Genomic DNA, 125,000 nt, shown 5'->3' with positions numbered 1-125,000 from the left:
ACAAACACACGCGCGAGCACTTCAGAGCATTCCTCTGGATGACACACACACACACACACACACACACACGCACGCGCGCACACACACGCGTCCACCCCAACACTCTTGCTCGTGCGTCTCCAGCCTGGACCTTTATTCCTGCGCGTCCTCAAATCATCGCGGCTCTTCTTCTTCTGTGTGTGTGCGTGTGCATGTGTGTGCGTGTGCGTGTGCATGTGTGTGCGTGTGTGTGTGTGTGCTGAGAATCTGACACAAAAACCCTCCCGACTGAGACGCCAGGAGGAATGTGATTACACGAGGAGACTGAAGACTGCTGTTTCGGCTGCTGCTGCGCGCACACACACACATGCACGCACGCACGCGCACACACACACTCTGTGGTCCTGATGCGAGTTTTTTTTTCCTCGTCCCTTTGTTGATTCTGTCACCTAAAGAGGAAGGAGGAGGAGGAGGGGGGGGGGTTCATCTGCCTTGACTTTCTTTTGTCTCTTGTTTTTCCAAAATACATCAATATTTTTCCATTTAAAAAAAGCCAAATAGCGCACGAGAATGTGGGTCAGCGCGCGCCTATTTCAGCCTCATCACATCCTCACCGAGTTTATTCATAATAATAATAATAATCTTCATCATAATCTGTGTAATAACGCATCATATCAGTGTCTAATCTCACCTAATCTCTGTCGCCAGAAGTTCAGTCCTCTCTCTCTCTCTCCCTCTCTCGTTGTCTCTCTCTCTCTCTCTCACACACACACACACACACAGAGAGAGAGAGCGAGAGCAGCGCGCGCGTACGCGGTGACGTCAGCATCACTGAGCGTCACCAGTGCCACACCCATCCATCCATTCATAAAGTCCAGACCAGGACTGAGACCTCAGTAAAACCTGCACAGGTCCAGGATCAGAGGCCAAAATGGGCCAAATATAAATATATACATATATAGATATATATGTATATATTTATATATCATAGAGAAATGTGAACTTAATCCAGAATATCCTCAGATTATAGATTTGGTAAATATGCAAATGAGCAAGGATGGATTCTCAGGTGATAAAATAATAGATTAGAGAGTCATTTATTCGTCCTGCAGTGAGGAAATGTACAGCGTTACAACAGCAAGACAGTAAAGAAAAGGATAATAAATAATAACCATGCATTAACAAGAGAAGGACAATATATATATAAATATATTCAGTATAAAACATCTCAGAGTGACTTGTTGTCATAGAAATGTTGAGCTCTGTCTGTGTGATGTCGTGCTAACGTTGCTCAATGACCACTGATTCAGTCTGAGTTTATTATTGAAAGCATTTTTGACGCCTTTGTTTTTGTCCAAACAGAAACTCAGTTTATTCTCAGACGGTTTGGGCGGATGTTTCAGTCTGAGACACACACACACACACACACACACACACACACAGGACTCCGCCCACAGCAGACATTTAAACTAGAGACGATTAACTAACATTTCATTATGTTGTGGTGTGTGTGTGTGTGTGTGTGTGTGTGTGTGTGTGTGTGTCACTTTAGTCCTTATGGTGAAGAAAGAGGACGATGATGAGCAGAAACCAGGTCTCTCTCTGTTTGTTTAGCTTTACAGTAAAACAGTTTATGAATTAAATACTTTTTTATTGTTTCCTTCAAAAACAGAGTAAATCAGTTGTCATTCAAACACGTTGTGAGGTTTAAATTAAAGAGAGAGATCAAAATGTCACAGTTGATATTGAGTAGAAATAACAGAAAATAGACTGAAAGATTAATTAAACTATCAAACAAAATATACAATTTCCCCCAGGGATTAATAAAGTATTCTGAATCTGAATCTGAATCTGAATATGAAATAAAATGAGATACTAAACAAATCAACTATAAGGTAACACTAGATAACAAAATATACACACATTTATTTACATACAAAATACAAATTTGAACATAAATAAACGTGTGGGAGTCATAAAAATACCTGGTCAGGTTCCACAAACACACAAACAGGTCATTTAAGATCTAATGATGATCAGGATTAGTCCTGGATTAAAGATCCCAGATTAATGTCCATTTTACTATTTATTTTAAATATTACTCCGTTCACATGAGACAGTTTGTGATTGGACGGTGTAGTTTAATGTCAAAGTATAACTCTTTTACTACGTCAGCAGACTCAGTGCAGGGACGACATTTACATGTTTACAGTAAAATCTTTCAGCAGAGATTCTCTGAAGGTTCATTTTGAACTTGGCGCGCTCATGACTCTTCAGTGACGACATTCTCTGACCAATCAGAGGCCGGCGGTCTGATGACGTCACACTTCAGTATCAGCTCAGCTCAGTGCTGTTCACAGCAGGTGTGTTTTGATGGTGTCAGACATGGAGAGAACCTGTAAAGTCCACTGTGTTCTGGTGTGTTCTCCTCTGTGTCTGTACACTCTGACACAATGATGGTCAAACTCTCTTGTGCAGCACTTTTCCAGTGTAACGATGTCCTCTCAGTTCTGCTCACACACCATTGATGTGGACACAATGACAGCGTCCACATCATTCACTCCCTCCTGAGAGACAAACTGCTGATCCCAGAGCTGTCAGTGTTCCACATCAGCTGCATTTACACATTTTCTTTTTATTCTGCTCAGATCGATTTCTTTTTCAGGATCCACAATGACCTTTGACCTCAGCAATGAGGCTTCTCTGTCATTATCTCTGCTGCAGAACGCTCACTGACTCTGATGTTTCCACGTCTTTCACCAACAACACATTCATAATCTACATTGTATAGTAAATAATGATTTTGTTCATTTAACAATAGATTTGAGAGATTTTAGTCCTGACATCTGCATGGATGTTAAAATGGATTGAAATTGGGCAAAAGTTTAAAGGATAGACATCGTCTATGTTGGTAATATTTCTTTATTTTACACATTTTTGTTCTCAGATACTTAATAAATGCTGCAAAGTGCACTTCATTATTAAATAAATCAACGTTTTGTAGTTTGGTTAATGAAAACCTGGCACACACATAAACACAGAGTGTGTGTGATGGAAACATTTATGTATTTTGAATGTCAGGCTGTGCCCTGAAGACTCATATTCATCTCTTTCATATTTAACCCTGTTAGCAGCCTCAGTGCTGCAGCACAGTCGTAATAAGTCTTTCCAGGGACATTGCTGTCATTACTGCTGTGACTCAATAACTCCAGGTAACCACAGCCAGGTCATTCAAGAAGAACACGTTCCTCTTTGAGTGAGAGCTATTATTCTTTTTCTGTGTTTAATATACAGTTAAAATAAAAAAACTTGTTAAACTTTGACGATAAAATCAGTCAAAAAAAGAAGTGACCCAGTGATGCAAATTTAACTCCATCTTCAAGATCGTGTCTGCAAAATGACTTCATCATCATTTCAATGGTGCCATCTGCACACACACACACACACACACACCAGCGTCAGCACAGCAGCGTCAGACAATCAAAACAGAGTGCGCTGCTAGGCAACCGTGCCATCCCAGTGCAGATGGTGAGGTCTGATCATGTTTATTTTACTCTAATCTAATGCACTTAAGTCCCAGTGCCCAGCCATGCTTTCTAAATGACTTTACTGAGAACACACAAGTCAGCGCTGTGTGTGTGTGTGTGTGTGTGTGTGTGTGTGTGTGTGTGTGTGTGTGTGTGTGTGTGTGTGTGTGTGTGTGTGTGTGTGTGTGTGTGTGTGTGTGTGTGTGTGTGTGTGTGTGTGTGTGTGTGTGTGTGTGTGTGTGTGAGGTCAGAAAATGACCTGCTAATTTACTGTTGCATTATGGTCACAGTCCATTTAACCCTGTGTTCAACACAAATCTTCTCAAAATATCACACAAAACAGTGGCTCTTAAAGACACAGTATGTAACATTTAGAAAGTAAGGGGCCGTCCACACAGAAATGTGTTTGGGTAATTAGTATGCATACTTGTTTTGGTCGGAGAGGCGGAGTTTGAGGTGACAGGAGTTGTTTTGTTTTTTTGAAAAAGTTCATTTTCCTTATGAAACAATGCCGTGTTTATAGGAAACTTGAAGAAAACAGCAGAGAAAAAGATTGTTTATGTTTTGTGCCATGTCCGTCTGGATGTGGTCTAAATATATACTTAACATAAGCAGGGACGTGGGTACTCAATGATAATTTGTGTGATGCCATATAAAAACATGTTTAAAGTGATGTCGAATTATTACTTTCCACAATCAAACGTGATGTCATCAGCACACGACCTCGGGAAAACAATGGATCTGAAAATTATAATAATTCTGGAATGTAAGTATCTCAGAATGACTTGAAATTTACCATCATTATAGTCGGCATCGCCCTGAACAAGGATCTGTTGAAAATATTCGCAAATCTCTTAAGGAATAATTCAAGTGAATTTTTGAAAATCAGGAAATGATCCATTTGCACTTTGACAGCTGACTTTCTTCTCGAAAACAAAAAGTATCTCGGAATGACTTGAAATTTACCATCATAATAGTCGGCATCGCCCTGAACAAGGATCCGTTGAAAATTATTCATTGAAAGTAATACTGTATTTTTCATTTACAGGGCAAAACTGTACATTTCAGTGACAGTAAAAATACGTTAATTTTACAGTAACATAATGGCAAACCCAGCTGACAGTTCTTTACTGTTCTTTTACAGGAACATTTCTAACAGTGGCAGAGTCTGAGGCCCACACACACACACACACACACACATACTGGTCTTCAGTGTATTGTCCTGGCGTGACATGAGTGAACAGCCTGTTGTTGATGATCACAGAGCTGTGTGTGTCAGGGAGGGTCAGCTGGCTTAGCTTAGCTATTGTAATAATAATAATCTATAATCTATTTAGTAGTAATAAAACAGATCCGCCCTCAAACCTGTCCACTCCACTGTTGTCACTGTTGGCGTGGTTGTGTTTGTTGACTGAAGGCCGTCCAAGTCGCCTGGTCGCATCGGTCACATTCCACTCATCATCATCATCATCGTCATTATCATCATCATCATCGTCGTGATAAATTCACAGACGTGGACACGCCCTGTGTCCTCCCTGCCTCACCCTGTAAACCTGTTGTCATGTCTGAGGTTTTGCTGCGTGACCATACGTCATACCTTTAGTTCTCTGAATACTTTGTAAACCACTCACTCTCCACACCAAAGTCCATTGACAAAATCAACGATTATTTTTATCTCATGAGGACACAGCTGCTGGACGACTAAAAACACCTGATTTCTGACGTTTGTGTCACTGAGGCTAAAGTGACCAAACTAATCCAAGCACCACAGTCACAACATGACACAGTAGAACTCAGTGATGGAGGCAGCAGTGGGTTAACAGTGTGTGTGTGTGTGTGTGTGTGTGTGTGTGTGTGTGTGTGTGTGTGTGTGTGTGTGTGTGTGTGTGTGTGTGTGTGTGTGTGTGTGTGTGTGTGTGTGTGTGTGTGTGTGTGTGCCATGATGGAAAATCAGTGGTTTTCTGCATGGACTTTGGTGCGGAGAGCGAAATGGTTTATAGACGTTTGTTTTCAGCTGAGGAAAAGTGTCCCTGAGATATATTATATGTATATGTAATATAATATATATGTTTTTTCCTTGTGATGGTGCGTTTGATGGCGTGAAAGGTGAAGTCAGTGTTGTTGATGTCTCATATAACCCTTAATATAATACAGATACAGTAGCTTCCCATAGTGAATGAATAAGTAAATATGCTCCATATCTTTTTTTATCTGATGGACAGAATTTAGCATATACTGTATATATCCCACATTCGTCATGTCAGCTATTATTATATATATTATATATATTTAAAACCTGGTAACCTTTTGACCCGTGCGTCTACATTAACGCTATATTAAACGGTTCACATCTGTCAGACAGGACTCACCCTCTCCTCCTGGTTTCAGGGTGTTTTTAAAAATGGCTCGTCTATATTTATACGTCGTGTTTGGGTTCCTGGTCTGTTGGTGCGTGGCAGCGGCTGGAGGGGGTTTTATTTAGGCTCTTCATCCCCTCCCTGGTGACACTCTATCCCAGAAGGCTTAGCGACACCAGGCGAGGCAGCTGCCACTCGGCCGGGCGGGCGGGTGTGCGGGTGTGTGTGTGTGTGCTGGTGTGTGTGTGTGTGGGCTCAGGATGAGTTTCACCGTTTGTCCATCAGAATAATAAAGAATCGCACGTATACAGACAGACTGAGAGGTTAGTTCATGCTGTGACGCTCACGTAGGCACAGAAACTCACCACACACACACACACGATGTGGGTCATCGTGTGTGTGTGTGTGTGTGTGTGTGTGTGTGTGTGTGTGTGTGTGTGTGTGTGTGTGTGTGTGTGTGTGTGTGTGTGTGTGTAGTCTGTGATAATCCTGACATGTGACTTTGAGCATGAGACAAACTGGTTCTGTTGGTTCTAACATTTTTACTTTAAGAGTTAGACGATGATAAATGAATAAGAGGCAGGACAGTTTCTGTCTGTGGGAACAAACCTGTTCATATTATGGTCTGTCATTTTATTATAGTGGGTCAAAAAACTCACTTTAATCTTCTGGGATATGCATCTGTTCTGCAGTGTGATCTTAGAATTCACACAATATTCCATCATGATATCGCAATTCTGATATTTGTGTCAATATTTTACCGACTTTACTATATTTTATTTTTACAATTCCCATCTGTAGAAGCATCTGGTTCATTTATTTATGAATTATCATGTTGATAATACCTGTCCTTCTTGTTTTGTGCTATTTTAATTTTAACTTGTATTATTTGTGTGCTCTTCTTGTACTCTTCTTCTGTACATTACATACATATGGAGTATTTCCTCCAGGATAATAAAAGTATTCTGATTCTGATTCTGAATATTTGGAAGAATTTCAAAATAAAAATCGTAATTTTGGACAATAATTGATGTATTTATGATGCAAAGTTCATCTGTAAATACAGAAATACTTAATTTAAATGACAGGCCTAATCAAATCGATTGCGGGGCCGTGAGTTTGAATCAGAGAAGGACAAATGTTGCCCTAAAGAAATCATTCCTGACACAAATATGCACACGTCCACATGTGAGAGGACAGTCCTGTTGACGTCTGATCTCCCTAACACTGTGTGCTCAGCTGCGTCCATCACTTCACTAACTAATGCAGCAGCAGCACAGCGTGAGCGGCCCTGAGGCTGTGGACAAGACCACAGAGTCACAATCCACCATTGACTGAGTTAACAAGCAACAGAACCAGTGATGTTGTTTGTCTCTTATTTTGTTTTTATCTCAGTTAAGTCACGCCATTTTCCTCTTTTTTACCCCCAACCTCGTATTTGACTCTTTATCAAAAGACTTTCAGGGTTCGTTCACCTTAACGTTGAGTTAAAATCTCGTTCAGCTCCTCACGTCTGCAGTGGGTGAAATATCTGCACTCATGATACACAATGATTATTTCACTGTATAAAATACCACTTTTGTCGCATGCTACAAGCGACTGAGTTTAGAAACAAAAACAGATTAAATGAAAACACAGAGGTTTCCTGTCTGTCTGATGTTTTCTCCACGTAAAAAAGCAATTTTTCAAGCACATGACTCAAGATTTTAGGGCAGCAACGATTCATCAAGTTTTTAAATCGATTTGAGTGTTGCTGTGTTTCTTTGATCCATGCAACAAAGAAATCATTACAACTGGATAATTTTGGTTTGTGGACAATAACAAAGACATTTAAAATCATCACTGATCAACATATTCCAATATTTCCTGATATTTTATGAACCAAACTACTACTGAAATTTTAAGCTCTTAACCCTAAATGTTTGCCTCTTTTGTGACGCCCCCCATCCATCCATCCATCCATCCATCCAGCTCCAGATTGTTATGTAACGCTTGTGTCCATGTCATTTGGGACCTGGTATCGACAGCTTTATCCTCCACTGTCCCTGTTTGGGAGGAGGCATGACACAACATGTCAGAGCCTACGGGAGAAACAATTGATCCCTGTGTGGGTCACTGCAGCATCAGCATCAGCATCAGCATCAGCATCAGGGTTCACATTCAGCATTAACATCATCATCATCACCTGACACATATATAGGTTACATAATGGTCAGATGATGTTATTAGACCAGTGTTGACTGCAAAACATGAACGAGTGGAAACGTACGTGAGGGATTTAACACACCCTGAGCCCTGCACTGACATACACACACACACACACACACACACACACACTGAGCCCTGCACACACACACACACACACACTGCCCGGTTGACCTCATTCTTCTTATCTTGTCCTGATAAGGTGGGCGGGGCTTCAATGACACCTGGTTGCCTGACTTGATTTAATAAAAAAACTAAAATCCTGTGCATGGAATAAAGAAGCACAGATTATGTCTCAGCATCACAACAATGAGGACAAAAGACTTCATATTACTTTATGTATTATTTCTACTGCTAATGTTCAAATTAACTGATAACTGACAAAGAAACAAGAATGAAAGATTAAATTATCATTCTCTGATTATGCTTTAAGACGACTCCACTCTGCCCTCTAGTGAACTCTTTGTGCACTACACTGTCACTGTCCTGCCAATAGATAATTGACTCACAGCCCCACCTGCTGGCACTTTTGCAAAAAATGAAAAAACTATAGCAGAAAGAATAGCATAATGTTTTATTTTATTCACACACGTAAACATTTGTACAGAAAATATTTATAGAAACTGTGACTCTGAACAAACCAACACTAAATCAACTTCTCGCTGTTCTGCTCTGACTACGTCTGCGTATAGCGGATAATCTCGCTCAGGTCGTAGCCCGTCACCGCAAACGCCGAACCGTCGGCGTCGCAGAACTTGGCGCCACATATCTGTGTGTCCGTCACACACTCGTTGTGCAGGTGAGAAATCTGAGAGAACACAAGGACAAAGTCATTGAGAATACGAGGGGAAAAACATGAATTAAGTGTTGATTTTGGGCTTGTGTTAAATATTCAAAGCACTGACCTCCACAGTGTTTGTCTCTGGAGTCATATTCAGGTGCCACACTCTGACCAGAGAGTCCTCAGCAGCAGAGAGGAGCTGGAACACAAAGACACTTTCAACATTCTTCTCTAATGAGCACTGCACAGGTTATTAGGAACATCTCTAATCATGGTCGCAGCTGAATGCACTCAGGCATGAAGACAACCTGCTGAAGTTCAAACTGAATAAAGAAGAAAGATGATTTCAGCGAATGTTGGAGCATCGTCGGTGCCAGACGGGTTTGTCTGAGTATTTCAGAAATGACTGATGTGCTGGGATTTTAACAAACAGCAGAGAAACAAAGGTCTGAACAACAGAGGGAATTATTTAATTTCACATTTTTCAGCAAATGCTTTGCTGAGGCCACAGGTCAGAGGAAAATGGTGTGTGAAATTATAGAAAAGTTCTGTGTAGTTGTCCAGAAAACTATCTCTGAATTACCTGCAACTAACGATTATTTTCGTAATTGATTAATCTGTCGATTATTTTCTCGATTAATCGATGAATCGTTTGGTTCAGAAAATGTCAGCAAATGTTAAAAAACGTTGATCAGTGTTTGTCAAAGCTGGAAATTACGATGTTTTTGAACGTCTTGTTTTGTCCACAAACCAAAATAATTCAGTTTTTTATGATTTCTTTGTTTATGTGGAGCAAAGACTAAGAAAATATTCACATTTAAGAAGCTGTAACAATCAGAAATCTTGTTTTAATCATGAAAAAAGCTTCAAACTGATTATCGATTATCAAAATAGTTGGCGATTAATTTAGTAATCGATTAATAATCGATTACTAATTAATCATTCATCGTTTCAGCTCTACTCTGAATACAGAAGTACAGCAGCAGTAAACCACTGTAGATGCCACTATAATATAATCATTTCTTTCTTTATCCATTAGTTTCATTAAAACCTCACCAGTCCAGAATGAGGAGCGATGTCCAGTGAGTAAATCCAGCGAGCATGGGCGTTGACCTCAGCGTGCAGAATCCCTGTCACTGCCTCGTACAGACGTATCTGACCTGAGCCGTAAGCTGCCACCACTGTGCCTTTCCACAGTTTGACCGATGAGCAGCTCATGCTGAGAGAGAATCATCGAGCATCGCAGAACAAACGGAAGAGAACACAGACATTAGATTAGAGCAAGGACAGGAAAATAAACGAGAGCGGAAACAAAGAGGGGGAAACAGTGAGTATACGAGGTTAAATGGAGTTTCACGATAAATCAGCATGAGTTGTGTGTCACTTTACTTTAGTTTAAAGTCATAACATTCATTTCTTACTCAAAGCCATGGATCTTGTTGAGCAGCTGAAACTCCTCCCCAGACTTCCATATGCACAGGTTTCCTCCATCGTCTGCACTGACCAGGTCAGCTATGCACTCCTGAAGAGACAAGTGTCATTCATCATGACATTAGATGTTGCATTGTTGTTCTGGTGCATTAACAAACACAATAAAAACAGACAGTACAATATTAAATATATAAAAGTAACAGGTACTTTATATACCTGACTACCAGAGCACTCTGCAGCCATGTCAGTGATGGACTCCTTGTGCTCTTCCAGGACCTCAGACAGAGTGATGTTACTGCCTTTACTGGGAACATCAAACACCAGGATCGATCCAGACGACACACCTACACACAAATACACGAGCACATGGTCCGACTGTAGTCTTCTTTCTTTCTTCTATTGTCAGTATATTCACAGTAACAAAGAACTTACCCACACAGATGTAATTGTCCCAAACTGCTGAGATCCCTCGAGCAAACACAGCCTGAGCTGAGACACAAAGAAGTTATTGGGATTACTATTATTAAACTCTGGATTTATCATTTCAAAATCAAACAGCATCGAAGAGTCAAGAGAAAGATCTCGTTTATGTGCACAACTGCACTGATGCTTGTGATGATATGATCATGGAGAGGTAGATTTTTCTGTTTTGGTGGGTTTTACCTGTCTGTGTCTCCGGAGTGTCCAGTGCATGCCAGTACACCATGATGGAGCCGTCAGATTCATACATCTGAAACAGTGGATTCACGTTAAAGTCAATTTTGTTTAATTCCACCATTTATCACAAATAACAACAGAAAAGTAAACACACAGATAAACGTACCTGGATGCCTTTCTGAGAGGTGACCACCAGCAGCTCACGAGAGGGCAGCACACAAAACGCAGCCTGTTACAAAAATCATAATAAGTTTATTTTATATATCTGTCTATACAGTCAAATGATAAGTGCAAAGAAAATGTTCAAACTTTTACATGCAGCACATATTTATGTTGGGTTAGTTGTTAATCCAGAGTTTTACATTCATTCCAAAGCGCTCACGATGTGTATTTGTGTCTCAGCTCAGACAAGAAGAAAAAAATCCATATCCAATATGTAATCAATATTTAGCCTGGTGATATTAAATCGCCTTTTGTAGACATTGTGCAGTATTGTGCATATACTGTCTTTTTACAAAAGTGCAATACAAACATATAATATCCCATGCTCAATCTCTGTCTATAATGTAAATGTCTAGTCCATAATGTATATATTCTGGGATTGTGAATTATGTACACTATACATTCTATTCCATTTAACTCTATTTAACTGTTTTTATATAGCCTGTGTTAAAATCTTTGTATATTGTACATTTCTTGTTAATGCATGTTATTATTTATTACCCTTATCTTTAGTGTCTTGCTGCTGTATTTCCCCACTGCAGGACGAATAAAGGACTCTCTTATCTTGATGTTTTTTAGCATATACATTTTTACTGATAGATTTACTGAGGATTAGGATGAAAAACTAGTGTGCATTTGTGTGTGTTGTTTCTCTGTGTGTGTCAGCAGCTGTGTGTACTTCTATATTCAGTAAATACACAGACACACACACACCTGCATGATGAGCGACGTGCTCGTGGCCACATTGGGCTCCTTGGACTGCAGCTGACGGTGACTGTAGTTCAGTCCGTCCCAGGACGCGCTCACCATGTTGACCACGTTAGCATGGACCACGGTGAAGTAGGTGAGCCGCCGCGGGCCGATGCGCAGCACTCCCAGGTTGTTGTAGAGCGACGACGCGCTGTTTTTGATCTGGATGCTCTTTTCTTTGTGATACATCGAGACGCGTGTTGTCATTTGTTCAAATAAGCAGAGCCGAGTTGTTAGCGATCAGCAATAAACACAGTGTGTTTGAGGCGAGTTAGCTCTTTAAAGCTTAGCTTAGGCAAGATTAAGCTAAACACTTTGTAGGCTAACTTTAGCTGTGTTAGCGGGAGGCTAACGGCACAGTAACAATCATACGCGCTCTGACTTCCGGTCTGTGTATTTGCTCCACTGATGCTGTCGTGTTCGATTATTATAACACGTTTAAACGGTAACGGAAACCAAACACTTTAGCTAGCTATACCGTTAGCAACAGGAGCAAATCTCCGCGTCCTCCGCAGCCATAGAGACAGCGTATGACGTCACACGTCTGCGTGCTCGGTCGCCTGGCAACCGTGGACGACTCCAAATAACAAGCGTACGGTAAGGTTCGAGACTTGATTTAAACTTGATTTAAGGTTGTTTTAACATTATACGCTAAAAACAACAACAACACGGTAATGTTGTGGCTTTGTGTTTAACATTAATTTACAATAATAACACAAAAACTAGTGTCACGACAGGGAAATTAGTAGCTACAGCAGCACAGATTGTGGGGACAAGGCAGCATTAAATAGATGCATGCATTGTAAATACAGATATTAAAATATGAAGTTATGAAGACATTATAAAGGTGCATTATGTAAGAAATCTAAAGCAACTGGCCATAAAATCCTCCTGATATGTCACAGAGACTCAACAAAAAAACTGTTTCACTAACAACAACTGTACAGCCAAAATATTTGCATAAAAAAATATATTTTGCAGACTGCAAATCATGTTTACGTTTTGAAATCATGTTTTGTCATGTGGCGCCACCTACCGCCGTCTACCTATCATTGCAGTCAGTAGAGCCTCAGCCGCCTAGCAACCAGTTACGTCTGAAAATGAAACCTTAAAGACCTCCTTATTTTTAATTTGAGTGTAGTAACTGTTTTGTGCCACATTCTTACATATTGCAACTTTAAATAATACTATACACATATAATCTTATATATTCATCTTATAAGAAATGTTCTTCTCAATCAGTATGTGTGTATTAAGTCTTAAGTTTTAAATAATTGAAAGCACTCAGAGAAAATCTCTGCAAAGGCCGTTCAATATCTAACAATGCAACAACAATCTAAATATTGTATAATTTCTTCCTTCTTCATGCTGTTGACAAACAAAAAAGAATACATAATAATCCATGTCAGAGTGAATTGGTGTGAAGTCAGTGTCCATGTTCTTGTCTTCAGGTAACCTCATCTGCCTTTGATTGCACATAGATCAAAGACAACGGTGTCACTCAGCGTTCACACTTTTGCGTTTTCACATTTCCTGGTCAGTTGGTTTATGCCAACGTAAAGGCTGCGTTTTTGTGTTTTTTAGTTTGTTTTTAAAAACTGTTTCTATGACAGCGTCTGAGGAAAGATGCCTCGCTCAAGTCGTCAAGCGAGCAAGGAAAGCGAGCCTTCGGCGCAAGACCCGGATTTTATTGTTCCCGGTCGTTTAACGAAGAGCCAATGGATAAAGGCGTTAAGACAAGAAGAAACAGACGACATAGTGGGCGAGATTATGGACGATCTGCTGAACAAGGTCATGGAAGGCTGTTTGAAGGCACACGTTAAAGTCCAGGTAAAGATCTTCATCTGCATGCTTTTTGTTTTGACTTCAATAATCAGTAATGTAATTAACGTCGCTTGTCTTTGCTCCGAAGCTCGTACCGTATTGTACGTCTTGGGCCGAAAGCTACTTCACGCACATTTTAGAGCAACAAATCATGTGCCCAGATGAAGGTGACAAACCCGAGGACACGCCTAAACCTGAAGACACGGAGCCTTTCCCAGCTCCGTGCGATCCCTGGGCTCAAGGGAGTATTCCTGTTGTCAGCGCGACTCCCCAAACTTACCTCATTGTTTCACAACAGGTAAGCTGCTCTCGACTTGTCTCGTCTGGATGTCCTGAGGTTGTTTGTGTCAGTATTTGTAAGATATCTGTGTTCATGTCTGACAGGAAGCTGAAGGTGTTCAGGTCCCAGCACAAGAAACAGAAACGACAGTCAACCATCAATGCAACGGCAAGGGCCAAACAAACCTTTCTCCAAAGCGACCTGATAAGGAAACCACTCCTAAGAAGCCTGGCAGCGACAAACACTCTAATGGTATAAGTCCTCGTCCTCCACCAACGACCAACCAGAGGAAAAAGCCGACAGGAAGTTTAGTTCCCAAACCTGTTCAAGGGAAATTGCTGCCGGTTTTGTCCCATTCAGTACGGGAAAAGGAAGCGGAAGTAGAAAATAAAAACAGAATATATTTAGTTAGACCTAAGGTTGCGAACCATAACTTCACAAAAGCCATTCCCAGGAAGACAAATGGACTTTCCAAACTAGAATCAAAGTTTACCAAGCCCAAAACGCTGCCACCGTTAACCAGCTCCAAGGATTAACCTGCAGAGTTTCAAAGTAGAAATGAAACACGCATCTTTCTGAAGAGTTGAAGAAGCCTCTTGAGTTGAGAGGTGGAACTTCTTCAACAAAACACGGACACTCTCGAAGACACACGGTGTGAGTGTGAGGGTGAAAGCTGCTTCATCTCTGTATGTTGGTCCTGCAGTGGACCAGCGACCTGGACAGGATGGACCCTGACTTTCACTGTATTTCAGCTAGGATCGGCTCAAGCTCCTCCCACGACCCTAAAGTGGAGGATAAAGCAGTAGAAAATGTGTCGAGGAATGGACTGAGAACCTTTGCAGACTTGTTCCTACACATTTATGAAGACACTGTTTTACCTCTAGAGTCTGAACATGGTCAGGAGGAGACGCAGAGAGCTGGACACAATGGTTTTATTTGAGGACATTTCTCTGAAGGATCACCTGACAGTGGAAAAGAACCTTCAGAGAAGAAGAAGTGTGCCACTGTTTTCACGTGACCAGAGATCGACGACCTCAGGTCCCACCATTGATTCAGTCCAAGAACATTACTGAGAAAAGTGAGCTATCATTATAAAGGAATGATCATACTGTAAGAAATAACACTTTATGACTGCAGCCATTTATGAAATTATGCTGCTTTTGTGAGACATAATGGCCAGTAAACTAATTTAAAGTATGGTTTTATAAAATGAATGGTTAAAACCTGAAGTTTCTCTAACATAGTGAAAGCCAATATTGATTCAGTTCAATTCAAATAACTTTATTTATATGTTAGAAACGCTATTTGGTAACAATGTCAGCTTTCAATAGATTATTTTTTAACTAATAAAAACTAAATACAGCTTTCCAACGGATGCAGATGGCAATATAAAAACAAATACATGTCAATTATATTATATTTCTATAATTGCTCTCACTTCTAGACATGAACACTGAATTATTTGTTGTCATAAAGAACTGTAAAAACTCTAATCATCAGTCATCATCGGGGAAAATGGAAAAATAAAAAAGAAGACAAAAAAAATGACAAGGATTCATTTATTTATTTGGTTGCTGCTCACTACCTTTTCATCATTATTATTACAATTTTAGAACACAGTGATTGCATTATATTCTTATATATACCCTTTAATCTAAAATCAACTGATTCACATAGTAAAACGGTAAAAATCGTTATTTTCATAAAAAGAAGACTTAAATAATGATCTTCTTGCCCGGATCAATATGGCGGCGAAGTTGACGTATCGTTGCGAAGGGCCCGGAGACCGGAGCAGCATGGCGTCTACGGTGCTCCTGCAACCTATCTTGCTAAACCTGACGTCACACCCAACAAGCCGCGCAGCCAATCAGAGCTCACCACAGCCCCTCGTGCTCCAATCAGACACATATTTTGCCTGGTAACATGTTTGAGTGACCCTCTGCACATGTGAGAGGCGAAGCAGCGAGAGCGGTGTTTATCGATAACTTTTCACGTCTCTGAGATTATCATCGTTCTGTCAGCGGAACAGATGAAGAAGAAGCAGCCGGCGACAGAAGACGAAGAAGAGGTGAGTTACGTGACGATTATCGGGACTTTAGCTGCTAGGCTAACTACCGTGTAGCATACCGTACACGTATGCGCTGCTTTTTTACTTCCACGCTTTGGAACACGTTACACCAACAAACTTCCCCTGTTGTTATTTCCTAACTTTATCGTGACTTCATTCTTGCTAACACAGATTAGCAAATGCAGTAAAAACGGCAAAGAACACACGTAACTGTTACAGCGCTTTAACTGTATTGAGGAGGCGACCCAAAGTAGTTCATCATGATTATTATTCATTAGTAATGTAGTCTTAATAGTTTTATTTAAATGCTATCTGTTCACTTCTGTAGCTGCATTTTAGTAAGTAAGTTATATTTATTTATTAAGCACTGAGGCAGACATGTACAGTATGAACAATAACATCACCCAGAAGACAACAAGACCAGGACATTGCATATATTGTATAGCACTAGATGGAAGGTTAGGTTAAAAGATGGCTTTGAGTTTAAATGAATGAGGTCAGTGATAAAAGACAGGCCGTTAAAACCGTTTAACTGCTGGACCATCTGCATGGTATCACCTAGGTGTCAGGGACCTCACACCTCTGAAGTTTGCAAATGTCCTCAATGATATTCCCTGTTGTCCTTTTCCAGAAGATGATTCCCTCAAATGCCTCTCAGGAGGAGGACAGCGACGCTCCTGTTAAAGCCAAGCGGAGCAAACCCGACAGTGATGAGAAGGAGGTGACGTATCACCCGGTGAAGATGTCCCGCAGTGACCTGTACAGACCTCCCTCTGCAGAGGAGCTGAACCAGCTGAAGGAGGCAGAGAGCTTGTTTCACTGCAGTCTGCTGAAAATGCAGGTGAGGCCTGATTGTTACATGGGTTTTTGAACTGAGATTCCATCCGTCCACCCACTCCCTCTCAACTCTCTTAACTGCCCTTCGATTGGTCAAAACTACTAGCGATGCTACGGATTTAATTGTAAATTGTAAATGGTAAACTTTCACTCGCCCACTTAATATCTGTCATCAATAACAGATGGAGGAGCTGCTCAAAGAGGTTGCCCTCAGTGAGCACAGGAAACTGCAAATCGATTCCTTTGTTCAGACGCTCACCAAACTGCTCCAGATGGTGCCAGATTCTCCAATGGTGGAGGTTTGTAGCACTATGACTCAGAAAACACGGTGACTTCATTAATCTCTGCACAAATAACCATTGTTTACTTCACTATCTGTGTATTCAGGTGAATGACTCGTCTTGGCTGTCTGATGCAGTTAAGATTCCGTTTCTGCTGGTGCCCAAAACAACAAAGGGCAAGTTCCACATGGCACCTCCTGCTTCTGTGGATCTGATCGGCAGTTACCCTCTGGGCACCTGCACCAAACCACGCGTCATGGTGGACCTGGCTGTCACTATCCCAGCTGTAAGTCTTAAAGACACTGTTTGAAACCTTGAGAACATCACACTGAATTTAGTCTTAGATTCTAAGAGACACTGGCGTCTTCCGTCTGCTCGTTCTTTGTGTTTTTAGGACGTCCTCCAGCCGAAGGACTTCTTGAATCAGAGGTATCCAAGAAAAAGGGCTCTCTACCTCGCCGGCCTGGCCCAGCATCTCACATCCTGCGATGACATCGGACCAATGCGTTTTTCCTGTCTCCATGGGAATCGACTGCGACCCGTTCTGCTGTTGACTCCTCCAGGTATTTACTTATTTATACTGCCTTTCAGCTCTAACTCATTGTATCATCATGTGCATATTGAGCAGTTATGTTTTTACTTATGTTTTCATCAGTTTGTGATTGTGTTGTTTTTGTTCCTTTAAGACTCTTCCAGCTTCACCGTGCGTCTTCATGCCTGTCCTCCTCCTGGCTTCTTCAAGCCCAATCGTTTCCATCCCCAGAGGAATAACATCCGCACAGATTGGTACACTGGATTACAGACATCCCAGTCTGGTAAGGCTAACTCTTATTCGGTATAATCCATCACCATTATCTTTAGCAGCAGCTGCTGTGTTGAAAATATCTCTTCAATCAAAGCATTTTCCTTGTCTTTGTTTTCTTTTCTTGTTTCTTCTAGCAGAGACCAGTGAACCTCCCACTCCACATTACAACAGCTCTGTTTTGGGGGATCTGCTGCCCAGGGCTCACCTGCTATTTCTTTCTGCCGTCAGCTCCCAGTGTTCAGCTTTCCCTGAAGGAGTGTCTTTGCTCAAAGTCTGGCTGCGGCAGAGAGAGCTTGACCAGGTAAGGTTGTATTTAGTGGAGATGCACGCACACAGCATAGTAATGAAAAAATAAATCCACTTACAGAACATCTTTTGAGACTTTGGCCATCGTCCAGACAAAGCTCCTGAATGTGACTGCTTGTTTTGCCTCAATGCATCGAGCAGCTTTGTGTAAATCTGGTACCTGGTATCTGGATAATTGTCTTAGTTTTGATTTGAATCAATTATTCAGTGAGGCTACAGCAGCTTCACAGTCATCTCAGTAGCTCCCAGAGTTTGGTTGCATGGTAACATCAGGAGTTTGACCCCCAAGCATCTTGTTTTAAAAAACACATTGCAGGCATTTTTCACATGTTTTTGGACCCTGCTTGTATCTACTCTGATAACGCTTGTTTACCTATTATTACACAGAGCTTTAATTCTCCTTGTTGATTATTTTATTGACCTCTGTTTTGACCTCTCGTTGTCTCACAGGGCACTGGTTGCTTTAATGGCTTCCTGGCTTCAATGCTGTTGGCCTATCTGCTGACCACACACAGAGTCAGTAACACCATGACCGCCTATCAGCTGCTGCGCAACAGCTTGAACTTTCTGGGTAAGAGTTTAAAATGTCAGATCTGTCAGACAGAGTATATGACATTCATTTGAACTGTGTTGAATTCCTTGAAACTTACTTACACTTTTAACCTTTTAACCCCCAGCCTCCACAGACCTGACAGTGAATGGTATCAGCTTAGCCAAAGATTCTGACTCTACAGCTGTGAGTGATGGAGCAGGAATTTAAAAATATGAACCTTGTATTTTAATTGATTCTTTATATTGTGATGAGCATGTTTCTGTTGTCCCTGCAGCCGTCTCTTGCAGAGTTCCACACTGGTTTCCAGGTGGTCTTCGTGGATCCGTCTGGACACCTCAACCTGTGTGCCGACATGACCACGTGTACCTACAAACACGTATGCAAATGATGTGTTAAAACGTCGTTATTTTTCCCTCTGTGTTAATCAACAGTTGTTAATCATTTTTTTCATGAAAACATCTTCTCAGGTGCAGCACGAGGCATCTGTGTCCATGCAGTTCTGGGACGATCCTACAGTGGACGGTTTCCACAGCCTCCTCATGACCCCCAAACCCATGATCAGGACAAGTGACCATGTATTCCAGTATGACTCTTATTATCACCTAAGGGGTCCTGTTCACATGCAACATATAAAGCTCCTCAAATGCAACAGATGCTAATTACATGCAAACCATCTTGTGCTCGACATAAGCTGTTGTTTCTCTCTCATCTTCCACTCAGGTTATGTGAGCTGGTCAAGCTTCAGTCCACCTGTAAGAAAGCCAATCTCCTCAATGAGCTGATGGACCAGAGTGGAAACTATGTAGATGCCGCGCTCCCGTTTATACTGTCGCTGATTCAACAAGGACTGGGTCAAAGGATTAGCCTTCTTACCCACTCCCTCTCTCCTGACCCTGAGGTGGGACACTGTCTCACTAACAGTACTTGCTTCATCTCTTTTAGACGGCGCTGAAATATATTATTATAAGTGGCTAAAACTTGATTCCATTTGTATTTTGATCACAGTGGTCTATGGGGAGTGAAGCTCCCAAACACAAAGCCCAGCCTCCGCTCTCCTTTGGTCTGCTGTTGAAGCCGGAGCTGGCAGCATCTGTGCTGGAGCGAGGCCCAGCTGCCGACAGTCCCAAGGTATCCTCACCTGCCCCGTGATAATATTCACTGATTAATTATGTTTTTTTTTATGTTGTCATCTTAATAACGAAGATTGTAATACGTGAACACAATAAGCATTTTTAAAAATTGAACTTGCTTTTCTTTAATAAAAGACCAGTTATCTCCTGTGAAGTACAGATTAAAGCTGTAAATTAACACAAGAAACAAAACCCAGCCTAATCTAATAAGAGCTGTTTTCAAAGAGTTAAATGCTTAAAAGTAACACGTTCTTTTCTCCTTTAGGGTTAAGGTTTTTCTTACTGTTGTGTTGACTCCTTTCACTCCAGCTAAATCTTTTTAAGAACTGCTCAGCATCCTGTTTTTAGTGTTTAGTGTTGCCATAAATATTTGTAATACTTAGTAATCTAAACAAGACAAGACTTACATAATATTCCGTTCAGTCGTGTACTTGCATTAGCCAAAACCTTTCCCATGCTCTTTAAAGCACAAAAATTCGTATTTCTATTCAAAATACAGCTTCTTTGGTCCCCATCGTCTGCTTTGTCCGTCTGAGTCAGGAAGGAAATATTCAGTACTTGTAGTTGACCAGTGTGTTATCTTTTATTTGTTATTTTTTTGTTGTGTATGTGTGTTATTAATGAGTCACGACTCATCGTTCTCCCACTGAAGCTCTTCCCATAAATAGTTAATGCACAGCGGAACCAACTCAGACAAGTGTTTTGTTATTGTTCCCATACTGTACGTTTAAGGTCACATATCGACCTTTTGTTGAGTTGCTCCACTCTGTCATTTTTCTGTTATCGTGCTTGTGCAAACGAGTCGTTGATAACGAACACCGGCTGGTTTGTTCTGCTTAGGCTGCCGAGTTCCGTGAGCTGTGGGGTTCCCGCTCTGAGCTGCGTCGCTTCCAGGACGGCGCCATCACGGAGGCGGTGCTGTGGGACGGCGAGAGCATGTGCCAAAAACGACTGGTCCCCAAACAGATCATCGCACACCTGCTGCAGCTGTACGTACTTTCATATGTTGGCACATCACACTGAGACACAACAGTCATCACATTAATACTGATAGTGATACAGGGTTTTTGTCGAGTTAATACTAGCCGTGTTAATAAATACAGACGATCAGATGTCATGTTTTACAGATGATTCCATGATCTGTAGATGAGTGTAATGACGTCTACTCGACATGTGATGGTAGCTACAAGAATGAGTGCACTTTTAAAACACTGTTGAACAATGACCGATTGAGTTAGACATTCCTGTTGACAAAGATCATCATGTCCACGTGCTCTGGGTTCACTCTCGTGCGCATCGTTGCAAACGCTTGTCCAGCCTCGGACAACAAAGACGGCCTCGACACTCCGGGTACACACAGATAGTGTCGGGCCAGAGTGGCCAGTTTGGGGAATCGTGCTCCGTTGACCTTCCACCAGTCAAGAGGGTTGATGTCCAGTGATGGAGCGATGTCCCTCAGGTAGTAATCCACCTGAGCCTCAGAGTCTGTGGCGTACGACGAGCTGTAGTTGTCTCCGAGGAGAAGCATCATCGTGTTTTTGGTGTCGCTCCTCATTTGCGAGGGCATGGCCACCTGGCTGATGTCCGGTGTGACCAGCGTCTCGTGTTGTTCGTCCTTGGTGCCCACGATAGTCGCGATCACGTCTAACTTTGAAACCAGTTCGTGCAGCTTCACCTTCGCCGCCAACCTCCCCGTGGGCGTGAGGAAGCTGAGGTGTTTGTGACGAGGGTCCAGCATCGAGGCGATTAGCGCCGGTTTGGACGACAGGTCATGAGAGTCCACCTGAAAACAGTCAAATCAGCATCATGAGAGCTTTGTATGTGAAGAGGATGAAGATTGTTCTTTCACTGAGGCTACGTCCACACATGCACTACACTAACGCAGGGCAATGGTACCACATCACTTCCTGATTGGTTCTCGTGAGCTATGACTTGGCAAACTTAACTTCCAGTTTCACTAAAGCCCAATTTATACTCCTGCGTAAAGTGCACAAAATATTTTGTAAGTGTCCGTCACTCCATCAAGGGACAACGGAGACGACGAGGGCTGTGATTGGTCCTCAGGACAGGCCGAGATAACGCTGCTCTGTGCCGTCCACAGAGGCGGAGCTGATCACCGCCGACAATGTTGTTGCCAAACTGTAAATACGTCATATCTTAACACAACAGCACATGTTTAGACTCTAAATGGCCAATTTCTCGCTTCCAAAGATCTTAAAACTGCGTTCCCGGACAGAAAAATATTTATTTCACGTGAGAAACGGCCACTGTTTCAATATTATTCAGCTGCAACAACAACAGTCTTTCTCTCTCGGACGCCATTGCTCACTGTAGCCAGAAGCACAACAACCTTGCGTATCGACCCCTACTGATCGGGCGGGAAATTGCAGTGCGTATCCGGCACCATGACGGAGAACTATGAAGGCTGGAGGGGTCTCCGTGGTTACACAGTGGAATAACGCATTACGCAGTCGGAGAAGTATAATGTGGCCTTTAGTCGCAATACAGAAATCCTTGATTTGACGTTTTGACACCATTGGTGTTTCTCAAAAGTCGTATTTTCTGAAACTAAGGAATCGGCCCATTGTGGAATTTATAAAAGACGTCTTTTCTTCGGACACATGCATGCAGATTATTTCTGCTTTGGAGCTGAAATGCTTGTTGAGCTGCAGATTGTTTTAATTTGAAAAGTACTATGGATGTAGCCTTAGTAACTGCTGTCTTTATTAAGTGATTACGAAATTAATCTTCAACTATTTTCTCTGATTTTTCAGCTCCGTAAATGTGAATATTTTCCAGTTTCTTTGCTCCATATAACAAAGAAATCATTAAATCAAGCGCTGGTGGGTTCATGGTGTAAATTAATCAGTTGTGTAAATAATCATTAGTTGCAGCTGTAGTTTGAACTCGAGCACAGTGTGACGCTCATCCCTACCTCCATGTATCGTTTAAGAGACATCTGAACTTTGATCTTGAACTCGGACACTTGTTCGATGTCGTTCTCTCTTGGTACCAGGTGAGTCTGAATGAGGCTGAACGTGATGGGGTAGATGTTTGAAATGGACACCTCCGTCTCGGCGGAGATGACCGTCGTAGCCCACTTCAGCGTCGCCAGCACGGGCGTGAAGTTCTCGATGATTTGCCAGCAGTCGTCTTCGATCTCCAGGGTCTGGGCTTCCTGTTTGTTGGTGACGGTGCGGTCGGAGAGCACGGCCTTTATGGCCCACCTCTGCTCGAGTAAGCGCTCGAACATGTCACAGATGGTGTCCCACCTGGCTTTGCTGGACTGGATGAGTTTGTGCTGTGGCAGACACATCTGGACCTGTTTCTGCTCCAGCGCCTGACTCGGCAGTATGTTGTGACTGAAGTGCTTGGCCAGTTTCCCCGCCGCGACGATGATGCGGACCAGGTACTCGCTCAGGCCGTCGCTGACCGCACGCTGCAGCGTCGTGGCAAAGCAGGTGGCGTAGTCCCATGTGACCCAGGCGTGGCCCGAGACGACGTCCTGCGTGTCGTTGTGAACGCACGCCGTCACTTTCCCCGTGATGCCCCACGTCCTCGCGGTACCCATAAGCCTCTGCGTGATGCCGTCCGCGGTGGGTTGACCGTCGGTGGAGAGCTTGTGCGTCTGCAGCACGGCCGACCTGCCCTGCCAGTCGTCCGTGATGAACGAGCAGGACACGGTGATGTAGCGTTGGAACGGCAGCGCGGTCCAGAACTCGGCGGTGAGAGCCACCTTCTCCACTCGGCTCAGCTGCACCACCAGCTCCTCCACCTTCTCGTGGAAGTGGCCTTCGATGAGGCGCGTGATGTCGCCCGCAGAAGGCATTTTGTAGTTGTGCACCGTGAACGCGAGGAGCTCTCGGAAGCCTTCGCCGTTGACCACGCTGATGGGAAGCATGTCCTTCTCCACCATCCTGGAGATGAGCTCCGTCACCTCGGCGTGCGTTGCCATGGACACGCCGTCGTTGGGCATGGTGTCCGGGTGCTTGTTCTTGATGTGGTATATCATGCTGGTGGTGCTGCTCCTGTACTTGAGCTTGGAGTCGCACAGCGTGCAGTGGACCTCGTCGTCCACTTTGATGAAGATGTCCCACACGGAGCTGCGCTTCAGGCGCTTCCGCTCGCCGTAGTCGCGCTCGTGCGAGTTGCCCGTGACGCTGACGCTGGGAGACAGAACGGAAACCTGCATGATGTCAGCGTGCGCGGAGCTCTCCTCCTCCGGGCACTGCGCGGCGCACACCAGCGGCTTCTCGTCCTCGTCCGGCGGCGACGCGGACGGATGGTGCCGGCTCATGTGGTGCATCATGGAGCTGGTGGCTCCGCCGCAGTACTTGAGCATGGCCTCACATTTCATGCAGCGGACGAAGTTGCCCACTTGTTCGAAACAGTCCCACACGGAGCTGCGTCTCCTCCCCGCGCGCTTCATGTCTCCCGTCCTCTCTCTGTTTTTACGCTAGCAAGCTAGCTAATGCTAGCGCTGAGTGTCACCGGAAAATGTTTTTTTTTTGCAATATAATGACAATAAATAAAGAACCGTGCGACCTTTGTCACTTCAGATGATGTGGTGACGGTGATGTGGGTGCAGGTGTGGGTTTTTTTGAAGCATCGCTTCTTTTAAATAATAAATAAACGCATCATGTATTTATTGTCCATCAGACATGCAGATGTCCCCGAGTCCTGTATGCGCTATATGGGGGCGATGGTGGATGACGTCATCAAAACGGGAAATGAGGTAAACCCACGTTGGTGTATTTTTTTTTTTCTTAAATTCACAGTAAAGCTACTTAAATTTAACATAATGTATTTTCCTTAAGAGGAACAACATTTTTGATATTGTTTGGCTTTACCATATTTTATATTAACACATTAATATATATATATATATACATATATGTGCATGTGTGTGTTTGTGTGTGTATGTATGTATATATGTATGTGTATATATCTATATATATGTATGTGTATATATCTATATATATATATGTGTATATATCTATATATATATGTATGTGTATATGTGTATATATACATATGTATATATATGTGTATATATACATATGTATATATATGTGTATATATACATATGTTTGTGTATATGTGTATTACATATATGCATGTATGTATGTATATATGCATATGTGTGTATAGATGTGTGTATATATTTGTATATATATATGTGTATATACACATACATATATATATATATATATATATATGTGTGTGTGTGTAGTGTATATATGTTTGAGGATTTATTAAGAACATCAAGTCTTAAATTCTCTTGTGAAGGATTCATGCACATTGTTTGGGGCTTTTTTGTTTTATTTTTTATACACATATACTTTTAATTTCTTTTTTCACATTTTTATACTGTATTTCGTTTGTGAACTATTCTCTAGTCATCCAAAACTTACTAACAGACACCACTATTGAGGAATACAGATCTGCTATTGTGTATGTTTGTCATAGATATAAAAACATAAAATCTATTTTTCACTATTATCATGATAGGATTATTTGGGTACAGTGAACTTTGCCCAAAAACAAACCCTGTGCACACACTGTTTTGATTATCTGTTAATGTCTTGTGTGTTTCGGTCCTCAGGTGCCGAGTACAGGAGAGGAGGAGAGTCTGCGAGTGGTTCAGTCGTACGATGACCTGAGTAGGAAACTGTGGCAGCTGGAAGGTCTTCCCCTCTCCATCACAGCAGTGCAAGGAGCTCACCCTGCTCTCAGATACACACAGGTAAAGGAAACCTCTTTGTTTTAAGGATTAGTATTTTTAGCAGCTCCATTTTAATCCTAATTTGTTGTTTTAATGTATTGATATTTGTGATTATTCTATAAGTAGTTAATTTGTTTTTTTGGCTGTGCCCTGCAGGTTTTTCCGCCTCAACCACTGAAGCTGGATTATTCCTTCTTTGAGAGAGAAAAGGTTTCCAGGTCATTGTTGCCAAAGGAAGGCAAACCGTGTCCTGCTTATGTCACACCTGTCACAGGTTAGTGCCTCAATCAATGTCTCTGTCAAAAGACAACGGAAGGCAGAAATACCAATAAAATATGTTGATAACTACGTTTAAATATTACATACAAGAGTTTAATCCCTGATTCTGTGAGTCTTGTTGCTGAGGTGCCATGTTGTGGTCATCTAGACTAGAAAAGCACTGTATAGATGAACCATTATGAAGAGTTATCTTCACTATTTTCCCCATTCATTACAGTGATTTGTCACATGGAGGGCAGTGGGAAGTGGCCTCACGACCGCGTCGCCATCCGTCACATCCGAGCAGCGTTCCACATCAGTCTGGCAGAGCTGCTGAAGAAGCACCATGATTATACGTGCAGGCCCTGTGCCACACACCTGGATGTTTGGAAGGTGGGTTTGTGTACGTGTTTCACATTGTCAGGAAACTTTGCTCTACAGTATTGTTTATTTAAATTATCTTTTGTTTGCTCCTCGTCTGCGTCTAGGACGGCCTGCTGTTCCGCATCCAGGTGGCTTATCATCGGGAGCCTCAGGTGCTGAGGGAGAGCATGAACGAGGCCGGACTTCTGATCGTGAGGGACAACGAAGAGGCTCAGGCTCTGGAGACGCTCACCATCCACAAGCCTCTGCTCACAAGCACATTACACGGGTAACACTGATTAAAATATGGTTTTATCCATTTGTGTCAGGACTTCTGTAGCCGACTTTGCTCGACCTCTTTACACGGCTCTATTTTAATGTCTCAGGTGATTCTTGGTATAAAAGCTTTGAGAATCTTTCAAACAACACATTCATCAAATACCTTTATCTTCTTCTATGACTAACATATGCTTTAGTTTGATCTCATCTCAACTGGGCACATGGGACTCAAGAATGCGCAATGTAGTTTTCAACCTAACATTCTTTTTTTTATCTCTCTGTAAATCCATGCTGTTCTGGTTTAGTCCATTTTTCCATACGCTGAGTGAACACAGATTCTCAGAGCTTATAAATCTCACGTATGTGTGAGCATGCAGTGAAATCTTCAGCTTTTACTGACTCTTCTTTCATGTTTTATTGTCATCTCTATGCCAGCATGTGTCCACCTTTTTGTTTTTTTTATAAATTCTGGAGCTTTTATTGAAGATTCACATCGGACAAATGTACAGAACATCACACAATAATACTCTCTATGCATCATATTTATAAATAAAAGAAAAAGACGAGAACAAATACAAGTTGTAATCCCCCCCCAACACACAAAATCACCCAGAGAATAATAATAGAAAAAAAGGCCACTGAGGAATCAATTTTATATTGCATGTGCAAGTTTCTACATTCTTTCCTTTTTATTTTATTTATTTTATATTATATTATATAGTTGAGCCATTTTTCCCAGCCCATATGAAACTCTTCTTCTTTTAAATGTAGTCTGTAAGTGAGTTTCCCCATGATTTTATTATTATATATAATATAATATATATTATATATATATATATATATATATGTATATATATATATATACATATATATATATATATATAATTAGTCCTTTCTTTCATACATTTTGACCTGTTTTTGTGTCTTCAGGCTGCAGCAGCAGCACCCGAGTTTCGGTGCCGTTTGTCGTCTGGCCAAACGTTGGCTCGGCGCTCAGTTCTTCAGTGAAGACGTCACAGAAGACGCGGCCGACCTCCTGGTGGCGTCGCTCTTCCTGCAGCCTGCGCCTTTCACTCCTCCTGGGTTAATATCACTTCTTCTTCTTTCTCAGTCATTTCGGTCAATATTGTGTTCACTTCCCGGTGTTTGTTCAGTCGCTCGTGTTGAGTGAGTTTGTCCTCGTTCCTCCAGCTCCCCTCAGGTGGGCTTCCTGCGCTTCCTTCATCTGCTCTCGTCCTTTGACTGGAGGAACAGCCCACTGGTCGTCAACCTCAACAACCAGCTCACAGGCAAGCGCACACACAAACAAATCCTTCCTGACCTCCTTCTGTTTACGCACACGTGACATACTTTAACTTCCTGCTTGTATGTGTTGCTGAATTGTTGTCCACCTTGTCGTCACGTGTAGCCACGGACTACACAGAAATCAAGAATGACTTCATGGCCTCCAGGGAGTCGCTGCCCGTCATGTTCATAGCTACGCCTAAGGACAAAAAGGTGTCTTTGTGGACCAAGAGAGCACCCAGTGTACAGGTCAGTGGACACACAAACAGAAATATATATATATTTATAAAAGAATTGCAAAAAAAGGTAGTTTTTAACGAACAGAATCACAAACATCGGTGTAGAAAAGAGTTGCATGTTCTTGGCAGAGAGCAGTCGCACAGTTTCCCGATCCTGGAGCCTTTCCTCAGCGCACACAGCTCTCCTGGATCGCACTGTATTGGAACAAGATGACGGATGAATGCTTTGACTGTTCATAAGTGAACAATACAAATGAGTTTCCAAGAAGAGATAAGAAATGCATTTTTCTCCGCACAGATTTCATTACATACACGTCGCATGACTCACCAAAGGCAGGTAGCCATGCTTCTTTCTCAGTGGTTGATATTGATTGTGCTGAAGTTTTTCCAGCACCTCGTGTAAATCACTGATCTGGGAGCGCAGAGATGATGTTTTAGTTTAAAGGTAAATAGCAAACCATAAACACACTTCTTATATTAATAAATACATTCAGGAGTTCCTTAAAAAGCCCTTGGTTTAACTCACCAGTTGCTGTTCGTTGGCGTTCCCTGACGTGGTGAAATAAGGCAGATGTTTGGCTTTGTTTTCCTCTGTTTGGATGCGAGTGAGTCCAGCTGCACACAGAAGTGCACAGAAAACAAACACACAGCAGCTCCCCATGGTGCACGCTTGACCCAGATCAGTTTCCTGCTCTCTCTCTGTGGCTCACCTCACCTCGCTCCCCTACCAACACAACATTAACACTGAACCTCTGCCAGCCAGCGTCCTCCTTTTATAACGCTGGGACTTTGGCAGGAACTTTGTCTCCCTGACGTCATCATGGAGTTAATTTACTTTGTCTAATTACAAACTACAGGATGACTCCTGTTTTATCTTCTTTGGATTAAATCCACACACGTCCACCTTCACTAAGGGAACACTTGATTTCTAGATAATGTGATCACTAGTAACCTCAAAATTATGTTCTCAAATATCAGAATTATTCAGTTTTTATTATTTTCTTTGTTCAATGAAGCAAAGAAATAAGAAACAATTCATATGTTGTACCTACCATAAAAAACAGGCCTGCACAGCTGAATAATCTAGGCCTACATAGATGAACCATTAATTACTAATTAAATCCACTATTTTGATAATGGATGAATCGGTTAGCGTGAGTAAAACAAGCTCTCTTTTTACATATGAATATTTTCTGCTTTCTTTGCTCCATAAAACAAAGAAGTCATTAAAACTGAATCACTTTTGGTTTGTGGACGAAACAAAGACATTTGAGATCATCATCATTTTTGAGGTTTAGGGAACAACAATCGACATATTTTAACATTTTCTAAAAGGTTATGGACCAAACAAATACTCTATTAATCAGTAAAATAATTGCATGTGTCAGTGCATCCGAATGACCACTAGGGGGCAGAGTGTGGTGGAATGAATGTAATGGACACTTGTTCATTCCTTTGTGGATTCACAAAATACTTTGTGTCAGCGAAACACTGACCATGACCACTGAATTCAGCCGGTTTGAAGGAACATTATCTTTAATGGATGAACATGGATTATAATTCCACTCATCTGTCCAAGACCACAGTCCACATTCAAAACAAATGTTCTTGTACTTGGAGGACAGATTATCCACTGAAGGGTCACTTTAACTGTTCATGTACCATTTCTCTCGGATGAATTATATATTTATGTATCTGTATCTAATGATATGAGTTTACATCAGTATAAAGGTGGAGAAAACTATGCTAAGAGACGATCCATCCACGTTCAACACATGCCTTAACCTTTGACCTTTCATTGTGTTATGAATAAATGGAGAAATCCTGCACTTTGAAGTTTTCAGGTTAACGTTTTGTTTTCTTTAGTTAGAAAGATATTGTGATGTATCGCTGTATGATTGTCATGCAGTATACTGACTATCACATAATTGTTGTATCATGATATTATTGGTATCGTGAGTTAACCTGCGATTCTCACTCCTACGATTTCGATTTGAGAAAAGCTATATCTGAACGTCTCGTCTATGAAACGTTTCCCCCTCAAGCAAAAATAAGAAAAGTTAAGGGTGTGTTTTGATCAACAGGGTGGAAATAAGCTGCTCCTTGTTATAATTACTCTGCGTTTAATATGTGTCATCTTATTATTGGCAGTGTTTTTTTGCCTGGATACTATCTCAGGGTGTTAGAAATGGGATTATATTCCCAGTGCTGGATTATATTTGTCTTATTGTCTTTCCTCACTGAGTCGTTTCCTGTCGTGGTCTCAGATGCTGCAGCGTGTGATGATCGTGGCTGCAGAGAGTCTGAAGGTGCTGGAGTCTCAGCTGATGGACGGCAGCCAGATACAAGACGTCAGGGTCAGTACTTCACTCACTCACTCATTCACCTCTTCACTGCGTCGTACTGTAACTCAGATATATTTGTGTTTCTTGTGTAGGTGTTGATGCGTCCTCCTCTGGAAGACTACGACGTGTTGATTCAACTGGACCCAAAACAGGTTCCTCTGCTCAGTCAAGCAGTGGACGCTCCCTCCATCAACTTCAGCAGAGGCACCAGGTCGAGCGGTAAGATCCTGCCTGGAGGAGCTCTGCCCGTCATCGACTATAACCCGGTGTCACTGTACCTCACAGAGCTCAGGGTGAGTCTGACATAATGATCGTCATGATGTTCAGGCTGCATGGATTTATGTTGATTTTATGGCTGTGGAATTAGCAAAAAAAATGTTCAGGGAGTGAGTTCTTCTGCCCCTGTTTTTCCAAGAAAACGTTCACGTTCCATATCTGGCAGTAATTCAACTGCTGAGGAATTATGGTATGTGCTGGTGAAGCTTGGACAGTTGTTCTGCAGAAATCCTGAGATGCTACAGGCGCAAAGCTCTAATTCTCTGCTTTCTGGTATCCATCCATCCATCCATCCATCTTCTAGCACTTCATCCTTCACATGAGGGTCCATAGTTTTTGAGAGGATGGTACAGAAGGTGTTTTCATTTAAAGCAAGAACATCACAGCTGTTGATGTCATAAGAAAACTCTTCTCTTCCCATGAATGCAACCTAAGAATATGTGCACGACCAGTACATCACATGATCCACAGCATTCACAGTTCCAAAATCTCCAGATATTAATCACTACATGTTGATACAGATTTAAAAAGACTATTAGACTTATTGTTTTCCCCTTAGATTAAGGCAACAACAGTCATTAAATTGTGTACGTTTCCAGGAGGCGTTCGGGGACCTCGCTCTCTTCTTCTGCGATCCGTACGGTGGAACGGTGATCGCAGTTTTATGGAAACCAAAGGCGTTCACATCGATGCCTTTCAAGGTGACGGCAGATTTCAGCTCCATCGTTGCCTCGTCGTCTTCCATCCGTTTAATTTCGTTAACGTTAATCTTTAACTTCTTTCCCTTGGTCGCAGACGTCGCAGGTGTCCGCTCGCTGTGCGCAGGTGACTGGAGAAGACGTGAGCATGCTTCCTAACGTGGAGGCCATCCTGGACGACTTCAGGGTCCTGGGGAAGGGTTTGGTGAAGTCGGTGGAGGCCAGGACTGAGAAGTGGTCGTTTTAAAAAAGAGCTGTTAAAGTTTGTGATGTAGCTGTGTTCAATGTTGAATAAATACACGTCTGCTCTCTTCTTTTACATCGCTGTGTGTTACTGTGTTACATTTATACATCACCGTGTTTGTAAATGGTTTAATGTTTAAAAACCTCTGTGACCTCTGACCTCCTGTGAGTGTGATCAGGTCAGTGAGCAGCGACACCTCATCGTGTTCCTGTTGTCTGAGAAACGTCAAAGACTCATTAATGAAAGAAAACCAGGTGAGTTATGTTGGTTTTTATCCATCAACACGGTTTATTTTTACATAAAGATGTTTGTAATTACTCACTTTATTCCAAAGTGCTGCATCAGTCGACCATCAGTCCTTTTCTATCTGAGTTGTTGCTGTTTTCCTGTGTTTTCTGTTGTAGTTAATGTGGTGTTTTAATATACTACATTTCCTACAGCAACAACAAACAGAACAACAGTGTGTTACGGTGTTTTGGTGTAAAACAGCAAACACAGGAGATCTTTATCTGTGAGGGCGCTTTTATTGTTATTCTTATTTTCCTCGTGCAGTGAGATGGTTTGATAGCGTGACTGTCTCCTCCCGTCTGATTCTCTGTGTGGGTCTAAAGTTTCAGCTCAACACTGTGTGTGTGTGTGTGAGATTAGTGTTGAAATCCAATACTGTGATAAGTGAAAGACAATAATACTTAACACTGGACAGATCTCTGCAAACAAACCTTAAGTTTCAGTTATGAACTCATGCAAACACACTCTAAACGTGTGGTTTATCTAGAGTTTACGTTCCATTGCTCTTTATTCCAACTATTTTATTTCACTATTTGTATGAGTATCTCAACGTACCTCGCTCATGTTTCAGAGAACCTGGTTACTTCCTCAACCTAAAGGTCTCTTTATTATTTAAGCGTTTGTTTTGAGCCATGGTTGGATAGCAACCGCATCTCGATGAAGACAAATACTAACGTTTAAGAAGCTGAAAAATCAGAGAATGTATTTTAACTAAGGAGAAAAATCACTCGAACAGATTAATCGTAAATGTTATCTTCCATGTTTACTTGCAAAAATCAAACTTGACGATTAAAACACTCAAACTGTTGCATCAAAACTGCTCGACTTGACTTTGATTTATTGTTCGTGTGACGCTGAATTCCTCTGACACAGACTTTTATTGGCGTCTTTCACATGATGACATGTTTAAGTGTCTCATACCACGTATGTGTGTGTGTTGACAGGAACCAGGATGATCTGATTCAAAGACCACTTTAATTACAGAGGGAAAGTGAAGTGGAAATGTACCAAACCAAAGTCTGCTGGCATTTTCTCGTGTTTGTGTTTGTGACACTTATCAGTTTTCAGGAATACGATGAAGCAAGAGGATGAGACCGAGTTAATGTGGTGCGTTAGTCATCGATCTGTGACATCTGCAGACATCAGGAACTTTCTCTGCCAGGCCACACATGGACTTGTCAGTGTCACCACGTAATAATGAAGTCCTAATGAGTGTCTGAGAGTTCTCGGCTTTATCACAAGATCAAAAAAAGTGCACATTTGGACGAATTGGCTCATAATAATCCTTTAATTTGAGTGTGTGCTTGTTGTGTGAAATGATTTGTGCCAACTCTCTGTGTTTTCCTCAGAAACATCAATCATTCTTCACCTGTTTGGGCCTGATAAAAACAACAGGTGTGAACATGGTTCAGCTGCTCGTCAGCAGAAGTTCTTCAGAAACACAAATGGACCGTGAGAGAAAAAGAACACAGGTCTTATTGTTGAAAGGACAGGAAATGACAGAACTTTGCTTAATATCTGTAAATACCACCATTCTTTCCCCCTTCATTAGCATTTTCTCTCCTTTTTTTCTGAGCCAAGCTATTCCAGGAAAACCTTTTCAAAACCACATGGCCACAAAAAAAACAAAAACCCCGACAGTTTCTCTTCTCTGGCCTGAGATTGGATTCTTTCTGTGAGTGCAGTGGTCAACTGAGACAGAGAGAGCAGGCGTTTTTAAAGTGCTCTGCAATGAGAACAATGACAAATACAGCAACATAAAAGATAGAGAAAGTAGAGAGGTTGAGGAGCAGCAGTGATCATCGTTTTATATTTGTGTAGAAATGCAGTGGGAGTTTGTTCTATATAGTCGGGTCATACAATCTGAAAGCTGTTTCGTTCTGGTTCTGCGGGACACGGATCAAACCTGACCTAGATGACCTTTATGGTCTGGATGGTTCATCGTGAACCAGCAGGTCAGAAATGAAGGTTTAGGGTTTAAGGACCTCAGAACTGGAGTCATGTGCTGCTCCACTTTTGAGATGTTAGCGAGAACACGGGCAGAATAAAGTTCCTAAAGTGAAAACATCTAAAAAAAAAAAGAAAGAGTGAAAACTCATCACACTGTGAAGAAGAAACACGTTTAACAGTTGTGTAAAGTGTTAAACTAACCGTGTTCATGTGTTGACTGTGTGAGGGTTTGTGATGAAACCTGAGTCTCTACCTTTTTATCGACCGTTTCCTTTGGAAGTGAAAATAATCCCACACAGGTTTCTGTGTAAAACCATGATTTACTTAACGGAGTTTTGCTCCAGTGAATCTCAGATGACTTCACCTGCTTCTCGTCTTCGCTCTGCTGCCTTTGATCGAACCAGTTGCACAACATTTGTGACGCATGCACACGGACGATGCTAACGCTGTGATTAACGTGACTCACATCACCTCAGGCTCTTCAGGAAACTCACTCCATATCTGTCTGTTTTTATTCAGTGGAAGATTCCTACTTTAATTCTGACTTGGCAGTTTGTTGCAGTAGATTACAGATTACAGTGTGGATTACAGTGAGGCCACACGGTGGTGCAGTGGTTAACACTTGACCTTGAGGTCACATGTTCTCCCTGTGTGTGTGAGTGGGTTTTCTCCAGGTTCTCCAGGTTTCCTCCCACAGTCCAAAAACATGTAATGTAAGGATTAGGTCAATAGGTCACTCTAAACTGACCGTAGGTGTGAGAGTGAATGGTTGTGTGTCTCTGTGATGGATTAATAATCTGTCCATGGTGTGACCCCCCGTGTGACCCCCATCCTATCACGCTGTGTCAGCTGAGATTGACACAGCTCCTCCTGTGACCCTCATGAGGAGGATAAAGAGGTACAACGTGGATGGAGTTAACAGTGGTTTACCTAAAGCAGCACTATGTAAGTCAAAGCTGTCACTAAGTTTATTACATTTTAGTTGTTGTTGTCTAATGAGTCTGTTGTTGTTATTTTCAGGTGTAAACCAGAGGAACATCAGATCCAGGCCTGGAGTCCAACTCTGGTCCGACTGAAGGTTTCCTCACAGCTCTGAGCTGCAGCTGCACTCACATCTGTGTTTGTGGGTAAGTTTGTCTTCAACTTCAATTTACATTTCAAATCAGTCAGAGAATCACATTTATACATCATTTATTTTGACTCATGCCAAGTAAACGTACTGACACTATATATTATTTTAAAATGTGTTTTTAACTGGCATGCACATCGCCTCTTTTCTCTGTTGTCGCTGCTCGTTGATGCTGTTCTTTGTGGTCGATTGTTGTCGTTGTTGTCGCCGTTCATTGTGGTCGCTTGTTGTGGTTCGTTGTCCCCGCTCATTGATGTTGTTCGTTCGTTCTCATTGTTCCTTGTTGCCGTTCGTTGATGTCGCTCGTTGTAGTTGCCGTTCGTTGTCGCCGCTCGTTGATGTCGTTCGTTGTCGCCCTTTGTTGTTCGTTTGGCGTTGTTGTCATTGTTCGTGGTCGCCGTTCGTTGCTCATTTGTTGTTGTTCGTTGGTATTCTTCATTGTTGTCGCCGCATGTTGATGCAGTTAGTTGTCGTCACTCGTTGATGTCGTTTGTTGTCGCTGTTTGTTGTTGTTGTTCGTTGTCGTCGCCGTTCGTTGTCGCCACTCGTTGATGTCGTTCGTTGTCGCCGTTTGTTGTTCGTTTGTTGTTGTCATTGTTCGTGGTCGCCGTTCATTGTTGCTGTTCATTGTTGCCATTCGTTGTTCATTTGTTGTTGTTGTTTGTTGTCATTGTTGCCGTTCATTGTTGTCGCCGCTTGTTGATGCCGTTCGTTGTCGTCACTCGTTGATGTCGTACGTTGTCGCTGTTTGTTGTTCGTTTGTTGTTGTTGTTCGTTGTCTCCGTTCCTTGTCGTCGTTCATTGTCGCCACATGGTCACCAAAAATCAGCATTCACTGTGTCTTCCACAGTGATAGCATGACCAGCAGAAGTTATATGGTGTTGCTTTGAATAGAAATGTCAATAAATGTGTAAACTTTGTGTTTTTTATTTGTTTTTTCTGTGACGATAGAAAACTAAAATCTGGAGAGAGTAAATAAACGCTGTGGTGAGGCTGATGGCTGAGAGCTGGAGAAAGTGTTCTCACACCTCTGTTGAATCCAGACAAAGACGCTTTATAAAGCAGTGATGAAGTTACAGACGAGGAACAAAGGAGGTGAGGGACGGAGAGAGAGTGTGTGTGTGTGTGTGTGTGTCTGTGTGTGTCTGTGTGTGTGTGTCTGTGTGTGTCTGCAGGCAGGAATGCATCATGTACGTGTTTTATGTCTGAGACCATCTCTCTGATAAAGAATGTGAAACAGCTGATATAGAGATGTAATGTTTGGGTCAGATGTAGCTCTGTGGTCTGTGAACTACATTCACTGTAAACTCTTTATTTCCATCTCTACTCAATGTTTTTATTTTCCATATAATGCATTTGCATGTTCAGGATGTTTATACAACCAAACGTTGTGGTTGACAACACACCAGAGGGTCATAATATTACTGTTTGTTGTAAATGATCAAAATCACAATATAAAACTAGAATAATGACCAAAATGCAAACACTACATTAACTTTGAGAGTCTCTGTGCTGGAGCCGAATGAGTCCACAGTAAGAATTATTAGTGACGGGGGGGAAACTACGGTGGCCTGTGTGTGACGGAGAGAAAGTCCATCTGCTGCTTCAAAACAAAACAACAATCATACTGTGAAAAAACAATGGCGGCCTTATAAAGTATATTTAATAAGTTTGAAATACAAACTATATTTTATTTTAAAGAGGTTATAAACAAACTTATAAGGAAGGGAAAAAAAGAGGAAAAAATAAACAAACATACTTATGGGTATATATTCAATTTCTGACGACTTAAGGAATATTCAAGCATATTTAAAATGTAAACTGTGTGTGTGTGTGTGTAAACAGAGGTCAGACCTGTTTGTGAAAAAAACAAAAAAAACAAAGCACAGTGTGATTCACACAGCAGCAGCAGCAGCAGTGACGGGGGGGCGTGGTGGTTCAGAGGGCGGGGCTACGTTCAGATGTTGGATCCCCTCCAGGCCCAGCCCATGTGAGCTCTATAAGAGGAGGCTGGTCCTCTCAGCCTCCTCACACACACACACACACACAGGAGAAGAACCTGCTTTAGAGTATCCTCTGATCCTCTGAACCTCTGAAAACATGGGCCGACACAAGGAGTATTTGGACAAACTGTCCCGATTCTTCCAGATCCGGAATCTCCTGCTGCGACAGGCGCTGGCCGAGTGTCTGGGAACCCTCATCCTGGTGGTAAGTCATCATCATCATCATCATCATCATCACTTTTTAATACATGTCTGTCTGTTTATATCTTAGTTTTAGATTTCTTGTCATTTAAGTCACGTATAGTCTTTTAAATAAAGTGTATTAATGTTATGATTAATAATAATAATAATAATTGTGTTGAGTTTTAAATGAATAGACTGCAAAGTTAATGCTTCACCATGTGCTGATAATAACTGAACTCTGAAGTGCCCTCACTATTCATCTTCGCTGGTGCAGTTTGATCGATGAGCTTTTGTGTGTTTTTGTGTCGGCGTGTTTGACGGCAGAATGATCATGTGACGCAGCCTTTGTGTTTAGACACATGATTAAAGTATAAAGGTGTGCGAGGTCAACGCAGAACAAACAGGTGAAGTTTCCTGTTTCTCCAAAACAAATCATCACCAGATTATCACCACAGTGTTTCTGTGGAGATGAGAGATGAGGGAGGTCAGGATCCTGGATTAAATCCTTCATGACTTTCTCTCAGAATCACAATCAGGTTTTTATTGCCAGGTTACTTTGACTGAACACATTACACACACATATATAAGATAAGAAGAGAGAGGAAAATATATCAGAAAAACCATTATTTACAACAGAGTGAATATAATTTAGAATAAAAGTCAGTGTGATATAAAAACTACGCGACAGTCACTTCTGTGGTTAATTCAGGACAGAATCTGTTGTTTTTTCCTCATTAAAGAACCACGTATAAAAAGCAGTAATTGCACAAAGTTTTGCCATTTTGTGTTAATTACAGCTGTTCTGCAGTAAAATGTGACACCTGGGGTAAATTGAGTTTTACAGTCAAAACTTTAAATACTGCAGCAACAGATTCCAGGATCCTCTAATCCTGTTTTTTAACTTTCACTTCACTTTAATTTCACTCGCGGCTTCATTTGCTCTTAATTTATGAAGATTTATTCTGATTAATAATCCAAGTTAAACAAGTGGAGCCAGTTTTTGGATTAAATGATGATGACAAACACTAACAAACAGTGGAAAAATACTCCAAAATACATATAAAAAAATATAATTGACACTGGTTTGATGAGTTTGTTCAAGCTGGGATTAAAGATGAGAGAGAGAAGGGGTGTGGTTAACAGGTGACACATGTCAAAGGCAGCACTGGGTGGGTCAGCGATGGAACAATAGACATCACATCATAAACATAAACTACCGTCGTAGACATACCTGACATATTCTGACTTCCTCCATCATAGCTGTGTCTCCGTTTAGGAATCTGTCATCGTCAACGTCTCTGTACGCAAATCATGACATATTTCCTCTGGCCACAAACTTCAGTGTGTTTGTGTAAGACATCCTGCACACACACGGACCGTGTGTGTGTGTGTGTGTTTACACTGTAGGTGTGTGTGTGTACACTGGTGTGTCTTGTTTTGACACATCAGTCAAACTGTGGTCATTAGAGCAGAGAGGATTTTAAAGAGTTGTCGTACTCTGAAGTCTTTTTAGACACAGATTAATGAGTTCTTTAAGGGTTTTCTTCTATAGACAGTTAATGTATTTGATCATCTACTGTAACTCTAGGTTCTCTCCTCTCTCTCTCAGCCTCCTGAACAAATGGCTGAAGGCTGTGATGGTGTTTATTTACCTCTTAAACCACCTTCACTTCTGACTTACTTTTACTCAGGTGTTTTCACCTGTGTGGATGTTTGTTAAGGCTCTTTTATACTCTGAGCCTTTAGTCTGTACTTTGTGTTCACGAAGCGGAGCAATACCAGCGAAAACCATAGGGGGCAGTATAGAGTCAAGAGTCTGGAAAACGACAAAGATGAGTCTGCATGTATACAGGGGTTTTAAAAATGGCAGGAAGTTTCAAAGAGTGTCGTCTTTGCACACACACACCCCTCCTGGATTATGCAACCTACTGTTGCCCAAATTAAACGGTGCTGCCAGAGCTTGTTGGTTTATTCCTGCCTGTAGCCAGAAAACACAGAGTGACTGACAGGTGTTTGGCTTCACTCACGCGGCGCGTTTGATTCGGGGATCTATCCAAACAAGTGAGGTATCAACATTTGCAGCAGACAGAGAATAAAAATACCTCTCTCTGTCGACTAATTCAGTGGTCTTGCATTCCACTGCCGTGAAATCTATTTCAAATCGAGGCGCAATAAAAAATAGCCTCTTCACCTTTGTGCTCGGCACTGCCCTCTAGAGGAAGTAGTAGGCTAGTAACAGAGATAAAAGGACCTAAAACAGATAAGATCGAGGCCGACCAGATGATTGTCGCGCCTCTTACATCCAACAGAGCCCAAATACCTGGGTATGAGAAATGAAGTTAAAGCTGCACTGGGCAGGATTAATAGTTCATTATCATCTGCAGGTTGTTCAAACGCTAACATTTTGGGATTGCAGCTCCCAAACAGCCTCGTCTGTGAGGTCCAGTTGAAGCTTGAATCCTGGGACTCTTGTGTAACATAAACCCAGCTTGTGCCAGTTTGAAAAGTTGAACAACTTACTTTAAACAAAGTGATGCAACAAAAACCACGGTGTGGTTTGGCAACACTGACGCTGAACACCTTCAGCACGTACCTGTAAATCCAGCATTAGCACTTCAGTCAGGATTAAAGCTAACGGCTCAGAGATTTAGTGTCGGATTCAAATAAAACCTCTTCAGAGTGAAATGTGATCTCAGTGGGGAAGTTAATGGCCCATCATCAGCGAACTGATGCTTCTGACATTAAAAAGCTGCTGAAAAGTACATTTTTATTTCCACAACACCAGAGACAGAGAGAGAGGGAGATGTTCCACAAAACAAAACAGACACAGGGCTGATTTTAGGGTCGGTGAAGATGAGCGACCTTCAGGCGCCAGAACCTCTGAGAACGACTCGCTCCAGCAAACCTCCACCTCTCAGTCCAGTGGTTTGACTGAAAAGCTTTAACACAGAGAGGAAACGGGGACAACACACAGTGTGACACCTCCTCACCTCACTATACTCTCTGTGGAAAACCTTGTTTTGACAGAATCACTCAGGCTTTTCATTCTTTGATGAAGTTCTCCCTCAGTCCAGGTCACAGTGAACAAACACTCTGATAACCATCACAGTGTTCACACCTGACTTTGACATTAACCGACAGAAGATATTGAATAGGTGTGAATTGTGCAAACCTTGTATTGAGTTAATGAGTAAACGTGTTCTTCTGTTCTCTCCTCAGATGTTTGGCTGTGGAGCTGTGGCTCAGCTGGTGTTGAGCGGTGGTTCTCATGGAATGTTCCTCACCGTTAACTTTGCCTTTGGCTTCGCTGCCACTTTAGGAATCCTGGTGTGTGGCCAGGTGTCAGGTATACAACACATTTATAACATTTATAACATGTTATGTTAGAACGTTCAGGATCAACAATAATCTCTTAGTCTTCACTGTTGTTCAGACCATAGTTTACAGTGATAACATGGCTGATATTCCCTCACACACTATCATCACTCTTACAGGTGGTCATCTGAACCCAGCTGTGACCTTTGCCTTGTGTCTTCTTGGAAGAGAACGCTGGAGAAAATTCCCCACATATTTCCTCTTTCAGACAATCGGAGCATTTTTCGGTTCCGCTATCATTTTTGGCATGTACTACGGTGAGAGACGACACATTCTTGTGTAATTATGTCCTCAAAATCCACAACTATTTGAAGGCTTTGGGCTCTAAAATGTCATTTTGACTCAAATATGTTTTGCTTCATATATATATAGATGCACTGTGGGACTTTCCTGGAGCTTTCAATGTGACTGGTCCTAAAGCCACAGCTGGAATCTTTGCCACTTACCCTGGAAAACATCTCACTATTGTCAACGGTTTCTTTGATCAGGTATTAAAATGATGATTATTATTTTCTTAAATGTAGAAATATCTATCACACCTTTATTGTGTTCATGTCACTCACAGTTTTATTCTAACCTTCCCCAGATTATTGGCACAGCAGCGTTGATCGTTTGTATTCTGGCCATCGTGGATCCGCACAACAACTCCGTCCCTCCAGGACTGGAGGCCTTCACCGTGGGATTTGTTGTCCTGGTTATTGGATTATCGATGGGTTTTAACTCGGGTTATGCCGTCAATCCTGCCAGAGACCTCGGACCACGTATTTTCACTGCGATGGCAGGATGGGGAGGCGAAGTTTTCACGTGAGTCCACTTTAAGACTTTAAAACCCCTGATAATAAGCTGAAACCTGACCACATTAACAGTTCTGTAATGTGTGTGTGTTGGAACAATCTTGCTAGTGTTGTTTTCTAGCAGTTACCGCTAACATAAATATATTACAAAACTGTGAAATCGGCTTATTCAGTGGTTAATGCATGCTATAACGCTAACATTTGAGGCATTTTATACTAATATTAGGTTTCAGTTTATTCTGCGGTTAATTAATAACACTTAATCACTGAATAAACAGTAAGGTTTCTGTATAACCAGTTAGCGGCTAATTAGCAAGCTAATCTAGTCTAATTGACATACATTTGAAGGCATTTCATACCTAAAAACACTACAGTCACAACTCTATATGTTCGACTAATTTTACTGTTGTCAATTGAACGTGATTAGCTAGTTTACAAACCTCGCTGTAATGCTAACATAACCAGTGAATAACCTGGAATATTAGGCTAGTAAAGTGTCCTGGTTAACCTTGGGTTAGATTGTGTAAATTTGGTGGTAGCTGAGAAGTTAGCGCACATGCTAATAAGACTTAGAAACCCATATCTTCACACTTAAATGTTATCGCACACATCACAATTCCCTCACGTCGTATCGTGCACGATTCACTCATTGATTCCATGTGACCTCAAACTCTTTACACTTCCACGACTCCTTTCAAGGCCTTATTTTCTAATCTAACCTTTGTTTTCTTCGCTCCTCAGGACCAGAAACGGCTGGTTCCTGGTGCCGGTCTTTGCCCCGTTTATCGGCACCATCATCGGCGTGATGATCTACCAGCTGATGGTCGGCTTCCACGTGGAGGGAGAGTCGCGTGACCGGAACGCAAAGATCGCAGAGGAGGAAAATGTGCGACTCACCAACGTCTCCACTAACAACACCAAAGAAGTGCACTGAGAAGCTTTGAGCGCGACGCACTCCAGATTCTGTAAATACAGACACACATCAACATTTCTTCGTGACACAGCTGTGGGAACCACAAGTGCTTTATTTTACAAACATTAACAGCTGTTGGGACGACGTCCAAAGACGGCTGTGTGTTAGTGAAAATGGCCTCTTTTTAACATTATCATGTGATCGTATTACAGTGTAGAGACATAGAATTACATTAATTCTTTTCAACATTTGAATCATAGTGTCTGTAGTGCTCTGTTTCAGCAGTATTGTATGTAGTAATGTAGTGTTTATTACCTTTTTTATTATTATGTACATACGGTGCGTTTTTTTTCCCAGCCCTCAAACGCACAAATAATCAGTCAGCAAATTAGTGTACGGTGAAAGAAGTGGTGTCTATCTGTGTGTAGACCATGTCCATGTTCACTAACCACAGCTAAAGTGTGATTATATCGAGTTTATATTGACTTTGACCCTTTGTATTAACGAAATACGGCGAGAAGCTAACGTAGCCATAAAAATCATTGTTGATGTGTTTGTATCAGGGCTGCAACGATTAAGCGATTATTCATCTATGACTAAATGAATTCATCAATAATCCAATAATCGGTATTTAATGAAAACGAGCTGATTTTTCAGCGTCTTAAATGTGAATATCCTCTCGTGTCTAATAATAAAGAACATAACATCCGAGAACGTCATCATTTCCACGTTCGATAAAAGGTTTCTCAACATTTTATGGACCAAACGAGTCCTTGATTGATGGAGAACACGATCGACTAACGATATGATGTTTAGCTGCAGCTCTAGTTTGTATCTGACTCCACAGTTTGGTGCTAAACCCACTGTGTTCACCTATAGACTTTGTAAGTAGGTCGACGACAACATGCTTTTGTAATGATACAATAAAGTGCAGATTTTTTGTTGCAGGACTGTGGTTCGTGTTACCTTCTTTTTACTTTGCTTCTCTTTTCTGGGTAAAAGGCTCTAATCAGATTACATCCATTTAGCCACTAAATTACACCTCTGTGTCCACAATTTACACTGTGAGGGGACGACATGAGGTTTGGTGGAATTCACTATTCATTCAACTGAAATAACTGGATCTTTTCTTTAAAAAATACAATGGCCATAGGATTTTTAACCGAAGTAGAGTCTGTGTTCTTAGACCAGAATCTATAGATGTATATTAAGTTCTTTTGGATCCGTTTGATCCAAAGTTCTGTTCTATTTACAGTCTGTTGTGACTCTCTCTTCACTCTGTGCTCTGTAATAATGTTTTTATGTTTCCCAAAGTAAACCTGCTCCATCATTATACACAGAAGTATTTTTACGCTGCTATTTCAAGGCTTTGTGCTCTATCTGTGAGCATGCCGCTGGACTGACCACTGTCCTTTACTGCAGAAATCAGAAAGTTTTGTTTGACCAAAAGTTCAGAAGTTATTTTTCTGTTTGCCGTTTGTCAACAAAATGTTCAGTCGATCTTCATTAATATTAATGCAGTTTACGTCTATTTCATATGAGACTGAGCCAAAATGGCTGGAAATGAAACTCAAAACTCAAAGTATACACAGGACCATGTGGTCAAAATGGGAAATGGAGGGTTTAGTTTAAACTGTTTACAACTGTATACTGGAATGACCATAACTTCACGAGTTCATTTGATTTATTCTTGCTCTGTTTTCAACAAAATTCTTTTAAAGAAATAAAAAACATTTCTAAATCATAGAAACTTAACTTCCAAGATCTCTTTGTCAATTGAACTTGATAACCTAGTTAAGGAACCTAGCTTTAACACAAACACTAACCACTGAATAAGCTAGCATTGTAACTAAGCTAATTAGCGGGCTAATGTTAGTCAGTTAATAATATTGACATAGATTTGAGGTATTTATACATAAAAACAAACTCCAGTATGAAAGCACTGTGTTTTCGACTCATTAAATAGTTTTAATGTTTTTTTTAAATGTGTTTGTCAATTGAACTCGATAAGCTAGTTATAGAACCTAGCTTTAACGCTAACATGACCACTGAATAACCTAAAACCTAACCACATTAACTGTAATGTGTGTGTGTTAGAACAAACTTGCTAGTGTTGTTTTCTAGCAGTTACCGCTAACATAAATATATTACAAAATCAGCTTATTCAGTGGTTAATGCATGCTATAACGCTAACATTTGAGGCATTTTATACTAATATTAGGTTTCAATGTATTGTGCGGTTCATTAATAACACTTAATCACTGAATAAACTGTAAGGTTTCTGTTTAACCAGTTAGCGGCTAATTAGCAAGCTAATCTAGTCTCATTGACATACATTTGAAGGCATTTCATACCTAAAAACACAACAGTCACAACTCTATATGTTCGACTAATTTCACTGTTTTCATGTTTGTCAATTGAACTTGATTTGCTAGTTTACAAACCTCGCTGTAATGCTAACATAACCAGTGAATAACCTGGAATATTAGGCTAGTAAAGTGTCCAGGTTAACCTCGGGTAAGATTGTGTAAATTTGGTGGTAGCTGAGAAGTTAGCGCACATGCTAAGAAGCCGTAAAAAAACGTATATAGCGCACACATCACAATTCCCTTATGTCGTGTATGATTCACTCATTGAGTTGATGTGACCTCAAACAGAGAGAGTTTGTTTGTGATAATTAGCCGACATGAATCAGCTGTTTGGTAAAAGTGATTTCTAACAGGTCGTAGCAGGTTAGCTCGCATGAGGAGGACAGATTATGGTCAAACACGACTCACACAGTGTTGTTGACACAGGTGAGGTTTAAACAATATTACTTTAATCTGTCATCTCCGTGACAAATGGAGGCGATTGCGCAAAACACTTTGAATCACAATGAAAAAGGTGAGACACGCCAACGCTAACTGACTGTGTGTATATGTGTGTGTATTATATATATATTAATTTCTTTATAAATTACATATTTCTCCCTCTCTAGGGTCACAGCGAATAATCCGCAAACATATATATGTATATATATATATGTATATATATATACAGTATATAATTAATCACACTGTTTTGTTGTGCACCTGTTATATCATAGTGGAATAAGAAGTAACTACAGTAAAGGTGAAAACTGTTATAACATAAACTATGTAAAGAAAGAGAACAATAATAACAGCTGCAGAGCAATAAGTGACATTACTGTATCTGCACACATGTGTTTTCTATCTGCTTTGCTGCCTGAGGCTCCAGAGGAATTCTGCTACTGTACCAGGTCTGAAGTATTATGACTCTATAAGGTATTCTCCTTTATATTCTTAAATCATCCATTTCTTTCTTTTTTTTAAAGTAGGGTTTACCTGCTTCCACATGAAGCTTTACTGTACCGACGTACTGTACGTGAGGAGCTGACGTAGATCATAAACGTCACAAATACACATCATTTCTAGAAAATATCTGAGACAGAACAGTTTATGGGCCAATTCCAATTCCTATCTCAACCCTTAATCTTAACTGGCCTCAAAACCAAGTGTTGAGGGTTATTTTGTCACTTAGAAATGGGACACCCCTTAAATGCAGATACGTCTTCAGACTGTAGGGGGCAGAATAACGCCAAAGCTGAGTCCAGTCTGTCAACTCCAAAAAAGAAGAAGAAGACATTTACGTCAGGATTATTTATTCTGATCCGTTTGTCAGTCAAGTTATTAGGTTGTCAGTTAGTTATAAGATGATACTCATACAAATATTCAGCTGACAGTTACCACACACCACGACTTATTGAAAAGTAAACCACACCGGCCGACTATTGACAAAAGATGGTCAAATAAAAATAAATGTTACGCAACAATGACGTCAGTAATCCATAATATGGGCCTAAACTAAGATAATTTTTATATCTCTATTAACAAAGAAAATACTTCATTTGTATCGCACTCGTTTCGCTGCTTTCGGCGCCATCTTTGTTATGTGAAAATACAATGCATTCTGGGTAGCCCTTGCTCCCTAGGGTGGTCTCGGAAAATCTCAATATTGAGGGCGATACAGCCCTTAAACTTGGCCTCAACTTAATTTCAGGACAGGACTTGGACAAGAGGGAGCGCACATTTCTGAGATTGAGGATTAGATTGAGGATTAAGCAAGGAATTGGAATTCACCCCAATGTGACAAGAACAGACAAAGACAAACATCTGTGCAGCCACAAAATACCACGGAAACAAATCCTCCTCCTCCTTCTCTTTACAAGGAAAAATCAAAGGTGTAAACGTGGATAATAATCTCATCAGATTCTAAGATTACAGCTGTGGAAAAGGAGGTTTGTTTAGATCCCACGAAAAAAAACAAAGAAAAAAAGACCTCTTTGCTTTCATAACGATATAATTCCCTCAATATAGCATTTCACAAACCCAAGTATATCCTCTGTTTACATGTCATTGATGAACAGGCCACAGTTCCATGGAAACATCTGCACCTGGTGAGGTTTCAACTTCATTATTCTGCTCTTTATAACAGGAAAGATCTCATAGACGAGCTGCTGACGTTTTACAGTCTAATAAAACCTAAATGTCACACTGGTGCACGTATGGAGTGTGTGGTTCAGACTGGGACACACAGTCTGGTCTGGTCTGGTCTGAGCCCTGAGGGTAGAGCTGGTACACATGTGCAGACCATGTGTGATCGCTGCATTATTTACTCTGGAATTTAAAGCCACGTCTGCACTTCTTCACACTGGTATCTCAGCGTCAGTGCCAATGTTTGAAGGTTCTTCAGACAGATTTTATTTACTCATCATCATCATCATCATTGTGTCTTAGCGTGGTCCACTTTGGCTTCACCATGTGACTCCGTTCTCTCCAGTTCTTGCCGTCTTCAGGCTTCACATTCACTAAGTTCACATCGTTCTTGTTGACCTCAGATCTGTGAGTCTTCTTTCTGTGAAGACGCTCCCTAACCTTGTCCAGTCGTGTTAGCCATCGTACAACCATCATAAAGACTAGATTATTGTTTATGTAGCACATTTAAAGACGAGCACAAGGTGCCATATGTAAGAATGTGGCCAAAAACGGTTACTACATTCAAACTCAAAATACCGAGGTCTTTTAGATTTCGTTTTCTGACGTAACTGGCAACCCGTGGTTGCTTGGCAGCTGAGACTCTACTGACTGCAATGATTGGTAGATGGCGGTAGATGGCACCACATGACGCCAAAACATGATTTCAATGGTTCAAGATTTTTTTAACACAAATATTTTGTCTGTACTGTTGTTGTTGGTGAGTTCAGTTTGTTATATGAACATTATTCCTGAGTCTCTGTGACATATTAGGAGGATTTTATGACCAGTTGCTTTAGATTTATTACATAATGCACCTTTAAATTAAGTGAAAGCAAACAATAAAATACGAATAAGGAAAGTCAAATCAAATGAGTAGTAGTTTAGATGTTTTGTTTGTCTAACATCAGCTGATCTTTAATTCTGTAATTTCCAGTCTGGTTTCACTTCTGTTACTTCAGTGAATTAAAGTTCAGTGTTGATTTGTCTGTAAACTCTGATCCTGCTCGACAGGATCAGAGTTCTGATCCTGTCATGGATTTATTTAAGCTTTTAAGGATCACGATGGCACGATCTATTAGATATAGATATTAATGCAGAGCTACTAAACCCATCAAGCTAATCTGGAGTCCACTGAGAGCCAGTCGTCTTTCATATTGAAGGTTGTGGGTTTGATTCCCAGCTCAACAGAAACCCTGATCTGTTCCAACGGTCAGAGTCAGAGTTGCATAGAATGACCATGATGTGAGAAAAACAACAAATATGTTCACAATATGTCCGAGCGTCTCTTTGAGGAATTCAAAGTTCTATTGAAGAGCGGCTTTAGTGCAGATCCGTGAGGGAAATGGAAGATAAATCCCGGGTCCTGAGAAAAAACATCTGTTTGTCGTTGCTTCTGTTGCTTCCTCTGCTTTGAGCTGAGCGTTCAGAGAGAAAACTGTGTTCACACCACGAGCTCCACTTCATCTGCTCCCTGTTTCAGTCTGAGGATCAGGGATGAGCAGGATATCACTATGGTTACCTTCACAGTCACGTCATGCTTTTATTTATATATATATATATAATTACTCTTTAGTTGTTATATGTTATATCTGCATTTTCAATGACCATGAACCTGTGTGTGTAAAATACAGGACACACAGCATGTCCACAGCGTTCACACAGGGCCTTGAAATCCTGGAAAATTTGTGATTTTGAAAATGGCCCAAAACAGACACGAGTCATTGAAAGTGGTGGAATTTTGTGCACGAAAGACATCGTTCAGTTGATGTTTAGTCTCCCTTGTCAGTTATGACAACGAGCGAGTAAAGTTTAGACAAGAGCGAGCAAACGACATGAAAATTCAAAAGATCTCTCTCAGCAAAGACAAAAAACAAAGACTGACTTTGACCAAGATTACAGACGATCACTTTCTAACATGAAGCTGTGTCGGCACATTCAGCCCTTGAATTTGAGGGAATTGGTCCTTGAAAGTCCTTGAAAAGTCCTTGCATTTCAACCATGGTGTGCGAAGATAAAAATATATACACACCATGAAAAGAAATATTCATGGTTTATCCAAACGTCTCATGAACGATGTGAATAATCCTTTGTGAAAGTTGCTGAGTCATCAGTCACAGTGAGCCACGCCTCTCATTCACACAGGTGTCGCTCTCACCTCCTCCTCCTCCTCCACCTTCTCTTCCGACCTCACCTGCAGAAAGACACGTCTGTGCAGATACAGCTCAGTGTGTCAGTGTTTTGGCTCAGTAACTCAGCACACCCGATTTTCATTGAATCACAGTTTTTAACGGTGTCTTTTTAAGGCGATGAAGTCCTGAACTGGAGTTACTCAGAGTTATAGAGCTGAGAGTCAGTGTTTCACCCTCCAGTCGCTGCTTTTATTTCAAATCCAAAGCCGCAGAGATGAACAATACATATACCTACGATATATGTATGCAGAGTTCCCTCACCTTGGTGGACATCAAATGCAAGGACCAATTCCCTCAAATTCAAGGGCTGAATGTGCTGACACAGCTTCATGTTAGAAAGTGATTGTGTTTGTAATCTTCGTCAAAGTCCGTCTTTGTCTTTTGTCTTTGTCTTTACAGAGATCTTGGAATGTTCATTTCCAAGTTTGCTCCCTCTTGTCTTAACTTTACTCGCTCATTGTTCTGCACGGAATCTCACGTCAAGCAACGCAGGGCGTGAACCAGCAGGTGGCGTCATAACAAACAAGGGAGACATTTAGCTAAACATCAACTGAACGTCTTTCTTGCAGCACTTTCAATGACTCGTGTCTATTTCGGGCCATTTTCAAAAAAAAATTTCCAATTCGCAAATTTTCCAGGATTTCAAGGCCCTGTGGGAACGCTGTGGACGTACTGTGTGTCCTGTTTTTTACACACACACACACACAGGTCCATGGTCATTGAAAATGCAGATATCTAACAACTGTTATCACAGCTACAGAGTGATGTGTTTGCAGGAAAAAGAAAGAGTGAAAACAGTGGTCTCTTCTCCAGCCTGTGGCTGTGGTTATGAACAGGGCGTAGGAGGCCGTGGACGTTCTGAGGCTGCTGTGTTGTGTTCAGTAAAAGTCGAACCCTCTCATTACAGTAAATGTTAGCAGCAGGCAGACGACGGACTTCCTGCTCAGGGTTAAGGTGCTACTTCCTCTTTAAAAAAGAAGGAAAAATGTTCATTTAAAGTGCGCAGAAAGAGAGTCAAATCAAACATTTACAACTCTGTAGAACTCAAACACAGATCTGCTCACTGTTGTTCAAATAAAGACGACAAGATCAAATTAACCTGACAAACAAAACTGTAGATTTTTCCTGCTGAGACGAGAGAAGTTTCCAGAGCAGGAGGAAATATCATGTCCTCTGGAAACATCATCATCATCATCATCATCATCATCATCATCATCGACTTAACGCAGCTGAAATGACTGATGTCATTAATTTAACGACTGTTCCTTTTCCATCTGACTCAGGATAATAATAATAATAAACCACAATATAGAAATGTAGAAACACAACATAACATTTATTATTATTAGACATTTCACAGAGTTACAAAATAGTTTAAATGAACAACATCATCATCATCACCGCAGACAGAAGCTCCTTCTTCAGTCGTCTTCACTGTGAACTCTTATAAACAAACAGTTCAGAGCAGAATCATGGAAACTTTAAACACTTTAAACACGTTAATAAATGTTTATGACGACTGTTAAAGGTCCAGAGTGGAATTAAACATGAACGTTTAGGTCAGACTTTATTTTTGTCTTCAATTACTCGATCACCTGCATAAACTGCTGTTTTTCATTGTCCCAGAATGACTCATTAAAGACCACCATGTTTTAGTAGAAATCTCCAGTATCTCAGCTGTTTTGACGACTACTGTAAGAGCTGTTCACGTCCATTTAACAACTCAAATTAAACTATAATCTGTGTTGTTGTTGTTTAAAGTGCTGGATTAAAGCAGGTTAAGATTTTCTAACACTGAAAACAACTTTCTAACAGTGTTTGTAACTGTACTTTCTCTAAAATAACCCGGTTAATCCAGACATTAACAGCACAAGTCCGAGCAGCCGAGGCGTGTCGTGATAAGCTGAGTTAACATTGTTCACTCTAGAGACATTTAATTAGTCTTAAAGTTAACAGTCACATTTGTGCTCTTTCAGATGAGCTTCTTTAAAACACTTAAATGAGTGATTCTCCTTCTTTTTACACCAAGAAAACACTGAAATCTCTCAGTTAAAACCATCTTCACTAACATTTAAACACAGAGGTCTGACAGGAGGCAGATTTATCCTCCTCTTCACATATACTTTACACATTAGATTAAGACAGAGGGAGACATCAGGTGACTCTAATTATTATTGTTATTATTATTTTGTTTGTTATTTCTTTCATTTTCTACACACTCCGCTCCACTCATGGATCACAAACCCTGTTTTACACAGAGCTGTTGATTTCTGCACCATCTGCTGATCATGTTATTGACGTTCTTTCACCATAATGACACTAAAATAACACCTTTCTATTCTCTCTCTCTCTCCATGTGATGTTTCCTGTCAGAGATAAATTAGAAGATGAAGCCTTTGAGAGCAGCAGGTGTGAAGCAGGCGTGGCAGAGATGTCCAGAGTGTTTCTAACCTTCTCACTCTGTCCCTCACAGCATGGTCAGCTCAGGCCTCGTACAGTGGCGTAACACTTCCGTCCTTCCACTGGATCAGGATCTCCCCTCGTGTCAGCGTGGGCGTTGCCTGCGGCAGACGCACGGCGTTCTCCGTCAGCGACGCTCTTTCATTGGACACCGGCGACCCAGGGACGCTCCGGTCCGGCCTCACGGCGTAAGACTTCAGCACACACACCACCTTCTTCCTCCTGGAAACGTCCACACACACACACGAGAGGGTGATGGAGGTCAGTCGTTTAAAGATTATCTCTCAGCTTCAGCACCAACACACGGAATGTTTTTAATTTAAGATAAAAAAAAAGGTCACATGAAGTTATTCTCTGATGTAATATAGTGGTGTTTTCATCATTCACACTTCATATAACCACATGAATCTTTAATGGTGAAGTAAAACCATGGTGGTGTTTGGTTTCTCACCGACTGTAGTGGACGTTGACGATGAGAATGATCGTCCCCAGCAGCAGAGCCAGAGAGCTCAGCACCAGCATGGTGATCTTCCACGACATCCCTAAATAAACAACAACGATTTAACGTCGTAAAAAACTTACTTCAAAACAGACACAGTCACCACAAACTGTGAGTCTCATTTTCCATTCTCCTGACGCCATCTAGTGGTGACACAGTGTACAGTCATAATAATACAACATGTTTTCATTCTCCAAACTCACCATAGTCCATACTTAAGAAAACCATTCTGGGATCTGAGGAGGAGGAGTTGGTGTTCTGAGACAAAAGTGTCTCGTCTGTGAAGACACGACTCTGTGGATCCTCGTTTCTGTCCATTCTGTCCTTGACTGGACGTCCAGGGAATAAAGAGACAGGCATTAAATCAGAATAAAGCTTAATCAGTCTAAAATCAGTCTGAAGCTAAAATGTATACACAAACTGAACTGTCTTTTATTTTTATATTCACTTAGTTTTCACACTTCTATGTGTGTGTATTTGTGTTTGCTTTAGAGCAGCAGTGAAGACTTTAAGTGTTTTGTCAAGTTAAGCTAGGTCCTAAGGTCCTGCCTTAGACACACACACACACACACACACACACACACACACACACACACACACACACACACAGTCAATAAGGTCTTAGCTCTCCTGTTGTGAAATCATCAACTCTCTCAGGGCCATCTAGTGGCCACTTTGTGCACTTTCCATCTTTCTGCATCTTTGCAGATTTTGCCTGAAGGAATTTCCCACAGTTCAGATACTGAACCAGGCAACATGACAACAATCAGGATCTGCATCAGTTCCTCCTGTTGTTGCTCAGTAACTCAGGAACATTCAGACCTACGATAACCTCTGAGGTCCTTACGTGGCTCAGCCTCTCTGTGTAGATCAGTGTGATGATGGTGGGATCGATGCTGAGGCTGCTGATGTTTGTCATCTCTCACGCTGCACAGTGTCTGGTTGTCAAGTGAGCGCCACCTGCTGCCCTGTTTGAGAACATGAAGAAACTAACGTGGTTGTTTTGATGCATTTTGAATGATTTGATTTGTCAAATGATCAATTTAAGTGATCACAGAGATTCAATAGTTTATTGTTATTTGATTATTATATATATATGTTTAAGTTAAGCCAGTGTATCCTGATTCTAAGTGGTAAGAAAGTCGCTATATTTACTTGACTTTTAGATTTATTTGATCATTTTAAAATTTAAGTGCAATCGTCGACTTAACTCATGTTAATGTAATAACAAATATTGTTGAGGGCCAGATCAATAAACTCAAATCTGCTCAATATTCATTATATGTCTTCATAAAAAGCAGAAAATTAATAAGAATAAATTATGAGTATGAGTAAAAATGTCAACGTTATTTATTCAATCAAAATGACCCTAAAATCTTAAGACAAAAGTTAACATTTATTCATTCAAAACAAATAAAAACATACAAAAAAAAAACTGGCATAAATAAAAGCTTAGGCTAGCTTTCCAAAAATAGATTTTTGAAGTTTATGAATCGATTCAGAATCATGGATGATTAGAATGGCGATTCCTATGTGAATGGATGATTTCTCCCCTCCCCTAATGCATATCACAGGTAACGTCATTACCTGTTTGTGATCTCGTGACACGAACACCAGAGTGGATTGTGGGGAGGCGCTGAGGTGCAGCCCTCTGCCCGTCACACTGAGCAGACCTTTCTTAGAGCAGGACCACATCTGTCTGCTCTGCTCACTGTCCATGTCCACAGCTGCCTCAGGTTCATCAGTGCAGGGCTGCAGGTGGACGCCTTCATACTCTCCTGCTGGTGCCGTCAGACACTCTCCACTGTGGTGGCTGCTCAGAGCCTGGCTCTCTGGCCTCCACAGCCACTCCTGTGTGGCTGAGTATGGGCTGCATTCCCCTAAGGACACGCGACCTCCCCACGTTCCTTCTTGCACCTGCAGACATTTACCTACCAGCTTGTTCTGAATCTTAAAGCCCAAGGCTGCTGTGGAAAAACAAGGGGGATACGTTATTTAGCTTTAAATGTAATACGGCCACAGTAATACCTTCAGTCACTGCTGGATGTTTTATAATAACCTGCAAAACAAAAAATGGCCTTTGTATTTATTACTTGTATTAATTCTAAGTACATTGTCTATTTTAAATATTAATGATGAGCTAAGATTATATCAAGATACTCCATTATGATATCAAAATAAGGCCATTTGTGACAGAATTTCAAAATAAAAGTTTTCGCGTTGATATAGATTGCACACTAAAACTATTTAACACCTTAATGTTCATATAAAACATAAGAAACACTAAGATCTGATTTTAAATAAGCGTGTTCACAGTGTTTAGGCTTATATTTGTGTTAGTAGGTCACGTGACATCTCCTCCTCTTCAAGCAGACATTTATTGACGGTCCCTAAATCAGAGCCGTTATTATCCGGGTTTAATGTCGGTGATAAAGTATCGTCACAGTATCGTTCTTATTTAAGCTAACTTTGAGCTAATATCCAGCTAAATTAGCTTTAAACAGAGTTTAAAAGTTTGCTGTGTCATCATCATCATCATCACCTTCACCGAATCCCTGAACATGAATTCACGTGCACGTGCACCCCCTTAAAGGCTTGTTACGTATATTTATTTAGACGCATGAATCTATAACGTACTTTTATTTACTTGAACTTTTTAGTCTCTAGGACAGTTTTCACATCGCTAAGCGACTGCGTTTAAAGACGCTAACGACCGTTAACTGACAGAAGAAAAGGTTAACTTTTGCTTTACTTACGTACTTACTTATTTACGTACTTACTTATTTATTTACGTACTTACTTATTTACGCACTTACTTGTGAACATGGCGACAGAGAGCGAGCACACGAGCAGCAGGTGTTTGTTCATGATGACGATGACAGAGATTTTAAAGACTGTGAAACAGCAGCGAGAACAAGTGTAAAGAGGGTGGGAACAAAAAAACTGACGGAACCCCCCTCTGTGTCTCCATCAGAGGGAGCCGGACACCGAACACACACGCACGCACGTACGCACACACATACACACACACACACTCTAGACTCATCGAGTTAAAATCTAAATATCACAGTGTTTCACGGTGTGATTTAAAGCTGTTTTTATGCTCTTTCATATTTGTTTCTGTTGTGGAATAAAAACGACTAAAATAACTAAAGCAACTAAAATAAACAGCTCCCGTTCTATTTTACCCTGGATGTAGTTACTCATTGTTGACGTTCATTGTCACCGTTGTTCAATGTTGTCGTTCATTGGCGTCTTTAGTTGTTGCCGTGTCGCTGTTAGTTGTCATCGTTCATGATCATATTGTTACAGTAGTTGCCTTCGTTCATTGTTGTCGTTCATTGGCGTCTTTAGTTGTTACCGTTTGTTGTCCTTGTCATTCATTGTCATCGTTAGTTGTCATCGTTCATTGTTGTCGTTCATTGGCGTCTTTAGTTGTCACCGTTCGATGTCCTTGTCGTTCATTGTTGTCGTTCGTTGTCATTGTTGTCATCGTTCATTGTTGTCGTTCATTGGCGTCATTAGTTGTTGTCGTTCGTTGTTGTCGTTCATCGTTGTCGTTCATTGTCATTGTTAGTTGTTGCCGTTCATTGTCATCAATCATTGTCGTCGTTAGTTGTCATCGTTCATTATCATATTATAATTATTGGCGTCTTTAGTTGTTGCCATTTGCCATTTTAGTTGTTGCCATTTTCGTCGTTCATTGGCGTCAGAGCCTCTGAAATGAGGTTGTTCCTCATTAAGACCAGGTTTTAATCCCCACCTGAATAACTCAAGTGTTTGTACCAGAAAAGCTCTAATAATGAAACAATGCCATTGTTAAGTCCTCTATTGTTAAGTGGTCTGTTAACACAAACCTCCATCATCTGGAGCACATGTGGAAAAATATATGTGGATCTGAGTCACATTCATGGAGAGAGTGTGTACGAGCACAGTGTGTGTGTAGTTTTGCATATGCAGCTTCTGTCTAACCATTGAAACACACTCTTGTTACCACTATACAGGACCAAATATGTGTTTACTACCAGTGAGCATGGACTCCATGGAGTCCCTGGACTACCAATGAGACTTCAGGCTCATAAATCTGTTCTAGTCTGAATGGGATTACTGTGAGGAATGAGACGGCTTTTAGCACTGAAGAGGTCACGTGATGTTTTTCTCTGTCAGGAGACATGGACTCAAACTGTGTTCTCTCCTGCAGTCATTCCTCAATTTAACAGTGCTTAAATCATGTGTCAAACTCGAGGCCAGGGGGCCAGATGTGGCCTGCCACATCATTTAATGTGGCCCGCGAGTCTTAAAAATCTGTGTTAAAATAGGTCTATGCTGCTTTAAGGCGTGCCTTGACCATGAACTACATTTCCCACAATGCACGGCGATTGCATTACCCGCAAAGTGATGGCATCATTGTTAAAACAATGTTTTGATAATGAGTAGCAGTGCATCCACCGTTCCAGAGGGGGGAGCTGCGCTTCTGAGAGCGGGTGTGCTGATTATGTCACTTCCGGGTACTGGCCAATCACAAGACAGTTGGGAAGGCTCTGCACTGGCTGGCCAATCACAACACAGTCTGTCTTCTGGGGGTGAGATTTATGTCTGAAATATCGCGGCTGGGAAACAGCTTCAGAAAAGAGAATTTCTATCAGCTCGTTTACAGCAACTATAGGTTTTTGACCATAAAAACAAGTTAATGTACAGATAGTTATTGATCAATATGTTACGGAGTAGTTATCTTTATTTTACATTATATTTGGTTACATTTAGTTACATTTATTCTGTATGTTACATCTGACCCTTTGAGGGTAACATGATGCTGATGTGGCCCTGCCTTAAATCATGACTGTGATCAATAACTCTCATATATTATTGGAGACAATAAGAATCAGTCCACTTCACTTTATTTCTGAAACAACACGTCAACATTACATGAAACAACAGTTTATTTAAAGACTAAATATAAAATATGTTAAAGCTACATTATGTAAACAAACAAAACATTAAGGAAAAACAAATGTTCTCCACGCGACATCTTCACACCTTTAAATCCAGACTCATGACTCACACTTTTTTATAGAATCGCCTTTTTTATCGCCTTCATTTCACTTGTTTTTATTGTGTTTTTCTGTTTTTGAATCCTGTCCCGTCAGGTGACCACGAGTGCTTTAAACTGTGCCCCTTAAATCAAACGTATTACTAACCATCCTCCCATGATCTACAGCTATGTGACTCTTCTTATGTTCAGCAGAAACAGCAGCCGTCACTGACACAGCGGCGGCTTCACCTGGCCCCCGTAAAGATGGGTGAAGTTGGCAGGAATGACCACCAGGGGGAGCACCACCTCTGGGTCCCACGCACAACTGATGCCCAAATACACCTGGAAACATTCACATGAGGTCAGGTTATTTTTGATCATTTTGTACCAACATCTGTGCTGTGTGAGCTCTTTGGTTTATGGACACAAAACTCACGATGACCTTTTTGAATCTTAGTTGTAGTAGTATACTTTTTACCAGTACTTTTTACTGTCATAAAACTTCACTTCCTCATTTATCCTGAACACACCGTAAACACATATTTGATAAAACATAGGAGACAAAGTGAAGACAAACCTTGACAAAGTATCGCACAGAGATGAGCTCACAGTTGTCGATGGTGTAGATGGCGTTGTCGGGAACGTCGCTCTGCCACGTGACCGAGGTCCTGTCCGAGCGCGGCGCGACCGGGTTCCCGATCATCCTGTACAGACGCTTGTGCCGGGTTTTCTCGTGGCCTTTGGCGTTGTACACGGTCTGACGGTACAACAGGAACGTGGGCCTCACTGTTTTGGTGGACATGTTGTGGACTGTGGCGACCACGGAAAACTTGTCACCTATGAGAAGAACAACAACAACACAATGACATTAGTTTACATATATATATATATATATACATATATAGCTTCAGTGACTTTACCTGGGGAGCAGACATCTCTGTTGATGACGGCATGCAGTTGGACCACGCCTTCTTTAAAACAAAAACCCAGCGTCTTCTCCACTGAACGAGCCTGAGGACGCTAGGAAAGAAAACACACACATATATATGTATATGTATATGTATATACATATATATATGTATAGTTGCCTCTTGTTGTGCCCAAAAGCAGACAAAAGACCAGGGCAGACTGTGTTTTTTCAGTGGTAGCTCCTAAGCTATGGATTGAGCAAACCCACCCATGTCAAAATGGCCTCCACCCTGAATACTTTTAAAGATGCATTATGTAATAAATCATAAAATCCTCCTAATATGTCACAGAGACTCAGGAATAATGTTCATATAACAAACTGAACTCACCAACAACAACAGTACAGACAAAATATTAGCATTAAAAAATATATTTTGCAGACTGCAAATCATGTTTATGTTTTGAAATCATGTTTTGGCGTCATGTGGCGCCACCTACCGCCGTCTACCAATCATTGCAGTCAGTAGAGTCTCAGCTGCTGAGCAACCACTGGTTGCCAGTTACGTCAAATCCTCCTCGGTATTTTGAATTTGAATGCAGTAACCATTTTTGGTCACATTCTTACATATGGCACCTTTAAATCTCGCCTAAAAACTCATTTGGCTTTTAATACAGCGTGAGATATTTTTATATTTCTAAAAATGTTTTTATTGTATTTGAACTTTCTTTATTTTGACTGTTTTGTATCTGTTGTGCAGCACTTTGGTAACGTTGTTGTTTTAAAATGTGCTTTACAAACAAAGTGGATTGGATTAGTTATTGTGGGAAATAAATTGTTTTCCTGTTCCCGTGAGGGAGGTTTTAGTGTAAGGTTTTCTGTATGTTGTTAAAGATAACAATTAACCAAAAGTCAAGCTGTGAACAAATGATGGGATCGTAAAAGCAGGGGTCGGCATGAGGGGCACAGGATGACATGTGTGGGTCATAAAGAAAGTGGGTTGTCTTGTTGTAACTTGCTTTGATGTGACTGTATATATGTTTGAGCTTTCTGAAGCAACTTGAGAGAACATTTAGACCAGCTTTGGTGACAGTTTCTCTCCTTCATGCATGAAGTAAAGACACGATTTAACCAACACCGATGACTCCAATGAAATTTCTTTCACATTATATATATATATTTTCTTATTTATAAGACTGGATTGATCTGATTGGACACGCCCTACAAACACTCAGTCAACATTTGTCTTACATGCTGTATCTTGTCCTCACGAAAACCCAGTCACACTATTGTCAAACCTGACCTCTGACCTTTCCCTGTGCAGTCATTCTAACACACAACCTGTCACTGTCACTGTTGGATCAGAGAAATAAACTTCATTTTACTTGACTTAATCTCTTAAGCCATTAAGACTGACATCTCGAAGTGACACACGAGTCAATTTCCTCTCTTTCAACACTCTCTTCACTCTCTCACAAACCACCAGCACTTCCTGTTTACAGACACACACACTGATGAGGTTGAGGTTTTACTGATTCTCTCTCATTACACAGAGAAAAACACTTTCATCCTCAGATTATTACTTCCTGTTGTCTGATATGTAAGCATCTATATCTCAATATTTCAGTTTTAATGGCACCTTAAACGTAGCGTGACCATGTTCCACTCACCGTGGCTAACTGTCCATAGTGTCGTAAAGAATTTGACACCAGATTAATTTTGGCTCGTGCCGTGGACGGACGCCGCCAGTTCCTGGACACTTTGGCTACGAGCATGTAGATGATATATCCATGATAACCCAAGAAGGATGACGGCATGTCCCTGTGACACAGAGAGAGAGAGACTGCATCAGGACGCAGTTTATAACACAGTACAAATACTTTGTTACTGTAAGAAAAGTACAACAGTCACATATCTTTACTTTGTTATTTCTTTTTCTATCAATGTTTACTTTCCTCTAACTACGTCGTCACTACCAGATTAAATCAGAAGAAGAAACGTTATATTCTCGATGAGCTGCTTTACACACGCTTCAATGTGGGGTTAAGTGTCTTTGCTCAAGGACACATAAACTAGCAGAACCAGGAATTGAACCCACAGCCTTCCAGCTGAAAGACAACTTGCCCAACTGTAACACTGAGCCACCGTGGCTCGATCCTTAACATTTTTTACTTTTACTTCTAAAATTGAAGTACTCTTTATTTATCAGAAAATGACTTTGATAATTAAGTACAGTAAATGTCATAAAGTTGAACTTATACTATAAAAAAGTGACTTCTACTTCTACTTTTACTGGTCACATACTCGTACTTTATATATTAGACAGGTCGACGGTAGTGTAGATGATGATAGATGATGGATCTTTGACTAATAACTAACATCAGTGATGCATCCAAATCTATACAATGTGGCATATATATATATACACATATATACGTATATATAATATATACTCAGGTCTTCTACCAAGGATAAAACAATATGAAGATTCAAATGAATGCAGTGATTTGTGATTATAATAATGAAGTAATACATGTTTTTGTCTTTTGTCCTTCTCCATCTGCAGAGGATGACCTGATCCTGACTCGACCCTCCCATCTATACTCTATACTTGGGCTTGGAACCAGCAACCCTTCAGTCAAAGTGAGACATGCTAACTTACCTGTGTGGGATTTGAAAGGTAAATTTGAAGCAATGGACTCCTTTGGAAAGTACAGTGCCTACAAAAGAAAGAACGTTTAAAATCCTCAATCAAAGCAGCCACAAAGATATTCAATCAATCAATCTGCCAATCGATCGGTTTATCTGCCGATCGATCAGTTTATCTGCCAATCGATCAGTTTATCTGCCAATCGATCGGTTTATCTGCCAATCGATCAGCCAATCGATCAGTTTATCTGCCAATCGATCAGTTTATCTGCGATCAGTTAATCTGCCAATCGATCAGTTAATCTGCCAATCAATCAGTTTATCTGCAATCAGTTTATCTGCAAATTGATCAGTTTATCTACAGACAGCAGAATATTACTACTGATATAATATTATTATATTTTTACTGAAGTATTTGAAGTATTCCTCCTGTAAGTCAAATAAATCAGTGACAAACTGACAAAACAATGTTAGAAACGATCTATAAATGGTGTAAACACTTGTGACGTCACAATATAAAGATGAAGAAAGTCAAAGTCAGATTATACCTTTGTCGTTTTCCGCCACAAAGTGTTTCTTGAGTTTGAAATAGCGGAGTGACGCGTTGTGAGACGTCTTGGAGAACATCCAGCGCACGCGCGCGTCCCCCGTGACTTTGACGAAGACCGCGTTGACTCTGGTGTCTTTGGACAGAGTGAGGGACACCGTCCCCGTGAGGACGTCCCCCTCAGAGACAATCGTCTCCGCGTTGACGGCTTCACATGTCAGAGACAGACCCTGGATCGGAGACATGATGGTCTCTGTGTCTGTCCTCGTCCTCGCGCACAGAGACGAGAGGTGATGGTGGACATGTGACACGCGCACAGACAGAGTTTGTCAAACCGAACATGAAAGCATCAAAGCATCCGCAACATCAGCAACATCAGCGGGAATCTACGCAACAACATCCACCATTACGCACTTTACGCACTTTACGCGGTGCCAAAGTTAAATGACCTGAGGGCCAATGAGCGTCTCGTGTGGTCATGAATCATGATATCACATCGTAATAATACATTTATTTAAAATGACGTCAATAATAATGTGGTTTAACTATAATTAAAACACTAAACTAGAACATATACCAACTGACATCAAAGGTTCAGCCTTTAAGGGAATTTATACATTTATTATTATGGACAGCATCAAATTAAACAAACATATTTCAATCTTCAGGGTTTTGTCTTTATTTATATTTACTGTATGAAATGCAAGACCTGAGGGAACACAATATCACCGGTCTGTTCATAAGGAAACACAGCTGTAGTTATATATATATACCTATATATGTGTGTATATAAAATTTCTGACATCAGATATCGTAAAAGATCAAATGAACTAGGTTTTTCTTGCAAAGATAAAAACAAAACACTATTAAAACCACAAATATACAAACAAGGCAATAAGAGATGGCAGACGCAACAAGCCTCTGGCGGCCTCTGTTGGTCATATTGGCAAGTGCAAGTGTGGAAACACAAACAAACGGACAGAGCCACTAAAAACAATCCTTCACTCCTACTGTGTGGTGAAGTGTTGATAATCCAGTATAATAAACATCAGTCTGAGATCAAACTCAATCTTCCAGAGTTTGATCGTCTTTAAGGAGTCACAGTGCAGAGACGTGAGGTAAGGGATCAGTTTAGGAGACTAAACTTGAAGAAGGCACGTTCAAAAACACAAATAAAAGCACACACTTCCTCCCTCCTTCAATCAATCGCTGCTTAATACAAACAAACAATGTGGAAGCGGCACGGCTGCATTTCCAGTGAAGTTACCACGGTGATCACTGAAGCCCTTTTTGGATGGGTCTAGTTTTACATGGAGAGGTGAAATAATTATGACCACAGCTTCTCAGTGACTTGTACTTTGGGTAAAACGACCCCAGGCTACGCTAATCCCGCTCGAACAGACCAGCAGTAAATATGTGCATAAATATTCAGCCTTAAAAGTAGTTTTCCGAGGATTTTCAAGCCCAGAGGGAGGAGGCACTGGAACAAACATTCAGTTTCACACAAGGCGGTCAGACAAGTCCGTGGTAAACCTCGCACAAACAAACGCCGTTCAAGAGAAGCCTGAAAGCACTCGTCCAGTTAATGTCAACTTTAACGTACGTATGGGGGATTCTAGTGTTTTGGATGTGAGCAGACAAACATCTCACACCAAAGGTCTCAAACCTACGGTTATCTCAGATTAATAATAATAATAATGATAATCATAACATATTTGATTATATTCATCACATACATGCAATTCAACATCACATTAACGCTCACTTAGAGGTTTGATTAAAGTTCAACCCTCTGCTTTCACATAAACATGGATTTGTTTCAAAGTATACGTCATCGTGCAGTTTAAAAACTATTCTGTGAAATATGGTAGGATTATCTGAAGGTCAAGTTGCTCACCAGTTACCCAGGATCAGCTCCTGAATCTCCTGAACACTCTTGACTCTGACACCGCTGTCATACGCACATGACGACAGAAGGGGGCGGCGTTGCGTAAATCGACCGACTCCTCCCACTTGTGGTAGATTTACTGAGATTTCTTGGAACATAAATATTACACATGTAAAAACTAATCCATTATTACCAAAACCAAGATGACACATTATTATAGAGACTCATGCTCTTATTTTGTATTTGCAGGAGCGTATGGTGGGAACAGGATGTGATATTCTGGAGGAGCTTCGTCCGTCTGAGACAGGAAGTCCATGTTCATGGTTGGTGCAGAAGGCTGCATGTTGTGAGCGGGCGGATCAGTCGAGAACATGGAGTAAGACGGGGGAGGCTGTGGCTTCATCTCTGGGGCGGACGGAGGTGGATGAAACGACGGGACAGAAGGCGGAGGGTGGAGAACATCGACGGAGGACGACGATGATAACGGAGACGCGTAAGGACCGAGCTGCTGGGGCATCGGGTTGTTGTAGCCTCCAGCTGCATGTGGAGGCATCGCAGGGTACAGGACAGGTGGGGGGTACGCAGGTCCTGAAGCTGGATAGGTCTGAAGTCCTGGCTGGAAGGCTGCAGGGTATGGGCCCACAGCTTGGGGAGGGAAGTCGCTGTTAGTCGGGCCTCCAGCAGCTCCAGCTGGATATGGAGCCACAGCTCCACCAGGGTGATAGCCAGAAACAAGGTACTGAGGAATAATGACCACCGGGAAATTGACCTCTGGATCAGACGCTAGACTGATGTCCAGGTAGACCTGAGAAGAAGAAGAAGAAACACAACAGTGTTAACTAGGGCTGTAACGATATTCGTATCGAAATCAAAATCGCGATACTCAGAGCCACAAACCTGTCTCGTGGCGTGAGAAAACAGAATCTCTAAACGCTCTTTCTAACTCCCAGTTATTTTTCCAGTCAGCCACATGATATGAGCTGTTAGTGCTACCAAACTTATTTTTATTAGGGTGTCAAATTATCGTTAATTGTGATTAATAAATTACAGTCATCATTAACGCGTTATGTTTTTTAATCGTTAATCTCTTCTTCACTGATGTCCTCAGTACCAGGGGCAGCGTCAGACGCAGCGACAAAAGCGGCATAAAACCATGTCTAACTTTGACAAACACAGACATGCTGCATACCCACAGAAAGGTCAGAAACTCAGCTAAAAGCTCATATAAACCATTCTTATGTTCACCAAACACAGTTAAAAAACTGATGGATCAAACCTGCAGGAGTGGAAAAAAACCGTTACAGCGCACATGTTTAAAAGCGTCACCGGAGCGTCAGCGTGATTATGTAAACAGCGGAGAATTCACAGATTTTTATCACTCTACGAACAAGATTCACGGATCCAGCCCCAAAATAAGAGCATCAAGACAAGTTACAACTGCTTCTCATGAAGAACTACACTTCCCAGCATGCTTTGGGTACAAATCCCAGTCCCAGTTATGTTCAAATCTGTTCACAGTGTTCCACAATATTTATTATTAAATGTTACATTAATTTGTGTGGGTCAAAAATCGTGATACAAATCGAATCGTGACTTTGTGTATCGTTACAGCCCTAGTGTTAACATCTCTCATGGCAACATTGGAATAACACTAACCCTGGTATTACTCAGGTCCTGTCGTATCCCACTTCACCATCAGTTGGCGCTACAAGTCTGGAATATGATGCGATTGGTGTATGTGCGCGTTAGCATACCAGAGCCTTCAGCCTCTGAACTTCAAACATACCTTGATTGCGTATTCCACTGAGATGATCTCACAGTTCTGTATCGTCAGCATCTGATCGTCAGGAATCTTCATGGCACACGTGACCTCAGCCTCTGTGTGGGATTTGATGCATTTGTAGTCCACCACCTTGAAAACGGTGTAGCTCTCGTGTTTGGTGTTGTTGGTGGCGCGGTACAGCACGGTCCGGAACAGCTTGTATTTGGGCGTCATGTCGCTGGACGAGGAGTTGTTGACTTTTGCAGAAATCATCACAGTTTCACCTGTGAAGTCAACAAAAACAACACGATTTAAAAACAATCCTAGATAGATATTTTAATATGTCCACAGCATTATGTGACCACTATCAACTCAGGTTTGTAAAGCGCTCACTCCCCTGCACCAAAGCCCACAGAGAAAGTCAGTGTTTTTTAGCTCAAAGCATCACAGAAGCTGTGTAACAAGGATGTCAAATACCAAAGTCACAGAATGGTACATTTAAAGTTGCTGGTGTAAAATTGATGATTTTCTCCATGGACTTTGGTGGAGGGGAGTGAGCCATTTACAAACTTCAACTTCCAGACAAAAAAGGTGTGAGAAAAAGTGTCAAACAGTAATTTTACTCCTCTTCGTCTAAATGCTTCACCTCTTTGGCTCGGAGACAGAGAAGTGTTCATGTTGCTGTTACCTGCAGCAGCTTGTTTTCGAACCACAGTTTCATTTTAGGTCAGTGAAATCACCCAGAACGCTTAAAGGGATACTTCACCGATTTGAATGTGGCTTTGTATTGCTAGAATAGCAGTAGTATTTTTTAGAAAATGTGCTTCCCTCCCTCAGTTTTTCCCTGAAAAAATCTGTTTTCCCTTATCCAAATGTGCCCTACTGTGAGTCAAATGACGCGTTTTGCATCACAGTAGGGCACATTTTGAAAATGGAAAACAACTTTTTTTACAACAGTGAAAGATTGAGGGAGGGAAGCACATTTTCTAAAAAATACCTCTGCTATTCTAGCAATACAAAGCCACATTCGTCGTGAGTCAGCTGTGAATCATGTGATTAGAAACAGCTGCTTCTCCTCAGCGTGTCTGTCAGGACAAAGATCTGTACACAAACTGTACAAAAACTCAAAATGACTAAAACTCTTGGGTGTGATGAAACAAAGGAAACAGGTTTTGTTCTGTGAAGTAATACAGACGTGTTTCATAATGCTGACGTGGTCGTGTTTGAAGAGGAACTGTTCTGTACCTGGAGCAAAAGCTCTCTTATTAATGGTGACGTCCATGTGGACGCGTCCTGAAGAGAACAAGCCCATCTCTTTCTTTGTGGATCCAACTTGAGGACTCTGGAATGAAAGAAACAGGACACAAAATGACCTTGGATCCACTTATGTATACCCATATATATATACATATATATATATATAATTAAGACAACAGTCGTGTGCATGTACTCAGGACCTTTAAATATAATCTCTCAGTAGTTGGGATGTAACAATGCAGCGATTGGTATTTATTTGAAATTTGAAATTGAAAAAATAATAATAGTTATGACAAAAATGAAATCAACATGGTATTTCATGTACCTTGGTATTTCCATTGTGGTTTGTGGTTCAGTTTTGACGTTCCACTCACATCTATACAAGCATTTGTGTGTGTGTGTGTACAGTAATGTAGAAATATGTGGTGTTAGTAACCACGTTGCCCAACTTAAACAACGTTTCAAATCACGTTAGTCTGCTCTGAAACGCCCAGAACACAAACACAAAGCCACCTGTGTTTGCTCAGCCATTCTTCTTCTTACTATGTGCTCAGGACTATTTTAACGTCCGATGCCTGCCGACGTGTCGGACCTGAACTTCAAACTCCAAACCTTCATGTCAAATTACGTTTTAACGAATCTGCCTTGTGTTGATTACGTTTGCCTCAATTCTGCATCAACTACTACCTTACACACTAGTGTTGTGCAACTGAATCCAAGATCTTTGAATGAGATTAGGGCAAAGCAGGGCCTGTTAGCAGAAATACAACCAAGTCTGTTCTATACGTTACTGCATTTGTTTACACGAGGAATTTTGTTTGCGATTGTGACCAGGGGGCGGGCCTAACCCTAAACCCTAACCCTGCTGATTGCAGGGTCTCTGCAGGTTTCAACAAGTCAAATTTAAGACTTTTTTAAGACCATAATGAATACAATTTAAGACCCATTTCAAATCCATACTGACAAAAAAGTACAAAAGACATGAAGGAGAATTGGAGCCACAAATCGTTGACCTTGCAATTCGGCTTCACTGTGGGCTTTCATTAAGTTTTCTCCGCTGCTATGCTAAGCTGAAACACACCGTGGCGCGCTCACAGCACACTAGCTAATGGTGCTCGATAAACTCTCCCCGGGAAGCACAGGTGACCTACTTTAGTTCTGTGTTGTAGTTATTGTTGTTATCGCATCCTCAAAAATAGAAACATTTCAAATCGAGACTGAAGCTTATGCACGTTTTAAATAAAAGTAACGTTAATAGATTTTTAAGACCTTTCAAAAACTGCATTTAAGACCTTTTATGAGATTTTAGGAGAATTTAAGACATTTTAAGGCCTTAAATTCAAATGATTGGATTTAAGACTTTTTAAGACCCCGCGGATACCCTGTGATTGACTTCTGAGATTGGGAGAGATCAGCTCAATGGGACGGAAGCAGTGTGCGAAATACCCATTAATAATCGGGGGGTCCCATCTCCCATTTGTTGCGCAATACTGTTTCACCACCCCAGGTGCCACCCTGCAGTATTGGCCATCTTCCCTGTCAGATGTGGGCTTGTGTGGACCTTTTCCACATTGCCATTTGGAAAGCAATTGATTAAAACATTAAAAATACACAATTAGAAATAAAATAATTGACATTTTGTCTGGTTAAAAAGGATAAGAAGGAATGCAAAGTGTATTATGTATGAATATATGTTAAACTGAAATTACAGAAATCTTTAGGAAAAAACATGCTTTCCAATTACACTGTAACATGTTTAGACCCCCCTCAAATTTTCTATTTGAGGCTTTCAGGGGGGCTTGCGTGTTAATCAGGGGGGTCTAACCCCCCCAGACCCCTCTGTATTTCGCACAGTGGACGGAAGTAGTCACAGGCTCAATACTTCCAACAAGTTACTTACTGTTATAATTTGTCAGATTATAAACTTTACACACTTATAATTATTTTGTCAGATGTCGACGGGGAAAACTGGAGTGAGGGAGCGCAAACAAGACTTCAAGATCATTTTTGAATGATTAAATGGATATTTCACTCACTCGGGTTAGTGTTAGTGTTCCAAATCTAATCCCTTATGCTCCACCTATGGTCTGAGACGGGCTCAGCGACGATCATGTGGAGGATAAACTGCAGTAGATGTACGTGTCGATGCATGGTCACATAATATTTACCCACCATCAGCATCTGTAGACTTGACACAGGCTTTGAGGCAAACTTGATCTCTTTGCAGACGCTGTGGTCCATCCTCCAGCTCCTGGACAGCACAGCGTCCAGTCTGTAGATGATGGATCCATGAGCTGCCTTGAAGGATGGAGGCATATCGCTGTGTGTGGGAACAACACAAACAGCAGCTTCGTGTTTATTTACTGTCATTCACACTGTGTAAACTACGACACATGTTTTTATTATACTAACAGTGATGGGATGGTGAATCTGAAGGGGTAGACGTGGCTCCCTCGGGAAATTTCCGTCTCTAAAAAGGGAAGAATGATGGCGTTAGTGGACCAATCACTGCTCAGTGGTAGGGCGAGTTGTGGGTTCAATTCCTGGCTATGCTCGTCTATATGTGTCCAAACGAGTCACTGAGAGAGTTTTAGGAGTAAAATATAGTGGATCAAAAAGGTGAAGACTTACCCGATGAAGACTCCGGGATTAAAAACTCCTTCAGTTTGAAATACCTCCTGTGCGCGTGGTATGTGTGCGTGTGTTCTCCGGACTTTTTGGACCAGCGCACATTAGCGTCTCCTTTAGCTTTAATAAACAGACTCTGCGCTTTCACGTCCTTCGACAGAACCAGGACCACTTTTCCCACGATCGTGTCCCCGGGAGAGAACGTCTCGTGCTCGTTGAGCGCCTCGTAAATGATGGTCATGTTGTCCACAGCAGGCATGTTGACGGTGAACGGAGCGTTAACGGAGCGGTGAGACGTTAACTACAGTGTCGGTGTTTAGTGAATGGAGTAATAGTGGAGTAATGAAGTAATAGTGGATGATTCACCCTCCCTTCTGTCGTCACTTCCGACCCGCCGTGTTGTTCTGAATCTGTGCCGCGAGACAGGAAAAGGGGAACGCCCACATGGAATCAACAGTGAACCGCCATATTGGTCCGGGCAAGACCCGGACTCTCTTAATATCAATGTTGTACAAATACTTCATTACTGTACTTAAGTATAGAATTATATGGAAGCCCGTTTCCGGCAGAGAAAGGGGAGGTATAAAAAGTCGAAATTATGAGATAAAAAGTCATAATTATGAGAGAATAAAGTAGAATTTATGAGATAGAAAGTCATAATTGTGAGATAATAAAGTCGAAATTATGAGATAATAAAGTCGAAATTATGAGATAAAAAGTCATAATTATGAGATAATAAAGTCGAAATTATGAGATATAGTCGAAATTATGAGATAATAAAGTCGAAATTATGAGATAAAAAGTCATAATGTATGAGATAATATAGTCGAAATTATGAGATAAAGTCGAAATTATGAGATAAAAAGTCATAATTATAAGATAAAGTAGAAATTATGAGATAAAATGTCATAATTATGAGACAATAAATTCGAAATTATGAGATAAAAAGTCATAATTATGAGATAAAGTAGAAATTATGAGATAATAAATCATAATGTATGAGATAAAAGAAGTCGAAATTATGAGATAAAGTGCACATGCGCCTTTATTTTACTTTTTTAAAATACTTTTACTTCTAAAACCAAAGTGCACTTTATTTCAGATACTTACGTACAGTAAATGTCATGCACTTTAAGACTTTTACTTTCTGGTAAGACATTTGTACTTTTACTCAAGTATCCCTTAAATAAAATAACAATGTGTTTTTCTGAATTAATAAGACAGTTTTTGTGAGTTTTCATACAAGAAACCACTACATTTCAGGGGAAAGAGTGAGTTTTCATACATACTCTGAATTTTCATACATACTCTGAGTTTTCATACATACTCTGAGTTTTCATACATACTCTGAATTTTCATACACACTCTGAGTTTGCATCCATACTCTGATTTTTCATACATACAAAGTCCGTGACCGGTCTAACCGGACCAATATGGCGGCGACGTGACGTAAGGCCCATGTGGACAACGCCCATTAATATGCTCAAAGACCTCTACTGCCACCTAGTGTACAGGAATGTACAGTTTGTAATGACAAACCCCGCACACACACATGAATGACAATGGCACACAAGCGAAAAGATGTTGTGAACTGTGATTTTAAAAAAAAAGGAGAAAAGGAATAATAATAATAAAAGTTACACGAATAAAACAGGCAAAATATGTTTTATTATTATTATTATTGTTGTTGTAATTTTCTAAATGCATGATAGGGTATTAATCGAAATTCCACGAGTGTAAAAAATAAAATAATCAAATAAAATCAAAACATTTTAAAGTGGGCGGGGCCTCGGGCCGGCCGGGGGGCACGTGACCACCGGTGTATAGGCCGTTTCTCGGTGTTCGCTGTAACGTCATCAACCGTCACTTTACTCCGCGCTAAACTCACCTGTGTGTGGACTCGTATAACACATATAATCCATGGTGTGGACTCATGTAAGTGTTCTTAACCTCTTTATTTCACTTTTCACCGTGTTTACATTTTCCCCTGAACGTGAAAGTGAACTCATTAACGTCATTAACGTCATTAATGTTCACCTGCTGGGACTCAGTCAAAATGGCTGCCGCTGACGGAGCACGCGACAAACGTTCGAATTAACAAACGTTCGTGGTTGTAGCAAGTTGTTGTTTGGGTTCATTAAACCAGAGGAAGATAAATTGAGCATCTTGGTTGAAGTAATATTTTTGGTATAATATTACTGAAGTAAAAGGCTTTATAAAGTTTATGACATTTAATGTACGTAAATATCAAAATATGTGAACAAAAAGTGGGAGTGAGCCATGGTGGTACAGTCTGAGTACAGTCTCAGTATGGTCTGAGTACAGTCTAAGTATGGTCTGAGTACAGTGTGTCGTGTGAGTGGGTACATTGTGAGTACACTCTGAGTACAGTGTAAGTACAGTGTGAGTACAGTCTGAGTACAGTGTGAGTACACCCTGAGTACATTGTGAGTATGGTCCGAGTACATTGTGAGTACAGTCCGAGTACATTGTCAGTGCAGTCTGAGTACAGTCTGAGTACATTGTGTGCACAGTCTAAGTACAGTGTGAGTACAGTCTGAGTACAGTGAGTACATTGTGTGCACAGTCTGAGTATAGTGTGAGTACAGTCTCAGTCTGAGTACAGTGAGTACATTGTGTGCACAGTGTGAGTACAGTGAGTACATTGTGTGCACAGTGTGAGTACAGTGGGAGTACAGTGTGAGTACAGTGTGAGTATAGTCCACTGTTGTATTAGTCGACAAATGTTCCACTGTCTGTGATTTTAAAGTGTTAAATGCAGCACAGTAAAAGTTTAAATCACCGTAAACATGAGGTGCTATGGAGATGGTCACCGTGGAGATGGTCACCGTGGAGATGGTCACCATGGAGATGGTTGCCATGGTAACGCTCCGTGTGCAACATTGACAGAAGGAACTGAAGTCAAGGCCACAAGGAAATCAGACATGTGTGAGGAAATGAAGGGAGAAAGTTCTTGTCCTTTAACATCTGCACAGGTTAGTTACTGTTGTTGTTGTTGTTGTGTGTGTGTGGTACACAGTGGTACAAACCAAAACTACTCTTTAAAATCTGTTGTGTTCTTGTTGTAGTTTCTGTAAATATGCCTTTTGTTTGAGTCTTTTCTTGAATAGTTTTCCTGGATTTTGTTAAAAGGAAAGTCTTGCGTCTCTTGTTTAAAGGCCTGTGATTTGGTAAAATGGTCTGTCCGATGAATAAATGGTCTCTCAGCTGTTATTTATTCATGTTTTCTTGTTTGTTGGAATAATTCTTAAGAGACAAACATGTTTCATTATTTATCTGTTTATTTATTGTCATCATCATTGTCAACCATGACAGCTCTGGTGCCGAGTGGGAGTCAGGAAAAATGAGTGAATATGGCAGAACTATGGAAGTAATTAAAAGCAGGAAAAGTGAGCCAATGAAGTAGTGCTCAGGGCCATCATTAAGCTAAAGACGGCCCTGCGTGAAGGCGTGGTCTGGTCCACTGCACAGAGACATCTTTAAATCAGCTGCATTGACCTCATTACTGCAGCTCGTGCACCTGAAAATGCATCTGAATTCAATCAGAAATGCTCATATTTCATCATGTAGAGTTAGTGTCGCTGTGAAAGTCTTTGACCCAGAGTTATTTTTTTGATTAGTTTAGAAAGAAATTACCTTACTGTGTGAGAGGATTTTTGCTTTTCTTCACTTTATTATTGTCCAACAATTGCAATTTTTCAGCCAGCAAACTTCCATCCCCCTGTGAGCACAAAACAAATGATTTCAATGAATTTTGATGAACTGCTGAAAGAAACACGGGGCCTGAAGTAATCCAAATGCATGATATCTGCTCTGAACTACTTTTACACTTGATCTTAAAATGTATTGTCATTTCTTTTGGATATGCACTAGTTTGTTTGATCCAGAAAGAGGGATCATTTTCATTTCCCTCAGTAGGATCACACCTAGCACTATAATCCATTTGGATCAGTGTTTCCCAAACCTGGTCCTCAGGGAACTCTGCCCTGCCATGTTTTAGATGCTGCCCTGCTCCAAAAAACCCTGATTTTGAATAAATGGTCACCATCAAGCTCTACAGAGGCCTGATAAAGAACTTTTTTCCCCCAATTATTTAATGTTTCAACCTTTGTCAATCTTGTTTTTTTATTCCAACTTTTGTCAAATTTCTTTTTAATTTAATGTTTCAACTTTTGTAAAAAAAAAAAAATCAAAATTATAATTCAACTTTTGCCAATTGTTTTTTAAATGTAATGTTTCACCCGAATCAGGTGTTATTGGAGCAGGGTAACATCTAAAACATGGCAGGGCAGAGTTCCCTGAGGACCAGGGTTGGGAAACCCTGTTTTGGATTAATTGAACTCTACTGTGCAGAGAAACAACACAACACAACATGACTATTGTGAGGAGCAAATGGAACAAACATGCAGGCCAAACTGTGCTCACAGCGCCCTCTGCTGGACATCCTCTGAATGACTTCACATAGTGACACAGCCCTCACTGTCAGGCCACTGAATACTTCCATATTTCTTTATTACAGTACTAGATATCAACAACATTACTGCATGTTTTCCCTCATATTCAGTATGTATTTAAATGCTCTGGAGATGCACTGAGGTGAACGTTTAGTAACTATTCTTAAAAAGACTTGTTCTTTTGTAATTGATCTATTCATGGCACAGACTTAAATCACATCCCAGAGTAGAAGCTCATTAATCTTTGCCTCGTATGTGCTCCTCGTTGGATAGCTTGTGTCGCTGCATCGGGAGAAAAAAGGTGCCGTGGTCAAGTCCAGTCTTTATTAAGATTAATGAACAGCTTGACATTTTTAGTCCTCTGTCTGAATCGATAATTTTAATACTCATGAGGTCCAATAGGGATCTGAGCCTGCGGTACACACACACACACACACACACACACACACTGTGGCCACAGGGCGCATGTTAAATGTCCAAGTGGTAATCAATGCAAAGAAATTAGCTATCGATCTCTTATAGTTTTGTAATAGGTTATCTATCGGTTTGCTCTTTGGGAAAATTCCAATATCAGTCGGATGGAATTGTGCTGGTAATATGGCTGTGGGGTGTGTGAGTGTACGTGTGCACACACACACACACACACCAGGCTTCTGTGTGTGTGTGTGTGTGTGTGTGTGTGTGTGTGTGTGTGTGTGTGGGTGGGGTCACATTCTAATTAGCACAGAGGGCAGAATGTAAATAAACAGGTTGAGGAGAATATTGGTGATCTGTGTCACATCCACAGTTTGTTACAGATAAGGCTTCTACAAAACCAGAATGTGTGGGGATACCTTTATGTCTTTAAATGTTATATGCATGCATTTATAAATATATAAATGTGTTATTGTGGCTTGAGGAAAATAAATTATTGCATTTCTTTGTAGTAAAATGAACTGTTGTTAAATATAGAATATGTCACATTTATGCATTTGTCAGCTCTGACAGTCTTTGCTTTAACTACAAACACAAACCTCCTATGAAGCAGCAGAGAGAGGAGAGAAGTGTTTGGTACTAGTTTGCCTTTTAGTGCATGTATTTTTCTCTATGACTCACAACTACTCACTGCAACTTACTAAATGAATTTCACTAAATGAATCATCAGATCTTTGCTGTCCTTTTAAAAAAAAAAGATTTCAATACACTCTAAAACGTGAATATTTTCTGTTTTCTTTGCTCCATGTAGCAAAGAAATCCTCATTTACAGGTTTGAGAAAGCACTGGTCATTAGTTTGTGTTCTACCACCAAGGCTTTCCTTTAAAGGACAAGGGAACTAAACAAGACAACAATTCCCATGATCCTGTGCTGCTTCCTGACCTCATCAAAGTAGATCCTTTTCTTTTTATTGGTCTGATTGAAAGACACCTCACGGCAGTGAGTTTAACCTCGTGAGAGAGCGCAGTGTATTGACGCTGTGGGAAAGTGAGCCTCCGTGGCCGAGGTTTGGCCTCTCTGAGTGCTTTCTTTACTCGTGGAATAACACATCCATGTTCCCGAGGCCAAGGGAAAGCCACGCACACACTCACGCACGCACACACACATGCACTCGTTGTTTTAATGAACAAATTAATGTTGAATTTGAGAAAAATCCAAACTATTTTCCTCTGCTTGTTCCCAGGACAGACACCAGGAGCTGGATTTCCATCTGCTTTGCTGGGGCAGCGGCGAGCTTGGCCAGTGTGGATGTGGGAGGTCAGAGGTCATCGCTGCAGAGGAGGCCCATCGCAGAGAGTTCACACAGGCCGGGCTGGGCACGGTGAAGCTGCTGGCATGTGGATCCACTCACTCCATTGTGGTCACAGGTAAAGTTGTATTTTACTGCACACAATATGACACATAGAGACATGGTTTTTGGTTTTTGGTGTCTGTGGTCTGATTCCACTGAAAAATAACGAGGTTTTTATTGGTGTCCTTTCATACTCCACAACACTACACAGAGTGTGTGTGTGTGTGTGTGTAGGCTTCCATTCATCATGTCATAGTGGAGTCGAATCAGTAGAATTTTTAATCAAATCAGTAGCAAATTGATTTTTATTACTTTTATCATTTTATCATTTGTCATTTTGTCCAAAATAAAGAAAACACTGTCCAACCTAAATATTATTATTATTATTATTATTATTATTATTATTATTATTATTATTATTATTATTATATTATATATAATATAATAATGATAATATTATTAACTAAAATTAGTTTAGATCTCGATTAGTCATATTTATCTGATGAGAATGAGAAAGCAACCAAGCCCATATAATCCAATCGAATCCAACTTTATTTTTAAAGCACTTTAAAAACAACAGTTGAAACAAAGTGCTGTACATCAGAGAAAAATTAATAAAACATACAAACGTGTGACCTAAGAATAGACAATAAAACGATTAAAATACTGTAGAAAATATAAATACAATTCAAAAAACAGGTCATACAGTAAAACAAGAGTAAAAATGGGTTTTAAGATGAGTTTTAATTCAGTTGTGCGCAACTTACACACTTATTGACACATTTGTCCATATTACCTCACTTTACTGTGTTCTTTTAGATCATTTAGTGCAGTAAAATTTTGTGTTGTCCTGACTTCCTGTGAGGTAACGCTGGCCCACTTATTTCCAGGTGTGATAGAAACCCCAGTGACAGCGAGCAGAGGAGTATCCTCTGGTACGTTAGCTGGCAGTAGTCGTAAAACATTAGCCTGGATAAGTCTTATAGATCACCCCCAACACAGGAATCCTATACCTCCGCCGTCATTACAGGGGGAGAAAGGTGACATTTCTGATTGATTAAAATGGTGCGAGCTCGCGTCGGCTAAATCATGTTAAGTGATGTGACACTGCAGTTTCACACATCATATTTCTGTCCAGACAATGATGGCAGAAGGCATTGTCAAGGCATGATATCTGACAACGGCAGACATCTGGAGGGACCAGCGCAGATTTATGGAAGGTTTTAGTGGTCTGAGGGAGATGGGAGAGAGTAAAAAAGTGCTCCTTTTTTGTGCATTGTCACTTCCCGAGTGACTGTAAATTTTAGCCCAGCGCTGTTGGGAATCGAAGACATTTACGCATCTTGACAAATTGCCTGTTGTAAAAGTATTTACTGGTTCTTGTCCTGCCTTTATTCTTGGTCAGCTCACAAACACATGCCCTCTCTTCGCACACAGACGGAAATATTTACCCCGCTGCAAATTTATGTGACACGCGTTTATGTGGCGTACCTGAGCTGGAGCCTGAGACGTGTCATCATGTGGAGACGGAGAGTCCTCGTCTGGGCTTAACGTTTTAATAGAGGAGATCTTGAGTAGATCATAATGGTTTTATGTCGGCCACATTGTCTCCAATCACTGGCCATTTGGCCCCCGTCAGCTCAAGGGAAGCCTTATTTATGGAAAAATGGCTCCAAAGAGTAACCGTGACCATGCTCACATGGGTGAAGGAAATTTCTGTGCAATTTTTCAGACGGATTCTGCAGCTGCAATGTGAATTTTTATGTTAACATAATTGATTTAAAATATAATGGAGCTTTACCACCATTAATCAATTACTCAATATATTCATGCAAGGATGAAAACTTGAGGTTCTGCATTTAAAGTATAAACTCTGGGTCACATATGTCCTAAATTACATCCTGTGGGACTTGCTAAGTGCATTTTATCAAATTACCATTTTGTTTTCACAACAATTAATTGCTACATCAGCCATTAACACACACACACATTATTGCACAGTATCCTGGGACAAAGAAACTGATTTAAAGTTTGTGTTTTTTATTTTTATATTTCCAACAATAATGAATAGCTGCTTCTATTTGACTCATTTAAAATTAACCCTTAAACTGTTATTAAACATTAAAGTGTGTAATGTCACGCTATCTTAATTCACCGTAAATTATAGATTAAATTGTCATTTAGTTTGGTCGAACGTGGATCTCAGATAAGGCGAAATAATTACCTTTGAGAAAACGTCGTCTCCTCTGTTTGCTTTTTTTTGTCCATGTTCAAATATTGAGCTTTATGAATTGCTGCCACTGGGTGGCACTATGAGACTGTCAATGAGAGTGCAGCAGGAGCCGGTGGATGGTGGGGTGAGGTGGTGGTGGTGGTGGTGGTGGGGGGGTGAGGTGTGAGAAGGGAGGCCCACACTTACCTCACACTCAGACAGAGCTATAATTTACTAATAGTGCGGGAGCCGCCATTGCTGTTATCTTTTAATAGATTTGTACGGGGGAAAGCAGGTGCCTGTTGTTAATGTGTCCAATTGCCCAAGTTGCCTACAGAATTTAGGGCATCCATCACTGTCGGCGGCGGTGACACCCTGTCGTTCTACTTCATGTGGTGGGCCGGCCGGGCTGGGCTGGTAACAGATGAGGCTTCTCTCTCCTCCAGACGCCCACAGTCGCACATGCAGACACACACACACACACACACAAAAACACACAGCTTTACTGCATTCTTAGAGGGCAAGCTAAACTTGTGCTCACTTTTATATATTTATACAATAGTTGTTTAAATAAATGTAAAATTATAAACTTGAGCATGATGACTTCTATCCACAGCTCCAGTGCTACCTTTGATAAACTGAATCTTGATAAACTTTGAGTGGTTGACCTTCCTGCTGCACCCGCGAGCTTAGCCGGGGGGGCACCACGTCGCTCGCAGGTTTGCCCTCCGCCCCGCGCAGCTGTGTTTCTTTAGACCCAGGCAGAGAGTCGGAGGGTACAAAGAGGTGCTGGCTAATGCCTTGTTACGGCTGTTTCAGTCGCCGGGTCTCGGAGAGGTCGGTGTCAGTGCTGCTTTCGTTCAGGGCCCTTGATCTGCTGGATGCTGCAGTTAAGCCCAGGACTCACGTGCTGCCTGTCTGTGACCTGCTCTGATTCTTCTGCAGGAGGCTTTGAGACTCCTTTGGTCACAAATGGTTGATTTGGTCTTTGACTGAGGACTCTCTCTTTCTATATATACATATATATATATATCTTTATATTATGGCTAATGATTTCTAACGGCTTGTAAGAAAACATTTGTGAGTGATGATGTTTGACAGGAAGTCAGTATACCATCTCTAAAGAGAAGAGCAGTGCTCAGGGCGTAGTTTTTCCCTCTCCTTTTATTCCCCTCCTCTCTCTCTGTGAGTTATGAACCTTACTCAGGCTTTGGTGTCAGGTGTTAAGCAGCATATGAGGGTTGTGACCCAGCTTCCTAACCTCCTCTTCCTCCCTGACATCTCTGTTAACATAAAACAGAGCTGCTTCTCTTCTCACTGTAATTGTAACCATCATGTTGCTCTTTGAATATTTCCTCCTGCTTGCCGTTGATAAGCATTGCAGCGTTTTTTATCGGTCACACATTCTTCATGCTCTTAGTTTCTTCTTCAACCTTAAAACGACTTATACAAATAACTCAATGACTTCATGCACCTGTTGCTAATGAAGAAAAGAGTCTTGAATTATCACACGGCATAATATTATAGCGCTTGTCAGTGAAAGCAAGTATTGACACAGCCTCTATTCTGTGCCTCATCATAAAAATCCCTCTGCAAACAGAAGGAGACGCACAGCTCTGTCGTTTCACTTTAATGATGTCCATTAAAATAGATTACAGTAGACGGAGTTTGCTCAGAATTACTTGGACCTGAAATCCAATACCTTTTTAAGAATAATAATAAATAAAGAGTCCTCTGAAGTAACAGAGATGGACAATTGACCTATCTGTGATCACACTGGTCATCAGGACACAGTGTTTCTCTAAAGAGAGGCAGATGAAAACAACGTCAACAATGACGGCCAAAGAAAATCCCTTCATTTCCTTCATTTTCCCCCCGTCATGACGTCTCTGTGCCTCAGAGATGAGCTTCACATGGACTGGAGTGGCTACTTCTGCAGATGAATAATAACACTTGGACTGTGAGGAAACTGTGTTGTTAATATCAGACCTATTTTCTCTTCTCTCTTCCTGTCTGTCAAGCCATCTGTGTTGTAGGAAACTACACTTTCACCTATGCATTTTATTGTCTTGTTTAATGTTTGTCAAGGAGTGCAATACTGGGAATAATTCAAGGAAAGTATTGGGCCCCCCCCCCCCCGCATGACAACTCCAATACGTCTGCTTTGTACCCAGCACTGAGGGGAGCTTTGGTAATAATTCGCCGTTTAGCTGTGCTGATGTTTTTCTGGTGAATGAGTGGAAAAAAAGGGGAAAAGGGGGGAAAATAACCTGTGTCCTTGCTTCTCTCTCTCTCGCTGTTTCTTTCTCCATTTCGCTCCATTTGGCGCTCCTCCTTGATCTCGGTTAATTTGGTTGAGCAGGTTGAGCGTTTAGTTTCTGCAGCCAGTTGCTTTATAAGGTTAATGGTAGGACCGGAGTGTTTATATTGCTGTAATATGGGCTTAACACTCTCCCAGTGAAGCATAAAGCACTTGAAATATGTAGCTCACCATCCTGCTGCTAACCCCCCACCACACACACACACACACACACACACACACACACACACACACACACACACACACACACACACACACCTTCACTGTCTCCATCCCAAAAAAGACAAACCTTACTCAGAACAAAAGATGGGGAGGAAAGTCTTGCCAATTAGCAGCTAATGAGACGAGCTTGTGAGGATATCCAAATCCTCAACGTGTTAACATTTACGTCCCCTCCCCATCTCTTGAGTCCTTCAACCTGCGGGCCCCCCCCCCCCATCTGCCCTTGCACTGAGCCTCTTGTAAGGCAGTGAGGGCACCGCTGAGGCCTCTGTGTGATTATTCACACATGGCTGTGGCCGTTGTGCTTTGAGCGGTAAAAAAAAAGAAAACGAGAGAGGAAGAAAGAAATACCTAACGTATGGTTAGTGTAAAATGTTGAGCTGACTCACGGCCAAGGCTCTCATCTCATTTTTTAATTTCATTTTTCCTCTTTATGTCATCTCCATTTGAGACAGTGTATATAATAAGCGCATAAAGCCTAATATAGCCGAGCCAAGTATTGGGCGGTTGTGTTTGATAAGTCCAAATAATGCGCGCTGAGAGAAACCAGTCGCCTCCGACGTTCCTTTTATCTCCGACGTCTGTGTTGGAAGTGGAAGTAAAATGTGCGTTTGTAATAGAGATCTTTGGACAGCCTTGAATGATTCGCCACTACTCCTTTTCCGGCCTCATTTTCTCCACAGCGAAATATGGGCAGCGTGTTTGGAATCTCAGTGGGGAAAAGAAAAATCATATGCGATGCGTTGGCCTGGAAGTGTTGCAGTAAACAGCGAGGAAAGAAGCAAACACAGGCCAGATCAGGGAATAACGTTTGGACGAGAAATGGAACAAACTCCACTGTCCAAAGGGACGTCTAATTGATTCTGTGCTTCATTACCAGGAAAAAAATGGACATCTCACTTTATAATGAAAGCAGAGCCACAGACAGTGGAATAGAGCGATGGCTTTGGCAACACATGACGCCTTCATTGACTTTACTCTTCTGCTCTTGAATTGTGTTGTTTAAAGGTAAACTGATGGGGTGTGTGAGCAGTTTGAGTGGCGCCTTAACCCTGACTGAAACAATTAAAAGCACAAACTAATCCAGGGCTCCACTTGATATGTTGTTATTTGTGCATGTTAACTAACCGAGCCTCTGCTCTTGGCCTGATCCGGAGAAGAAGGTTCCAGCACAAACATTTTCTCTCAGGGATTTCTATTATTAATTCTGTCTGAACACGAACATAAATGAAGAATGAAATAAATAATGAAAACGTTATTACGTTTGGCAGCTGGGTCATTTCTCTCTTTCTCTTTCTCCTCCACTTGTTTCCTACTAATTAACTTTCCAAAGGGCTTGTCCTCTTTTTCACCAAGTGATTTTCATCAGCCTGTAAAGCCACTGAAAGTGTGAGTGCACACACTCGTGAAAAGACATCCGGAGAAAAATAACACATTAAGTGGTCGCCTGTCATTTAACGGGAAGAAATAAAATGCAAGGATTGCTGCCGTGTAGGTTTATTTAAAATGTGTTTTTCAACAGGTGGATGCTAATGTCAAAATAAACCACAGTAATAATAAAGTACGGAGCAGGAAATGCTTGCAGTGAGATCTTATTTGTCAGATCTCAGTTCCATGCAGCTCCTCTCAGAGTCCTGCCCTCTGCCCTGCTCCATGCTGTTAAAGGCTTGTGTGTCGGGACGGAGGCTCAGCCAAAAGTAGCCCTCATTTAATGTGGATCTTTAAGAGGGCAGTAAAGCCAGAGCCTCCGCACAAGACCCTCCCACCGCTGTGGCCTCGCCGTATCCATGACCCTTCCCTCTCTCGCTCTCCTCATTAGAGTCATTGCAAACTCTTTCAAACCACTCCTTCCTTCTGCCCGAGTTTTACTGTTAATTAGTTTGCTTTGTAAGGTTAGACGTGCGGACGGAGCAACTTTGGGAGTGTTTGGCTGCCATCTGTGTGCATACGGCTCTAACTATGTGCAGATGGTGCGCGCTCGCAGACAGGTTGCTTCTTGTGGGGAAAAAAGGCGCTTGACGGTCGTGGTTATTTTAACATGATTTATGGCTATTCTCACAGGTAACTGTTTGAGCTGTAATAATCGTTAGTCAGTTGTCAGAAAGGATCATTTAAGATTAAAGTAAAGCAGATAAAAGAATGTGTTTTCTTGGTGATGACTCCTTTTCTCTCTTTTTTTGTGTGTGTGAAACGAATTCCAGGAAAAGTTGCTTTGTTAGTTTCTTAAAATGCGAAACATGCTGAACCAATTGCGTCGCGGCTGCCGCAGAAAGCACTCATAATTTGGCCGAGTTAAAATACCGTTAGCCACTCAGTGAACCAGTGAACCAGGTAAGTAGAGCGAAAGGCAGAGATTGACAAATAATTGCTTGACAAGGTCAGAAAATTAGCAAACGTAATCAAGTACGAGGCCGAGTGAATTATTGATGCTTTTGGCTGCGAGCGGAGAAACGTCACACGTTAAAGTTTTCATTCAGAATAAGAAGATGCTGATATTCAAGGGTGGCTTTAAGTCGACTCTAACCTTCTCTGACGTCTGGGCCTGACTGTGAGCTGGAGGCTTTTGATGGTGGGAAATCTGCCCTTGTCAGTCCTAGTTCAGCGGCTAATGCTCTGGCTGCGGAGTTTTCAATAAGCCCAGCACCGAGCTTGGCCTCCTGCCACAGACATAATGTGACTCTGCAGTGGTCAGAGACGGGTTTGTGGGCCCACGGCCGACAGAACGTGACATTCTCTATCAAACCAGCGCTCTGCAATTACCCTGTGCAATTAGCAAAGTGAGGGGAGCTTACAGAAAAGGATGTCTTGTTCTCAATATGGAAATAGAGTCGGTTAGAGGAGAACCCCGTGAACACAGAGAACGCTCTCATTGTTCACCGTCGAACTTTTTTACCCTGATATTTACGGCTGCAACTAAGGATTATTCTCATGATCTTGTGTGTTAATATTTTCATTATTTGGTCCTTAAAATAATGATGTTCTCAAATGTCTTTGTTGTTGTCGTCCACAAACCAGAATGATTCAGTTTTCATTAATTCTTAAAAATATTCACATTTAAGAAGCGGAAAAATCAGAAAGCTTGTTTTATTATGATCATAGTAGATTTAGAGCTGAAACCATTAATTGATTATTAATCGATTACTAAATTAATCGCCAACTATTTTGATAATCAATAATCGGTTTGAAGCTTTTTTCATTATTAAAACAAGATTTCTGATTGTTTTAACTTATTAAATGTGAATATTTTCTTCATTTCTTTGCTCCACATAAACTAAGAAATCATTAAAACTGAATCATTTTGGTTTGTGAACAAAACTAGACTTTCGAGAACATAATTTCCAGCTTAATCGAGGAGATAATCGACAAATTAATCGATTATGAAAAGAGTCGTTAGTTGCAGCTCTACTTGGATAAATTAAAGTGATTTTGTAGTTCTACTGATGCTGTGGAAGAGCAACGTGGTGATTTACTGTTTCTGTTGGTAAAAAGGTGAAATGTTGGTGGTGTTAAATGTTTTTGAATTGAAATACATTTTCACATTTTTCTAAGTAAACTCCAGAATGTTTTCACTCGTTGAAATCATAGTCGTGGAATCCTTGGGCTTGGATATTTTTAAACTGAGTTTCAGACGAGTGAGAAAGTGGAGCAGAGTACAGGAGACGATGATAAAAAAGACGAGCATGTTCACAGTCATGTCACAGTTTTGTCAAACACCATGAAATAAAGGTATATTAGCGATTATAATTTGCTGCTTTGACACTTTTTTTTTTCCTTCCCCTGATGAAATGGAGTGTTGAGGCCGGGCTGAGAGCTATTGCAGTGCCGTGTCAGCGCTTATGGAGTCTGTTAGAATAGAATCTGTCATTTCATTAGATTTGCAACAACATTATTCATTATCATGTTCTGACGCATGTAACTCGGCGAGACAGGTCGCAAATAACATATATAGACATTTATGCTACCTTCTGCTTTCCGTGCACAATTGTTCGAAATAGTGGAAAATTAGAGCGGATTAAATATTGTGAGACGCAGCCCATCTCTCTCTCTCTCTCTATTTTTGACTGAAGCTATAAACACAAACCTTTTATCAAGACCTGTCATAACACGGCGCACTAATGACTACAAATGAATATAGCCATTTAAGAATATAAAGCTGGTGTGTTGTGTGAAAAGCTCCCTCCTTCTCTTGTCTTTCCTTTTCAAACCCGCTGCACGACTGAAGACGATCTGCTACAAACGTCTGAGAAAGCAGCCAAAAATACTGGGGAAGAAAGATTGCTTTGTTCATTTCTTTTCCCTCCTCTTTTCTCTGCTTCCCACTCTCCCCAAGGTTCTATTAGGAAATAGATCCCAGGTGTTCGATAAGCCTGTAGTGGACATGACAGCAGTGCAATCAAGTGTATAAATTTAATTGCAGGCTCATTTTGTGCCGTTTATTAGCCGTTTAGGGGCACATCGCTCCACTTGAACCCTGTTATTGCCAGACGGAACAGCTGTTTGGGTCCTTTTTAACTGTTTGTCTTATTGCACAAGTACACACTTCAATGCCAAATGCTGCCCAATCAAAAAAAAAACACATTCTATTTCAAATAATACAGATAAATATTGCAGTGTATTTGTAAATGACACAATGATACTGTTTTGTTTAGAAATTACTTCTATTTTAATACAAGGAAAAAGCAATAATTAATTATTAGTTTAAGTTTAAAAATATTCTATATAAAATTGACCACACACACTCACAGTGAGTCCTTTTGTGCAGCCGTTCTTGTGGTTTCTGCAGTGTGTGTGTGTGTGTGTGTGTGTGAGTGAGTCTGCCACACACCAAGAGACCTGCAGATGCACCAGCTTTGGTCCAAACCTCCTTCTGCTGCGACACCCCATTAATAAAAAAGCCCAAAGAAAGCCGTGTTAATTGTTACCATGCACTCGGCCGGCATTCCTATAAATCACCTGACTAATTGCAACAAATTGTGGGCTGACATTAAGCTATGATTTCGGACCGGCAAATATTCATCAACATTGCAACTAGCCCCATAAAACACAGCGCTGGCCGTTTCCCAGGCCAAACACATATCTACCATCTCACTCCCCCATTATTTATGGATCGTTCTTGTCCTCTGCGTTTAAGTGCTGCATGTTGAGTGAATGAGACGCCATTTTTCTATATTAATTATATCTAGTGGATCTAGTGGAGGCGCAGACCTTGTTTTCTATTGATTACTGTGTTTTCTGTCATATTACAGAAGTTTGAAGTGTTTCTGTAAATCAGTAAAAACAAAACATCCTGAAAAAAATGCTTAAAATTGACAATAATGTGAACGGTTTCTGCGCGGTGTCGCTGTTGTTTTTCACTGCTATTTACCAAATGCTCATTACTGTGCTAGGTACTTAGGAGGTGGTTGATTTGTGGCCAGGCAGTCATATGTTGGAGCATTTAACCTCCCAAGCAATGTTTATTTCATGCAGACAAAAGGCTAGTTAAATCTCTTTCTCCACGGTCCGACAGGCACCATAACTGTCACTGTAGATGATGTATTTCACAGCCCGGTGCATTACTACCACTAATGTTTCACTATCCTGCCAATTCACCCTGGTACTGTTCAAAACACCTACAGCACGGGTCAGAAACGGGACTTAATGGGCTGTCCCCCAGGTGTGCATCAGCAGCTAAAGATGTCGGAGCCAAAGGTCACGATCTGATTTGTTATGTTGGAGTTCATGGGGAATTTTGATGTGCACTGATCAATTCCACACCTCAACATGCACATAAATCAATTCTGCATCTGGAAAGAAGTTGTGTGTGGGTGCACGTGGTGTGTGTGTGTGTGTACATGCACAAATGGACTCCTGTCCAGGCTTTAGCACAATTAATCATAAATCTCCTTCAGCATTATGTGAGCATATATTTTTTTATATTCCCTCCTCTTACCTTTTTTCCCGCACATCGTCTATCCTTCCTTTTGAAATTGCACAGATCCTAGCTAGCTTGCACGCTCGCTCGCTTGATGGACAATTGCGTGGCACTACCAAACGGGGGGTGGGGGGGTGGGGCAGGATGAAGAAGAGGGCAAAAAAAAAGAGAGAAATCCTTCCTTTTGACACTGTTAAACATTGACGGGCTTATTAGCGTGTTCTCTGATTCAGCTGGATGTGTTCAAGGATCTTCTCAGCGGTGAAAAAGGTCAGCTGCTCTTAGTTGTGCTCAGCTCAGAATACTAATACTGTCCTTATTCAAATCATCTGCTCCAGCGCTTATTAAATTGATGGCCCTGGCGCTCTAATTTAATAGTGTTGCCGTCCAGGAGAGGGACACAGCTGCAGTCACCGGTGAATTAGGTGCGTCTGAGGCAAAGTTCAAGCAGGAGCCCCCCCATACCCCCACACACCCCCCTCTTTTGCTTTTGGGATGCATTTTTCCCAGCAAATTAGCAGTCAGTGGCAGTGCACAATTAATTAGCACAAACCAGGAAAAGCTTGTCATTTTAATAAGGTGTTTTTTTTTCCCTCTCACACCTCTCCCACACAGAAATATCTCTCCCTCTCCGACCATACCTCATTCGCCTTGTAATCCCCCCCCCCCCTCCCCTTCTTTTTTTGTCTTCCTCTTCCCCTCCCATCTTCCCACTCCACTTTACATAGAGTGAATTGATCCATTAAGTGGTGTGTTATTAATATCATTTAATGTATGTCTGGTTAAATGAAAGCAGTGGCTCGGCTCGTTTCTGTGGTGTCAGACTTTGAGAGCTCTATCTGCATCGAGAGGAACCAGAGGAACGAGAGGAAAGAGAGGAAAGAGAGGAAAGATGGCCCAGTGGCTCATGAATTCATTTGATCAATAATTGTGATTAGAGAAACGATTTAATGGAGACAGACTGAAACATTTACCTGTGTGTGTGTGTGAGGATGGTCTATTTCTAAGTACAGCACATGCATTAGTATGCCTTCACTGCCTCTGCAGCAGAACATTCTCATTGTTTTCCTTGTTCTTCACTGATTCAGGAGACAATTAATTGTATGAGCTCGTCTTGTAGAATCAAACTCAGCCGCACAGACATGATACACAAGTTAAAACTGCTGCTTTATTGTGTTGCCTGGACTAAAAATGTGATATTATTTATTATTGTGTGACTGAAGACTGAGTGGGAGAGAATATGCATGTATTTCTTTTATTGATGGCAAAATAAATGGAGGGGAACACAAGTTAAGTGATGTCATTTCAGCCACACAAGCTCCCTCCTCCTCTGTTGTTAGTGTGGTTTTCTTCCTGTTGTAAGATTTATTTGTTTGAGCAAAATGTTATCGTATTACAGTAATTATGTCTATTTTTCTGTGTTTTGAGTGTAGTCGATGTCTCTGCTGTGTTTGACATGAAGACTTGTCACTTTGTCCTTTTGTCAGTCAAGTGCAGGACAAATGGACAAATCTAAAAGTCACTGACACAGATGTGCTGCACAGTCATGTTCATTTCATCAGAGTAAAGGCTCTTGTTGTCATTAGAAAATCATTTTTTATCTTTTAACAGTTGCTGTCAGACATGATTTTTATTGTAATTTAAAGGTTTCCCATTTGTCACCGTCTGTGATTTGGTTCAGTAATAACACATTTTGTTAAATAACTGTTTAATTCATCTTTATTTGACCAATCAGGAGTCAGTATAATGCTACACATCAGCTACACTGTATAATACTGTAATGCTCATTGTGAGGAAATGGCAAGGCATCAAACGTAAACGTGAAGTTTGACCTAAATCATGGGCATCCTACATTTCTGATATCTGTCGCGCTGCAACTAACAATTCTTTTTATAATAGATTAATCTGTAGATTATTAAACTCAATCAATGAGTTGTTTGTTCTGTAAAAGGTCAGAAAATGTTGAAAATTCTCAAATCTCACAATTGTCTCGTTTCTTTCACAAGTCAAAATTACAAAAATTTGAAAAGCAGAAAATATTGACATTTAAGAAGCTGAAAGATCAGATCATCTGTTTTACCTTGGATTCAGTCGAACACTGTACAGTATATACTGCGCTTTAGGAACCGTGTGTGTGTGGGGGTGTGTGTGTGTGTGTGTTATCCACACACACTCATGGTCAGACCTCTGTGTGTTGTCCTGGTTTACAGGTTGAAGGCTGAACGTGAAGTACAGTATGCTATAAATAAGATGGTGAGGCTCTTTCACTGCTGACTGATGGAACACATGTGCATGTGCACGCTCTCCCCCCCACACACACACACACACACACACACACACACACTGGCCCACTGCCTGGTTGGTCCCCCCCCCCTCAACTAATAGAAACCAGTCAGCATTGTTGTTCTCAGATTGATGTGACCTTGATGCCGTTTAGTGCAGTGATTTGTTTATTGGCACTTATTTTGATGCGTGTGGAAGTGAGCCTTTAAAGCCCTGACACACACACACACACACACACACACACACACACACACACACACACACACACACACACACACACACACACACACACACACACACACACACACACACACACACACACACACACACACACACACACACGTGGAGGGTGAGTGAGGAAGATAAAGATCAGAAAAACACAGCTAAAAAGATGTAAGGGGAGGAAAAAGTGAGGGAGATGGAGCAGAATAGCTGTACTCCGGGGGCAGATTACATAATACATCATTCACAAAGCATTGTTGCCAATATGTCTTTTATACTCCTTAAATTGCCGTTGCCATCCCAGAGAACCCCCCCCCCCCCACCCCTGCACTTTGACAAACACATCACAACACGCACACAAACATATTGTATTGTGTGTACACTTTGTGTACAGTTAGTGGAGTCTATCACAGGCCTCCTGGGACGCTGCTGTGTGAGAGGAGTAGCTGGTGCCCAGGAATACTGTACTGTATTGATGGAGCCGTGTGAAAACAAAGTCTCCCTGATGCACAGTGGAGTGTAGGGGGATCAATAGACGCGGAGCGCTTCATTTCCTCAGGCTTCCACTGAAGAAACAGTCACTGATGTGTCAGGGCTGCATGCTGCAGTTAGAGAGGAGATAGCAAACTGTCAGGCTGTACTGTATCACAGGAGATGGAAACAGACACATTCCCATACATATACACAAGCACACATATGCAGCATGATGACGACGGCGGGGGGAAGGAGTGTAGTGAGTAACAAGAACCAGGCATCAGCCAAGGGGAACGCTTTAACCGACACACAGGATACAACAAGGCATTGAGCTTGAGTGAAGGGGAAGGCTTTGGCCACCGCACAGGATGTAACTCGGCACGTGACTGTGTGCTGGGGAAGCATTTGGCTGCTGCGCGGGGATGACACAGGGCCAGAGCCTGGGGCAGCCAGAGGGAGTGGAGAGCCCAGCTGTCACCTCAGTCAGCCCCTTCTCTGGGGGCAACTGTCAATCAGCAGCCTCTCATATCGCTCCGTCATTGAAGCTAATTGCTATTGTCAACCCCAGAGACCGAGAGGATGTTAATGCTAGCGCAATTGCCCTTTTGTAGAGGGAATACTGCCTCCAAACATTAGCGGAAAAAAAGAGGAATGCACGAAAAAAAAAAAAAAACGAGGGATGCGAATCAAAGGCGCTTCTTGTCGAGCATTAATGAGGCGTTAGAAAAATTAAAGGCAGGATCACAACACAATCGTTTCAAATGAGAAGCAAAGGCTGGACTATAAGGGAATGTTCCACGGTGTCTACTGTGAACACACAACACGCACACGTATGCACACGGCAATAGACCTAATGAAAAGAAGATGGATGCTCTCGGAGAGACGAGCGGCTGCGTTATTAATTGCTGTCGGTCTCCTCCTCCTGATAATGATGGGCTGTATCCTGGAGAATTTGCAGGGAATAGATTTTATTTGAAAGTATTATTTATCGTCCTTCTCATTGGAGGGGTGGTGTGTTGTTGAATGGTGAGGGTTTAAATAATGGCCCGTGTGAGATAAGTCCTTATGTTAATTCCTCTCCCACCTTAACCACCGCACCCCCATTATATAGATTTATCCACACAGACAGGAAGACTTCACACTTCATATTTACGGCTTCACTTTTCGTCGGATTTCTTGACGTCGATGTAAACGATTCTCGCAGATTCGTCGTCTTCTGCCGATGATATTATTGATATTCTAATCCATCGCGACTCGCCGCCGCCGTCGAACCAGGCGTCGCTTACCCTTTCACAAGTGGACACGCGCATTTAGAGCAATTATTATTATAAAGATTAGCATTCTGTGAGCGTGTGGAGCGGCGAGGATGAAACAAAAGGACCATGTCAAAGAAAGAAATTAGCCACGTGGGTGCAGGGGAGTTTGAGAGCGCTGTCTCGTCTCTCACTCTCTGCCTTCATTTGTGGGAGTACAGAGGGACAGCATTATCATAAGATAACACCGCACCCCCCCCTCTTCCCTCCTCAACATCACCTTCTCACAACCCATAAATCAGGATGCTGGTGCCGTGGTGGCTGGAGGCGTGGTAGCTGTGGTGACATGGAGGATCCTGGTGTGGGTGTGAAATCACTTGACCCTCAGCATTAACCTCTGTGGAGTGAATGGTCGCCGCGCTCCTCTGCAGCCTGGGAACAAAAGAGGCCTGGGATTGATTCAACTTTGCCACGCACACTTGATATTAAACAGTGGCTTAGATGCCTGTGTGTTCTTGCTCAACAACAACTGTTACTACCGTCTTCTGCATTTCTCAAAGTCTCGTCCGTCTGTTATAAACGCTCACATGTGTCTGATTGGAGCGGCTTTAGGCCGACGTCGTGCCAAAGGTCAGGGAGAATGATGGAGGGAGCAGGGAAGGTCCAGGTCTCAGGGGTGATCAGTGTTTTGTCATCTTCAGCGCTGTTTACTTTTTCTCAGCACCGACTCGCTTCCCTTCATCTCCTCCCCATCGTCCTGGATCGATATTCTGCATCCACAAAGGTCTGAGAGGAATCACAGGAGCACCGTGAGTCAGCCGACGCTCACCGAGCTCAAGGCAATGGAGTTTGAAATCTCCCAGGCTGCCGTCGGTCTGCTCATCACCTCTGTGCAGTTGGGATGTAGCTCACATAGGTGGGAAGATGGTGTCTTCTTATAGCACAATGCTAATGGAACAACATGTTCTAATAAAAGTTAGTGAACATTTGCAAAGTAAAAATGACTTATATTATTACTATTTACTTGTATTTGAGTGTAACAGGGGTTGCACTGTAGTCTACAATCAAAGGCTCTCGATGAATACATATTGTTTTAGAAAATAAAGAATAAAGACCGTTGGCCAAATCTAAACAGAAGTTAATTTACTCGAGGAAGAAAAACACGAGTGTTGGTGAACTTCATGTCAGACTCTGCACACACAGCGACCCACATAGTTTGAGCCTGGAGCAGCTGTGCTTTGGCACAACAGCTAACACCTGAGCCTCAGCGCTAACTGGACCTGTGTCCACACTGAGCTGCTGCTGCTGCTGCCAATACAATCCATGCCATAATTACATTACTGTGCTATGTGAGCAGAACTTTAGAGCAGCCATTAGTCTGTAACTTTGTTCTCGTCTGATTATCGGTGACAACTCCAACTTTTAGACTTTTATCGTGATGGAAAACTTTCCACGAGAATTAACAGGAACATTTGGATCATTTAAAGAATAAGAATATGAATTCATACGTGTAGGCAAAATTATACAATTAAAGAAAAATATGACCCGGATTTGTATAGAACTATATGTATAACTAGATATATTAAATAGTTAGCTTTCAGTTTATTTCCATTTATTTCTATAAATTCCTGCTAATTACACTTTTGAATTTTGCATCCTTAATTGTGAAGTCACTGTGACGTGAGGTCAAATATGAGAACCAGGGACTTTGGTGTCCAACCCTAAGTTTAATTAAATGTTTGATTATCTTTAGGTGTCATGTACTGTATTTAAATATTATGAACAAAAAAAAAAGCCCAAGTGCGTAGACTCCACACAGAGCTGTGAGTTGTGCTTGTATAACCTTTTAGAGAGAGCTCTTCATTTGCTCTTTTATTCTTTAATTAGCTGAAATGCTTTCCATTCAAGTGGCCATTTAATCAAATAATACTAAAGAGGGGAGAACGTCACACTCTGCTTGTTGTACAAGTATCACGTAGCCAGTCAAATAAAACCTGCGACGGCCATTGTCAAAGCAATAATTGTATGTTTTTGTCTTCTGTATTTTTATTTTAACTACGGATATATAAAGAAAAAAAATCCTAATGTGGACCTACTAATATATCAAAGTAATGTGCTTAAGCTCTCTCTATAATATAATAAGAAGGCTTATTAATACTCTGCCTACCACCGACAAACACTTGTTTTTGAAATCTGTGAAACCTCACGTGGTCCTGAGGTGGACGAGCTCTGCTGTCCTTGTATAGGCGTTCTTCCTCCTGTCCTTATATAGGCGAGCTTCCTCCTGCCCTCAGATTATAAACGGTCCATCATCAGGCTCTTACTTTGGTAACGGTGCTGCACACCTTAACCTCTGAGGCAGGACACGGGGAACGCCAGCATCTGTTCCAGGAAGTGTCCGTCTCCTTCCCGCCTAATTGTCGCTCCTCTATGAGGAGAACGCTGATGGGGGGGCACAGTGTGTGTGTGTGTGTGTGGGGGGGGGGTCTGTCAGGTTCCCGTCACATCCCAATGGTCTGGTAAATAGAGCGTGTGAGTGTACCCCCCAGTTACTGATGGACGAATACCACCTCCCTCTCCTTCTCTCTGCCCCCCCCCACCACCACCACCACAGTCTCCCCCCACCTTCATTCTACTCCAGCCTATATCCCCCCCCACCTTATTTATCTCTTCTCCGTCATGTTCTTCATGACTTGAAAATAATTAATTACTGCACCCAGTGATGATTTATGATATTACTGACATAATTAATGATACACATCAATTTTCCTGCTTAAATGAAGGGGGTGTGGGGGGTGTGGGGGTGGGGGGGGGGCTGCAGAGCCTAAACCCTGGCACCAAGAAAGGCCGAAAACACTGGTCCACGCTCAGGTTCCTCCTCATCCTCCTCATCCTCGTCTCATTGACAGTAAAGTGCTGCAGCTGTAGTGTTGAGGATCCTCTCCATTAGCTCTAAATAAACCTTTAAGAGGTGGACAGTTGTTTTTCCACGTGTACATGAGTATTCATACATGTCTCTGTGTGTGTGTGTGTGTGTGTGTGTGTGTGTGGACTCCATAATGGCCACTATGAGTGTGTGTGTGTGTGTTGGTATACAGTGATATATGATTCATGAAGATGTGTGTGTGAGGCATATGTAATTCAAGCTCTACCCTCAGGACCAGAGACAACAAGGTAGTGCATGAATATTTGATTTGCGGTGGAGAGAGAGAAGGTATAGAGAAGGATCTATGCACAGCATTTTAAACACAGCAGCCCACACCGTGATACTCCCTGTGAACACCTATACACTCAGATTTACCGTCATGCAAATGTCTCTGTGTGTGTGTGTGTGTTATTTTTTAATTGTCGTTGTGACTATTTTGAACATATCACGCTGCACATTTTCAGGAACAATCCTGTTTCTATGTGAGGGATTATTTCATTTTACTGTGAGCAGAATGAGTTAAATTAAACCTTTAGACTTCATTGTTTATAAAGAAATATCAGGCTGTGTTGTTACATTTACAGATTAATTGGCCGTTATTTTAATTTCCTTTTGGATTAGAAGATTGTGACAAACCCGTGTCTGCGTCGTGGCGAGCGCTGAACTCTTCTGCGTCAGCCTGCAGAGCTCTACATCTGTGGGCAGGTACTTTCACAAAGTGCCTGACACTGTCGACACACACACACACACACTGGACGACAGGGTGTGTGTGTGTGTGTGCAGAGTTGTGGACTCGGATTAGTCGCCATAGCAACAGCAAAAGTATCCCTGTTTGTAGACAGACAAATTCTGCTACATGTGAAAATGATTGGCAGCTCTATTCCTTCACAGCTGACCCATAGAAATTAGCCAGTAAGCGTTCTAATGCGCGGCCGCATTGACGGGGTCTCCATACTTTTCAAAAGTCCTCTTGTAAGTGCTTCTCTTTTGCATTTGCATAAGAAACATGGCATGCTTATTGGAGGGGGGCTCGGGGGGTTGTTGTGGGGTGCTTTCATATCTTTGGCTTGACGGCTTCTTTGTGATCAAGGGGATTGAGGGTAGAGAGGGTTGCCAGATGAGAATAACTTAATTTCCAAAGCTCCCGAGATGAGAGAGGAGAGTTGAGGCTATAAGTTCATGATGCAGTCTCACTCCACTGTGTGTGTCTGTGTGTGTGTCTGTGTGTGTGTGTGTGTGAGTCTCTGCATTCATGTGGCAAAGAGACACAGGCAGTGTGTGTGTGTGTGCGCGCGCCAAATGGTCACAATTATCCACATCAAAACCCTGCTGAGATTTCAGATCCACGAGACCACACATTCTGTTTGACAAAAAAACACAACTTACACTTGTGATATAATGAAGAAAAATCAATGAATGAATAGACTTTAAAAACAGGAGCCTCAGGAAAATCTAATTATATACATGTCTGAAATTCTTATATCTTACCTCTATTAGATTTTCTTTTTAATTATAAGCTGATGATGATGGTGAAATTAAGTTTTTAACTTGAAAGTTGTGATGACTCCAGTAGAGATGCTTTTCATAACCAACTAATTTATTGATTATATAAGATTAAATAAAAATGTTGAAATGCATCGACTGGTGTTTCCCAAAAACGTTCCCAAAAACGTTGAAATTATCTCTTGTTTTGTCCACAAAACAACATTATTTAGTTTTAATTATTTATTTTTGTTAAACTGAGCAAAAAAAAAGAAAATATTCACTTTTAAGCTGAAAAATCAGAAAACTTTATTGAATTTATTAAATAAATAAAAACCCCATTGAAAGCAATTAACTGGTTAAATTAATTTAGTTATGGGTTAATAATGATTGTAGTGAACTCTAATGTGTTGAGTTACTCGTGCAGAGTCTGATGTTAGGAAAAGGACGTGTGTTTCTCCGTGTGTTTTTAAACTGGACAAATGTCTGTGTGTGTGTGAGTCTTATTTATGTGTGAAAATCATTCCATGTTTAATAAAAACAAATAGATTTTTCAGACCTGCGTCCAGGTTTAACATCAGATAAAATAACATTTTATTGACTGAAAATGGTTTTGAATTAAAAATAAATAACTGTGTTTTTTTTCCCTGATCGTTCAGTAAATGTGAGTAAAATGAAAAAATAAATAAAAACACACGACGCAGGAGGCTTCTGTAAATGAATGTGTGTTTCCTGCCAGCTCGTATTGATTGGACATAATTTCAATTATTGTTGATCAAATCCAAAGGTCATATAATTAACACTAGGTGGCACCAGTGTTCCACTCAGTGTTGCTGCTGCTGTTGAAAAAGAGGATTCATGCTCTGATGAATGATGTGAATTTGGCAAACACAGAGCGAGCTCACAACCAAGAGGAATGACAAAGTTAGCCGGTAAATATTTTTAATTAATTTTGACAAGCCTTTTAGAAGAATTCAAGTCCACTCTGACATAGTAAATAAATTTGCTTTGGCATTACAGCGTCTGAATAATTCTCTTTTCAGAGGAGAAAGGACTGGTGGAGGATTGTGAGGTCAAAGAAACACTAATGAAAACAATCTGCACTTATCAGTCCTTCATTCACTTCTCAAAGTGAACAATTAACAACTTTCACTTTGGACTCAACATTCTTCTCTTTCTATGATTTTTATTTTTTTAAAGTCGAGCTGAAGAAAAACAAACGTTTTACTTCTTAATCAAATTTTAAGAAAATTGAAACAAAAAAACCATGACTTTATTTTTATGATCATTTCATTTATTTAAACCTAATTCCAAATGGTGAGTTAATTTATTTTTATCTTATCTCAGTTGATTTTGTAACAACATAGTCATTTTTCTTTTATATTATATTATTTTATTTAAACATGTTGATTTTAATGAGGAATCTTTTCATCCTAATCTCAATGTTTTTAATAAGATGAAAAATAGAATTCAGAGAGCAAGGTTAAACTATTCTTTGAAGTAGTTTGAAATGATTTTAGATTTTAAATATATATATATTTTTTACCTTGACTTTGCTTCTAATTATAATTTATTATAAGTGCAAGACTTTAACATGAAATAAAAATAGTTTATTTATATTATTTTATTTTGAGAATTACAAACAGCAATTGTCAAACATTTACTCTGAGATTAAAATGACTAATCCACGGATTAAACCAATAAAAATAAGATTTTTTTTAATAACCTTTTGTAGAAATTAACAAAATAATATCAGTAAAATTAGTTCAGTTAAGAAAAATCTCTGAATGTTATAGTGAGACAACACTTTTCATCTCTAGGGATCAGATTTCTATTTATATATTTATATATATATATATATATATATATATATTTATATATAAATGCAGATTCTCCTTTTTAGAGGAAAGTAGTGCTTATTAGAGTCTGTGTCTCCTGTTTTATGCTTTAAAGCTTCACGTCTTTTTCTCTCTTGGTCTCGGACACACACACACACACACACACACACACACACACACACACACACACACACACACACACACACACACACACACACACACACCTACAGCTTCCTGAGTAATCATTGTTCAGTGGCTTTGGTCAGCATGTTGTCACCTGTATCCCATTAAGAACATTCTCACCTCAGCACTCAATCACACACACACACACACACACACACACACACACACACACACACACACACACACACACACACACACACACACACACACACACACACACACACACCTACCTCTCACTCTCTCTTTTCTTTCTTTCACATATAAAAACACACTCTCACCCACACTTCCACACCTGGAGTATTACCCTTTTCCCCCCGACCCATGCTTTGGATTTGCCCTTTTCTCACTCTGTGTGTGTGTTTTGTTTTTCTTTTGCCTTCCCTCTGTAAAAACCTTGAACACCATCATCCTCATCATCATCATCATCTTCAAGCTCTTTGCTTTTCATTTGCTTTTTATTTATGGCGGTGGCAGAGCTTGTGATGAAGAGCGTGTGTGGAGCACAGACATCTGTGTGAGTGAGGTTCCCTTAGGGGCTGAGGTCAGAGGTCATCACAAGCCACGCCCTAAACCGCCTGTACCCACACCCACTGCATCCTGATTGGCTAACAGTGTGAGGCCAGGGAAGCCCTAAATTGGCTTTCACTCGCTCTTCACTGAACAGAGGAATATGAATAATAGGTTGCGTAATTTCACAAAAGAAGTTGTTAAAATAATATAATATAAGGGGGGGGGGGGGGGGAAATTCTGCATATTCCATATTATAAATGTATTATTCCATATTATAAACAGAGAGGGTTTTACACCTGAATTAAGGTCATAAGCAAAAAGCACTTTTCTGAGGTTAAAAAAGAATAAACGCCTGAGATAAAAGGAGATTTTCTTTAGAAGTCTTTAGCTTAAGGTTATGAAAGCATTGGCGAGGTCAAAAAGGGATTAAAAGGCTTCCTGCCCTTGGAGTAATGATGTGCATTACTACTTTTTTTGTAACCATTGGAATCGCAGGTAATTGAAAATGGAGAGAGTGGAAAGACGAGGATTGTTGCTGTTTTATTTTGAATATTTGAGCTGTATTTTAATTTGATTTCCACGCAGCTTTTCTAAATTAGTCATCACAGTCGTGTGTGTGTGTTTGTGTGTGTGTGTGTGGTGTGTGTGTGTGTGCCCTGTCCCCATCATCTGCGGGTGACACCCACTCTGTGGGACGTGGCAGCTCCCTTAGAAAGCGGCAGAGTTTCCAATCATCTACATGCCATAACCTTACGGCCGCCTTTGTCCAAACCTCCGCCAGGATTCATTTGTGCCGCCCCGGCAGCTCTGACCGCCCCACGATTCCCGGGCAGAGCGGGAGGGAAATACATTTCACTGATTAAAGGTATCTGGTGACTGTTCTACATGCTGTCACTACACTGTTAGTCCTCTCCCACCCCCACTAACCCCCTCCCTTAGCCCAGCGCTCGGTCTATTTTCCCCACTCGTGCGTGACATAATCTCACTATTCGGGTACAAATTAGGGCCGGAGGATTCGGAGGAAAAAGATCTAATTGCAATTTTTTCTGACAGATAACGTGATTTGTCAGGGTTTTAGTAACAGATTTAAAACATGATGAAGCATCACAGCGTCGCTGCTCTATATTCAAACAGTCGTCACTGTTCAATAATAATAATAATTATAAAGAATTAAAATAAAGATATGATGAGCATGTGTTGTATAATGTAGAAAAGTTCCCATTATCAGTTACCCGTCAAAGTTTTATTGACAGCGTACAATCGTCTTATTTTGCTAATCCTTTCATACCTGTGACTTCCTCCTGGATATTCTGGATTAAAACAAAGACTTTGTTGTGTAAAGGTCAGAGAGACGACCTGCAGCAAAGTGAGAGTGAGAATATGATGTTATATGTGTTAATATGAAAGTCTGTGCCGTTTTCTTCTCTCAGTGAAATGTGTGGCCTGACCTTGGGGCTGCTGCTTCTTTTCTTCTCAGAATCCTTCTGCGGTGGCATCACAGCCAGCTGTAAAATAAAATGGACGACGCAGGTTCACAGTAAATCAGAGATAGCCGGGGCCACACTGTGCTCTGTGTGTGTTTAAGAGACTCACACCTGTGTCACAGAGACTGGACGACGACTCCTGACCCTCAAATCTCATCTTCCACATTAACAAAAAGGTGTTTGGTTTTCACTCAGCTCTGCAGCGCTGCTTTAAAGAGGGAAACCTCAGGCCTGTACGTCTCCTCCACACCAGCAGGGTACAGTGTTACTTGACATGTATATTGATATGCTTGAACAAATGTGTGTGCTCCGTTAATTACAGAACATTCTCCCTCTTTGTTCTCTTATTTGTTGTTGACGTTGCTTCAGCCTCTTTCACATGAGTACTCTGACTGAACTGGCCTGCCTACGTTGGCAGAAAAAGTGGCCCGTAACTTCAAATGACTTGATTGTTCTACTTTTTCCTTCACTGAGCAGCGCCGCAGTATATGGGTCACCCGCGGTTTGGAAGGTGGGGCTGCTGGAGTGTGTGTGTGTCTGTGTGTGTGTGTGTGTGTGTGGGAATTGGCACAACTCTTTTTGAACACTTTGCCCAATTCCAATTCTGGAGTCACCTCCAAACCCTAATTAACGGGGAAAGCCATCAAATCAAACTTGAGCAGTCCCAAAGGTGCAGTCGGCAGGCAACTGGCACGGGGCGCTCCCACTGCCACTGTTAACTCCCTCTGTACTCTGCCAGTGTGTGTGTGTGTGTGTTGTGGAGAGTACCAGGGTCAGAGGTCAGCTGGAAAGACAAGTGCCTCTTTGCTATTTAAAAAGGGCAAAGATGTGGAGGCTTCAAACCCTCTGCCGGCTTATCATCCATCTTTGTATCTGTCGTGGTAATTTACAGCAGAGCAGCACTTTTGTGCTGTCATGCAGTCAGTGTTTGTGGCTACGCGTTGGAGCGCGTTAGTATGCATGCGTGAGCGTCAGAGGCGACAAGCGAGCGTTAGATGTCAGCCGAGGTGAGCGACTGTGGAATATGGAGAGCGGTGGAGTGCTGCTCCGTGTGACACCAGACCTGTAGACAAGGGTTAAGCAGGGAATAGGGAATAGTCCTGAGGTAATAGCGTGGGGGCGGAGGGTTGATGAAGGGTGAACAAAGGTGATGCAGTGTTTCACAGACGCGACATCCTGATATGCTTTGTTGGTTCATTTGATAGGAGCACGAGAGTGAAGGAGTGTGCCCTCCAGGGAAATTTAATAGCAGTCAACATCAGCCTTTACACGAGGAAAGTAAAAAATAGGGTAAATATACACAGCTGTGAGAGCGGAATACTTCAACAGGGCGCCCGTGTAGCTCGGCATGTGTAAGTGCTAAAGTATCGCTCGCTCTCTTAAGGCTATGGGACCTAGCTATTCATGACTAGCCTTTATTTCAGTTATCATTCAGCCTGTGTCTAAATGTGAAAGCCTTGGTGTACATAGTGAAGCCATTTGTCATTAAACGCTGCGACTCCTGGGTCTCTTCTTCTCTGCGTCTCATCCCCTCTTCTTTCTTCTATTAGATTCATATCTGATATTTAGCCAGGGGGCCACATTATGGCCTCTTTTCTCCGATTCTAGACAGCGACCAAACAGACCACAGAAGTGACTTATTCCCATGTGACGAGTTTCACCGTTCGGTGAAAACCTGACAGGAAAATGACGGACTCTGAACTTCACATTCGGTGTCAGGGGCCCAGTGGCATCTAGAAAAGGGTAGCAGGCAAACACTTGACCTTCCATAATTATCTCCCATGCATAACCACTTGTTAATTACTGGGAGAGCTAAAATGGCTTCCAAAGCTGGTTTGTTAAAGGTCACTTAGCACTGGGTGATGAACGGTCTCAGACGCTCTCAGGTTGGCTGGTTTGTTGGTGGAGGAGGAGGCCGTCGCTGTGCAGGGATGACGTCGTGATGTAGACGCTAGCTTTGAGTAAAAGGACGACGAAGAGAAGGAGGAGGAGGAGGAGGTGTTACTTTGTCTTTCACGTCTCTTTGAGAGGATTGTCTGTCAGTCATTTGGTTGAATATAAAGTCCCTACAGGCAGCCTATTCAACATTCAGACCAAATGGTGTTAAGGAGGAATGAATGTAAGCCTATGAACGTGAGAGATGCCAATTAATAACCTTCTGGTTCATAACATTATCACACACACACACACACACACCTCTCATTGGCCTCTGTCCCCACTCTTTATCTCCTCTAAGTCGTCTGCATAAGGAGAATATATAGATTCTTTGTAGTGAGGGTGTTATCAGACGAGGTCATCCTCGGAGCCTCTTACACACCGTGTGTGCGTGATAAGGACATGTGTTACTTTACTTTAAAGAAACCTGTTCAAAGAGAAAAGAGATTAAAGTAGAGATAAAGTGATTAAACAAGAAAAAAAAGGTTTTACATGATGCACATTAACACGTTTGTCCCCTTTTCTTGGGAATGATTACCTTAAGTATCTCTGCTGGTCTTTGTAGGAGCTGATTAAACCATTTAAATGACAGCTCGGCAAATTGGAGGGAACTTTCCAGACTCCTTTATGTGTCTCACATTACTTGTCAATGTTTTCCCAGTAAAAAAAATTGTGTTCCAGGGAGTGTGATGGACGTAGCATCTCCTTGATTTGATTTGTAACATCGGTAAAGCTTTTCTGGAGACGTTAATGGCCTCAATCACTAATTTCAATATCATTTAGAGGAAAATTGACAATACATGGACATACGTGGACACCAGTGATTCACAGCTGTTTGCAGGTGTCAGTTCAGGAATGGAACTTGGTGTTGCGACTGCAGGATTACCTCAATTTTTGTCAATTTACTACAAAAATATATTCCATTTGAAAGTAAATTAAATTATGGACACACCAGCACAAATGTCCAGGCCCATATAGTGCTTGCTCTCCACCCCTGATCTGTCTCCTGTCTGTGCTCTGGCTGTGTTTCAGGGTTATACAGCGATGTCCATGCATCACCAAATACCTGATTGTTGGTTAGCAAAATGCGGCGCCTTCAACCTCGCAGGGGTCCGTAACCTTTCAGAGGGGTAAACATCAGAGCTATATGCAATTTCAGCTGATGTTTATTGGTGTGTTCTCACCTCTCGCGTTCGTTCTCCACGTCTGTTTCTCCCTCTCTCCTCGACGCCTTTTTAATAGCTCCTGGTATTGTCTTGGTCCTTGCTGACAACAAAGGGGATAAATGCAATGCCTACTGTAAGTCCCCGTGGCTAGGCCTTGGACATGACACATGTCAGCCTATGATAAATTGGCTGTGTGTCTGTTCAATTTCAAATGCAAAGCTCTAGAGAGAGAGGGAGAAGGAGAGGGTGAAAGAGAGGAGAACATGATGGAGAATGGGGTAAGGGAGGGAGAGAGATGCCGGCATATTTCTGGCACAGGGAGAGGAGGATGCCTCAGATGCTGGATGTGTGTGTGTGTGTGTGTGTGGGGGTGCAGATAAGGCAGTGCACAAGTTTGAGAGTGGGATGCCCACGTCCCGGGGTTTTGGAGGTGAAATCTTGGCAGCAGGACGGGTGTGAGACGGTGGAGGAGGAGGAGGGAGAAGGAGAAAGAGAATCACAGAATGAAAGATGAGTGAGCATTTTTTTGAACAATGCTGATATATTCACCAGCACTAACTCTGCCGACTTTGCCTCTACACTCGTGGCACTTATTGTTTATTTGGGTTATTTTCCTCCATCCCTGTTTTTTTTTCCTCCTCCTCTTGTTGGTGATTAGACACAAACAATTAACTCTGTTGGACACGAGGGTTTTGATAGTGAAGCAGAGAAATAAAAAGAGAGAGTAGCAGGAGAAGGAGAAGTATGCAGCGTTTCCAGGAGATGCCTGGCTAATAATCTGCCTGTGCTAATCAGTGCAGCTGGGCTGGGAGAGTTGGCGCTCTGACACCAGGCAGCCATGCAAGAGTGTTGTGGAAGAGGGAAGAGGGAAGAGGCCAGGACCAGAGCCAAATCCAGCTTGTATCTCCCAAACGGAGCTTCACAGGAGGGAGTGGTAATGGTGGTGGAGGGGGGGTGGGTGAAGACGGAGAGGGAGGGGGAAGAGGCTTCTCTGCTCTGGGATGTCTGCCTGCCTCTCAGCCTGATGCCTCCCTGGGAAAAGAGGACAGGATGGCACTTTTCGTTAACAATTGGCCTGCGAGGTGACAAAGCCGATATTATGCTAATGTCAATCTAATCACAGAGAGAGATATCTCTGGGAAATCCTTGGCTGGAGGAGTTGCCTCATGAATACCTCAGGGTCTCCCTGTGTCCGCCCCGGTCCTGTTGCCCCCCCCCCCCCCCTCTGCAGAAGCAGTGGATGTGTGATGTGCAGCAAAAAAATGTCACACTTCTTCTTTCTTTTTTTTTTTTATTAGCACAATGAGTTGATTTCCCTCGGTGTTTAAGACAACCTGGCAACCCGAACACAGCTCATTTTAGTTTCAAAGCAGTCTCTGGTTCTCTAAAAACATTCCAGTGCCCGCTCCAGCAGCAGTATTGATGCTCCATAATACGTGGCATGAGACTCTCCCCACCCGCACATGTTGTCGTGACCTTTAAATGTCATTTGCAGGTGTGCTGAGGCGGCTTGCTGCTAATGCACAAAATTGATAAGAAGTTTATCTAGCAGGAATCCAAGAGGCCACTGAGAAGAGACACAAGTGGCTTTGCTGTATTCTCTGCCAAATTGAACCTGCAGGAAAGCTTCCCCCCCCCCCCCCCCCCCAAGTCTTAATATCATAAACGCCTGCCGGCCGCTGAATGTGAGGTGGTGAGAAAAGGGAAAATACAAAAGCAGAAGACGGAGAAAAGGCCGAAGTGTGCTGAGCAAGGAAGTGTTTTTTCTTTCCTATCCACGGCTGAACTCTCTGACACCTCATCTGCCGTGCTGACGAGACAACGCCGTGCCTTAATTGAAGTGGGTTTGTCTCGTCCCTGCTCTCCCATGATCCTCTTCTCTATGGGTCAGTGAGAGGTGTGGGGGGGGGGGATCCCCCTTGAGTACACGGCATTGGTGGGATTGCTATTTGCCTCCTGCCGCCCCACAGAGAGGATGTTAGATTGAAGTTATTTTATGCTTGGCTTACCTCTCTCTTCCACTCTTCTGCATCATATCTTCTGCTCTCTTCTCTCCCTCGGTCTTTTTCCCTCTCTTTGCCCTAACGCTCCCCCGATCACACCATCCTTAAAACCTTTCATGCAGCAAGAAGGGAGGAAGGCAGCCGGAACACTGTGAAACTACTGTGATTTTTTTATTATGGGGGGGGTCCTGTACTTGAATAAGTCGACTTTTCCCAGTGGAGCTTAATCCTGTTTGAATTGATCCTGCATCGAGTTTGTTGTCTAAATGGGAAAAGGTGTGTGTGTGTGTGCACGTGTGCTTGTGTGTGCACGTGTGCTTGTGTGTGCACGTGTTCTTGTGTGTGCACATGTGTGTGTGTGCACGTGTGAGTGAGTGTGAGGTTTTGCATTCGTTGATGAATAATCAATATCTAATTAATCAATCACTTAATTAACTTTTTTGATAACTGACTTTTTTATATATATACATATATATGTATATATGTGTACATGTGTATATATATGTATGTATATATGTGTACATGTGTGTATATATATGTGTATATATATGTGTACATGTGTGTATATATATGTATGTGTGTATATATATGTATATGTGTATATATATGTATATGTGTATATATATGTATATATGTGTACATGTGTATATGTATGTACATATGTATATGTGTATATGTTGGTACATATGTGTATATATTGTATATATGTGGGTGTTGCCTCATATTATATATGTATATATAATCCAGCTCTGTGCTTTTAGTATGTTCTGGTTTCTTTGCTCCTCCATGATAATACATTCAATATCTTTACTTTTGAGGTTTGACACAACACCAATTGACATTTTTTGCATTAACGGACCAAATTACTAACCTATTAAAAAATAAAAAATGAGCTTGGTCAAACTTTTTTGAAAAAAACCCTCAGTGGAGGTGGATGATCTGAGCTTAAAATTATATATTATGTCACAGCTATAATATTTGTGACAGTATTTCTAAATAAAAGTGTTTATTTTGAAATACAAATATGTGTAATTTACAATAAAACATGTTTATTGGGCAAAATAATCCATACATATAAAAATAACATGCATAACTACTTGATATGATGTATCAGGGCCACAAGTTTGATAGCAATTAAAAATTAAAATCCAGTAAAGACCTGTGTAAAGTCATGATAAAGCAGTTTTTCTTGTTTATCAAACAAAGTTTTGTCACTTTAGAGTTTTAGTTCAAACTCTTCAGCAGGCATGATCACTGTGTGTGTGTGTGTGGACTTGTAAGTGTATATACCCGTGTGTGGTATCCTGTGTGACTTGATGGTGCTTAATGTTGGTGTGTGTGTGTGTGTGCTCGCTCTGGAGCCTGTTTGTAGCTCTAAGTGTTGTGCGCATTAGGGGGATGAGGGTAATGATGTGCGAGGCAGTTGTGTTTTGTGCCAGGGCGACCCTGCGGCTCACACCCCATTCCCAGCCCAATGTGTTTCTGATTCTCTCCATCCCTCATCACCAGTCAACTCCTTCTGACAGCAACCACATACATATGAAGCACATGCACACACTCACACACACACGCACACTGTGTGTATACACATGCATTCATACATATGCAGCAAACACAAAAACGTGCACACATATAGAGTGCACATATTGACAGCCACATCAAGATATGCGTGCACACACGTTTGATTTTTTTTTTTTTTTACGCGTTGGAATGATCACACCACGCAGATACCTCTGCTCTGTTCTCACATGTCGACATAAAACGCTGCTCAACCTCAATTCAAGGGTGAAATCCTGAGGTCAGAGCATAAGTAGAGGAGTTGTCCATGAGTCACCACTTTGAGATTTAAACATGTGGGCAGACGTTCATTCAGCCTAAAAACCTGTGTGAAACATGCGCCTGCATATTGAGTCGTCTGTTGTCGTCGGGATTAGAGAGAGAGATGTTTGATATTCCCTGTATTTCCCGCCTCCCACTGTAGGGGTCTGCCTCAGACACACAGGCAAATATATGACACTGCTTACCTTTATGGTCGGCTGAAGTAATTGGCCTTGGGTGAACATATACGCTCGACACTTGCAGTAATGTATTTGAGAAGATATTGAAAAAGCTGATGAGGGAGACACGAGATGTGTTGTAGAATAGAAAAGTTAATAATGTTGGGGATTTTGACGAATGGACCTCTAAATGTATCCTGATAACGGTCTAAATTGCATTCTTTTGCTCCCAGTTTTTTCCCGTGGTTTTAATTTATCCCGTCTCTCATTGACTATGCAAGGTGCCTCTGCCACCAAAGAGAACAGCTCACTTTGTGTGGAGGATAATGTATGCAGAACAGGTATAGAGCTGCTATATATATGTGTGTGTGTGTGTGTATACATTAATGTCCACGGAGTTCAGACAACAGTGTGATGCCTTGCATAACCTGTCATCACACAGGGACACGGCGGACGCGTCTAAAAGAGTCATGGACTCGACACTGGTACAATGTGCTTTTGAGTACATACATATTGTTTTATTGCTGCATATATCACCCCCACACTGAGGCATCTGAAAAGAGAGCATGATCTATACCAAAACATTAATCATCATTCATTGTATGTTAATAAATTCAGAATTTCTCCATTTACCATGCGGACGTCCACGCGTGCTGGAAATGCAACCTTTCCCGAGCTCATAAATCACACACACTGAGGCATCTGACAAAGTACCCAAACACAGGCTGAGGCGCTGCGATCCCCAGGGCACAAACACACACCGTCTAATGTGGTGATGCTGCTGCTGGATCCAGAGCCCAGACCGGAGCGTTGTGACGCCGCTGCTCGATGCTCTGCTGCCAACGCACCGCCGACCTGGGAAAATGAAGCAGGAAGAATCAGAGGGGATTGTGGGATTGTGCGCGGCCTCTTCTTCTTCTTCTGTGTTTTTTTAAGTTCAAGTGTCCGTCTCTGTTTGTCTCTGCAAACAACAACACTTAGACTCACAGGGCTGTGTGTGTGTGTGTGCTGTGGACTGTGGGGATGCCACTTCTTTGACTTTCCTCAGTTATTCAGAAGAAAAGAAAGTTGTTTTTGCTTTTATTGGGATGGACTATATTCATTTAAAAATAAAATGCATAAGAAATAGAAAAGGAGAATTTATCTGAGCACATCCTCACGCTACAACCGTAAACAGGCCACATACATACTTTGTGAAATGCGCCCAATTCATAGCTACCTGTTTAGTAAATAAAATATATATATTTTTTGCACACTAAATGTCCAGCTCTCTCCATATTACCTTTACTATGACCCATTAAAAAAGACCCTGAACTGAATAATAATAAATGAAAAACAGAACTTTTGTGAGTTAAAAGCAGCAAATCGGGACATCTGTAGTCCTAAATTCCATGTGATTCATCCATTAATTGACAGATTTGACCACCAGAAAAAGGAGATGGATTAAGAATCTCATGAATTGCTTTATTTATATTGTAAACTCAAGAACTGTTCATAAAATCCTCCACCAAAACAAAAATAAACAACAACTCTAAGTTTTGTCTGTAATTCTATAAATAACATAATTCAGAAAATACATTCATAATCTGAAATAACGTCTGTATGCTGCTCGTCACACACTGCTGTATAATCTGCTGGTTCAGGGAGATTAACAAAGCAAGAATCTCAGCAGCCACAGAATACCTCGGTGTATCACGATGAACACAAACGGGTTTATCAGATTTATCGAACTATCCCAGTGATAATGAGTGTTATTCAGGTGTGAGGCTGTTGTGCATCTACTTTTAGCTCGAGTCCATTGTTTTTTATTTATGCAGAACAATTATCTATTTGCCTTGTGTGTTTTTTTTAGCAGTGCTATACACTTTATGCTTCAGATTAAAAGATTAAAAGCTTTGTGAAGAGGAAAAAGTCACAAACACAACCCGGCGAGGACCACAATAGTGTAGGATTTAAATGGTGCGTACACTTCTAAAGCAGAGCCTCTGTAGTGTGATTAGGGAGATAATGTCATCATATGTTAATGACCAGACTGTTTGCACTGTGCAAAACGAATGCCCTCTGATATGCAAAGCACTTACGCTGAGAGTGCAGACTTTTCTCTGCGTGTACGGAGCTCCAGTGAAAATAGAGATGCTAGTCTGTGCACTATAGAACAGACAGCATTATTTATCCACTTTTTTCCTCCTCCTTTTCTGTAATTTTCCTCTCTTTTACCCCCCTTTGGGTCTCTGGAACATTTCCCGTCTCTCCTCCGTTGCCCGGGCCCATCCCCGGCTCCCCGGAGACGGGAGGACGAGTGGTTATTTCTGACTCTGGAAGATGGTCGTGACTAATTGATTCGACATCTGATGGAACGCGTGTAACGTCTTCTTTTCCCCATTGCGCCAGCCTCGCCACTCGCTCAGATAAGCAGCCTCCATTAATGTATTGTGCATACAGTGTATTTATGTGGCGTACGGCGCTGACTGTGTTCCTCTGTCAGCCCCACGTTGTGTTGTCCCTGGTAATCTAAATTATTACTGGACTTTTTGATGTTTTCCTCAGAGACAAAGTCATTGTGTATCCCCATGCATTCCCATCGGTGCCATAACAATGGATTATACGGCCAACGCTCAAAACACTCCCACTTATTGTGTCTGTTAGATCACTTTGTAGTGGTTTTTTTAAACATGTTTTTGAGATGTTGCACCACATAAAAACAATTGATCCCAGAGGAGCTTTACAGTAGGAATGCATCTAATTCACTCTCTCGCTATTATTATTGTTTCCTTCTCCTGTCCTCACTCCCTCTGTCTTTGTCTTTGTGCTGTGGTTTTGGGCAGAGTCCAGAGACCTAATGAGGCGGTTCTGATGGGCCAAGTCCCACAGGTCTGGGATCTGCAGAAGGGCCGCCGTCGATGCCCACTCCAAAGTTACTCCTAATTGATCTAATCGTTTACCCGTCGTTCAAAGTAATCAGTCTCTGGTGGACACTCGTGGGACAAACAATGACAAGTGTTTAGTGGCTGCAGGCTGCTTTTTCCTCGGTCTGTCCACAGAAGGCTGCTAGGTGGAGCTAGAGTACGTGGGATTGTGTTGTTTATGTTCAGTATCCAAAGTCACTCTGCTAAAATACATCTCAAACTTTATATACCAAGAACCTCCTGAGAAGATACTGAGCAAAGTTAAAATACAGTGGTGTAAACGGGTCGGAGCAACACACCCTGGTATAACCAGTCATTCTGATTTTCCACCAGAGGAAGCTTACGTACCACTGGTGGTACACGTACCACAGTTTGAGAACCATAGCGAATTTAAAAAGTTTACGGCGGCTTCCGTTTTCCCTCGCTGCTTTCAAAGTTTCTGTTTGTGAGATAAATCTCTCATGAAATCTTGACACTATAAAATTCTCCGAGTAGATAATGTTTTGCATGTAATTTTAATGAACAGTGTTAAAAAAAGTACATTTTCAGAGAAGTACCCTTCATTTACATCTTTAAAGGTCTGCGCACAAAGACTCAATGGACTTTTCCTTTTATGAGAAAGACACATGGAGTATATGGTGAGGATGTGGAGAAGGCCACGAGGGAATGATCAAGTGTGCATCCCATCGACCCGCATCTTCCCCATTACCCTGACATTTCATCCCTACATTTAATTCCAGGCCTTTCTAAAGAGCAGGTAATAGTGCAGAGGGGTACAGGGACCCAGAATTAAGCAGTTTTACACCGAAGGGTAATTTGGTGTGATAAATGTGCCGTCGCTGGTAACTAATAATACATATTTTAAGTAGCAGCAGCAGCAGCAGCGCGGCTCTGTGGCCCAGTAAAGGTAGCATCATTATTAATGTGGGAGTCGCTGCGTGTTTTAGTCAGGGTTACGGCACCAAGGTCAGAGCTGCGTTTCACTGAATTAAAAGCCATTTTGAGCTATGGCACTCCTAATCAACTTGGACCTAAAGGTGCATAGCTCAGTTATAATGAGGCACCAATGAATTTAAATAAACAGCAAGATCTAGTGATTTATAAAGGCAATGTGCTATCCTTATAGCTCGTTAGCCATGACGGATACTCTTTATTCTCTGGGCCTCTTTACCCACAGGACCCTGAGCTTTTAACCAAGTAATGTCTGCCTCCATTGTCAACGGATACGCATTCGGAGCAGGACACTTATCCCCTTCATTATGAAAAGTGGAGACACAATACAAGAGTAATGGTAATGTATGCCATCCAAATAGGTGATTTTTCTCCTCCCTCACTACGTCGCCCGTGTAAAAACTTACCCCCGTAGTTTTAGGCCCATGAATTCATCATCATATTTTCACAAAGGCTTTTTCATATATTCAAAAAAAAGGAAAAGCCTAATCCTTGATAGTGGGGATGTTTTGCATTTAAAGGGTGCTTTTGGTTGGGGAATTGACGCCATATTTGAGCCGTAGATGGAGAAAGGAAAGTTCTAGTTTTCAGAGTGATCACTTATATAAATTATAATATTTTCATGAGTGAAAAGAGACTGTGGCTTATTTCAACTGCTTTCCTTTGAACTAACAGAAACTCCCACAGTCCATGTGCCACTATTACCATGCTGATGAGGAAGTTTGCAGAATAAAAACACTCAGACTTTCCATCCTCTTTAAGTTCAGGAATTAATTCTTAAGCATTCCCGTGTCTATTAGCCAGGATAACTTTCCCCACTTTCTTTTCCCTCTATTGTTCTGCTGCGTTTCATCTGCAGGTATTTCTTCTGGTTTTGTATTTCCTAATCTAATGACCCTGGGAGGATGGTTAGTATTTCAGCTGAGGCCAAACGGAGCAGTGAAGCATGCACATGTAGCTGCTGCCCCCCTGCAGCTCGTGTTGGGGCATGCCAGGGCATTAGCCTCTTCATCAGGTCCTTTTGTTGCCCGCCTCTCTTTTGTGTTCCCCTTGAAGGACGGAGCCATAGCTGCAGCCTCCTCCTCCTCCTCCTCCTCCTCCTTCTTCTTCCTCTTTACGTCTTTATATACTATACAGCTTCTCCAGGGGAGGAATCAGTGGATTTAGAAAGGCTTCACATGCTTCACCTCAATGATTCTGGCTCAAACATCTCCCCACGTGTTAGGATTGACTGGTTTTTACCATCGTTAAATGAGAGGGAGATTAACTAAATAAAAGTGGTGGAGTTCACAGCAGTAGGTCTGCAGCTAATCACTGTTTTAACTATGTCCACTAGTCATTGATTATTGAACAGAACCACAAAATTACTCTCTTTTTAATTTAACTTGAGGTAGTTTTGGGTGTGTGTTAATTATAGATAAAGACATTAAAAATATGTATTTTAATAATCATTGCTGCTGTTTAGCGTTCTACTACAAAAGGTAAATAAAAATGCTTAAACACATATGTTTTTGTCTGACAAAGTGCTGATATAAGAAATCATAGACAAACAAAAAAAGGTTTAGTTTAAGAAATTTTCTCTCTAATAAAAATAAAGAGAATAGAGCGAGAGTGAAATGTTCCCATATTTGTGGTATTTTCTGATGTTTACCACTTACTGTTTAGAGTAAATCACTACATTAGTAGTAGAAAGTGAGGCGTCTCACTCCGTGTAGAGAAAGGATGTTCAGGTCCAGGATGTAATTTTGTCGTAGATTTGTGTTATTACAGGTAGCTTTTTCTGATATGGGCTAAAAACCTGAAAGCAGTTTGACTTCATACTGAATCACATGTTTATTTTTTACACTTGTTGGATTTCCCGAGTGAACACAGTACACCGTGACACCCATATCCCCCCCCCCCCCCACATCCAGAGACTCACTCATTCAGCCTCTTGCCGTGCTTCACATTTTACAGTAATTTTCACTCCTGACACCACGGCTCTGCCTACCTGCCAATTTCTGTCTGCTTGGTGAATGGGTGATTTGTAAAGCCATGTTCACCTCAACACTCTGAAGATTTACTCAGGAGCGAGCGTGCCAGGTGTTTGAGCTGTCACTGCGCTGCGTGTTCGCAAACTTGCCGAAGGGAAAGTAATAGCCACCCTCTGCCAACTATTGCTATTAGAGTTATGGTGGAATACATCGCTGTTACTATTGACATGGAAATGAGAATGGACTGCGTTCATATGCAATTTATGCCTCATTCACACGGTTAGAGGTTCACACATGTTGACACGTTCTGGAGGAGCCAGGTCTCAAACCAGCAACCATCTGATCTCTAGATCAACAGTCTGCTGTATCTGGATTATAACATGGAGTTTTAAGTATTTTAGACCCAGGAAGGACATTGACTTGTGTCCAGTGGCTTTGCACAAATTGTAATAGCTGAACCTGGAGAAACTGCAGGAAAGTCCTTCAACCTTCATTTGAACCAGCGACCTTCTTTGCTGTGGGCCAACAGTGCTAACCACGACACCACCACTGTTATATTTAGGTCATTATTTCATGCCAACTCTTCAGTCTGTGAGGATGTTATCACTTTAATGCAGAAAACACAGTTTTAGCTCAGATTTAATGCTGCTGGCTTTAATTTGAGTAGGTTTACATCAACATAAATAAAACTCTCTTGGCGATATCTCACTTTTATGCCAGTGCCAACATTTTAGGGCTTTGGAATGTAATCAGTATCTTTACTACAAAACGTTGTTTTTGGGGCAGCTTTTTTGTTGTTGTTACAATAATTTACACACAAAAAAGTGTCATGAGTTGGTGTCATGTGTTCACCTGCGTATGTATAATATATATATACCTCCTCAGTATATGTACATGCAAACAAATCTAATCAGGAAATGTACAAAGTCTAAAAAACAACAACAACAAATGTAGAGGAAAACTAAATGACCTTGTCGATTGAACGAGGACAGGAACCATTAATGTGTCTCTAATGGTTTTTGAAACTTTCTGAAAAGCTTTATATTAAACACAGTGTCACAAATGTAACCTAATGACTGATCATTTAAAAATGATCAAACATCTATATCCACGCTTTTACTCCCTGCATGCTGTGGTCGTGCCTGTTTAATTTGGCTGCACATATCTCGCAGCGTTTTACTTTTCCAGGTATTAGCCCCTCCCTCCTTCTTTGCTCTCGCCGTGGTTTATTATAAACAAGCTGTAGTTGTTTTTTGGGGCTGGAGGTCGCTGATTTGTCTGCCTCTCCCCGGAGGTCATTGAGGTCACCGCGGCCCCGAAAGCATCAAGCTCGGAAAATGAGAAGTCCCGCGTAGCTCCCCCGCTGGCGACTGGGAGCACCCATTGGCCGCTCCCGCCCTGATGATTAATGCCACCCCCGTCCAGCCACAAACCTTTCTGCCTCAGATAATGCCAGGCAGCAAGCGCGCCTGACACTTTTAATGTATAATTAAGTAGAAAAAGTCAGCACTGGCTATGCAAATTTTTTAAAATGATAAATGACGCTGTACAGCAGCAGGGATTGATTTGGTGTAAATGAAACTAATTAAGGAAATGTCAAACATAATTAATAAAACAGGTTTAAGCTGCAAAACATTGTCAATTGAATGAATGAGGAGGCATTGGCTCCCATTGTTCAGGCTTTATTTAGGTCTTGTGTTTAGCTTGTTCCCTGCTCCAGAATGCTCTCTCCCCTCCTCACTCCCTCCACCACCAATTCCCTGAGAGGGGGAAAATAAATTTGCTTGTCTCTCCGCTGACTGTAGAAATTAATTGCTGAAATCTTGTCCCATCCAAGTGTTACATTCACACGCAGGACATTAACATAACTAATTTGAAAGAGCTCAAATGACTGCATAATGGAGCTCTGTCACCATGCATGACAGTCGCTGGTCATACCAAATTAGCTTGGTTTTATAATTGAAAAATTTCTCCCCCCTTTCTTATTTTTTTAACACAAATTCCCCTCCTCTTTCCTGATTTACGTTTGCTATCGCTCTGCTCCTCTTACACTTTAGTTCTCCTGATAAGAACAAAGGTTTTATGATTTACAAAAAGAGTGCTTGACCTATAATTAGACAAGAGGATGAGGGAGGGGGGAGGAGAGGAGGTGGGGGGGTGGAGTGCCAAGTGGTGGTGGTGGCAGAGTCAGATCCTTAGTCCTGGTAATGATGCTGGAGACCTTGTGGCCCCCAGGGATGCAGAAGAATAATGGGATGGGCTATTTTTATGGGGGAGCACAGCAATGGGTTACCCGCTGCTGGGATGCTGGTGCCTGGGCACGGTGCAGAGCAGCAGGGGCTAGCAGGGGGCTAGTGGGGGGCAAAGGATGGTGAACACTCAACCTGCCCAGACTGCCAGCTCTCAGCACTGCCCATCACTTCTGTACGTCAGCCTGATGCAGCGCTTCCGGCCTCCGTGCCCCCGCACCAGCCGCTGCCCTTGCCACAGAGAGAGAGAGTTGGGTGGGAGGATGAGTGGAGGTGGAGGAGTGGGGGGTAGAAACATCTGCCACTCTGAGGATAACAGAGGACTCAAAGATACAAGGTGAGGGGGGCTCTCGCAGTCAAGTGATGCATCTGGATACTCTGATGAATACCCATTAGTGGCCATAGATAAACGCTGGCGACCGGGCTCGGATCATAGAGGCAGAGCTTTCTCACTATACCTGAGTCTAAGTATATATGCTATATATACTTATATATATATATATATGTGTGTGTATATGTACATATATATATACACCACTGTTCAAAAGTGTGGGCTCACTTAGAAATGTCCTTATTTTTGAAGGAAAAGCACTCTATAATGTGGTAAACGACTATTCTAGCTGCAAACGTCTGTTTTTTAATGGAACATGTACATAGGTGTATAGAGGCCCATTTCCAGTGTTCTAATGGTACATTGTGTTTGCTAATGGCGTTGGAAGGCTATTGGATGATTAGAAAACCCTTGTGCAATGATGTTAGCACAGCTGAAAACAGTTTTATTTGGAATAAAAATCATTATTTCTAATCCTATGGGTTGGCATGGAAAACACAAAGAAATTGTATAGGTGACCCCACACTTTTGAATGGTAGTGTAATACTGTGTTAAAGTCTCAGGGCATCACCAGCTTTCTGTTTTTACGTCTGCGATCATTGGTGTTTGAATTGGAATGATGTGACTGAAAGTTAAGTTTGCATATTAGTAAACTGTGAATGAGCTTAACTCACACAACATGTGTATGTAAACCTGATGTAACGCACCTCTTTCACCCTGATATAATGTTGGACAAACCCAGGATTTACCAGTAGCATTAATGAGGGTTACTCTCCAGGTTTAAGAGACTATTATCGTACATTAAATATACTGTGTGACACTTTAACTTGTAGAAGCTTTTTCAAAAACTGCATCTGTTCCATTAAAGTGACGGCGAAATAATTGTACTTATGTGCTTATTATAGCGTTGTTTAAATTACAAATGTAATGTAATGGCTCAGTAGTGTTTGGGTCGTCGGAGAACTTTGTGTAAGAAGCTATGGACGTTACCTTTGTTTTTACTGCACCTTTATTTCCTCTCATCACAGGCGACTGTAGTTCGTAGCCGACTCCACAACAATAACAACCTCGCTCGCTCATATCGTCTGCACACATACACACACACACTCATACACACACACTTCCTGACTCTGTGCCAATCACAGTAACACAAACAGACAGTGACACAGGTCACTGAGCAGACTGACAGCCGTGGTGATGATCACAGCGTTCTGAGATACAATCACAACATCAGGCACAATTAACACTTCTGCCAGACTCAACCACGAGCAAACCAACAGTTCACACTCAGCAGTGAAGCCTCTAATAAATGCAACAGTCCATATGATCCTGACAAAAACCTGGTCCTGCATCATCAGCAAAGGTCCAGGACCAAAACGCTGAACCTTTGATTGACCTCACATGTGACCTATCAGAAGCTTCCCTGCTTCGCCCACAGCCTACATTGTTCATTGAGTTTCAGGCAGGCTTTTGTGACGCGTGTACGCTCATATCGGTGGATATACAGTATATGCCAATAATGTTTATTCTCTGTGCAAAAAGACATGTATTGTTGTTCTCTATCTACATTTTACAGCAGTAAGTTTGGACATGGACTGATGCAAATAATTTTTTAAAATGTATTTGTAGGACTTCCGGTATGACCGCAAGCGAGTAAGTCACGCTCAAACCTGCTCCGCCAAAAATCCTTAAAAATCCTGATATAAAATATAGAACTGCACCTAAAAAGTGCAGGCGTCTCTAGCTCTTAAAGCGGTGATGTCAAATCTTGGGAAATCGAGTAGAAGTAAAGGAAAATTACAGACGCAAGCGAAGTTAACCGACTTCAAGTCGCAAAGAATGGAAAATCAAGCTAGCAAAGAGGCTAACGCTAATACGGAGACTCCTGAAGAAAACGACAGTGAGTTAACCGGAGCTAAAGCAGAAATACTGGCGGCAATACACGGCTTGAAGTCCGAGTTCTCAACCAGACTTGATGGGATCCTGCATGCCGTTGAAGAAAACAGAAAAGAACTGTCTGAGTGTAACGAAAGAATAAAGCAAGCAGAGGTACGTTTATCAACCGTGGAGGACGAGCATGCAGAGCTGCAAGAAACGGCTAAAGCACTGAAGAAAAGAAACAAAGTTTTGGAGGATAAAGTTGTAGATATGGAAACGAGATCGCGCCTGAATAACCTGAGGCTGGTGAATTTGCCCGAGGGGGCCGAGGGCCCGGACCCTTGCTCATTTCTGGAGGGCTGGTTACCGGAGGTACTGAATTTGGCTCCCCTGCGGTACCCGATAGTGATGGAGAGAGCGCACCGGGTCGGGCCGAGAAAAGACAACGAAACTCCGCCGAGAACGTTGATCATGAGATTTCTGAACTACAAGCAGAAGATAGAAGTGATAAAAGCGGCAAAAGCTAAGAAAGACATCCTCTACAAGAACCAACATGTGCGCTTATACAACGATCTCGCCACCGAAGTCCACAAACAACGGAGACAGTACGATTCTGTGCGCCAGCAGCTGCGGAGCCTGGGTCTTAGGCACGGCATAATACCCCCGGCCAAACTTGTGCTAACTTATAGGGAACAAACACGCACATTTAACACTCCGACGGAGGTGCAGCACTTCATAAATAAGGTGAAAGAAGATGCGGCGGGGGTGGGTGTTGAAGCCGGAGCCGGAGGAAGCAGCAGGTCTGTAAGCTGAGTGTTTGTGTTTACATCCGTGCAGATGTGAGGATGACTACACGGAATGAGGGATTTTGCATCAACAAACTGTGAAACTAAATAATCTGTGGTACTAAAATGGGGAATCAATGAAACGTGAAAATAGTATTGCTGTTTTGTTGTTATTGTTCTTCTTCTTTTCCCTGAAAGTAAAATAATCTTTCTTGACATGTTTAAGTTAAAGGTATCAGTATACCAGTATTTTGAACACTAGTAGCTTATAATAATTGCACAGGTTTATATAACGTACTCAAGTCAAGGATGTTTGTTGTTACATAAAGGAGCACACACTGTTGAGCCCTGGAAAACAGGTGAACAAGTTTGAACTTTTGTGATTAAGTTGCTGGTTAAGATATCATAATTTTTGTTATTTCAATAGAGCTCCGTCTAGACATTGCCCTCTATCTTATTTTCCACTCTTTAGTAATATGAAACTAGTCAATTTAGTAAATGCTGGTATTAAAAACCGCAATAGTCAGCACTTTAACATAGGCAAACTATGAGCTTGCACTTATACCACTTTTTATTTTTATTTTTTTATTTTCAGGAGTAACTATTCTGATAATAGTAAAACGGAGCAGGTTGGGGCAGACTACACCTAATTTATTTTTTCTCTTTTCGTTTTGAACCGGTCCAAGAGAAGACTGAGTGGACTGATCCAGGATCTGTTCACAACAGTAGCCGGAAGCAAATTTAGGGGGGTATCCCATTTAGTTGGGAGAACGGGGTTAATGTTTTTCTACTGTTCAGTATGTTCAATCAATGTTCTAGTGTTTAAATGTGTTCATCCTCTCAGATATGTAACTTTCATTAATGTGGTCTTATGGTATATTATTTGGAATGTCTCAAAAAGTAGAACTTAAATGTACTTCTTGGAATTGCAGAGGTTTACAAAAAACTAAGAAAATCAAACAGGTTATGAACAAGTTGAAAGACACCAACTCAAAAATAGTTTTTCTGCAGGAAACACACACTTTAAAAGAGGACATAGTAAGAATTAGAAGGAGGTGGCAGGGGAACATCTATATGGCATCCTTTACAACGCAGGCAAGGGGAGTCGCGACACTAATTCACCAATCGGTGCCCTTTCAGGTTTCTAATGTAATCGAGGATAAACTTGGTAGATATTTGATCGTCCAGGGGTCGCTGCTCTCAGTAAACTTGAACTTGGTTAATATTTACGGCCCCAATACAGATGAACCCAACTTTTTTACAAATTTATTTCTCACACTTGCATCCCTCCCAGGAGAATACATAATTGCTGGGGATTGGAATTGTACGCTAGATCCAGTCAGAGACAGATCTACAGGTACTGATCAAACTCATAATAGAAGTAGAACAGCCATTCACCATTTCATTAAAGAGTTAAATCTGTTAGACATATGGAGACACTTGAAACCTAATGATGTTGCCTACTCCTGTCACTCAAGTACTTATCAGACATACTCACGGATAGATTACTTTTTAGTCTCTGCATCATTGGTTTCAAAAATACAGGATTGTTCCTATGGTAGTATATTAATATCAGACCACGGACTGTGCTGTATGACATACGCAGATGGGAACCTTATTAGAGATCCACCCAGGTGGACTTTTAGTCAGAAATGGTTACAAGATGCTGATTTTGTGAAGTATGTGGGAACAGAAATAGATAATTATTTTAAGGACAATACAACACAAACAACTGCATGTGTCAAATGGGATGCTTTTAAAGCCTTCTTAAGGGGGCATGTAATAAGTTATACCTCATCCAAATCTAGGAAGTTACGCCAGAAAAGACAGCAACTAGAATCTAGAATACAAATTCTTCAAGAACAGGTGTATGGGAATAGAACTCCAGAGGTAGAAAAAGAATTGTTGCTTTTAAGAGCAGAATATAACAAACAATCGGCAGACAGGGCAGCATCCAGTATGCTTAGGCTGAACCAAGCGTTCTATGAGCAAGGGGGAAAACCCGGCAGGCTTCTAGCCTGGCAGATCAAGCAGTTAGAAACGAGAAAAAGTATTACTTCGATTATCAATCATAATGGCGAGACAATAGTAGACCCTGCTGAAATAAACAGGGAATTTAGGGAATACTATGAAAATCTATATAAATCCCAAATCAGCTACAACCCCCAGGCCCAAAAGACATTTCTGGATAAGCTGGATATTCCAACTATTTCTGAAGAATATGCAGAGATGCTAGAGGCAGATCTTAAAGAAGAGGATATAAGCCTCGCTATTGATGGCATGAAAGCAGGAAAATCAGCAGGACCTGATGGAATTCCAATAGACCTGTATAAAAAATTTAAGACAAAGTTACTTAAACCACTATTGGAAATGTTCTTGGAAGCATTTTGTAATGGTAGTTTACCCAAATCAATGACTGGTGCATTAATAACGTTACTGCCAAAACCAGGGAAGCCCAACAATAGATGCGAAAATATGAGACCAATAAGTCTACTAAACTCTGACCTCAAAATTTTGTGTAAAATCTTAGCAAGACGACTACAAGAAACATTACCCAGTGTAATACATAGAGATCAAAATGGGTTTATCATTGGCCGCCAAGGGTTCCACAATGTTAGGAGGGTCCTTAATATTATTCAAAGCTTGGAGGACACTTCAGATATGGCCTTCCTATCTCTAGATGCCGAAAAGGCTTTTGACAAGGTGGAATGGTCTTACCTTTTTAACATTCTGGAAAGATTTGGATATGGGAACAAATTTATAAAGTGGGTTCAACTATTATATCTTAGCCCTACAGCGGAAATATTAACGAACAAAAATATATCAAAAATTATCTCAATCAAAAGAGGATGCCGTCAGGGGTGCCCCTTGTCCCCGCTTTTGTTCACTCTGGCGATTGAACCACTTGCTATAGCCGTACGGAGTCACACCGGAATAGCTGGAATAACAATTGGCCAGACAGAACATAAACTTTCCCTTTATGCAGATGATGTTATTTTATATCTCTCCCACCTTAACAAAACACTTCCTGCTCTTCTACAATTAATAAAATCATTTGGTGTCATCTCAGGATATACAATTAATAACAATAAGTCCTCCTTGCTATTACTTAATGAAAAGGAAAGGGAAACACAACTTACAGAAACCTCTATATTTAAAGTGGTAGATCAATTTACATATTTAGGAATACAAATTGGATCTAAACTAGATCAGTCTGTAAAAATCAATTATGAGCCTTTGATGGAAGAAATAACAAGTTCAATTAATAGGTGGGTTACCCTGCCTTTATCCATGATTGGCAGAATAAATATTATAAAAATGAATATACTCCCTAAAATACTATATATATTTCAGAATGTTCCACTGCCTCCACCTGATGATTTTTTTCAGAAAATAAGAAGATCATTCACAGAATTTATATGGGCTAATAAGTGTGCCAGAGTTCGTTTATCACTCCTATACTTACCATACAGTGAGGGGGGCCTAAAAAGTCCAAATATAACCTGGTATTATTGGGCAGTACAATTAAGGACCATTAAGTTTTACTTTGCAACAAGGGATAGTCCACAATGGACAGAAATGGAATCGGAGGGTTTAAGTTTGTCTCTGCCCCTGTACTTGTATTCCGATACATTGACAAATTTGATGAAACGAACTACTAATCCAATTGTTAAAAACATGATAAAGGTGTGGTTTGAAGTAAAAAAATACATTAAAGAACCTAAAATATTGTCCCAGTACAGTCCTGTGTGGGGAAATCAACACTTTACTCCAGGGAGAGCAGATGCTATATTTAAAGCATGGGCATCAAAGGGATTAGAAAAGATTCAGGACCTGTATTTGCCGAATTCAGATAATATGATGTCATTTGAAGAAATTAAAGATAAGTATGATGTAGATAAAAAATATTTTTTTAAATTCCTCCAACTTAGAGCTTTTATCAGGACAAGTCAAAATGGTCTTATAACCAAACCCTTAACATCCACCTTAGAAAAATTGATGTCTAAGGACAGTTTAAGCAAAGGTGCCATTTCAGAGTTGTATGATGTATTGATGTCTAACTCACCAGAAAATTCAGATTGCAAAAAAAACTTATGGAGTAGAGATCTGGGAAAAGAGATCTCGCCAGAGGACTGGGGATCAATATGCAGAAAGGTTCACTCCCAATCAGTCAACACGAGATTGAGACTGTTACAGTATAAATGGACAATGAGAACTTATATCACACCAGCTAAATTAAATAAATATAACAGTGATATCCCTGATTTATGTACAAAATGTATGGAGGAAAAGGGGACGCTATTCCACTGTGTGTGGGAATGCAGTAAGGTCAAAGCTTTTTGGGAAGAAATTAAGAAAGCGATAGAAAAGATTATTTCAAAAGATCTTGTGATAAGCCCAGTTTTCTTCATTTTAGGACTCTACCCCAAAAATCACAAATACACCAAGAGTGAACAAGTTCTGATAGACATGTGTCTTTTACATGCAAAAAAATCAATAGCATTATTTTGGAAGAAATCCAGCAAACCAAGTGTCACATACTGGGTTAGGCAAATGTTAATTACTTTCCCTTTGGAAAAAATAACATACATACAGAGAGGGAAACAAGAACTTTTTGAGAAAGTTTGGGGACCATTTGAGCGGTTTGTGAAAGGTGTGGAGCTAGTGGACGAAGAGGAGGATTGAGTTTGGGTCAATGTAAACCTCTTAATGAGGCTAAAGAGAATATATATTGTGAAGATATTTATGAATGAGATTGAATAGGCAACAAATTGTTGCACTATTTTGTAACATATGAGTGTTACTACCTGAGAGGTTTATTTTGTTTTGTTTAATTTTTTTTAAATTATTATTATTTATTTAATTTTCTTCTGTATTTTGTATAATTTATTTAATTTTTCCTTAAATTGTGTGTCTGAAGTTTTGTTTATACCACATGTCTCAGTGTAGTCTGGAATATTTGTTCACTTTTGGGAGTCTGGAATTGTACACTGTACACATGTGTTTTGAGAAAAATGTCAATAAACATATTGTTCAAAAAAAAAAAAATGTATTTGTACAGTTTGACCCACGCCTGGTGTAAACAGTCGGGCTTTGTCAACACTGTGCTTCTGTGCAGCAGTGAGTGTTGCAGCAGACCTTGGGCTGTTTCAGTCGTACACACTCTCATTGTTATCTATCAAACTCCCACATAGCAGTTCTCAAGCAGCTAAAGAAAAGAGGAGGAACAGTAAGAGCAGTCTTAATTCCCTTTGCATTCTCTCTCTAATCTTTATTTCATTATCCCAGTGAGGACTCTCATGCTTTTAAAAGTCAAATCCTGGACTGTGTCTTTATTTTTTATGCATGACAGAAACAGCTCTGGAGTCACAGCTGCTCACTGATGACTTTCACAACAACTCTGTCTGTCTCTGTTATACTAATACTACTATACTCTGTTTCTTAGTATTCATGTGACAGTAGTAGATTTATAGATTTAGATTTTACATTAGTTTATGGTGTGACTTTAGTTTTTGTGCAGCACTTAAAACTTTTGCTGTCCATGTAGAGTAGAACTCAATCTGAAGTTAGCGACAGAAGTGGACTATATTAGTTGCTGCATGTACACACCAGCTATACCATTGTACAGTAGTGGTACTGCTCAAAATCACAGGATCAAATATCAGACAGAGAAAAATGTAAATACAGATCATCTGCAGCATTTTAACATGAGTCATGTTGTGGACTGTTTATTTCATCTTTATGGGAGAAGAATATTTGATACACAGCTGGAGTATTGTGTTTTTGAAATAATACAAATGTGTTGTTAACAGCTTCATGGTTAGGTTAAAGGCTGAATTCATTCACACCAACTCTTCTTCATCAAAATCTAGCTGGTTTGTTTGGGGAGGAGTGAACCAAACTCTGATCCACCTGAAAACGTAGATCTGGGTTCGCTTCCAGTGAACCAAATTCAGGAAGCGGACTACAGCACAGGGCATTGTGGGTAAAGGAGGAGGGGTTATTAAAATGTTGCAACCACAAATTGAACGTTGTTCCCGATCGTACCGAGTCTATCGGAGACTATTATGTGTGAAAATTACCTAAAATGTCTAAAACTACACTTGGGCTTATATTTGTGTTGGTAGATATTGTGAGATTGGTAGCCCATCATATCAGACATATGGAGTAAGTACTATCACACATCCCAACTATAGTTTGAGTTTGTAGTTTTTGGTTCCTCTCATAATTTACAATAATTTCATGTGCAGTAAGTTCAAACATGCTTTGCTGTCACTATTATATGAATGAATGAATGATTTGTTTATTTCGGGCATGACAGTTAATCAACATCTGCACACATCAACATTTAAATTCATACCATGACGGAAAGGGAAAGCGGGAGAAGCAAAGCTTATCTAGTCCCGCCCCCATAATTATATATAACAACAACAATACAATAATGCGATACCTGACCAACTATAATAACATAACCTATATAATCTATATGTGGATAATCACGTTATATATGGATACAACATCAAGTTTGAATTCTTTGAAACATACAGTACTTCGTATAGAAATCAGTGACCTTTTCCCTTAAGTTTGCAGTGTTTTTCCTCTTCCTGTTATTCCCTTTCACAGGTTTGCAGCGACTCTGTCATACAAACCCAACTGTTCAAATGCCAAGGGTCACGAGTCAAACATATGCAGCATGGATATACAATTTATTACCACACATTTGCCTGATAATTTTTCTCTTTTGACAAGCTTAGGTAAATCATATAGCATATTTTATAATATATGAGAATTCAGCTGGCTTGATGAGTAAAGTCTGTTGCTATTGGCCGTTACCCCTGAGGTGTTTGAGATCCCATAAGACCAATAAGGCTCGTCTGTGTTCCAACGCGACTGGAACCACTGCAGGAACAGGTAGAGGTCCAGGTATTTATAGAAACCATATGCAAATGGATCAGTGCCACGTTGGATTGTTAGTGGCGAGAGGTGACAGTTAAATACATGTACATACAGGGAGAAATATGTAGGTGAGACGAGTCTAATCAGTTAGGACGGCTTCCTCCGCTCATTTCATTTGAATACATTGTGCTTGGACTCGGCCTCAGGAAGTGTCTCTGAGTCTCTCCACTCCCATGTATATGATCCGTCCCTGCTGAAGGCTCATTATTTTGCAGCAGGGTGTGTGAGAGGTGGCCTCAGTCTCTGAACTCTCTGTCGACGCTGTATTAATCAAACTTCACACAGCGGGGAGAGCGTCCGCCCACTGACACGCCAGCGCTCACTCCACACTCCAGGACAAAAGGGAAAAGGCAACCTGAGCTGGTGCTGGGAAACATCTCAGGCTTTTCAAGATGTAACCGCTGAGTTATTCTCTCAATATTAGCACTGAACCTGCTGCTGCTGCTGTTATTATGAGTTATTTTCTCTCAGATCGTTTGATCAATTATTCATTGATTACTGTGATTAATCAGTGTTTTGTTTAGTAATTAAAAAAACAATCTCACTCATGTGAGCAAAGAAATCAGAAATGATTCATATTTAGAAAGTGAAATAAAGGTTTGGAAAGCAGGATCAACATATTCCAAACAACTATAGCAAGTAGTCGGTGAATTTAACTTGTACAACAGACTTTATAATCTGAGTTATTCCCTTCTACACTGACCTGGGGTCAGTGCAGATTGACCCTGATGCTGCATGTCATCCCCTCGATCTCCTCTGTGTCTTTTTGAAAACAAAAGTGCTGACAAATATTTCTTCTTCTTCTTCTTTATAAACTGCTTTACAGCCCAGAATATCAATGCCAGACTCAGTGTCTTCTTTGACTGACCATCCTGTTCTTTTTCTTCACAGTGGATAACAAGATCTTTGCATGGGGAAATGGCTCCAGTGGACAGTAAGTCAATCCAAGACTTCATATATATGTATTTATGAGGAATATCTCACTTCAATAATACCTTAAAAATCTTTTGATGATATACCAGAACTCTGGAACTTAATATGACCTGCATTCGCAGTTTATTTCTTCCCCACTACTAACTGATAAAAATAAGGTGTAACTTTGCTTATTCTCATTAGTATTATTTCAGAAACTGAGCAAACTACAGCAAGAGACAGAGTTGAGGTTTGGTAAATAAAGCCTCAGGACCAGCAGTGATGTTTGTTAGTCGGTCCAGATTGAATCATAAAGATAGTTTTGAATTTAATGACTCCTCTTGTTGACTCGGTTCCTTCAGGGTTCCATGTTTTCATTTCAAGAACCAAACCAGAGAACGGTTTCGGTAAAGTAAGGTAGAAAAATGTGGATTTCTAGGTCATTAGATAAATTATTATAACTTTCACCATTATCTGCCACCATTATCATATTAAAGAAAATAAGAAATACAATTCTTATCAGCATCTACGAGCTAGTTTTAGTTTAATGTTACACCTGTTGCACCTGTACAGCAGTACCTTTATTGTCGTTCTGATACAGAACGTAAACGGTTTTAATGTTCATTTTTATCTGAAAACAAAGTTTTTAAAATCAAAGTTGGTCGTTTGTCTGAAGCCACAGTTGTCCATGAAAGTTTTGC

General features: G+C 41.2%; 7 protein-coding genes across 9 annotated transcripts in view; 2 read left to right on the top strand and 5 right to left on the bottom strand.

Annotated features, from left to right (window-relative positions):
* rhobtb4 (Rho related BTB domain containing 4) overlaps window positions 1-702 on the bottom strand; it is a 45,082-nt gene extending 44,380 nt beyond the window's left edge. The window contains exon 1 of one of the 3 annotated variants that reach the window (XM_083904366.1): window positions 671-702. The gene's annotated coding sequence lies outside the window, so the exon portion shown is untranslated. Of the gene's footprint in view, window positions 24-670 lie in introns of those variants that run through there. The other 2 variants (XM_083904367.1, XM_083904365.1) reach the window with 2 other exon arrangements.
* Window positions 703-8,744: 8,042 nt separating this feature from the next.
* wdr54 (WD repeat domain 54) lies at window positions 8,745-12,124 on the bottom strand (the record flags this gene model as incomplete). Its single annotated transcript, XM_083903504.1, has 9 exons — window positions 11,874-12,124; window positions 11,104-11,166; window positions 10,944-11,010; window positions 10,713-10,769; window positions 10,497-10,624; window positions 10,271-10,371; window positions 9,906-10,068; window positions 8,974-9,048; window positions 8,745-8,876 (listed from the first exon to the last, which is right to left on the bottom strand). Exons 1-9 carry the CDS (start codon window positions 12,114-12,116, stop codon window positions 8,745-8,747), a joined length of 1,029 nt encoding a protein of 342 aa, XP_083759630.1. The 5' UTR covers window positions 12,117-12,124.
* Window positions 12,125-15,957: 3,833 nt separating this feature from the next.
* nol6 (nucleolar protein 6 (RNA-associated)) lies at window positions 15,958-31,734 on the top strand. Its single transcript, XM_083903902.1, has 26 exons — window positions 15,958-16,081; window positions 16,713-16,922; window positions 17,101-17,217; window positions 17,306-17,485; window positions 17,594-17,762; window positions 17,886-18,014; window positions 18,139-18,305; window positions 18,761-18,881; window positions 18,988-19,046; window positions 19,138-19,239; window positions 19,331-19,446; window positions 19,584-19,761; window positions 19,869-19,991; window positions 20,834-20,982; window positions 24,653-24,728; window positions 25,599-25,739; window positions 25,875-25,992; window positions 26,215-26,369; window positions 26,465-26,628; window positions 27,549-27,701; window positions 27,810-27,907; window positions 28,027-28,151; window positions 30,409-30,498; window positions 30,579-30,779; window positions 31,362-31,463; window positions 31,558-31,734. The coding sequence occupies exons 1-26, from the start codon at window positions 16,043-16,045 to the stop codon at window positions 31,705-31,707; spliced, it is 3,432 nt and encodes a 1,143-aa protein (XP_083760028.1). The 5' UTR covers window positions 15,958-16,042; the 3' UTR covers window positions 31,708-31,734.
* Window positions 31,735-37,144: 5,410 nt separating this feature from the next.
* Window positions 37,145-43,241, top strand: LOC310939473 (aquaporin-3-like). Its single transcript, XM_083904239.1, has 6 exons — window positions 37,145-37,279; window positions 40,477-40,603; window positions 40,752-40,889; window positions 41,005-41,120; window positions 41,219-41,436; window positions 42,168-43,241. Exons 1-6 carry the CDS (start codon window positions 37,172-37,174, stop codon window positions 42,358-42,360), a joined length of 900 nt encoding a protein of 299 aa, XP_083760365.1. The 5' UTR covers window positions 37,145-37,171; the 3' UTR covers window positions 42,361-43,241.
* Window positions 43,242-50,426: 7,185 nt separating this feature from the next.
* LOC310939409 (uncharacterized protein) lies at window positions 50,427-54,935 on the bottom strand. The gene is made up of 6 exons (XM_083904152.1): window positions 54,839-54,935; window positions 53,610-53,989; window positions 52,870-52,990; window positions 52,226-52,351; window positions 51,975-52,065; window positions 50,427-51,745 (listed from the first exon to the last, which is right to left on the bottom strand). The coding sequence occupies exons 1-6, from the start codon at window positions 54,888-54,890 to the stop codon at window positions 51,547-51,549; spliced, it is 969 nt and encodes a 322-aa protein (XP_083760278.1). The 5' UTR covers window positions 54,891-54,935; the 3' UTR covers window positions 50,427-51,546.
* Window positions 54,936-57,279: 2,344 nt separating this feature from the next.
* Window positions 57,280-61,402, bottom strand: LOC310939459 (arrestin domain-containing protein 3-like; the record flags this gene model as incomplete). Its single annotated transcript, XM_083904224.1, has 6 exons — window positions 57,280-57,396; window positions 57,632-57,891; window positions 57,975-58,074; window positions 59,632-59,782; window positions 60,624-60,681; window positions 61,159-61,402. The coding sequence occupies 6 exons, from the start codon at window positions 61,400-61,402 to the stop codon at window positions 57,280-57,282; spliced, it is 930 nt and encodes a 309-aa protein (XP_083760350.1).
* Window positions 61,403-61,945: 543 nt separating this feature from the next.
* Window positions 61,946-68,983, bottom strand: LOC310938839 (arrestin domain-containing protein 3-like). Its single transcript, XM_083903464.1, has 6 exons — window positions 68,696-68,983; window positions 68,477-68,534; window positions 68,237-68,384; window positions 66,053-66,149; window positions 64,832-65,091; window positions 61,946-63,850 (listed from the first exon to the last, which is right to left on the bottom strand). The coding sequence occupies exons 1-6, from the start codon at window positions 68,949-68,951 to the stop codon at window positions 63,278-63,280; spliced, it is 1,392 nt and encodes a 463-aa protein (XP_083759590.1). The 5' UTR covers window positions 68,952-68,983; the 3' UTR covers window positions 61,946-63,277.
* Window positions 68,984-125,000: the final 56,017 nt, after the last annotated feature.

This window comes from Microchirus variegatus (genome assembly GCF_963457635.1).
Source record: "Microchirus variegatus genome assembly, chromosome: 17".
NCBI classification, from domain to species: Eukaryota; Metazoa; Chordata; class Actinopteri; order Pleuronectiformes; family Soleidae; genus Microchirus; species Microchirus variegatus.
This window is presented reverse-complemented; position numbering and strand designations above follow the sequence as displayed.

Excerpts from the sequence above, each read along its gene's own strand:
- nol6 (XM_083903902.1), top strand. The coding sequence starts at position 16,043 with ATGAAGAAGAAGCAGCCGGCGACAGAAGACGAAGAAGAG. Across the intron at positions 19,447-19,583 it reads ACAAGTGACCATGTATTCCA|GTTATGTGAGCTGGTCAAGC; the intron begins GTATGACTCTTA and ends TCTTCCACTCAG. Across the intron at positions 27,908-28,026 it reads CCTCAACAACCAGCTCACAG|CCACGGACTACACAGAAATC; the intron begins GCAAGCGCACAC and ends CGTCACGTGTAG.
- LOC310938839 (XM_083903464.1), bottom strand. The coding sequence starts at position 68,951 with ATGCCTGCTGTGGACAACATGACCATCATTTACGAGGCGCTCAACGAG. Across the intron at positions 66,150-68,236 it reads CAAGTCTACAGATGCTGATG|AGTCCTCAAGTTGGATCCAC; the intron begins GTGGGTAAATAT and ends CTTTCATTCCAG. Across the intron at positions 65,092-66,052 it reads TAAGAGAGCTTTTGCTCCAG|GTGAAACTGTGATGATTTCT; the intron begins GTACAGAACAGT and ends TTGACTTCACAG.
- LOC310939409 (XM_083904152.1), bottom strand. The coding sequence starts at position 54,890 with ATGAACAAACACCTGCTGCTCGTGTGCTCGCTCTCTGTCGCCATGTTC. Across the intron at positions 52,991-53,609 it reads TGTCACGAGATCACAAACAG|GGCAGCAGGTGGCGCTCACT; the intron begins GTAATGACGTTA and ends GTTCTCAAACAG. Across the intron at positions 51,746-51,974 it reads GTCAACGTCCACTACAGTCG|GAGGAAGAAGGTGGTGTGTG; the intron begins GTGAGAAACCAA and ends GGACGTTTCCAG.
- LOC310939473 (XM_083904239.1), top strand. The coding sequence starts at position 37,172 with ATGGGCCGACACAAGGAGTATTTGGACAAACTGTCCCGATTCTTCCAG. Across the intron at positions 40,604-40,751 it reads GGTGTGTGGCCAGGTGTCAG|GTGGTCATCTGAACCCAGCT; the intron begins GTATACAACACA and ends TCACTCTTACAG. Across the intron at positions 41,437-42,167 it reads TGGGGAGGCGAAGTTTTCAC|GACCAGAAACGGCTGGTTCC; the intron begins GTGAGTCCACTT and ends TTCGCTCCTCAG.